The sequence below is a fragment of the Hevea brasiliensis genome, chromosome 15 (assembly GCF_030052815.1).
Source record: "Hevea brasiliensis isolate MT/VB/25A 57/8 chromosome 15, ASM3005281v1, whole genome shotgun sequence".
NCBI lineage: Eukaryota > Viridiplantae > Streptophyta > Magnoliopsida > Malpighiales > Euphorbiaceae > Hevea > Hevea brasiliensis.
This window is the reverse complement of record NC_079507.1, coordinates 21,133,333-21,277,511: the sequence shown is the minus strand read 5'-3', so window position 1 is coordinate 21,277,511 and position 144,179 is coordinate 21,133,333. Positions and strand designations below refer to the sequence as shown.

The 144,179-nt window shown below is 33.6% G+C and overlaps 2 protein-coding genes, 1 long non-coding RNA gene and 1 pseudogene across 5 annotated transcripts; 3 read left to right on the top strand and 1 right to left on the bottom strand.

The window, feature by feature from the left end:
- The first annotated feature begins 10,337 nt into the window (after positions 1-10,337).
- On the top strand, positions 10,338-15,238 carry LOC110666302 (ATP-dependent Clp protease proteolytic subunit 4, chloroplastic). The gene is made up of 3 exons (XM_021826746.2): positions 10,338-10,823; positions 14,219-14,722; positions 14,928-15,238. The coding sequence occupies exons 1-2, from the start codon at positions 10,435-10,437 to the stop codon at positions 14,700-14,702; spliced, it is 873 nt and encodes a 290-aa protein (XP_021682438.2). The 5' UTR covers positions 10,338-10,434; the 3' UTR covers positions 14,703-14,722; positions 14,928-15,238.
- A 71,390-nt stretch (positions 15,239-86,628) lies between these two features.
- On the bottom strand, positions 86,629-100,526 carry LOC110670739 (uncharacterized). 3 transcript variants are annotated; one of them, XM_021832901.2, is made up of 4 exons: positions 99,718-100,523; positions 88,371-88,426; positions 88,080-88,269; positions 86,629-87,152 (listed from the first exon to the last, which is right to left on the bottom strand). In XM_021832901.2, the coding sequence occupies exons 1-4, from the start codon at positions 100,393-100,395 to the stop codon at positions 86,799-86,801; spliced, it is 1,278 nt and encodes a 425-aa protein (XP_021688593.2). In that variant the 5' UTR covers positions 100,396-100,523; the 3' UTR covers positions 86,629-86,798. The 3 variants fall into 3 exon arrangements, with proteins under 3 accessions (XP_021688593.2, XP_021688592.2, XP_021688594.2); XM_021832900.2 differs by having other exon boundaries at positions 88,080-88,272; positions 99,718-100,521; XM_021832902.2 differs by lacking the exon at positions 86,629-87,152 and adding an exon at positions 87,704-87,990 and having other exon boundaries at positions 88,080-88,272; positions 99,718-100,526.
- A 4,085-nt stretch (positions 100,527-104,611) lies between these two features.
- Positions 104,612-105,560, top strand: LOC110670741 (protein PAM68, chloroplastic-like; annotated as a pseudogene).
- An 863-nt stretch (positions 105,561-106,423) lies between these two features.
- Positions 106,424-112,936, top strand: LOC131173963 (uncharacterized). Its single transcript, XR_009144298.1, has 2 exons — positions 106,424-106,596; positions 112,647-112,936. It is a non-coding gene; the product is annotated as an uncharacterized LOC131173963 (long non-coding RNA).
- The last annotated feature ends 31,243 nt before the right edge of the window (positions 112,937-144,179 follow it).

Here is a 144,179-nt window from a genome sequence, read left to right as displayed (position 1 = left end):
TGACTTCTTTGAGTATGACTAGTAACAACTTCTTTGAGTAAGACTAGTAAAATGTCCTTGACTTCATCATGATTATAATCAGTAGCTCGTCTAGCTGACTCCTCCAAGTTCGACTTGTAGTGTATCTAAATGACTTCTTTGAGTATAGCTAATAGAGTGTCCTTGACTTCACCACGAGCTTAGCCTTGAAAAGGATCTATTCACATGACCAGTTACCATCTAACCTCATCTCCCATCTCATGGCATGAATCTGGAATACTATGATTGCTTTCTTCTATACAACTTTACTTTGTCACTCTTTGCTCAGTCATGTAGATCCATAACCCAACATAACCATAAAAAATTGATTCGACTTGTAACATCTCTAAATCTCGTTCTTGAACAAAGTAGGTAGGGTGGCTTAGAGCTATTTTCTTAATATAGATAAAAGGAAGAGACACAACTTTTTGTGTTGATCTCTATAGACAATGCTAATTGATGAAGCCTGAAACTGTGACTTCACCAAGATGGATCCCATTTCTATCATTTCAGCTTAAGGGACCTATTAGAGGGTTAGAGATATAGTAAAGAGAGAGAAGAGAGATAAAGGAGAGAGTAGAAGGAGAAGAGAAAGGAAAGAAGAAGGAGGTTTTACTTCCTTACCTATTTATAGGGAAAAGTGATAGGAGCATAGGAGGTACATTCCTAAATAAAAAGGGGTATATTTTATTCATAAAGGACCGCATATTTTTCTTTGTTTTTGTTATTTTGACTGTGTTTTCTTTTGTTACAATGAGTGAGTAGTTTCCTTATTCAATAAAGAGGATTTTTAAAATCATGGAATAATTATCATAAGACTATTTTGAACTATCAATTAAATCAATATTTTTTTTCACTTGAAAATCTATGTTTCTCTTGTAATTCATGAAAAATGGCATTTGAATTTTTTATGAGGCCTACTACTTAATTATTGATATATGTCTAATGTTAGATTAGTTTATTAAATCCGTAATTGCTTGATTAACTTTACATTAATAGCAAAGGTGATATTGTGTGAATTCATCAAATAAAATTCTATTAATATTTTTATTAATTTAATTTATCTCAAGAATTTTTGAGATTGTTAAAAATACCTTTAATCCTTTATATTATTTATAACACATTTTTTATTATTTAAATTAATTTTAAAATTTATATAACTTTACATTAATAGCAAAGGTGATATTGTGTGAATTCATCAAATAAAATTCTATTAATATTTTATTAATTTAATTTATCTCAAGAATTTTTTAGATTGTTAAAAATACCTTTAATCCTTTATATTATTCATAATATATTTTTTATTATTTAAATTAATTTTAGAATTTATATAAATTTAAAATTTTTAGTCCTATTTATTTTGTATTGTGACAAAATGAAGGACTAAATTTTATTGGCTATTAAAATTAATATATTTTAAAAAAAAAGAATATCCTAAAATTAAAAAAAGAAAATAAAAGTTTAGTTTATAATATTTTTTTATTATAATTTGAAACAAATATACTATAAATATATTCTGAAATGTTAAATTTAGAAAAAAAAAAGGGATTGACAAGAATTGAAAATTAAGAAAGTTTTAAGTACAGATACTAATATGCATAAATAGATAAAGATTGAATTATTATTTTTAATTGGTTTAATGAAATTAATTAATAGGTTAGAGGACTTATATACTAACATTTAAGTTTACAGTTTTTTTAGAACATCTAAATTTAGAGTTTGTTCATGTTTATTAGATTTTATGCTTTTATTTATTTAGTTTTGTATTAATAGCTAGAGTTTTATTCACTAAAAAAATTAAAATTCTCATTTAATAATTTTAGTTAGAGTTACATTAAAGATCAAATATGAAAAGTTAATAAGAACTAATTAGCATTTAATAGATTCTTATATAAACAGAATTGCAAATCTAATAACACACCTTTGCATTGTTGTTAAAATATATTTTGTTTTTCTATCACTTCCCATATAAATACCTGTATAAATAATCAATAAAAGCGTATATAAATAGTCAATAAATATTATTTGCTTATATAAATTAAGAAAAAGTTCAATACAATTCTCACTTTTTTTTTGTGTTTAATTCTTTTTTTTTTTAAGTCTTATATATTGTACTTGAAATCTCATTGCACATTGTAACTTAATCTTATTATGAGTTTCTCAGCTTTTTTATTAAAAGGAATGTATCAAAATTATTTCTTTATACTGAAAATAGAATTTTTCTACTCACACAAATTCCATATCAATGGATTGCAACTTCATCTTGAAAAGGAAGATACAACTCAAAAGCATTAAAAAATTGTATCAATTATCTTGAATGAGGCAAAACAATTGCATAAAACATATTCATGTATATTGATTGTCTAACAAATTTTGTTAGTATTTTTATTTTTTAAAGAAAATGTATAAGAGATAAAATAGTTAAAAGTTTTATTTATAAATATATGTCCTCTTTTCATTATTTTCATGGTTAAGAATATTTTCGAATTAACTGATAGATTAATTAAAATTATATCTCTCTATTTAAAAAATAAAAATAAAATTATATTTTCTCTTCAAATAAATTAAATTAAAAATATACTTTCATATTTAATTTATGTATTCAAGAATTACATATTAAGTGTTGCCATATAAATTAATTTAACAGTTATCATTCACCACAAGTTCTGTAGCTATTGATTTCTCTCAACGGTTAAACAGCAAGACAAAGAAAAAGACATTTAACAAATTATTTAAAAAATACTTAATTTGATCGGTAAGATTAATTTTTTTTTTACTTAAATTTAAATTGATAAAAAATAAAATAGATATTTTTATTTATTTAAAATTTTAATTTAATTGATTAAATTGATTATCTATTTAAATTCAAATTGTATCCTATTAAGAATATTAACTAAGTTAAAAAAGAAAAAAGAATAAGAACAGTATTTTTAGTAACAGATATATGAATTAATCATTAATAATATAACTTAAGAAAAAAAAAAGTAATTCATCACTAATAATTTTAGTAAGGAGAGTTTTCACCACAAATTAAATATGTAAATAGATTAATTTCTAATTATTATAGTTAAAACAAAAATAAAATTTTAATATTATTCTAATATAAATTCTACATATACCAAAAATTTTATTATGGTTCCTAATTCAAAAATTTGATAATTCCATAATCTTAAGTCTATAAGCATTATTAATTCATTAAAAATTCTTTTATAATAAAATTAATAAAAAATTCATAAATATTGAATTTCAATTCCACTATTTTTTAATTGTTCTAAATATTTAAAAATTTATAATATTAAATTTTAATCAATTAAAAAATAATTTTATGTGTTTCATAAATAAATAAATTAAAATTGCTTATTTGATAAGAGTGAATTTGAATTTTACTCTTACTCTAATTTTTGTATTAAGATTACCAAATCATAATGTCATAAATAATTTTTACAATAATGTCTTAATTATATAAAAAAAATTTCTCAATTAATATTTTTATGCTGTACTAAAATATATAAATAGTGAAATTAAATAAACCCTAAAATACATAAATAATAGAATCAAAGAATTTGATTTAAAAAAAAAATACAATCCTATTTTGTTTAGGATTAACAAACTTAAAATATAAAAAAATTAAAAAATACAAATAAATTTTAATTAGAAGCAATATACAGTTATTGTTATTTGGCATTAGGACAAGATTTTATTGACTATTTAAAATTAATATATTATGCTAATTTTATATTAAATATATAAAAATTAATAAAAAATTATATATATATAAAAAAATAAATGATGAATTTATATAACGAATAAAATAACGTTGCTGAAAAAACTCGAATAAAATAACGTTGCTAAAAAAACTAAGTTGTCCAAAATATATTAAGAAATACATTAAATTATTGATATATAATTTTTAACATTCAATTTTCTTTTTAGATTTAACATATTTTTGTAATCATTTTATTCTGTACTGTTTAAGCAATGCCTTTTTGTATTCCATTCAAAATCTAGCAAATGACGATCTTGGACAATAACAACTTATTTTCTTCTCTCATCTTAATTTTCAATCAATTTTAATTAATAGAAACCACGTCGTTATATATATTGAAACCTAATTTGGATGGATGATTCTCTTAAGAGTATATTTGAGAATTGTAGAATTTGCCATAGTAACTCACATTTTCATATATTTATATTAGTAACAATATATTTCTATTGAATTAGGAATATGAATTTCTATTGACTTAGAAATACATTAGTGGTCATGTATTAAGTTTCGTTTTATTAATATATTAGGTGAATAGGTTTTATGAATTAATATTAACAAAGGAATAGTTAATAGAATTTAATTAAAATAAAATAATGCTAGTATTAATCAAGTAAATTTTATAATTGATATTATTTGTTTATTTAAGAAAATTTATATTATTTATAAGAGTTTGGGACGATTTAATTTTAGTTTTTAATTTATTAAGGGATAATAAGCTGAAGTCAGAGTTTGTAATTATATGGGTTAGTAATAAAGTAGTAGTATTTTTTTATATATATATACCTTCTTTGGTTTAAAATATTCTACTTTTTAGTAAGGATTATAAGAAGTATACTTGTTGGAAATTTATTTTTTAGAAAGTATAATATAAATATGTTTAATATACAAATTAAGTTATCAGGAAGTAATTTACTTCTAAATTAAAAAAAAGATATTAACACTTATAAGATAATTTAAAGTACAATAATTAAAGAATAAATTGATAAATCATTACACTTAACTATGAAAATACAATTTATCAAGTCCTTGATTGATAAGTTACTTTTTTTACATGAGAGAAGTTGAATGCTTTACTTCGTGAAACTTGGTCTAATAATGTAAACTAAATAATACTCTTTTGTGCACTTTGCAAAAAATTCTAATTTCTTTGAGGATGTTTGGTATAGTTTATAAAAATCTTTAAGCTTATAAGTATTTAAAATTATAAACAATTAGGTATCTTATTAAAGTACTTATAAGTAATTAATAAGTAGTTAACGTATTTGATAAAAAATAGTTTATAAACACATTTATTATTAAATTGACAAAAAAAGATATTAAATGAGATTTGTGACAAAATTTTAAAAATTAAATAAGGATAATATGCTAATATAGTAAAACATTTGATCAAACTATCTTATAATTATAAGGTTTATAAGCACTAAAATGAAAAAATTGAGTCTCAACTTTTTTTTTCTTAGTTTATAAGCTCCACTTTTAAGATAAAAAATAATTATAAATAAATAAGTTAATCTATTTTTAGAGTTTATAAGTTGGTTTGACTAACTTATAAAGTAAGATAGACACCCTTTTAGTCTATATATCTCCAACCAATAAGAGCATAGATCTTTGTTTTTTTGGCAAAATATGTGACACTCCTCACTCGACTACAGTATAGTCGAGCAAGGCATATCACACTCGGTACTGGAGCGTTTTAACTTAACTTATTACATTTCTTATTATTCACTGTTATTGTATTAATTTGGGTCAATTTATTTACAGGAGAAACTGACGGAGTTTCTCTTAATTTATTAATATTTTGACAAGTTTCCACCTGATTAAAAAACAATTTTATAAATATTTGCATTCTCATATTCTCATTCAAATCATCAATTTAATCTCACTCATATAAATACATATGAAATTTCAAATTATCTCCATACATACACAATTCAAATATGAAATTTAAAACTTTATTAATTTACACCATGTGCAAATTTAATATATAAATATATATTTCACAATAATTACATAAGTGTCTGATTTACATTACAAAATGGAAGTCTAATTAAAAATTACAAATTACAAAATACAAAATTACTAATGAAGCCTAATGGTCCTATCCAAAACACTGCACGGATGAGGAACACTGGACACAATGCAGATCTGACTCTCACCCAGTCTCAGGTCTGCTGAGCTCTGTATCTCCAATATCTACGCATGGCAAAAAGCGATACGCTAAGCAATACAGTTTAGTGGTGCCAATAAAATATAATAATAATAAACTAAAATAAATAAATACAAGAAATTATTCTATTAATTTATCTAAAATGAAGTTTTTGATAATTGCTTATAATATCCTTAATTTTATGACTTTTATGTTCATTTCAGGGTTACAAATTCTTAAGACTTATTTTCATTGCCCAAGTAACCTACATCAATTGATTGGACTGGATAGGTAAACTGGCACTGGGTACCAAGTACCTCGGGCCGTCACACCATCGATCACAAAGTGTCTCTAGGTTTGCAATAGAACGACCAACAAGCCATACTAATCATCAGGCATAAAGCCAATTAAATCATGAGTATCAAAATGACCATAAGCCATAAAAGCCATAAAATCACGAAATGGCATAAAGCCATATGCAGTACTGTAATCGGAACCCTATTGGCATGCTAATTTATCCAAACCAATCATACTAGGCATACTAGGACATATCACAAAGTTAATTATTTAATTCTTTGCATTTTAGAATTGATAGTTACTATTTACCTTACTATTCATGCACAAATATTGACTTTTTCATACATAATAGATATGTTAGTTCTAATTACACAAAAATCCCACATTTTGGATTTTACACTTGTTGGCATTAATTGCCAATCTCAATTTAAAGTTCATTGGAAGTTATTTCAAATTTTTAGATTTCATAGCTAATGTTTACTGTTCCATTAAACCAATATACAGTGAGAATTTAGCTAAACTTTTTCATAAAAGTTATTCCTTAATGTGTCTTCTTTAATTTCATTTTTGAATCACTCTATTTTGAATTTTGTAGCTCAAGTTATGGCATTTTTACTATAACTGGCCGGATTGGCTTATTGCCTAGAATTTTTGGACAAAATTTGTTCTGGCAATTTTGGTGTCCTAATTTTGGCTAGCAATTTGAATTGGTTATGGTCAGAATTTTGGTTTCTGTTATTCATGAAAGTTGTTTTATATTGTCTAAGCTTTCTATGAGTTTAAAAATCAGGTCATTTGAACCTTTCTACACAGAGTTATGACCATATGAACAAACATTATTCATATGGTCAATTTCCAGGTCCAAAATTTTGATTATCCAGATTTAAGCAAATTTTAAGTCATCTTAAGTTAGTTTTCTGGGTAGGGTCTCTTCAAAAAAAATGTGGCTTAAGCTCTTAAATTTCACCTCCAATTGGTTACACCAATTGGAGTTATACAACTCAAGTTATAGTTACCCAAACACATTAGACTCAGTCCAGAATTTCCAGTAATAAGGCAACTCATGCATTTCTCAATTCAATTCATCAATCTATTTCAAATCACCACAAATTCTCATCAAATGGTTAATAGGTGACCTTAAATACTTCAATTATTCAATTATGCATTATATTACAAAACTCCTAATTGTCCCCAAACCCTAATTTACTATCTCACCCAATTCATGCAATTCTATTTAACATCCATTCCCATTCATGTATAAGCACTCATCATCATCCATAAACATACCTAAACTCATCAAACACATCAAACCAAACACACACCAAGGGTTAGCCGAAATTTGGGTCTTGGTTTTTATGCATAAATCTTAATCTTTCTCATGTAATTCACTCATAATCAAACTCATAAAGAAATTACAAGATTTTTAAGATAGTTTGTGCACATACCTCAATTGGAGTTTTCAAGAGCTCCAAATCTTCAATTTTTATCCTTCCTTTTTCCACCAAACTCTTCCCCTTGATGAAATATTAAGGTTTAGTGTTGGAATTTTGAATTTTTATGATGAAAATCTAAGGTAGGTTAAGCTTTAAAAGAAGAAAAAAAAAATGGAAGAGAGGGAAAGAACAATGGTTCAACCAGCTGAAGAAGATGAAGGAAATGAACTGATTTTTTTTTTTTTATCTCTTTTTATGTCTTTTATAAGTGCTTGTTGAATGGTGATTGGTTAAAAAAAATTTTAATGACATCATTCTTAATGCTTGTGTAATAATTCAATTAAACTTCATTTTCTTTTTCTTTCTTTTCTAATCATTTTTAATTAAATTTTCATCAATATTTATTCACATTTTATGCCATAAATCTCGCTTACTTGAATGGAAAAGTTGGTCAAAAATCATCTCTGAAGGTGAAATAACCAAAATGCCCTTTGTTTAGCTTAACGATCTAAAATTGTCTGTACCGATTTATAAAATTTTCTTAGCATTTTCTTGGCATTCTTTTGTTATTGAAGATTCAATAACTCTTCACTAGAGTCCTAAGAATTATTTCACAGGATTACCCATGGGTCTAGGATTGCTGTCTTTACAGTTGCTTCTTGTTAGGTCACCCATCGCCGCAGTTACGACTCATTTAACTTCATTGTGTTTCATTTCTAAAATTTTTCCTTAATTTTTATTACTACTATTTGAGTTATTTATGACTCCTCACTCTAATTTAAATATAGTTCAAGACATTTTAACTGTCTAGACCGATATTAGTTATCGAAACAGTAGAATATACGGACTAGTTAATGTGAGGGCATTACAAAATATCTCTTTAGACCTTTAAAATTATGTCAAATAGTCATATAAGTTTTTAAAGTGTTTCGAGATTTAGTTAAGCCATTCTAGTTTTGGAAAATATCAAATAAATCTTTTAAATTTTTAAAAATAAATCAAATAAGTGCTTAGGGATGAAAGTCCTTTAACTATTAAAAATAGATAAAAAGATTGAATTATAATTTGTCTTTAATATAAATCTAATAAAAAATGTGCACGAAAATATTCTAGTGAGCAGGGTCCTCATTAATAATTTTTACAATATTTCAGTAGATATCTGTTACATTTTAGGATATATTAATAAATTATTTTTTATTGAATGACTCAAAAAATTTCTTTACATAAATTATGATAAAGATAATGAACTCATAAAAAGCTTATTGAATCATTTAATAAAAAATAACTTATTAATTTACCTTAAAATATGTTAAATATGTACTAAGTGTTGCAAATCATATGTAAGATTACATGTACTAGAAGATTTTTGTAAGTGGCTTTGTCTGGATTAATAGTAAAGAGTTTATTTATCCTTAAAAAGTAAAAGAGTTTATTTAATTTAAAGAATTTATTTAAATCTAAAATATAAGGACTGATGCCTTTATTTTAACGACCATAATATACAATTTTTTTTTTTCACTTGTAAACTAAAACAAAATTGTGCTTAAAATTTTATTCTTAAAAAAAAAATTGTACTTAAAATTTTTAGTTCTAAGAAGGGGTGGGCATGGTCCAGTTTTGAACCTGAACCGAATTGAAACTGGTTCGGTCAAAACCGGATAAAAACCGATCAAAATTGGAATCGGTTTCAAACTTGACCAAAACCGTCCTTCTGCGGTTTGGTTCATGTTCATATTTTTTAAGAATCGTGAACCGGCGGTTCCAAACCGGATTAAACCGGCGATTCTGAACCAGATTGAATCGGCGATTTAAATATAAAAAAATTCAATAAATATGTTACCTCACTCATAATTCATTTATATATATCATTAATTCTCTACACAATTATTCTCTGCATTTTCTTCAATTCTTAATATTTTTTCAATTTTTCTCAAATTTTCTAAATAATTATTTTCTACACTCATTTTAATTTTCAATACTCTCTCAATTTTCCTACTTTATTATTTTATATACTTACTGAAATTTTCAATACTGTCTCAATTGCTTTGTTATTACTTTAAATCCTCAATAAAATTTTCAATACCCTCTATTTTATTTTTTTTTTCTCTTTTATACTTTTTAATTATCAATTATTATATAATTTTTATAAAAAAAGAAGTAATAGAACTAGAAATGTTTATTCTTCTAAATTCTAAAGGGATATTTAGGCAAAATTAAGTTTATACACTTTTTATTAATTTTCTTAAAAAAAATTAATTTCATCTCTAATTTTTTAATCAGTTCAAGTCTTTATTTATTAAATTTTTCTTAAAGATAAAATTTTTTTTCTTATTTTTATTTTGATTAAAAGATTTTTCAGAAAAATTAAAATATTTTTACAAATATAACTTAAATTTTGAATTAATAAAATTTTTCTCTAATTTTTTTATCTAAACTACCCTTAAATCATCTCTAAATAATTTTTAAACCGTCCACTAAACTGTCTTAAATCACTCTTTTTCAAACCATCCTCCAAACCATTGTAAATCAGAGCTCAAATTGAAATTGACCATTCAAGAATTATCTTTCAAATAATCTTCTAATAATTTAATTCAAGTTCATAATTTTATTGAATTTAAATCGATTATTTAGAAACCATAACGGTCGACTCTGAATCGTGGCCACCACTACATATAAATGGGTTTGAAACCCAATAGCTCTACTCCAACTGAAAGTCGAGTACGGATGTTTCTCCTCTTCCTCTCTAACTGATAGATTGTTGTAAGGAGTCAGCTATGGACGTGCTTTCGCTTTCTTCTCCAGCAACCCCTCACTTATGTTCCTCTCTCAGACCCTCTCTTCGTTCCTCTAAACCCTCTCCTCTCCCTTTTACTCTCAATCCAATCTCTTCTCCCATAAAAAATTTCCCATCTCTCAAAACCTCCCTTCAATCTTCTAAAACCCTAGCTCCCCAATTGTCGGCTCCCCAGACGCCGGCCACCGCCATGAAGGGAGCGGAGGCCGATGCCATGGGGCTTTTGCTGAGGGAGAGGATTGTGTTCTTGGGGAGCAATATTGATGACTTTGTGGCTGATGCTACTATTAGTCAATTGTTGCTTTTGGATGCTCAAGACCCAGCTAAAGATATCCGCCTCTTTATTAATTGTCCTGGAGGTTCTCTCAGGTAAATGCCTCTGCTTTTATTATTGTTATTATTATTTTTTTTAATTAAAGATGTTTGCTTTAGAAGCCTTAGCCAAACCAAATTAGTGGGATTTGTTCTGTTCGTTATTTTACAAGTTTCTCGCAGTTTTAATGTAGGACATTGTGTGTGTTTGTTGTGAATAATTGTTAGAATTAGCGTTATTTAAGCCCTAAACTGCCACAATTGCTTAACAGAATACATATTACCTCAGATTTGTCCTATGCAATGCTGTTAGTATCTCTTGGTGAACTTGCATGAATTGGGTTGTTGGAACTAGGTGCAAAGCACATACACCTTGGGGAAGCAAAGCTTGCCTTTTTGAGCCAAAATTTGCAGTAACTTACATTAAAGGATTTTATAAAACAACAGGAAGATAATTAAAATCTCACTAATGGGAATTTGTTCAAATTTTATAAAAGAAACATGAAAGGGCAGATATATTAACCTCTAGCTTTGATTTGGTGGGATAGTGATTTTGTAAGGGAATTAAGATAGTTATTGCTGCAGGCTGCTGCTGATAGTGCAGCAACAGATACACTTTTGTAATTTTTCATATATGCAGAGATGGGTTGAGTTATATATATTTCACTAAATTAAACTCAGTCTATGTTATGAGTATAATAATCAGTACCAATTAGTCTACAGTTCAAATAAAGGAAGGCCTTTGCTCTCTTATTTATGACTATCCGATTGGGATTAGGATTTCTAGTAATCTAAATCAATGTAATGCTCCAATTATGGACACAGTTTTTGAATGGATAAAATTCCATCAATTATTCTATTAGCTTTTTTTCTTTTTTTTGATAAAATCTAATTCTAGGAAGTGTGAGATTTTGTGATACTAGTGAGTTCTAAACTCTATTGGTGTGAGGGATTAAATTTTATTTGGTATACAGATTTTTTTTTTAACAAAAAAAATCCAGTGTAAATAAAATCTGCCTGGTTCTTTGATTTGTGCCTTTGTTAGTCGTATCAAACTCTAATGTCAAATCAATCAAGCTTTCTTCCTTGACATCTTACATTGGTTGTCATGACAAGTTATTAACCAATTGATTTAAATGGCATAACATGGGATATTGCTTAAAAATCATAGGTCCAAATCCTACATAAGCTATTTAAATCTTTGAAAACATCTATATAATGATGTGGAAAACAATTAAAGAAACCAATAATCATATCACATAAAATTGGAACATAATGTATACTATTATTGTGTGCCTGTATGTGTATATGCATTCAATTATGTTATATTGATGCCATTGCCTTATAAATTTCATAGATTTGCTTACACAGGGAACACCTTAGGTCCTTTGAACAACACTAGTGCTTTGTCAAGCTTACAAAAACAAGATAAAGAATTTGGCTTGTTATGTCTTGTGGCTCATGGCTCAGTTAAGGGTGATGGAGATGAAGGATATGCTTGTAAAATGAATTTTCTAAATGGTCTAAAGAGGCATAAGCTGAGCTAGAGAAGAAAGCCCTAATGACCTTGATTCAGCAAAGTCATGGTTTTCAATATTGACCTCTTTGTTGAAGGCATCCCTGTTAAAAGCATTATGTTAGGATATTTTTTTGGCAGCTGAGAAAGTAGAGAGAAAGGAAAGGAATGGAGGAAGAAATGAGAGAAGAAAGAAAAGAATTCTAGAAGAATCAAGAGAGAGAGAGAGAGAGAGAGAGAGAGATAGAGAGAGAGAGAGAGAGAGAGAACACAAACAATTTTGTTATTCTTCTCGCATCAAGCAATTACCCCTCAATCTCAGCTATTTATTCTCTTCTAGTAGATAAGAAACAAGATGTTTTGAACAATCATATATCTAGACCCTTAACAAAAATGACAGTCTAATACAAAACGGTTCTCTGTTTCTTGCACGCTACAGATCAGAATATCTCTTGCCAAAGAATTAAGAAATGATAACTTGAACTGGAGTTCTCTAGTTATTGATTTGGATTATCCTTTTGGGATAGATTTTTTTTTTTCGTTGATTGCAAAATAATGACTCGACATTTTTCAATAATGACTTGGCCAGCATATGGATTGTGATCTGTTGTTTTAGCCTTAACAAGTGGGAATAGTAATATTTTGGTTCTTAGGATAGTGAAGTGAGATCATAGAGGGTAACATGGTTAGGTAAGGATCTGCTAGTAAATAACAGGATCAGCTTATTTGCAAAAAGAAAATGGTTTTTTTTTTTTTTTTTGAATTTAGGTCTCATTTGGTTTTTATATTTATACTTATCATACCCTGTTAGAAGGTATGTGCTTACACATCAGAGCAAAAAAAGTCCCTACTCATATGGTCTTCTTCTTCATAATAAACTAGTGGCACAAGATAAAAGTCCAAAGGAGGTACCACTAAAACATAACATATTATATTAATCCTACTAAATAGTCAAGAATTATACAATTATTAACTTTCACATCATTTTCTTTCACCACTTGTGAGCAGGATGAGTCTACAATCTGGTTGTTGATGTACATTCTCATAAAATTTTGCAATTTTTTTTTTTCTCAACTCTCTCTTTATGAGAATTATCTGCATAGGCTTTTGCAATGGTGTCAAACATTTTCCTAAATGGTACAACAAATGCATCATATAACGTCGTCTTTTATTCCATGATTTTTGACTTTGAGTTGGCCTGGATGCTGGTGTACTATCTTTAAGTTCTTCAGCTTTTAAGAACCTATTGCTCATCAGATTCAATCTCACTTGCTGCATCAACACCTGATCTTGTCTGCATATAATGGTCACCAAGTACTTCCATTTTGTGCTTTGCATGGCACTGACAGCAAAGTAATAGTTATCTGAAGTTTTTAGGCAAGTATTGTTGTTGTCTTCAGTGACAGTAACTTTGCGTTTCTCTTTTAGGCATATATAACTGCATTATATGCAGGAGGCTTTACTGTTTCAACTTCATGCTTCTTCATGTAATGGATCTAAATAGATATAACATCTGTGGGGATGATATCTGATTCATATTTAAACATCTAGCCTCCATAAAGGGAACAAAAAAATGAATGTGTAATTTGTTGGGATGGTTGTAGTATTGTTCTTCAACTTTAGGAAAGTGGAAGGGTCGTGTTTCAAGGTTATTGTAGACTGTACATTTATCCAATGCCCTGTAAAAAACAATGATAATATATATCAATAAAATGTCTCTATCGATATCAGATGTAAATATATAATTATATTCCTGTACCCCTGTCCAAAAACAATAGCCTAGAGTATACAATGTTCATTTATTATAAGGTCTTGCATTAAGGTTTACTTTCTTTCCAATGAAACCTAGGGTCAATCTATGGCACAGACAATTTATTGTGTTGCAATACTTTGGTTTGATTCTTCTGCTGATTTCCTTGTAACATTATTGTGCCAGTGCTACAATGGCTATCTATGACGTTGTGCAACTTGTGAGAGCTGATGTTTCCACAGTTGCCCTTGGCATCTCAGCATCAACAGCTTCTATAATCCTTGGTGGTGGCACAAAAGGCAAACGCTTTGCCATGCCGAACACAAGGATCATGATTCATCAACCTCTGGGAGGAGCTAGTGGGCAAGCAATAGATGTGGAGATTCAAGCACGAGAAATTATGCATAACAAGAGTAATGTCATTAGAATTATTTCAGGTTTCACTGGTCGCACAACTGAACAAGTCCAGAAGGACATTGATAGAGATCGATATATGTCTCCAATAGAAGCTGTTGAGTATGGAATAATTGATGGAGTTATTGACAGAGAGAGCATCATTCCTTTGGCTCCTGTGCCAGAAAGGGTAAAACCTACACTAAATTATGAGGAAATGCGTAAAGATCCAATGAAATTCTTGACGCCGGATGTCCCTGACGATGAGATATACTAGCTTGTGCCATTTGTTACAAGGTACCTTGTTGTTCCTTGAAAAGTTAGTTTTTAAACTTTGCATATGCAATAACTTGGGTTCATTTACTTTTTCCCAAACCAGGATTCTTTGGAACAGAGTTAAGAAAAATATAAAATTAATTTTCAAACTTATTTTGCATTTTACAAGCAATTATATGTCTCTTTCTTCTTAGATATTGAAATGTACGTTTTGCTGTTTCTGCAGACAGACTCTCAGCGTATTTGTTTATTTTTCACAAAAAGAACTGTAAGTTTAGTTAGAACCCCCAACCAAAAGGCATTTGTGTGCTATGTTTGCAGATAAAATTGCTTTTAAGAATGCAACTGGGCAGGCCAGCCGAATTGCAAGGTTGCAGAGCTGAAAGGGGCTCCTTTTTTTTTTTTTTTCATAATTTAAGCTGTAACCTTCAATGTATACTTTATAAGTTATTGCAAACTTGACCATTAAATTGATCTTGAAATAAAACATGGGATTATTAGTATAAAATACCACTTGGATTTTTTTAGCTTAAAGAATTGTGCAATTATTTCTTCTTCTGATAGTTGATTGAGAATTATATGTATAAAGGTCCTTTCTTATAGAATTTGTAGTTTCCATTTGTATTGACGCCCTTTGGAACCTTGTAATTCTAATATTTGCAGTTAAAAGGGGAAAAAATTGCTCTTAAACTGCCAGCACCAGCTTATTATGTTATAAGGGTAAATGATTTTAGAACACCTAAAACGATAATTTTATTGAAATTTTGTTATAATTTGACAAATTAGTTGTAATTCTATTCAGTTGGCCAATTATGTGCAAGGCTGATATGCTTGCAAACCACAACCTCGCTCACATCTATGTTGATCCATATAATAAGTTGATGTCTCATGGTTACCTTTGGAATAATGGCAATCCTCTCTACCTTGGGAATAGCCTAACGGCATTTCAGCTTCAAGGGACCGAGCTCAGCTTTTGAGGCTCCGCAGCCGGTTTCAGACCTTATCGCCAAACCGTGTGTTTGATTGCACTGCACGCCAATCCTTGGGATAATTTTAGGCTGGGCGTCAACAAATGTCCACTGTCAGAAGAAGTCATGTTCTTTGCAACTGACCTAATGTGCTTCAGGAATTGTTGATGAGCCCTTGACGGATCTTTGTAACATTGTTTTTGCTAATCGATCAAATCACTTAGAAGATCAAAGCTTAATGAAATGAATCGGTTGGAAACTTGACTTCTTATATTTTGTGCTTATAATTGTTGTCTTCATTGCTTGCATTATTTAAGCACAAAATCTTGAAAACATACAATTTTAAATCGGCCATAGAGGCTCAAAAGTTATTAAATAATTTTCAAAGGCCTTAATGCCTATACATAACACATTGAATGTGCTCTAGCTAGAACATCTTTTGCCCACACATGTTCATCTTCCAGCAGATGTTTTTGGGAGGTCTTTGGGTTGATTGCTATTAGCACATGCCCCCTAGTATTACTAATGTCGATTGCTTAGCTCTTCTTCCATGTTATTGCCACTTCAACAATATTAAGTGTGGTTTGGTTGGCAAATGTATTTTCTTTTAGCTATTTGGATGAGAGTCACTGTGATTGCAAGAGGCCAATATGCCTTCACGTTTTCATTTTGCGCGTTAAAGAGTTTGTGGTTGGCCTAGATGATTTCAATGGTTATGTGTAAACGCCAAAGGATCAATAGTTGATGCATGGTGGAGGGAATGCAAGGAAGCCTTCTTCATGGTATAATGCTTGATCTTGATTTGCAAGGTCACAATACAAACGTTTTCTCAAAAGTCTCTTCACCTGCAAAGTGTCACGGTCTTAATGACTTCAACACTAATACCGTGCAGCACTTAGTCTTGGGGTGGGACTAAGTTAGCCTCTCCTAAGTTGGTCCAGCAAATTGGAGACTAACAAAGGTGACAAAACTAAAATGAAGAAGGAAATTGGCTAAGGAAAATGTGGGAGAAATTTTTAAGGCAAAGGGAGTATTGTATTAATACTTGAAAGAAAGCTTTGTACAAAGCTAAGTACAAGTAAGTGTGCTAAGCTCTAATGTGTGCACAAATGAATGCCTAAGTGCCTATTTATAGTTTCCCCCACCTCCTCAATGTGTGGTGGAGAAGCTGCCTAAAATATGTGATTGGAAATGTGTCTCCAATGGACAGTTAGGATTGACTCTCTTTCACCTCCTTAACTTGGACGGCTGGGATTGTTTCTCTCCTAAAAATCTTGAGTTAGCGGTACTAGATATTTTGGTGGAGAATTCTAGACTTGCTTGGGCAGCACTCAAGTCCCTCATTCCAGGAAACTTCCTTAGTTGCACAATGTGGAGAAGCCTAGAGTCTTTTGCCATCTTCCTTGCCCAAGCTGTCCCCCAATGCTCAGAACCTTTTGGAGCTCTCTAGTCCCTATCACAACTCTCCACCAGGCGCTAGCACTCTCTCGCCCATTCTAGAGTGCTCACCCCCTAAGCTGCTAGCCCATCAGGCCTAGTGGGTGCTAGGCAGCTCCAGCGCTTTCCGAAAAGTTTCACATGTCTCTAGCTCACCCCAACAGCTTCCAAACTCTCCCTTGCCTTCTAGGCACGTGCTCAGCTTGTCTTGCCCACCCTACTGGCTTTCTCGTCCAATATTGCTTGCCTAGCATCCTTGCTCGCCAATAGTTGCTCATCCAAATTGCCTGGCTCACTTAGCAATGGCTAGCAATGCATGCCTAACTTGTCTAGTAGAGGAACTGGCTCTATCTAACCTTGCTAATTGCAAGACTTGCCCTAACCAGCGCAGGAAATTTTGGAATTTGCAGGAGCTCTTTATAAGGGTGTGACACCCTCCTCTACCCAATCTGGCGATGCCCTCATCTCATCTCACCAATAAGCTTGTACCTTGTCTTCATATTGCCACAAGGTGAGCTCATGCTTCCAGTTTGCCTCATTAATTGGCGAACTAAGTAATCCTTATAGCTTGGATGGCTTCCTCTTTTTGGCACTACTCGATGTGCAATGATTTCTTCAACTTCATTTTCATGGGTAGTTGTCATGGCTATAGGAGCTCTGTTGGACTTGTTGTGACTCGAATCCTCCTTGTCCGCATGGAATGGCTTAAGAAAACTCACATGATAAATTGGATGGCACTCCAGATGTGGTGGCAACTTGACAAGCTTGCTAACTCTTTTCTTTATTGAGAATGGTACCTCGTATTGCCTCAACAATCCCTTGTGCACCTTGCCATAGCTCCTTATTGTTTGGGGAAGCAGCTTCTCTAAGACGAGATTGCCTTCCTCAAACTCAATATGACTTCTCATCATATCTACCCATTTCTTCATTCTCTTGGCGACTTTGGCTAGAGATGATTTGGCTAGCTTGGCTTTCTCCTCCCAATTCTTTGCAAATCAAAGGGCACCGGGACTTTTTCCCACATACTTAATAGCTATAGTGTGAGTCGTCAATAGTTATTGCCCAATAGCAAGTTCAAATGGGCTATCTTTTACCAATTCACTCTTCTGTAAATTATACGGGAATTGGGCAATGTATAACAATTGCACCCAATCTTGCTGGTTGGTACTAACACAGTGCCTTAAGTACATCTCCAAGAATGCATTCACCCTTTCAATTTGCTCATCCATCTATGGATGAAAGCTTGTAGAAAAATTGAGCTCCGTCCTTATTAACTTAAATAGCTCAGTCCAAAATCTGCCAGTAAACCGAGCATCCCTATCATTGAGGATGGACCATGGGAGACCCCAATATTTCACCACGTACTAAAAGAATAGGCAGGCTACATCCTTAGCATCAAACCTTGCCGAGGCTAGTATAAACACACCATACTTGCTAAACCTGTCCACTACCACCATGATGTTACCACATCCATCTACTTTCGGTAACCAATGAAGAAGTCTATAGAAATACTCTCCCATGGTCACTCAGGATGGGCAATAGATCCAATAATCTTGCTCGTTGTTGCTGTTCATATTTGTTTTGTTGACACATAAGAAATGTCCACACTATCTATCTAGCTCAATTTCCTCCCCCATCTTTAGCCAATAGTAGCCCTACTCCACTAAGGCTTATGTGCGGTGGACTCCCAGATGGCCAGCCCATAATGAATCATGGCACTCTCAGATGATTTCCTTGCATAAGCTCCCGTACCTTGGCACATGCAAGCACCCATCCTTGGTGCCGATTAGCCCTTCATCAATCCAAAATCGCTGTGTCTTACCTTGCTTGGCCAACTCTAGCAAAGACTTGGCTTACACTTCATGCTACATGCCCTGTTTAATGCGTTATACTAATGGAAATTGGGGATGAGTTGTAGCAGCCAATTTTGCTTTTTTAAACTCAATGCATCCACAATTGAGTTGGCCTACCTTGGCTTACCATCACAAAGTCGAACTTAGCTATGCCAATGGGCCTGCTTAGGTGAGAGCTTACGCTAAGTAAGAAAGTAGCTTATGGCCACACTATCTATCTTAACCACAAACTTGGAACCAAGTAAATAATGCCTCCAAGTTTAAAAGCAATGCACAATTGCCATTATCTCTTTCTCCTTGATGGTGTACCTCTTCTTTGTATCATTTAACTTGTGACTTTCATATGCCACCGGATGCCCTTCTTGCATAAGTAACCATCCAATGGCAAAGTCAGAAGCATCAGTGAGCACCTCCAATGACTTGGAGTGGTCTGATAGCACAAGACTAGTTCCTCCATGATTGCTTTCTTCAAGGCATCAAATGCCCTTTAACACTTAGTGCCCTAATCCCATGGCTTGTTCTTTTTCAATAGGTCTGTCAATAGGGTTGCCAAGGAGGAATACCCCTTGATGAACCTTCAGTAATAATTAGCAAGACTAAGGAATGACCGCAATTTTGTAACTTTCCTTAGTGCTTCCACTCTTATATTGCTCGAACTTTGGCCCCATCCATCTGGATTTTCACATCACCAATTATGTGCCCCAGGAATGGTATCTCTTGCTGTGCAAAGGTGCACTTTTCCTTCTTCACATATAGCTCATTTTCACGAAGCACTTGAAAAACCTACTGAAGATGCTCAATATGCTCTTACAAAGATTTGCTATATACCACAATATAATCCAAATATACTACTATAAACTTATCAAGAAATGGATGAAACACCTTATTCATCAAGGTGCAGAATGTGGCAAGTGCATTGGTGAGACCAAAGGGCATGACAAGGAATTCAAAGGAGCCATACCTTGTCACACATGCTCTTGGGCTCATCCCTTTCCACAATTCTCACTTGGCAGTACCTCGACCTCAAGTCAAGCTTGGAAAACCACCTTGCTTCTCCAAGCTGATGAAACAAGTCAGCAATTAAGGGGATTGGATACTTGTTCTCCATTATCACCTTGTCGAGTGCCCTATAGTCGATGCACATTCAAAGTGACCCATACTTCTTCTTTTGGAACAACACAGATGCACCGTAAGGGGCTTTGGAAGTTTGGATGTACTCTTCCTATTCTAGTGGTGCCATTTGGTAAGGCACTCCAGTAGGTGGTATGGCTCCGGGCTCCAAATTGATATTATGGTCCTCCTCTCTCTTTGGTGGTAACCTCTTTGGAAGTTCCTTTGGCATGACATCCTTGAACTCATCAAGGACAGCTTCAATTTCCTTGGGCATGGCAGGTAAGGATGGCATATCTTCTTTTTGTCTCAATGCCACAAGATAAGAGGGTTTGGCATTCTTTACGCCTTTAGAAAACTGCATGGCTGAAAGTGTGCTTGCTTGGAGAGACTTCCCCCTTGCCAAGGGGACTAAACAAGCATTCCCTTCTTCCAATATGCACATAGTGTTTGCAAATGAAATGAGGACTGCCTTAACTCGATCCATGAAATCCATGCTAAGCACACATACATAATCATCCATAGGCACTGTAGGCATTATATTTTGTTCGGACCCAAAAATAAAAATTTTAATGAAATAAAAATAAAAGTAAAGTAAAAAAAAAGAGAAAAAGAAAAATCGATTTATTTTGAATTTTTGGTTTCGCTTTTAATTGACATTTTCGATTTTGATCTTTACTTTTTTATTTTCATTTTTAATTTTAGTTTTCAGATAGTAATTCTAATATTTATTTAATTAAAAAGGTGCAAAATAAGAGTGAATGATATTAATTTATTTGGATTCAATTTCGATCTCATTATTTTTTTTTTTTTAAAATTCAGTTTTCATTTTAATTTATCCTGATTAATTTTTTTAGGGTCTTAATATACTCCCCTTTATTTTATTTTATTTTATTTTTTAAAGAAGAAATAAAAGATAAAAACTAATTAATGGGGAGTTAATTTTGATTTAATTTCCTAAGCTCTCTTAGTTATCTGTAAAAGAAACTCCTCCTCTCCCTTTGACTCTTTCGGAAAAGAACCCAGCCTCTCTCCTAAAATAAAAACGATCCTCTCCTTCAGATGGGGAGAGCTCTCCATCGACACCCATTGTTCTCTATATGAGAGACCTTCGCTTCTAAAAACTCATCACAAACCTAACAACTAGCAACTCCACGATCAATCCCATTTCAATCCCTCTACACCATCATCTTTCTTCCTCATCATACATTCATAGCCAACTCCTCACCCTATTTCTCATCATGTTATTATTATTATTATTATTATTATTATTATTATTATTATTATTATTATTATTATTATTATTATTATTTCAATAGATCCTTGAACTAGTAGACCCATAAACAACAAAGCCATCTTCACTTCAACACTTTCTGAATTTAACCCTCATCATATTCATTTTCGCATTATTTGCTCCTCCTCCAGGCAGTTTCTTTCATGCCAGTGGTGCCCCACATCGTTAGCACCCTCAAAGCCTAATAATTAAATTAATTGCAAGTTGCCCCACAAGTTGAAAGGAAATCTAACTTTAAGGGTGTCTTGCTAAACCTCTTGGTCAACTTGTAAGTGATATATGTATTCAATTCATAAGTTCCAACTCATAAATAATTAAACTCACCACATGTATAACACCCTTGGTCATTTGAACACCAATGATGGGATTAACAATGGAGAGTTGAAAGTTTTCAAGATCTATTGAAATCCCTAGGAATTGAATGACACTTTTCTCGGTATTAAAGTTTTAATCAAGGAAATGGATGAAATTAATAAAATAATAAGTAAATATTATTCGCATTACATGTTCATCTGGGCTTCTGTTTATTCTAATGTGTAATTAAGTAAATTAATCTTTTTTTTTTTAAATGTCTTCTTTAGAAACACAATATAAAATTCATATATATATATATATTCTCTCTTTGAAAATAAATGGCTTACACTTCAGACAATATGGTTTTAAGAAAAATTAATTAAAAGTTCTCTTTCAAACATATAAAAACAATTCAAATTCACTTTTCCTCACATACATCGTTTTCATTTCAAGCAAAATTAATTTCAGGCAGTTTTATTTTTCTACCAGTCCTCTAATTTCAAACAAATTTTATTTCATGCCAATTTAATTTCAATCAAAATTTTAATTTTAGATTGTATTTAATTTTAAACCCTGCATTTTTATATTTTCTTGAAAAATCTCTTTTAAAAAATTTCAACCGTTTGTCAAATTTAGAAGCCTCTTTTAAAATAAAAAGTTTTCAAAAATAAAAATAAAAATTATAAGTGGAGTGAAAATTCACTTTTAGGGTGTTTTACTTATGTATTTGACTTACTCTATGACTGAGATATTCAAGTATTCCTACATTTTTCTTTCTAATCAAAACATGGAACAGATATTATAAATCAAACTCTATTTCAAATTATTAACATAATCTATTTGAGCACATCATTATATCCGTCTACCCTTTTTAAGGACGATGTGGGGTACCTAACACCTTTCTCACATGTGTACTGACCTCGAACCCTAAATCTCTAAAATATAAGTGGATTATTTTCTTTCTATTTTAAATCCAAAAAAAATTCAAAAATAAAAGGTTTTCTCTATTTTTCCTATAAAAATTAGAGTGGCGACTCTACACTTTTTTTCTTCGGTGAGAATTACTTGGCGATCTCAAAACACATTGTGACAGGCACAATTGAAAAGTCAATAGTATCGTGCCACTCATTGAGGATTACTTGCACATTCCTTGCTACTTTGAATATTGGATTGGGTTTGGAGTTCACTACCTTGAGCCAACCTGATTCTTGCTCACACTTGATGCGCAATCTGTCTACTTCCTCCTTTTTTAGGAAATTGTCTGAAGTACTGGTGTCCACCAAGGCCTTGACCTTATTTCCTCTAAGCATGGCATTCACGAACATGCACCCCTTTTTGCCCCCATTTGTTGCCTCCTTCGATTTGGCTTTCACAGTAGCAGCCAGACGTAAGGACCCTATACTAGCTTCCTCACATTGTTTGGAAGCTCCTTCCTTCTCTTCAATCATAGTTGAGACCATGTTCCTTTTGGGACACTCTTAAGCTCTATAGGGACCATCACATAAGAAGCACTTCAATGGAGGCCTCTCGCTACCTTTGTCGAATTTTTTGCCTTTGGAACTCCCTTCCTTTGGCTTGAACTTCTTCTGCCCTCTTTCCTTGCCATGGCTTGCCTCTATACCATTCTTGCCCTTTTGCTATTTTTGCTTACTCTTCTCAGGCTTTTTAAACTCCATTAAGGATTCAGCAATAGAGATAGCTGTGGCAAGGTCCTGGGCACCACGCCTTTGAATCTCCAAGTGTGCCTAGTTTTATAGCCCATCCATGAATGCAAAGAGGGCTTCACCATCTGGATAATTGGGGATCTCCAAGAGAACCTTTGAAAATTCTTTAACATAGTCATGAATGCTACCCTTTTAGGTAGTCTTCACAACTTGGCTCTAGCCTTATAAGCAGCATTATCCGAATATAATTATTTCTTCAATTCTTTCTTAAAATCATCCTGAGTGGCAAAAACACACGTACTTTATTGATGTCTGCATGTCTCCTAATCCACCAATCCATTGCGGTGTCCACAAGATACAATGGGGCATGATCGATCTTCCTTATGCCCTCCTTGCTACCAACAGCTCGAAAGTATTGCTCCAAACTCCAGAAAAAATTATCAATTTCCTTGGCATTGTGAGATTCCTTGAAGGAACTTAACTTTGGCACTTCAACCTTCGAAGGCATGACCGAAAGCAATGTGGAAGGGCTAGTAACTCCACCTTGCGATATTACCTTCTTCTTGATGACCATCTCATCATCCACATCCCTTAACATTGCTAGCACACGATCCAGCTCCTCCCTTAAGAAATAGTTCTCTTCCCGAAGGGTGGCAATGTCTTTTGCAAGGGTGTGCCTAGTATACTAGCCCTCACTTGCGAGCTCGTCGATGGTAGCATTCAAGGTGCCTTAGACTTGCTCTTGGAACTTTTCAAATCTCCCATTGAGTTCCTTAATTCGGTTGTCCATCTCCTTAAGCTTCTCTTCACCATCGGTAATATGTAGCTCTACCTTCGCTAGCTACATATCCAAGTCTCCCATCTCCTCCCTAGTGCGAGTGGGATCTCTTAACTTAGCACGCCCTTTCCTTTTATCACTCTCTTTCTCCTCTCCTCCAAGAGCACTAATTGATCCAAAAACAAACACTAATTGATCCAACAACATCATAAGTAAGCTCACTCAGATCAGACATGATGACAGCCTAACCTCCTCACAAGCACTAACTTAGCTCTTATACCAACTTTTACAGTCTTAACGACTTCAACATTAATACCATGCCGCACTTAGTCTTGGGTGGGACTAACTCAACCTCTGCTAAGTTAGCCCAACATATTGGAGACTAACAAGGGTGACAAAACTAAAATGAGGAAGGAAATTGGCTAAAGAAAATGTGGGAGAAGTGTTTAAGGCAAAAGGAATATTGTATTAACACTTGAAAGAATGCTTTGTATAAGGCTAAGTACAAGTAAGTGTGCTAAGCTCTAATGTGTGTACAAATGAATGCCTAAGTGCCTATTAATAGTTTCCCCCACCTTCTTAATGTGTGGTGGAGAAGCTGCATAAAATATGTGATTGGAAATGCGTCTCCAATGAACGGCAAGGATTGACTCTCTTCCACTTCCTTAACTTGGATGACTGGGATTATTTCTCTCCTAAAAATCTTCACTTAGTGGTGCTAGACATTTTGGTGGAGAATTCTTATAACGATCGGGCTCCAACCACTAGAGGAATTGTCCACTTTGGCCATAAGCCTCATGGTTTTATCCCATAGGTGGAATAGAGACCTCCTAGGATGGGTGACCTCCTGGGAAGTTCTCCATTCCACCTTTGGGACAAAACCGTAAGGCCTATGGCCAAAGCGGACAATTCCTATAGTGGTTGGAGCCCGATCGTCACAATTCTAGACTTACTTGGGCAGCACTCAAGTCCCTCCTTCTAGAAAGCTTCGTTGGTTGCACAATGTGGAGAAGCCTAGAGTTTTCTGCTATCTTCTTTGCCCACGCTGTCCCCCAATGCTTAGAACCTTCTGGAGCTCTCCAGTACCTATTGCAAGTCTCCACCAGGTGCTACCATTCTAGAGTGCTGGCCTCTAAGCTACTCGCCCATCAGGCCTAGCGGGTGCTAAGCAGCTCTAGTAGCTTTTTGACTCTCCCTTGCCTTCCAAGTGCATGCTCGTCTTGTCTTGCTCACCCTGTTGCCTTTCTCACCCAAAGCCTTGCTCACCCAAGTTGCTTGGCTCGCTTAATAATGCCAACAACGTATGCCCAACTTGTTTAGCCAAGGAATTGGCCTGATCTAACCTCACTAGCTACAAGACCTGCCCTAACCAGCATAGAAAATTTTGGAATTTGTGGGAACTCTTCGAAGGGGTGTGACAAAAGTCAGTTATAGTTATGTCCATTGACTAGAGTCAGCACATGCTCCTCAGTCCATTTCAGACATTAACTCGATTTTACTTCATGATATTTTTTAAGGATTATTTTAGATCAAGTGTAAAATATATCGTAAATATATTATTTAAATATCAAGTTAATAATATTAATTAAAATAGTGGTAAAATGAAAATAGCGAAAAATCATAATACTAAGGCTCCATTTGTTTCGTTGAATAATAAGTTATATATAAAAAAATGTTTTGGTCTATTGAAAAAAAAATAAAACTTTTAGGATATTAATGATTGTAGACAAAATTTTAAATTGTGTGTATAATAGCCAAATTTTAGTTAATTGTCATAATGATAGCCAAATGATTAAATTGAAATTGAGAAAATTAATGATAAATTATAATATAGTACATGAAGTTTTATTTGATTAATAAAATAGTCTATTAATTTAAATTTTATATATGGTTCTGTAACTTTAATGGTTATGTTATTATAATGTGATTATTTTGTGTAATCTGGAACTAGAAAAATTTTATAATATGATTATTTTGTGATTACTTTAAATATAAAGTTTAAATAAATGGACTATTTTGTTAATTAAATAAAATTTTAAGGACTATATTATAATTTATCGTCAACTTTCTTAAATTCAATTTATTCATTTTACTACAATTGTGATATCTAAGATTCGACTATAATACACACATTTTAAAGTTTTGGCTATAATCGTGAATACCCTAAAAGTTTTGGATATTTTTGTCCAATAAGTCAAATGCTTTTATGAAATTAAATTAATAATATATATTTTTGTTATGTATATATAAATATTTTAACATTTTAATAAGATTATTAAAATTCAGAAAATAACTTTTTATTTTTAAAATAGATAATTATTTTCTTTAAAAATGTTTTATTTCTCTTTAATAAGAAAAATTTTTTTATTGACCCATTTTCTAAATACATAAAATGCAATAAAATGTAAAAAAAAATAAAATTCTAAAAGTGAATACCCTAAAAGTTTTGGATATTTTTTGTCCAATAAGCCAAATGTTTTTATGAAATTAAATTAATAATATGTGTTTCTGTTACGTATATATAAATATTTTAATATTTTAATAAAATTGTTAAAATCTAAAAAATAACGTTCTATTTTTAAAATAGATAATTATTTTTTTAAAAATGTTTTAATTTTCTGCTTAATAAGAAAATTTTTTTTATTGACCCATTTTCTAAATACATCAAATGCAATAAAATATAAGAAAGAAATTTCTAAAATATTTTTTACAAAATAAACGAAATTTTTAATTTTTCTTTTAATGTAAACAAAAATCTTATAATATATTTTCTAAAAACGGGGTTAGAATAATAATAAAATTGCCTCCTCCAAGTTGAGTATCTTATCATCTAAAAGTTATAATAAAAAATAAAAAAGAATTGCCGGCTTCTCAATAATAATTAATTTAATGTTCCATGGAATTATGCTTCTCAAAAAACTTCTTTTTTGTTGCAGTTTCAACTTTCTAACCGCCAAAGTCATGATTTTGGCTGCAAAAAAGTCACTGGTCGAACCCCATTTCATTAATTTATTTATCGCAAATGAACTCCTTATTAGTTGTTTCCTTTGAGAATTGAAATATCATCTTCTACAAATGCTCTTTTTTTTAATATTAAAAAAATAATAAAAATTAAGTAATCCCAATAAATTAATTAATTATGAGAGTTTAAATTTTAAAATTATATTACGAAAGGAAGTATTTTCGTCTTCTAAGAATCGTTTATTCATATCACTTGATTAATTTGTATTTAATATATAAGAGAGATTAATTTAATATGTAACTCTCATTTTTAGTATTGATGTTACTTATGATTCTCGTGTTATCAAACTATTCTCGTATTATCTGAAACAAAAAGAGATTTGAGGTCGGTGACTTAAGCAAGACCACTCTGACCCTCAAGCCAGTAAGTGCTTAAAGAGGAAACCAGTACTGAAAATATGAAAGGAATAGATTGTGTACCTTAGCTATTGTTATGATCGCTATTTATCAAGCAGGGGATAACACCTTTCCGCAACACTCAAGATCTTGCCAACTCATATCTAGTTTCTCCATGTATTGTGGAAATGCAACACCTTATTAGGCAATATTCTCAGTGAAGATATAGCTCATCCTAACAACCTGCGTCCAATTTCTAAGATAGTCCTTTTATTATCCGAACTCCTTATGACTTATTCGAACATCTTATACCTTATGCCTTGTCTGAACACCTTATGCCTTTTCGAACATCTTGTGCCTTTCTGAACATCTCATCCCTTATCCAAACATTGTGTTCTTTGTTCGAACACCTTATTTGATTACCCTAAATGAAGAATCCAAATTCAACCCGATGCCATAGAATCCGAACACTCTTGAAGACTTACTTGGACATCCGAACTCTCCTAAAGACTTACTTGGACTTTTGGGATGTACTATATCATTTTTCCTGCCCCTCCCCCCCCCCCCCCCCCAACATTTTATTTTGAATATTTAGGTTTGATTTGTTGTAAAGCTATCCCACACATCGGGCCACATGCATCATAAGTATAATAGCATTAATAACCTCTGACAATTATGCCTCAGTAACTCTGAAAGGTCGTCTATTCTTTTTGGCATTCGATGCACTTTTGGTAGTTGATTCAAATTTCAAGAGCCCATAACATCGTTTATATAAATGCCTTCTAGACAATATATAAGTCATTTTGCTTCTTCCTACTTTCATCATATTGTGAATCTGCGCTTCTTTCTTCCTGTTCTAACCTTTGGTGACCTTTCGACGAGTGAAAATAGGTAACCACCGCTACTTCTGCTTTATTCCATTTTTATTTTCTTTTTCAATAGACATGAGTGGGAAAGAGATAATAAAGACTTGAAAACCCTCCTCTATTGACTATTTTAGTAATTTTGACAATTCTTTAGGGGTAATGGTAGCCAAAAACCCACTTTCAACAATCGAAGAAGAGGTGGGTGGTCCTAGTAACAAAGGTAGCAATGCCACTGGTATTAGCTATGAATGTGGTGCTACACCTATAAAAACAGTTTCCTTAAAGAAGAAAAAATCTAAGAAAACCATCACAGAATTACTTGGCATAGATGAGATTGCTTCTGAAATCGAGCCGATCAAATTGCCCACACTAATGACCAAATATCATATCCTTGAACAACTGTATAAAGCGGACTCCTATGAGGATCAACTATGAGCCAACTACCACTTTGAAGGGGGAGATCAGGTAAACATCTATGAAGAACAGCTGAACGCTGGATTGAGGTTCCCGCTGGACCTAGTCTACATCAAAGTACTCAGTACAACTAACTCTTTATCACCCAACTCCATTCGAACTCCTGGCATTTATTGGTGGGTTTTCGAGCAATGTGCCAAGCTAAGCAATTGGTTACATCCAAGAAAGTGTTCACTAGTTTATATCATCTAGGTTCATGATAAAATGAAAAGGCCAAGAAAAATAATGAGTTCTGGTTTTTCTAAGCTCAACCGAACTGTCAACTATTTGTAAACCTCCCTTCCTCCCTAAAGAACAAGAAAGGTCAATATTTCATTCTTTGGAACAAAGAGAGAATTGGGTTGGGAAGGAATTCCTCACAATTGGAATTATACAGCTGATAAAATGAAAGGAACTTTGAGTCTGAACTTGCCTAAAGATATCTTAGTGGCTGAACTAAAAGATTCAAGGTTGCCAATGTTGTGAAGGCCGAACTGAATTGGTAGTTCAGTACCAACATTGCAAAAATGGATGCACCCCCAGAAATGGCTGACTTTGGTCCCACTGATGGTATTAAAATATTCTTGTATCTCATGAACTTTGACACTTGCTAACTATTTTTCTATGCAGGAATGGTAGGTAACCAGAAATAAGAAACTGCTCGGCTCATCCAAGAACTGAAGAAGAAGCAAGCGTCTAAAGTGGGCTGAATTACCCTAGCCAAAAAAGACAAAAACCAAAGAGCCACCTCCCCCTACAGCTTTGATCATTGCTCTTATTGTCACCTCCCGTACCCACTCACTCAATGAAAGAAAATGTGGCTCCCTTAACCTTTTCTGGTCCTGTAGTTGGCTGGACCATACTGACCTCCATAGACCCGTAAATCTTAGCATCGTTCATAAGAGAAATAGGACAGAGAAGAACAATAAGGACTCGAGTGGTTAGTATCGCTATCTACCTGTCCGAAGATTGAAAATGATTGGACCTAGAGAGTCTAGACGATATGCTATTATACTCCACCAGTTTGAAGCTAGAAGCCATTGCCATTGATCATGTGGTTCGGGAAAAGTGTGCCACATCAAAGGCACTTTTAACAAATTGAACAAGGAGAACCAAGCATTGAAAGCTCACTTCAATAGTCAAGCCACCTAACTCAGGGCGCTCTCTATTACTGCCAAGTCTTCTAAGGCAACCATCAACCAAGTTCAAAAAGAACCGAAAATGCAAAAAATACCGAACTAGAGAAGCGCCTTCAGACCTTAGAGGCTAAAGCAAATGAAAGTGTGGCGATGGATTATGTGGACGTGCATGGAGATCTACTAAGAAGCTAATCAAGAGATACCCCAATGTAGACTTCTCCTAAATGGATGACCTGGCTCCTGAGGAGAGTGAGGGAGAAGGAGGGGGGGGGGGGGGGGAGAGGGTTATGGGATCCCAAAATTCCTTTGTATCTGATCATACTGGGACTAATCACGCCACATCTTAAATTGTAAATTGTTCTTATTAATGAAGTTCCTTTTCATAAATTTCACTTTGCCTCAACTCCATTTCTTGAAAATTTTTTATAACTTAACTAAATCAATTTTTGAACTTAACAAGATTAAAAATTAACATCTAAACCTAATAAGTATAAATAAAAATTTTTAATCTTTAAGTAATGTCTTCAGTATAATGAATTATCACCTGAACTTCATAAGTGAATTTTGTCAATAATTGACTTTGATATTGCTTTAGCACCTCTTTAAGGTTTTAGATGGGTAAGAAGTCACCTTGGGGCCTTTTTTAAGGTTGTAAATGGGTGAGATGTCACCTTGGTGCCATTTTAGGGCTTTAGGTGAGTAAGAGGTCACCTTGGTCCACTTTAGGGCTTTAAAAGGGCAAGATGTGGCCTTAATACCTCGTTGGGACTGAGGGTGGGCGAGAGGTCGCCTTAATAATTACTTATAAAAATGAAAGAAGTGTAGAAGTCTTTGTTGATAAAATTTTCATAAGTTATAAATATTCCATGCCCATGAAAGGTTGCCACCACTAGGGTACGCGAGCTTATAGGAACCGGGGCAAATAACTTTAGATACAACATAAGGACATTCCCAGTTGTTACCGAGCGTACCGGCCCTAGCTACTCCTCTGAGACATCCACTCTTTCCATTACCAAGTCTCCTACCATAAGAGATCAATGTTTAACATTCTGATTATACATCTGAGCATCTTCTGTCTGTATTCGGCCATGCAAATGTAAGCACGCTCTTTTGGGGCTTTTGTTGATCCAGGTTGAACTAGAGATCTTCTTCATTTGCTACAAACTCGAGATTCTCAGTCCAAGCACTAAGCACAATGATCTCCATCGAAATAATAGCTTCTAAATAATAGGCTAAAGAGAATGGTATTTCACCCATTACTATTCTTGGAGTGGTTTTGTACACCTATAAAATAGGTGGTCATTCATTAGGCCATCTTCCTTAGGGTTTCTCTAGTCTCTTCTTTAAACCTTTCAAAATGGTATGATTAGTAACTTTTTTCATCCCATTAGTTTGAGGATGATAAGTGGAAGCAAACCAAAGATCGATATTCCACTCTAAACAAAAAGCCTTGAACTTATTACTCCTGAACTGTATGCCATTGTTAGTAATGACCACCTTGGGAATGCCAAACCTATAAAAACTGCTTTGTTTGACAAAAGTGATCGCCTTATCAGTAATGATAAGCTATGTATCTTCTACTTTAGCCTATTTTGTGAAATGATTAATAGCCATTATAACATATTGCTGAGACCTAGAAGCTTTATGAAATGGACCAAGGATGCAGATTCCCCATTGATAAAATGGCCATGGACTTCCAGTAGCACTCAACTTTTCAACTGGAACTCTTGGGATGAAGCTATGTTTCTAACACTTCCTACATTTTTACACCTACTCCTTTGCATCATCCATTGCTAAAGGCCAAAAGTAGCCCCATTGAAAAGCTTTCTTGGTGATGCTTCGAGCACCTTCATAACTTCCATAGACCTTTATGGCTATCAATCTAGATCACCATTCCTTCCTTAGGAGTTATGCATTAGAGCTAAGGTCTTAAAAAGGACATCCGATAAAGCCATCCATCTAAAATGCTGTAACGAGAAGACTTCTGCACTGACTTTTTTTTTTCTTCAAGAGGATCATTAGATAGCATGCCATCTTCAAAATAGTAAAAAAATTAGATACATCCATGTACTTTTGATGCCAATTGGCAAAGATTCCTCTTAATCGATAGTTGGGAAAGTGATCTCCTAGAAGGGTAGTGGTTGGGTCAAGTGTTGCTCACCTACTATAGCCATCTTGGCCAATGCATCTACTTTATCATTTTTTAATCTGGGAATTTGAAGGATTATCACCTTTCCAGAGATCGAATTTCCTCTAATAGCCTTTAAATTCGTGCCTCATATTTACCCAGATTAGGGTCCTTGACTTGAAAATTTCCTTAACATTGATTAACAACTGATTATGAGTCACAGAGAATGGTAATGTTTAGTATTCTTACCTCTCTCATCATGCGAAGCGCCATCAAGAATGCCTCATATTTTGCCACATTGTTAGTGGCTCAAAAAGTTAGCTGAGCCACATATCTGAGTTTGATGCTATAAGGACCTTCCATTACAATTTTGATTCTAGCCCTTATCACTCCCATAGATCTACCTAAACTTTCTAGTTCTCCTTCAGTTCATTATTTATTTCCAACAATGGCATTAACTCTACAACAAAATTTTCTAGTGCCAAGCTTTTAAGCCCATTCTAAGGGTGTAACTAATGTCATAAGCACCCAATTTAACTGACTATGTTGCTAAGCAACCATGTTGCTAGTTGACCTGATGTCTCTGGTTGATGTAAGATCTTTCGTAATGGATAACTGGTTTGGACTTTAATCGTATGAGCCTCAAAATAAGGTTGAATTGTTGAACTTTTGTGGCACTGTAAACTTTGTTTCTATTGGTTAAAATTTTCAATTTTGGCATGCCAATTTTTATGGAGAAACTCTACCTAAATTTCTATTTGAATTTGTTGCTTGAGTGAACTACTATTGCTTGATAATGTTGAGCTACAATTTCTGTTACCTTTGACTTTTAACCTCCATTTGGGAGGAGATAAAGTAAGGTTTTATAAGGTAAAGTTGTTTAAAGTAAGGTTTTTCATGATTTTTAGAGATTCATAATTTTTTACCCTTTGTTTGGGAAGGAGTTTTTTAAAGTAATTGAAAGTTTTTCAAGGTTTAAAAACCTCGAACTTTTGTTTGGGAGGATAGAAGGTTTTTTTTTAAAGTATAGTTTTTGATGGTTTTTAAAAACCTCCAAAAACCTATATTTTCCAACCTACCAAATTGGTGGGTTAAGGAGGTTTTTCCTTTAAAACTTTCAAATACTTTAAAATACCTTCATTTCCTCTCAAACACTAAAAAATTATGAATCTCTAAAAACCTTCAAATGCCATACTTTAAAGAACCTTTTATCCTCCCAAATAAAAGTTCAAAGTTTTTAAACCTTGAAAAACCTTCAATTACTTTAAAAAACTCCTTCCCAAACGTGAAATGGAGACCGCTACTTTTCTTTATTTCTTGTGTGTCTTATTAAAGATTTTGGCCTTTGAGAATGGAACATTTACTTAAATGAGACCTTTGAGAAACTCAACTTATTGCATTATAAGTTTTCACCAAAGTAAAGCAGTTTGAACCTTGAATTTCATTGATTGAGATTAGCTCAGCTTAGTTGTGCATTACCAAAGGTTTTCCTTTGATCTTTATAAAGAATCAACATACTATCTCCATGGATAGACCACTACATCATTCTCTACCCCTAGTATTGCCTATTATATCCTCATTGTGCTTTTCTATTGAAAGTCAACCAACCTATGTACATAAATGTATTCATATTAAGAATATATTTTTAGATAGTGTAGAGCATAATCAAAGGGATTGTATTCCTTTTCGATTGCACAATTATAGGAAGAAGAAGTGTACATATTTGTATAAAGTCAACATGAAAATAATGAGAAATTCTCTTCTCTTCATTGAATTAGTGTAAGGAAGATTTTAGACTTTATTTTTTCCTTGTCCATTGGTTCTTTAAACTTCACAGTTTTAAGAAGCCACTGTGAAGTTAGATCAATATTTTAGAGTGACACTTTCGACTCACCGCTTGCTTTAGGAGAAAAAGCAATGGCCAGCCAACCTTCCTATGAAGTCTAGAAACTGGCGTCCTTGCGAATGGCCCTCATGCGTCGCTTCTCTATTTCTAGCCCTGTCTCATATGCCTATGATCAAAGGCATGACCATCAAAGTTCGATCATATGATCACCTCCCATGGTGTCGACTTGACAAGCCTATTATAGTTAAGTGAATTGTTGACTTGTAGTGGAGATTTGAGGGTGTTTTAAGAGATTTGAAGTTTTTGGTGTTTTGTTTCAAAGGCACTTTGTTATTTTCAATGTATGAGAGCATTCTCCTACTTTTTGAGTTATTTCTTGATTTTGAATGCTTATTTTGAGATGTGATTAGCTAAAGATAAGGGTGAACCAAGTCTATGATTTACAATGTGATTGTAGTGATGACTAAAATCATTGAACATAAGCTTAATGGCTCAAATTACCTACCTATAATGGAGCAAGACGATTCAAGTTTACTTGTAAAGGATCGATAAAGATGAGCAACTCATGAGTGATCCACCAATTAGTGATACAAAGCAAGCTTAACTAAGGGAAGATGCCCATTTGTTTTTACAACTTCAGATCTGTATTCATAGTGACGTAATTAGCCCAATTAATTATTGTCAATTTATTAAGGAATTGATTGACGTAATTAGCCCAAATAATTATTGTGAGTTTGTTAAGGAATTGATGGTTTATTTAAATTTTTTATATTTTGGCAAAGGAAATATTTATCGCTTATATGATGTTTGTAAAGCCTTTTATTGATTTGAGAAATAGGATAGACCTTTTACATCATATTTTATGGATTTTAAATGGGTTTATAAAGAACTTAATGCTTTATTACAATTTAGTATTAATGTAAAGGTGTAGCAAGTTTAGCGTGAAAAAATGGTTGTTCTCTCTCTCTCACTCACTCACTTCTCTTTACCTCTTTATTCTTTCTCCCTCAAGACTTCATCTCCATTCTTCTCCATACCATAACTTCTTCACCACCAAATCATTGTTTCTTCCTTCAAGCACTTTTCCTACATAGGTTTTACTTCATAACACCACAAGAGGAAGAGAATTTAAAAGGAAACAAGAGCATGATAAAGAAAAAGGATGAGAAAGAGAGGAGTGTATAATTTTGGCCAAGGCACATTAAGCAAGGGAGAGACTTGATTCCTTAAGGTATAAATCCCTAGGTCCTATCTTAGATTCCTATTGATGTTTTAATTGATTTATGGGGAAATAATAAGAAGTGAAAGAAAAATTATCTTTGGTGCATTAGAATTTATCTAAGGGAAGAAAAGAATTAAGGTTTTGGCTTCTTAAAAATTTTATGGGTAAGTTGGGAGTTTAACGTGAGTATACAAGCCTTTTTATTTTCAAATTGAAGCTATAAGTATTAGAAATATATAATTTGCCTTATATTCAAAATATATGTTAAGAAAAATCAACCATATATTCCTAATTAATTATGTATTCCTTGTCTAGTTGATTGTATAGCTCAATTTTAAGGTTTTGTATTCCTAATTAGTTAGGAATTACTTGTATATATTTCTATAAATTCCTTCAGAAAACAAAACAAACATTTTCCTCTACATGGTATTAGATTTCTCGATTTATTAGAGACTCGATATTGTTCACAGGTATTATTAATTGGTACTATACATCGATACTATTCATAGCCTTAGAAATTTTTTCAAAGGAAGCCCCTTGAGTTGCTTTGCGTATGGTAACTTCTTAGAGATGCTTCAAACCTGGTATTTGTTATGCATTTTGGTGTTTTATCTCATTTTTTTTTACCATTGTCTATTAGAGGATCTTATGATGAAGCAAATTATTGGCAAAGGTCATGATTCTAGATATCTCTATATACTTCACAAACAAGTGCCAAGGTCCCTTGTTTGTTTTAATGCCTTAACTCCATTGAAGTTTATTGTCAATTAGGGAATTCTTATTTACTTTGAAGAAATTGTGCCATCAATTTCAGTCATTATTCTTTTTAAAGCATGAGTCGTGCAAATTTTCTAAGCATCATCATTTACCTCCAATTCCTGGAGTCAATAAACAGGCTTCATCCCCTTTTGAGTTAGTACAATATGATTTTTAGGGTCCATGTCCTGTTGTTTATAAATTTGGATTCAAGTATTTTGTTACCTTTATTGATGATTACTCTCATATTGCTTGATTATTTTTAAAGAATAATCATTCTAAATTGTTTTCTATTTTTTGGTTTTTTATGCTAAAATTAAAGTGCACTTTGATGTTTATGTGCATACATTGCAAAGTGATAATGCCAAAGAATATCTTTCTAGAAACTTCCAAAATTTTATGTCATATAATGGTATTCTCTATTAGTCTTCTTGTGTTGATACTCCATCCCAAAATAGGATTGCCGAAAGAAAGAACCAAAATCTCCTTAAGGAAGTTAAAACACTTCTTTTCCAAATGATGGTGCCTAAATGCTTTTGGGCTGACACAGTTTGTACAACTTGTTTTTTAATCAATAATATATGCATTCTTCTATACTTAATAGTGAAATTCCTTATACCATTTTATTTCCCTCTAAATCTTTATTTCACATTAAACCATGTATATTTGGTAGTACCTTTTTTGTGTGAGATGTTTATCCATAGGTTGCTAAATTGGATCCCAAATTTCTTACATGTGTCTTCCTAGAATATTATTGGCTTCAAAAAAGGGTATCAATGTTATTCTCTAACTCTTAATTGTTATCTTATGTCTAAGATGCTAAATTTTTTTTTAGTATACTCCATTCTTTTCTCCATCATCTATTTATGAAAATCAATGGAGGGAAGATGATCTTTTAGTTTACACTATCCAACAGTTGTGTAGTCCTTAGAATAATCCTGCTCCACCTACCACAACACTTATATGTCCCCCCATTGTTCATGTATATTCCAGGAGATTGGAGACTCTTAACTCAGATCCTACATTAGCTTTTTCATTGGAAGATCTAACTCCTTTCATTGATTTGACCTAGATCTCCCTATTACTCTTCGTAAATGTAAGCGTCTATGAACCTATCTTATCTACTATTTTATGATCATTTGTCTATCTCTTCTCATTGTTTTGTTAATTCATTAGACTTTATTTCCATTCCAAAAATTGTTGTTGAGGTCTTGTCTCATCCTTGCTGGCATGCTATAATGGAAGAGAAAATAGTGCCTTTAGATACTAATAGTACTTGAAAACTAGTGCCACAATCGTTTGATAAGAAAGTTATTGGTTTTAAATGGGTTTTCACAGTGAAAGTGAATCCTAATGGGTTTGTTGTTCATCTAAAAGCAAGCCTTATTGCCAAAGGTTATGCTTAGATTTATGGGGTTGATTATTCTAACACCTTTACTCTTATTTATTAGTAGTATGCCCCAGAGTATATCATTTAGTATGTATCTTATACATATTTTATTAATAAAAGGCAATTTCACTTTTCTATTTACATAATGTATTTATGTATAATAGAAAAGGTCCATTGATATTTTGTTAGAAATTCTATTCTTAAGTTGTTAAGAATATGAGAGACAGTATTTCTAGCACAAAATATCATAAATTGGTTCACAATCGAGGATACTTCACAATAAGGACATGACTTATCCAGAAAGATTGTAATCATGTTTGTTGCCAAGGTATTTATATGAGATATAAATAAGATGGAATGGTGAGTCTCATGCCATATAACAAACATGATAGGCACTTACACGTGATAAGTAGGCCAAACTAGTGACGCATATGACAAGTACATGGAGTTTACTATTGTCAATGCATTGTCATATATCATATCAGTGCATATAATCTTTAAACCTGAGATAACATAGTTATCTTGTATATAGGTGGTTTGAGTTTGATACTGCTTTCATACTTGTACTGTGTATGGGTGTATGGGCATGTGTTGGCTCCTACTAGTTATATGTGGAGGTAGGTGTTGATCAAGATGGAATCTGTTACCCTACGTAAATAGGGATAAAATCCTACGTTCATTTAATTATTTTTGATGTTTCAAGTTCCTGGCTAGGACACACAGATTTAGTCAGAAAAGTGTTTCTGAAAAGAAAATCTAATTAATCAAGAATTGAAATTAAAAGAGAACATAATATTCATAGCAAATGGGGTTTGACATAAACCGTGACTCCAGCTCGAATTGGGATTTTGTAATAGAGAGATTCTAGTGCATGGTAACATATGATTATAGGTTCATTTAAAGGTATTCCTTGTTACTGATTGGGTGGCCATGGAATGCTATGCTAGGTGTCAACCATGGTCTATGAGATGCCTAAAATGATTTAGAGAAATCATTTATGGTAAGAAAGAGTTCTAATGATATTAAGAGTTAATATCACATCTCATTACCAATTAGTGATAAGCCTAGTGAGTCACACACATACACAAGTTAATCACCAAGTTAAATGTGATTTAATTGATTAATTAAAGAGTTTAATTAATTAATTAAATAGGTTTGGTTTGCAATAAGATTGCAAAGTCCCTAGCATGACTTGAAACCAAATCTAGGTTATTGGATGCATATTACAAGTTAAATTTATATTTAAAGTGTTTAAATATGAATTTATTTGTGAGAAAATTAATTAATGGAGATTAATTAATTAATTTATATTTGATATAAATTGATTAGATGAGGAGAAATATTGATTTTGGGTTGAGAACTCAAAATTACAACATAAGGGTAAATTGGTCATTTCACAGGGTGACATGTGGCACCATGAGATGGTGACATGTGGCACCATATAAGCTTGCCATTTGTCTTCCTATCATGTAAGATGATCAAAGTCAAGATTAAGTCTAGCTTTGATGTAACACCCCTCACCTGACTATAGTGTAGCCGAGCAAGACATACTACATTCAGTGCCGGAGCACCCTATCTTATCTTACTTTATTCTTTTAATAATTTTGAATTCGTTTAATTTAATATCAATTATTTTTCGACGAAGAAACTAATGGACTTACCCTTGTTTCTATTATCATTTGGCGTATTTCACTATTCATGTCACACCCTACCCCTCTGTAAGGCATAACATGATCCCGTAGTATACCTAATGAATTACCAACTCCGTCTACTGATAACCCATTAAATACACTACAAGGGATTTTAAAAACTTTTCTTACTTCTTTTATAGTGGTGAGCACTATTTACAGGTATTAAAAACTTTGGTGAACTGAAGTGAAACAACTAACTCATTTGGTTTATTTGGAATTCCTGTAAAAATTTTGGCAAAGTGCCATCTATATTTTGGACAAAACAGTTCTTCAGAAAACCTGTAAAAAGCACTTCAAAAATTTTCCAAATCTCAACTCCAATACATTTCTCAACACAACAATTTATCAACTCAATTCCATAGAAATCTTTTCAAAGTCTGATATAAGGAAATATAATACAATTTTTACAAGTCAAATAACTCATAATTAATTTACAACTTCAAGGTACAATTTGAATTTACAACTGCTCAAAACCAAAACAAAATGTACATACAGTGTCATACATTACAGTACAAAATGCAAAATATTGGTATACTCATTATACCAGGTAATCCCTCGCTGGATGTATATGCAGCCTAGTCTGCTGCCCTGTCTGTCTGTCTACCTGCGACAGCAATGAAAAGCTATCGCTGAGACAATGTCTCAGTGGTGCACAACATTAACCAAATACAAGTTTAAATCGCAATTCATAATTCAAATAAATGATGGATACGTAAAACCATAATTAAATTCAAGACAATAAATGTCATAAAGAATTTAACACAATATCACATTAAATCTCAGTAATCGAAACATAGTTAAATTCAAAAGACAGTAAATGTCAATAAGAATTTAAACTCCATTTCACAAATTATCAAATCGCATAATAACACAATTTAGTCAAATAATTTAATAATACAGTGTTGCCAATTCATTCACAACTTAAGCCATGACACAAATTTCCGATCAATGCCGCGTTGTACACCGCGACAAAGCAATCACAACCCCACTAATCGAAATCAATGAGGAAGGGAGCTAGCTACATAATGAGTACTCATCCGATCACCTCAACTGGTAAACCAGAGAGGGAAAAATAAACGATCACGACTCCATAAATGGAGAAGGAAATAAACGATCACAACTCCATAAATGGAGAAGGAATGATATGATAATGTCATGCTAAGTGTGAACACAAAATCAATTCCAAACATTTTATTCAAATGATTCGTGATAATCCAATAAATTTCCCAAGTCATAATTTCATTCACAAAATGGCAACACAATTCATAATTAACTTCAATTTTCACAAATCACACTAAACCAATTTTTCCACAATTTCAAACCATTTACAATGCTTTTTAAGCAATGAGTATCCATCAATATCATTCAAACAATTTCTCACAGTTTCAAATCATTTACAATGCTTTTCAAGCAATAAATATCCATTCAAACACATTTCCACAATTTAAAACAATAATGTACAAATAGTCAATATTTATTTCAATTGAAAAATTCAAAAGAAATAGTTATTGTGCACAAACCTCTGATGACTGTCTCCCTGGTCTGGACTCAGTGTTTCTTTCCCTTTTCCTGAGTCTTTAGTAACTGAGAAACACAATTTGAAGTGTTTCAGTGCTAAATTAATTTGCCTCTAACGATAATGTTCGATAAACAATTCACTGAATACCTTTATTTGCTTAATCACCTAATATACCGACCCTCGACGTTTTCTAGGTAAATTAGGTCTTAGTGTCATTAATATGTCATATTCGATAGGGTTTTAGGTTTGGTACGTTTTGCCAAACTCGTTTCTATGTATACTGCGTTTCCTTGCATTTTATTGCAAATTGCTGGATTCCGGGATACTAGTTTGACCTAGCCGGACGGCCTAGTTCCCTCGGTTTTCGGGTTTCGGTCAAAACTACGAACTTGTAGATCTATGTCTTATGGACCGCGGTGCAAAATTTTAGGTCAATCCGAGTTAAGTAGACCAAGTTATGGTCATTACACTATTGCTGGTCAAATGGCATCAAATTAGGTCATTTTTTTGGTCAATTTGGTCAACTTTTGTTCGGCTAGTTTTTGGACCCGAACTTGTACAAGCTTTTTGACTTGCTTATGGTCATTTCTGGGCTTTGGTGTCTTCATAAGACTTGTAGGTATGGGTCTTAACTATTCATGGTTAAAATTTCAGGTCAATTGGACCTGTTTTGAGTGAGTTATGGCCTAAACACTCACTGCTGCCCAATTGGTCATTTTTCAGGTCCTAATTACACCTAATCCGAATTGGTCATTTTCTTAGGTCACCTTGCAAGCAGAATTTTGGTATATTTTCTCAATGAAAGTTGGCACATTTTGTGCCTAGTTCCACCTCCAATTGGTCTCATACCAATTGAGGTTACACATTTAAACTTATTGGCTAAAATGTACACTGCCCTTGGTTACTTTGCTTAACACACATCAATTACACACATTTACCTTGCAATATGTTTATTTCCCTACCAAATCTGTTTTGGTACATTACCAAAAACACATTCCCCTTTACATTAACATCATTTTGGGCAGATTACAATTATCCTCAATACACCAATTAACACTCAATTTACAAGTTCTAAGTACAATCACATACACACCTAACCATTACAAATTTTTGCATATACTTTACACAACAAGTTCATATACATATCCATCAATCCTTCTATGTCAATATTCTGCCAACACTTCCATGAATACATACATTTATTCAAGTGTCCCCAAGCTGCCGAAAATCTTCTTCAACACCAAATTGTCCTACAATTCATCAATTCCCATCCAAGTGCCAAAAATCACCATATAAATATGAAGTAATTCACTAGGTTTATTAAATCATCATAACTAACATAATTCTCATCAAATATATGTACAATTACTTCATCAATACATGATTACATGGCTGCCCAAAAATGGATATCTCAATACTCTTCAAACTTAAAAATTTCCTTCACAAAACCAACACCCATAACATGTATACAAAGTTTATCAAAGAAATCTTAAAAAATGCTAACTTACCTTATGGTTGGAGCTTGTTAAACCTTGCTTAAACTTCTTAAATTTGGTATCAAACTCTTCCTTGTGATGTGTAGACAAACTTTAATGAAGAACCCTAGGTGATTGGAGTTGAAATGGAGGAGTGCATGGAGCTTGATTGAAAAATGGCCATGGAGGATTTTGGGGAGTTTTTCATTCACGGCAAATGGAGGTTTCAATGTTGAAGATGATATTTTAGTGGAGCAATCTGCCCACTTATGCTTATTTTTAATTCATTTTATGATTCTTAGTGGTCCACTTACTTACTTTAAATCATATAATATGTTGAATTTCCACTTATTCCACATTAAACCCTTCATTTTTGCTATTTACTTTAGGTACCACTAAACTAATTTTTCATTTTATTTTCTAAGTGTAATATTATTTAATTTTAATGGACATTTAGGTCAAAAGACAATTCGGGATGTCAAATGACCATAATGCCCCTGTTCGTGTTGCATTCCCGATTTTTCGGTAATACCGGGTTTTGTCTGTTTTTCGATTTCTCACTTTTCTTTCTACAAATTATTTAATTTTTCTTTGATCTTCCTAATGATATTTATTCTTCAATAAGGTTCTATTTAAGTCCTAAAAATGTTTTCCAGGGTTCCCCGCAGTCCAGGGCTAGTCAACGGTCCACGCCGTGGCTTCCCGATGCGGTCACCCATCGCTAGGGTTCCCGGCTCACTTAACTTGGTTACATTTCTTTGCTATTATTTTTCCTTTGTTTTTCTTGTATTTTCTTTTCTTGTATTTCATTATTTTATGTCTCCTCACTCATATCGAAGTACGGTTCTAGGCATCCTAGCTGTCCGGACAACACTGGTCACCGGAGCAGTAGAACGCACTACCGAACTTAGGGGTGTTACAATTCACTTGTTGAAATTTTCAATAATATTTTTAAAATAAAAATTTCATTATTTCATGCATCATCTATATATTTCAATTCCACATTCAAATCTATATAATTTCATTCATATCCATTTCTATACATTCCCATTCATGCTCAACTCACATATAAAAATTTTCAATCTTCATTAATTTACATGATATACAATCTAATCATATATGAACTAACCGATTTATTAATTTACATCACATACCTATTAATTACATTTCCGTAATCTACATTACAATACTATAACTAAGCATTTTATACAAAATACAAAATATAATCTATATAGGCCCTATCTACATGCATTGCTGAGGAGGTGACAACCTTGAATACTTCAGACACTTCTGCAGATCAGAACTCCAAAATCTCTGTTTAATATTCGCTGGGCTTTACCTTTAGTACCTGCGCGAGGAAACAAATCCATGCGCTAAGCATTGCTTCTTAGTGGTACAATAATATAACAAGAAAATAATATACAAAAAAAAAATGGATCAAATTTTGGATACTCTAGAATTTAATCTAATTTTATATAATACTTCTAGTATTAACTATCGTTTCTTCTAATTTATTCATTTTCAAAAGCGCTCAATTCTTTAATAATAATTAAATATTCTTACTCATTTATTTAATTGCTAATATTTTCAGTTGCTAATATTCTTAACTTATTTCAATAAATTTCACTGCCCAAGTAACCTATGACAGGCTGACTAAACTGGATAACGGGTCATTGGCACTGGACATCGTGGTGCCTCGGGCTGTCATACCATGGGATGCGGAATGTCAACCACATATGCAGTTAGTATGGCTAAAAAGCCATGATAACACATAATCGGGCATAAAAAGCCATGAGTACAAGTGTAAAGCCATGAGTGCGGGCATAAAGCTATGAATATAGGCATAAAGCCTTTCGCAGTACCACTAAAATAATACCCTATTGGCATGCCAATCTATCCAATCTGACACACGTGTCTAGGCAATACATAGGCACATAGTACCATTAAATGTTCATAAGTTTCATTATTTCATTATATGTTCTAATTATAATTTCTAGCATTTTAATCTTTTTCATGATAGAAACATAAATCTCTAAGTATAATATTTACATAATTTATGCATTCATCATAATTTATATAGTCATTATATTATCCATATTGGTCACAATTCAAAACAATGGTTCACATGTACTATTTTATTCAAAATATTTTTCCTTTCTCATTTATATATTCGAAAATCTACTTATGTAATTACAAATTTTATATTTCAAGTTGAATTACTAATATTTTATGAATTCTATTTGTGATGGGCATATAAGCACTAACTACCTATTCACATCAATTAGGTGACTTACTTTTCATGTTTCAAGCAATCCATGAACATTTCATGGATTTTAAATTTATGGCCTTAATTTCCCTCTAACAATTTTGATTAAGATGCATAGTCCACATTTGTCATACAATTCTAAGCATTTAAGCTTAGAATTGGTTCTAGGTCTTCATCTTAATTTGCTAATCATTTTGATTACTATTCACCTTACTAGTCAACCAAAATGTTGACTTTTTCATACTTAATGGATATGTTAATTCTAATTACACCAAGATCCCACATTTTGAGTTTTACATTTATTAGTATTAATTGCCAATTGCAATTTAAAGTCCCCTAGATGCATTTCTAAATTTTCAGTTTTGATTACCTAAGTTTACTGTTCCATTGGACAATTCTATATTAGAAACTGGGCTAACTTTTCTTCATCAAAGTTGTTCCTTATTGTGTCTTCTTTAATTCCCTTTTTGAATTACTCCATTTAGCGCTTTGTAGCTGAAGTTATAGCCTAAATACTATAACTGGTCGGATAGGGCAGTACCCATAATTTCTGGGCAGAATACATTCTGGCAGTTTTGGTGTCCTGAGTTTGGTGGGCAATTTCATTAAATTCTGGTCAAACTTTGGAGTTGTGTCCTTCATGAAAGTTGTCATAAATTGTCTAAGCTTTCCATTGATTTAAATTTCAGGTCAATTGGACTGTTCATTTGGTCGTTTTGTCTAGGCAGAATGTGTGTTACCTGGATTTGGTCAATTTTTAGGGCATTTTAAGTTTGTTTCTAGATAGGGTTACTTCATCAAAGTCATGCTATTATGTGTCTAATTTCATGTCCAATTGGCCTTGCACTAATTGAACCTACACAACTCAAGTTATAGCTGCCCAAACATGCTGGACTCACATCCAGACCTGCAGTGCACACTGGACAACATACCTAACCTCAAATCCAAAGCCACAACTCAATTCAATTCCTCATTATACTCAGCCAAATGGTCACTAATTGACCATTTGAACTTCCATTCACCAACACATGAGAAAAATCCAAAATTTGTCTCAAACCCTAACTCCAAAAATTCCAATTCATACAACATACATCAATTAACATACTAATTCATTATCAATTTACACATACACTTCAAACACTATCTCTAATTCACTTTAATCCATCAAAATAATCAGAACTATGCTCCACCCCCCCCCCCCCATAAGGATACTGAAATTCAACATATCCTCCAACATAAGTACTTTGTTAAATTTTACAATAATTTCTCATTCAATTTATCTTACTAACAAAAATTAAAGAGGGAAGAAGGTGAATATATGCACTAACCTCTTTGGAGCCAAGCTTGGTCTTATAAAACCTTAAGAATTTCTTTACTTCTTGGCTACCACAAGCTTCTTCAAGGTGTAGGAAAAATTTTTAGTGAAGGGATCCTAGGGTTATGGGGTAAGATTTGCTAGGGAATCAAGCTCATTTGGAGCTTTAATGGTGGTCATCCTCTCCCTCTATGGGTTTTGGCTGGTCACTCAAGGAAGAAGGTAGATTTTGTATTCATTTTTTTCCTATTTTATCTCTTTTTAATTGGCTTGTTGAGTTGTGATTGGTGGAGACCTAACAAATGACATCATGTGATGTCATAATTTGAGTTTTATTTCATTTTCTTTTCTTTTCTTTTCTACTCATTTTCAATTCAAGTTTTAGCAATATTTATTCACATTTTATGTCATAATAATTATTTACTTAACTGGACAAGTCGGCCAAAAATCATCTCTGCAGACGAAATGACCAAAATGCCCTTCGTTTTGCTTAATAGACTAAAATTGTCTGTATCGATCTAAAAATTTTTCTAAGAATTTTTTTGGCATTCTAATGCCATCAAAACCTCAATGATTCTTCTCTGAAGTCTCAAAAATTATTTCATAAATTTTCCCCTGGCTTTAGGGCTTCTAGCTGCGAGGACTGTAACTTCCCACCGGGTTACCCATCGCTAGGGCATCAGCTCATTTAACTTGGCTGTATTTTATTTCTAAAATTTTTCCTAAATTTTTCTTATTATTATTTGAGTTATTTATGACTCCTCACTCTAGTCTAATTATAGTTTCAATCATTCTGGCTGTCCGAACTGACATTGGTCACCGGAATAATTGAATGTACGGACTAGCTAAAATGAGGGTGCTACAATTCTTCCCCTCTAACAAAAATTTCATCCTCGAAATTTACCTGACGTACGTAGTTGAAGATCTACATTAGTATCATCTCGACTCATATGAATGCAATGCATATTATGCGCACTATCCCTTTCCATCTATTTATGCCTAGGAACGCTTAAACCGTGCTCTGATGCCAACAAATGTAACACCCCTCACCCGACTATAGTATAGCCGAGCAAGACGTGCTACATTTGGTGCGGGAGCACCCTGTCTTATCTTACTTTATTCTTTTAATAATTTTGAATTCATTTAATTTAATATCAATTATTTTTCGACGGAGAAACTAATGGACTTACCCTTGTTTCTATTATCATTTGGCGTATTTCACTATTCACTTGTTGAAATTTTCAATAATATTTTTAAAATAAAAATTTCATCATTTCATGTATCATCTATATATTTCAATTCCATATTTAAATCTATACAATTTTATTCATATCCATTTCCATACATTCCCATTCATGCTCAACTCATATATGAAAATTTTCAATCTTCATTAATTTACATGATATACAATTTAATCATATATGAACTAACCGGTTTATTAATTTACATCACATACCTATTAAGTACATTTTCATAATCTACATTACAATACTATAACTAAGCATTTTATACAAAATACAAAATATAATCTATATAGGCCCTATCTACATGCATTGCTGAGGAGGTGACAACCTTGAATACTTCAGACACTTCTGCAGATCAGAACTCCAAAATCTCTGTTTAATATTCGCTGGGCTTTACCTTTAGTACCTGCGCGAGGAAACAAATCCATGCGCTAAGCATTGCTGCCTAGTGGTGCAATAATATAACAAGAAAATAATATACAATAAACAAAAGAAATGGATCAAATTTTGGATACTTTGGAATTTAATCTAATTTCATATAATACTTTTAGTATTAACTATCCTTTGTTCTAATTTATTTATCTTCAAAAGTGCTTAATTCTTTAATAATAATTAAATATTCTTACTCATTTATTTAATTGCTAATATTTTCAGTTGCTAATATTCTTAATTTATTTCAATAAATTTCACTGCCCAAGTAACCTATGACAGGCTGACTAAACTGGATAATGGGTTGTTGGCACTGGACATCGCGGTGCCTCAGGCCGTCATACCATGAGACGCGGAACGTCAACCATGTATACAGTCAGTATGGCTAAAAAGCTATGATAACACATAATCGGACATAAAAAGCCATGAGTACGAGCGTAAAGCCATGAGTGCGGGCATAAAGCCATGAATACAGGCATAAAGCCTTTCGCAGTACTGCTAAAACAATACCCTATTGGCATGTCAATCTATACAATCTGACACACGTGTCTAGGCAATACATAGGCACATAGTACCATTAAATGTTCATAAGTTTCATTATTTCATTATAGGTTCTAATTATAATTTCTAGCATTTTAATCTTTTTCATGATAGAAACATAAATCTCTAAGTCTAATATTTACATAATTTACGCATTTATCATAATTTATATAGTCATTATATTATCCATATTGATCACAATTCAAAACAATGGTTCACATGTACCATTATATTCAAGCATATGTACCCAAGTAAGTCACATATGCATAGTCCACATTTGTCATACAATTCTAAGCATTTAAGCTTAGAATTGGTTTTAGGTCTTCATCTTAATTTGCTAATCATTTTAATTACTATTCACCTTACTAGTCAATCAAAATATTGACTTTTTCATACTTAATGGATATGTTAATTCTAATTACACCAAGATCTCATATTTTGAGTTTTACATTTGTTAGTATTAATTGCCAATTGCAATTTAAAGTCCCCTAGATGCATTTCTAAATTTTCAGTTTCATTACCTAAGTTTACTGTTCCATTGGACAATTCTACAGTGTAAACTGGGCTAACTTTTCTTCATCAAAGTTGTTCCTTATTGTGTCTTTTTTAATTCCCTTTTTGAATCACTCCATTTGGAGCTTTGTAGCTCAAGTTATGGCCTAAGTACCATAACTGGCCGGATAGGGCAGTACCCAGAATTTCTGGGCAGAATCCATTCTGGCAGTTTTGGTGTCCTGAGTTTGGTGGGCAATTTCATTAAATTCTGGTCAAACTTTGGAGTTGTGTCCTTCATGAAAGTTATCCTAAATTGTCTAAGCTTTCCATTGATATAAATTTCAGGTCAATTAGACATTTCTACAGTGAGTTATGACCAAATGAATGAACACTGTTCATTTGGTCATTTTGCCCAGGCAGAATGTGTGTTACCTGGATTTGGTCAATTTTTAGGGCATTCTAAGTTTGTTTTCTAGATAGGGTTATTGCATCAAATTGTGCCATTATGTGTCTAATTTCATGTCCAATTGGCCTTGCACCAATTGAACCTACACAACTCAAGTTATAGCTACCCAAACATGCTGGACTCACATCCAGACCTGCAGTGCACACTGGACAACATACCTAACCTCAAATCCAAAGCTACAACTCACTTCAATTCCTCATTATACTCAGCCAAATGGTCACTAATTGACCATTTGAACTTCCATTCATCAACACATGAGAAAAATCCAAATTTTGTCCCAAACCCTAACCCCAAAAATTCTAATTCATACAACATACATCAATTAACATACTAATTCATTATCAATTTACACATACACTTCAAACACTCTCTCTAATTCACTTTAATCCATCAAAATAATCAGAACTATGCCCCCCCCCCCATAAGGCTGCTAAAATTCAACATATCCTCCAACATAAGTACTTTGTTAAATTTTACAATAATTTCTCATTCAATTTATCTTACTAACAAAAATTAAAGAGGGAGGAAGGTGAATATATGCACTAACCTTTTTGGAGCCAAGCTTGGTCTTATAAAACCTCAAGAATTTCTTTACTTCTTGGCTGCCACGAGCTTCTTCAAGGTGTAGGAAAAATTTTTAGTGAGGGCATCCTAGGGTTATGGGGTAAGATTGGCTAGGGAATCAAGTTCATTTGGAGCTTTAATGGTGGTCTTCCTCTCTCTCTATGGGTTTCGACTGGTCACTCAAGGAAGAAGGCAGATTTTGTTTTCATTTTTTTCCTATTTTATCTCTTTTTAATTGGCTTGTTGAGTTGTGATTGGTGGAGACCTAACTAATGACATCATGTGATGTCATAATTTGAGTTTTATTTCATTTTCTTTTCTTTTCTTTTCTACTCATTTTTAATTCAAGTTTTAGCAATATTTATTCACATTTTATGTCATAATAATTATTTACTTAACTGGACAAGTTGGCCAAAAATCATCTCTGAAGATGAAATGACCAAAATGTCCTTCATTTTGCTTAATAGACTAAAATTGTCTATATCAATCTAAAAATTTTTCTAAGCATTTTTATGGCATTCTAATGCCATCAAAACCTCAATGACTCTTCTTTGGAGTCTCAAAAATTATTTCATAAATTTTCCCCTGGGTTTTGGGCTTCTAGCTGTGAGGACCGCAACTTCCCTTTGGGTTACCCATCGCTAGGGCACCGGCTCATTTTAACTTTGCTATATTTTATTTCTAAAATTTTTCCTAAATTTTTCTTATTATTATTTGAGTTATTTATGACTCCTAACTCTAGTCTAATTATTGTTCTAGACATTCTGGCTGTCCGGACAGATATTGGTCATCGGAATAATCGAATGTACGGACTAGCTAAAGTGAGGGTGTTACAATTCTTCCTCTCAAAAATTTCATCCTCGAAATTTACCTGACGTACGTAGTCGAAGATCTGCATTAGTGTCATCTCAACTCATATGAATGCAATGCATGTTATGCACACTATCCCTTTCCATTTTGACTAAGATGCATAGTCCACATTTATCATACAATTCTAAGCATTTAAGCTTAGAATTGGTTCTAGGTCTTCATCTTAATTTGCTAATCATTTTGATTACTATTCACCTTACTAGTCAACCAAAATGTTAACTTTTTCATACTTAATGAATATGTTAATTCTAATTACACCAAGATCCCACATTTAGAGTTTTACATTTATTAGTATTAATTGCCAATGCAATTTAAAGTCCCCTAGATGCATTTCTAAATTTTCAGTTTTGATTACCTAAGTTTATTATTCCATTGGACAATTCTACAGTTGAAACTGGGCTAACTTTTCTTCATCAAAGTTGTTTCTTATTGTGTCTTTTTTAATTCCCTTTTTGAATTAGTCCATTTGGAGTTTTGTAGCTCAAGTTATGGCCTAAATACCATAACTGGCCGGATAAGGCAGTACCCAGAATTTTTGGGCAGAATCCATTTTGGCAGTTTTGGTGTCTTGAGTTTAGTGGGCAATTTCGTTAAATTCTGGTCAAACTTTGGAGTTGTGTCCTTCATGAAAGTTGTCCTAAATTGTCTAAGCTTTCCATTGATTTAAATTTCAGGTCAATTGGACATTTCTACAGTGAGTTATGACCAAATGAATAAACACTGTTTATTTGGTCATTTTGCCTAGGCAGAATGTGTGTTACTCAGATTTGGTCAATTTTTAAGGCATCCTAAGTTTGTTTTCTAGATAGGGTTACTCCATCAAAGTTATGCCATTATGTGTCTAATTTCATATACAATTGGCTTTGCACCAATTGAACCTACACAACTCAAGTTATAGCTGCCCAAACATACTGGACTCACATCCAGACCTGCAGTGCACACTGGACAACATACCTAACCTCAAATCCAAAGCTACAACTCACTTCAATTCCTCATTATACTCAGCCAAATGGTCACTAATTGACCATTTGAACTTCCATTCACTAGAGAAAAATCCAAATTTTTTCCCAAACCCTAACCCTAAAAATTCCAATTCATACAACATACATCAATTAACATACTAATTCATTATCAATTTACACATACACTTCAAACACTATCTCTAATTCACTTTAATCCATCAAAATAATCAGAACTAGTCCTCCCCCCTCCCCCATAAGGCTGCTAAAATTCAACATATCCTCCAACATAAGTACTTTGTTAAATTTTACAATAATTTCTCATTCAATTTACCTTACTAACAAAAATTAGAGAGGAAGGAAGGTGAATATATGCACTAACCTCTTTGGAGCCAAGCTTGGTCTTATAAAACCTCAAGAATTTCTTTACTTCTTGGCTGCCACAAGCTTCTTCAAGGTGTAGGGAAAATTTTTAGTGAAGGGATCCTAGGGTTATGGGGTAAGATTGGCTAGGGAATCAAGCTCATTTGGAGCTTTAATGGTGGTCTTCCTCTCTCTCTATGGGTTTCAGCTGGTCACTCAAGGAAGAAGGAAGATTTTGTTTTCATTTTTTTCCTATTTTATCTCTTTTTAATTGGCTTGTTGAGTTGTGATTGGTGGAGACCTAACTAATGACATCATGTGATGTCATAATTTGAGTTTTATCTCATTTTCTTTGCTTTTCTTTTCTTTTCTACTCATTTTCAATTCAAGGTTTAGCAATATTTATTCACATTTTATGTCATAATAATTATTTACTTAACTGGACAAGTCGACCAAAAATCATCTCTGAAGACGAAATGACCAAAATGCCCTTCGTTTTACTTAACAGACTAAAATTGTCTGTAACGATCTAAAAATTTTTCTAAGCATTTTCATGACATTCTAATGCCATAAAAACCTTAATGAGTCTTCTCTGAAGTCTCAAAAATTAATTTGTAAATTTTCCCCAAAATTTAGGGCTTCTAGCTGCGAGGACCGCAACTTCCCACTGGGTTACCCATCGCTAGGGCACCGACTCATTTAACGTGGTTGTATTTTACTTCTAAAATTTTTCCTATTTTTTTTTATTATTATTTGAGTTGTTTATGACTCCTCACTCTAGTCTAATTATAGTTCCAGATATTCTGGCTATTTGGACAGACATTGGTTACCAGAACAGTCGAATGTACGGACTAGCTAAAGTGAGGGTGTTACATTTGACACTTGGCTTAATGTGATTAAGTCAATTAAAATTTAGATGCAATAGGGTGATGACATGTGATAAGGGTTTTAAGTGATGACCTAATTGTATAAAGTGATGTTATAAGAAAATAAAATCAACCAACACTCTTATTCTCTCTTATGTGTGGCGGCACCTCTTCCTCCCTCTCCTCTCTTCATCTTTTCTCATCAATTCAAAGAGAAAATCAAATGTTTTCTTTGAATTAAAATTGCTAGAAATTTTTTTAGTGTTTTATACACATCCACAACCTCTCTAAAGGCAAAAACCTAAATTATAATTGGTTGGCAAAGCTTAAGAAGCTGATTTAGGGGCTACCCATTGGTGATCTTGGTGTGGACAAGTTAGAGGGACAACAATTGGGGTCCTAGGTGCTTCCTAAAGGTGGCAATTACATCACTTGTGCATCAAAAGGTTAGTGCATATTTTCTTCTTTCAAACTAGGGTTCAATTGAATTAATTTGTTAATTCAAAAATCTTAAATGGCAAACATAGATCCTAATACATATTAAAAGTGTTCTAATATGCAATTGAGCATTGAAATTAATTAGGCACATAAAAGATGTGGTATGATGCATGTAACCCTAGAAGAAAAATTTTTGTAATTCAATGCTCTAATGAACAATTTTCATGCTTCCGCTCCTTCAATTGATATCAAAGCCACTATATTTGCCATTTAGATTGTTTAATATCTGATTTAATTGTGTGATTTGATCAAAAGTTGATTGATTCATTGCTGGTTGGACTAATAAAGGTGGCGGTATGATGAAGTGCACCAATGGTGCGCATGGTTTGGTCCCTTCAACCATGCGCATGGTTTTGGGCTTGATGCGGCTTGGTTTTGAGGCCCATAATTAGGCCCATACTTAATTAAATTTTTTAATTAAGAATTTTAATCATACAATTAAATTTTGATTCAATTGTTTGAATGATAATCAAATATGAATTTTTAAATTTGTTTGAATGAGATTCAAATCTGAATTTTTAAATTTGTTTGAATGAGATTTAAATCTGAATTTTTAAATTTGATTGAATGAGATTCAAATATGATTTTTTAAATTTTTTTGAATGAGATTCAAATCTGAATTTTTAAATTTGTTTGAATGAGATTTAAATGTGAATTTTTAAATTTGATTGAATGAGATTCAAATCTGAATTTTTAAATTTTTTTGAATGAGATTCAAATCTGAATTTTTTTGTTAAATTTGAGATATCCAATTTAATTTTAGTATGTATGTTTTATTTAATTGTTAAATGGTAATATGCATGATGGATGAACATGGACAATAAAAGACCAATGTGATTGGATTTATTTCTTTTATTTTTCTTTGGGTTGTAAATTAATTAATTTATTTTGGTGGCATGTATTATAAGTGTTGTAATAATTTTGGGTTGTAATTTCATTTATTTGAGGACTTTAAAGTCCATGTTCTTGTAAATTTGCCTTGGTATGCCAAGTATTATAATGTAATTGGATTGCAAGAAGATCAAGGAGGTCAAGAGCATTGGTGGGACCAGTGGGAGGAATTCAAGATCAAGTGTTGATTATGTATTCCTTCAGCAACTCTTATAATATAAATGAATTTACACCTAGGAATGCCTTGATTCAATTTTTGGTGGCTCAGAATTGAATCCCTTAGAAAGTCCATGATCATACCATATTATATGTTTATCCATGTATGCATGAGATATATGGGAATGTATGCAAGTATATGATATATGTATGCTAATTGGATAATATGCAAAGTGAGACCATAATAGTAATTAAGCCGACCACTAAATCTTCCAAACAAATGATTAAGTTGGGAATGGTATAATTAAGGTAATTATATCATGGGCCCTCCATTGAGGTAATTATTTTAAGAAATTTTAAATACTTGCATATGATGCAATTAATTTAAGAGATTTTCTTAAGAATAATTATTAAGCATGAGATGTTGTAAATATGTAAATGGTTTGGTGGCCAATAATGGATGTGCCTGAGGACATTAAAATTATTTGCATGTTTACTGGCTCAATGGGATCAACTTAACTAATGCAAGATAAATCAATAATGGATGTGCCTGAGATTTTGAGCATTAGGGGCTAGGTAAAGGATTGAACCTCACATGAGATGTGATGGGCAAGGAGTTGCTCACTTACAGTTTATTGTAATTCCAATAATGGATGTGCCTGAGGATGATCAATAAGACTATAAGAATTCAATCACCCATTAGAAATCCATCCAACTAGGATTTCTGTTTTCTACTTTGGAAGTGTAGGATTCGCTAAGTTAGTGGGAGGACCAATTTGATTAAAAGACCATAATCATTTTGGTTAAATACATGATACATTTACTAATTAATCTGGTTATTTTCTGTAGTTAATTTTTTGATAATAATGAGCACACGACAATCACCATCATCCAATATCCTTACAAGCATACTTGATCGCAATAGGTTGACAGGACCTAATCTCTCTGATTGACTAAGAAATTTAAAACTTGTCCTGAATTTAGAATGTATTGGATATGTTCTAGTCTCAAAGGTTCCTGGTCCCTTACCTCCAGAGGCCACTCAAGAGGAACATAATACTTTGGATAAGTGGAAGGAGCATGATATGAGAGCCAAGTGTTACATGCTTGCTTCCATGAGTAATGAGTTACAGAAGCAGCATGAGAACATGCAGAGTGCAAGTGAGATCCTCCTTCACTTACAAGAGTTGTATGGTGAGCATAGCAAGAATGCTAGGTATGAGATATCTAGACAGCTATTCCGCATGAGGATGTCTGAAGGATGAATGTTGGGTATCATGTCCACAAGATGATTCAGCTTATTGAGTAGCTGGAACATCTTGACTTTCACATGGATTTCCAACTGCAGACGGATTTGATCCTTCAGTCCCTTCTTGAGTCATTTAGAAATTTTGTGACAAATTTCCATATGAAAAACCAGGAATACATCTTGGCTAATTTACTTAACATGCTTGTTATTGTCCAAAAGAATATGCCGGGCAATAAAGAAAAAGAGGTCGCTTTGATTGTATCTTCTTCTGTTGGAAAGTCCAACAAGAAAAAGGGCAATAAGAAAAAGAAACCTTAAGTTCAAGGACCTTCCAAGAAGATAGCCAAACAGAAAGGGAAGACCAAAGCTGATGGAGGCAAAGGAAAGTGTTTCCACTACCAGAATGATGGGCACTGGAATAGGAACTGCCCAGAGTATAGCAAATAGTAGCAGCTTGCAGTAACGAGATATTAGACTTCGGGTTGGCAATGGCTCAACTGTTGAAGCTTTAGCCATTGGATCTAAATCTTTATATATGTGTGGACATGTTTTGTATTTAAATAAGGTTTTGCATGTACCTGATGTTTTTAAGAACATCATTTCTATATCTAGTTTGACTAGAAATGGTTATGAATTTCAATTCACATATGATGTTTGCAATATTTATTTTGAAAATAAATATGTTAGCTTGGGTTATATACATGATGGTCTTTATTATTTGGATAATAATGATAAACACAAATTGAATGCAAGCGATCTAAATGAATGCAATGCCATGATGAAAATAAACTCAAGTTCAAAATATCTTTAGCACTTAAAATTAGGTCATGTTGTAGAAGATAGGATTACAAAACTGGAGAAAATGGGGATTTTATCCTCATTGAGTTCTGAACCTACTCTAACTTGTGAATCCTGCCTTCAGGGCAAAATGACTAGATCACCCTTTGTTAGACAAGGACTAAGAGCTGAAAATATTTTGGAGCTAACACATAGTGATGTATGTGGTCCATTTAAGAATATGGCTAGAGGCGGTTTTTATTACTTTATTACCTTTACTGATGATAAATCAAGGTTTGGGTATTTGTATTTGATGAAATACAAACATGAATCCTTTAAAAAGTTCAAAGAATTTAAATATGAAGTAGAAAATCAAACAGGAAAAAGTATTAAAGCTCTTCGATCAGATCGTGGAGGTGAATACTTGAGTACTAAATTTGATGAATACTTGAGAGAGCATGGCATTGTTTCCCAGCTGACTCCTCCAGGAATGCCACAGCTGAATGGTGTATCTGAAAGGAGAAATCATACCCTATTAGATATGGTATGTAGTATGATGAGCTATACTGATATGCCAATCTCCTTTTGGGGATTCGCATTAGAATCAGTTTTGCATATTCTGAATAGGATTCCATCAAAATCAATTTCTTTCACACCTTATGAGATATGGCATGGAAGAAAACCAAGTCTTAAGCATTTTAAGATTTGGGGTTGTCTAGCTTATATCAAAAGCTGAACACTGATAAATTGGAAACCAGATCAGAAAAGGGTCAATTTGTTAGATATCCAAAAGAGAGTTTTGGATATTATTTTTATTTGCCTACATCACAAAAGGTTGTGGTAAGTAAAGATGCCACATTTCTTAAACAACAGTTTATTCAAGAATGAGACAAAGGAAGGCAAATAGAGTTAGAATTGGAGAATTTTGACCAACCAACAGATCAGATGGATATAGATCCATCTGGTCAACCTACTTCTATTGATGAAACATTTACAATTATTCCTCGCAAATCAACCAGGATATCTCACTCACCAGTGAGATATGGTTTTCTTCATGAAGATAAACAAGAGTTGTTTACTCATGAAGAAGTAAATCATGGAGATGATCCACTTACCTATGAAGAAGCTATATCAGATATAGACTCTTCAAAATGGATTGAAGTTATGAAATCCAAAATTGATTCCATGTATAAGAATCAAGTTTGGGATCTTATTGACCCACCTGAAGGTATTGTACCTATAGGGAATAAATGGATTTTTAAGAAGAAAATTGGTTCTGAAGGAAAGGTAGAGACCTATAAAGCAAGGCTGGTAGCGAAAGGGTTTTGCCAAAGGCAAGGAATCGACTATGAGGAGACTTTCTCGCCTGTTGCCATGGTTAAATCAATTAGGATTCTATTAACAATAGCTACATACTATGGTTATGAGATTTGGCAAATGGATGTCAAAACAGCTTTTCTCAATGGATACATTGAAAAAAACATTTTCATGGAACAACCTAGGGGTTTTGAATCCCTAGATGGTTCCAAGGTATGCAAGCTAAAGCGATCCATTTATGGGTTGAAACAAGCTTCGAGTAGTTGGAACATCTGTTTTGATGAAGTCATTAAGTCATTTGGTTTTATCAAAAATGAGGATGAGCCATGTGTATATAAGAAGGTTAGTGATAGTGCTGTCACTTTCCTTGTCTTATGAGTGGATGATATTCTGTTGATAGGTAATGACATAGGTATGTTGACAGCTATAAAGGTATGGTTGTCAAATACATTCTCCATGAAAGACTTAGGGGAGGCAACCTATATTCTTGGAATTTGCATCTATAAAGATAGAGCGAAAATAATAATTGGTTTATGTAACATCCCCAATTTTTAAATAATTATATATATATATATATATATATATATATATATATATATATATATATATATATATATATATTATTCTAACCCTGGTATTGTAGACTTCGCGTATATACTTTCATTTCGTGGAAATTCGATTGTCGCCCGGATCTGTAATTTCGAGCCGAGCAGATAAGCTGCTGGAACCATTTCAGAACCGGGTCAAGATTATAGGCTATTCCACCGTTTTCAGACATTCTGAATGCGTTCCAGTTGTCAGATTTGACATTGGTAAACTTGAACTCTACATTACTCAATTTTTGCCTTGTACTGGGTTAGAATAAAATTTATAAAATATTCGTGGATGATAAGAAAATTACGATTCCTATTGCAATAGCCTTATAATATTGTTAAGGATCGCGAGGCAGGTTTATAGAATTTTTAAAGTTAGTTTAGATAGTTTTTGAAAAATATTAGTTTTGAAGTCTTATAATTGAGTTGTCCGATGTTGTGATTATTGCTTGGTTTGGAAGGCCCAGGAGGGGCCATATAATGATGATGAGATATGGGTTGAGTTTAGAAGTGTTATTTGAACCATTTTGTAGGTTGGGTAGGTCATATGTATAGGGGAGACTCTGCCGGATTTTCAGCACAACTTAAAGTGTCTTTGGTCTTTTCTAAACTTGTATTGAGTCAAACATATTAAATAATTGCAATGAAATTGTCAGGTGAACCGGGACAGCCTTCCTCCTCCGCTCAGCCACCGCAGTGACCTCGGTTCAAGTTTGTGAGTAAAATATTAATTTTAATTATAATTTCAATATTATTATATGTTCAAGCATGCCCATGCATCACTTATAAATATGTATCTATGTAGTTAAATACTAGGCACATTTTATATTGCATTCATAATTGTTGAAGTGCCATGGATGTTGTTTGTGGTAATTTGGAGCAGTGTGTGTGCATGGCATGCGTGTGGTATGGTATTGGATATGGACAGGACGGGTAGAGACGGCTTGAGAGACACTCGCTGGGACCCGATCCTTCGGGGTAGACACAGTTTGAGAGACACTCGCTGGGACCCAGTCCTTCGGGGTAGACACGGCTTGAGAGACACTTGCTGGGACCCGGTCCTTCAGGGTAGACACGGCTTGAGAGACACTCGCTGGGACCCTGCATTTGGTTTATTAAGCGAAAGTCCAGCTTGAGAGACACTCGCTGGCAAAGGTTGGATTAAGAGGGCTGTATAGGGGATCAGCTCCCATATATGTATTGCTTGACAGTGTTGGGTGTGTGAGTGCACCAAATTGCCTTTTTACTGTTATGATATGAAAATTATAATGATGTTGCATTTCACTCCACATGGTGCATTAGCTTTAGATAGTTATAAAGATTACGATTAAAATTGGTATTTTTCTCTCTGAGTTAAACACTCACTCCTATTCATCTATTTTTCCAGGCTACAGGAGGATTATTTGTTGTGGCTAACCTGCTCTTCTTCTTCGTAGGTCCATTAATAGTAGTTAATGTATTTCGTACAATTGAGTTAAATTTTAGACTCCGCATATGTTAGAAGCACTAATTTTTATTTTGAGCCTATATTACAAAAGTTATGGTGGACCTGTAAAATTATTAACTGTATGCATGATGAGATTGGATGACGGAGTTGAGCTCTTATTTGAGTTATAACATTTTAATTATGTGGAGGATGAGCTGAGCTCCCCAATTTATTATATATTATGTTTACAGGTCAGGCGAGTCAAAAACTCCCCGTTGAATGGCCCATTTTATGGTCAGACTCTGTCCGGTTGAATTTTTAAAATTGAGCCCAAATGGGCCTTAGAGTTGAGTTGAAGAATAGTTAGGCTTACTACGGGCCTCGGGGGCTTTAGGCTGGCCCAGGTCCTAGTGCCGGTCCGGCCTATAGGTTGGATCGTGATAGTTTATCCTAAAGTCTATACTTGGAAAAGGTGTTAAAGAGGTTTAACATGCTTGATTACAGCAGAAGATTGTTACCAGTGAGACATGGTATCCACCTTTCTAAAAGAGATGTCTCCAAAGACACCTGAAGAAATAGATAAAATGGCCAGAATTCCATTTGCTTCAGCTATTGGAAGTTTGATGTATGCAATGTTGTGTACTAGGCCAGATATCGCATATGCTGTTAGTTTGACTAGCAGGTTTCAATCCAATTCAGGTTTGGAACACTGGATAGCTGTCAAGAATATCCTTAAGTACTTGAGAAGAACTAAGGATTTATTCTTGATTTATGGAGGAGATGACTTGCAATTGGATGGTTATACTGATTCTGATTTCCAATTAGATATCAATGATAAAAAGTCTACCTTTGGTTTTGTGTTCATTTGTAATGGAAGTGCAGTTAGTTGCAAGAGTTTCAAACAGAGTACAACTACTGATTCCACTACAGAGGCTGAGTATATTGCTGCATCAGATGCTGCAAAAGAGGCTGTTTAGATAAGGAACCCCAGTCTCACCTGAAATCCAAACACATAAAAAGGCACTACCACATTATCAGAGAAATAGTTGGGCAAGGCGATGTAGCCATGTAGAAAATAGCATCAGCTGAAAATCCAACTGATCCATTCACTAAGCCTTTATCACAAGCTCAGTTAGATCGACATCTTGAGAAGATGGGTCTAAGATATTGTAATGAATGGCTCTAGTGCTAGTGGAAGATTATTAGTAGTATGCCCTAGAGCATATCATTTAGTATGTATCTTGTACATATTTTATTAATAAAAGGCAATTTCACTTTTTCATTTACACAATGTATTTATATGTAATAGAAAAGGTTCATTGATATTTTGTTAGAAATTCTATTCTTAAGTTATTAAGAATATGAGTGATAGTATTTCTAGCACAAAGTATCATAAATTGGTTCACAATTGATGATACTTTACAATAAGGACATGACTTATGAAACACCCCTCACGCGACTACAGTGTAGCCGAGCAAGGCGTGCTACATTCGGTATCGGAGCACCCTAGCTTATCTTACTTTATTTCTTTAAAAATTTTGTTCTCATTATATTTAATATCGATTATTTTTCGACGGAGAAACTAACGGAGTTTTTCCTATTTTATTATCGTTTGACGTGTACTATTCACCTGCTTGAAATTTTCAATAATATTTTACAATAAAAATCTCATCAATTATTCTCATAACCATCTCATAATTCACATCTCATTCATATATCTCAATTTGATATTCATTTCCATGCATTTCCATTAATGCACAATTTATATATATAAATTCTCAAGTTTCATTAATTTACATGATTTACAGACTGATTACATAAATTCATAATTTATATGATCTACAAATTAATTACAGTTCTATAATCTATATTTCAACATACAATTCATAGTTTACATTACAAATAATAACTAATTATAATATACGAAATACATAATATGATCTATATGGACCCTATCTACATGCATTGCTGAGGAGGTGACAACTTTGAACACTCTACAGATCAGAACTCTAAAATCTCTATTTAGTATTCACTAGGCTTTAACTTCAGTACCTGCGCGAGGAAACAAATCCATCGCGCTAAGCATTGCTGCTTAGTGGTGCAATAATATAACAAGAAATAATGTATTCAAATAAAAATAATTGGAGCATATTTTTTATACTCAAGAATTTTACTGGTTTCATATGAAATTTGCCATATAATATATCTTTCGTCATTTATGTTGCTCTCTAGAATCACTTCTTTCATAAGTTTACAATAATTATTTATATAATGTACAAATAAATCTAATTATTTATTTTATGTTTATATTATTATGGAGGATACATTTCTAATAATTACTTACGTTATACTTATTTTGCTAGTCTTTCATTTACTCTCTTAGTATTTTCTATGTATTATGGATTATTTCATAATAATAAAATTCTTAATACTAGTTTAATACCTTTCGGATTTTTCTCACTTATTTATTTTATAGCATTTTTAACTGCTAATATTCATAACTTATTTTAATAAATTAGACTGCCCAAATAACCTACGACAGGCTAACTAAACTGGATAATGGGTCATTGGCACTGGACACCGCAGTCCCTCGGGCCGTCATACCATGGGACTCAGAATGTCAACCACGTATGTAGTCAGTATGGCTAAAAAGCCATGATAACACATAATCGGGCATAAAGCCATGAATACGGGCATAAAGCCTTTCGCAGTACTGCTAAAACAATACCCTATTGGCATGTCAATCTATCCGATTGAATACACGTGTCTAGGCAATACAAGGGCACATAATATCATTAAAAATTAATATATTGTGTTTTATGACTTCATTATTTCATGATAAATTTCAATTATAATTTATACATTCATTTGATCATTTATATGATCACAATTCACATCAATTATCCTTTTATACCATTGTACTCAAAGTACTTTTCCTTTCTACAATAATGAGAACTAATGTCTCATTCATACATTAATATGGTTCATTTATTCATTTGTTATGTTATTCATATTGATCATAATTCAAAATAATGGTTCACATGTACCATTGTATTCAAAACATTTTTTCCTTTCTCATTTATACATTTTATGAATTCTATTTGTGATGGGCTTATAAGCCCTAACTACCTATTCACATCAATTAGGTGACTTACTTTTCATGTTTCAAGCAATCCATGAACATTTCATGGATTTCAAATTTATGGCCTTAATTTCCCTTTAACAATATAATTCTTACACTTTGTGTCTTTGTACTACTATTCACATTACTATTCACTCAAATTGTTGACTTTTTAATACATAATAAATTTATTGAACCTAAGTTCTCCAAGATACCACATTTTACATTTTATTTTTATTGGTATTGATTTCCAATACCATTTCAAAGCTTATCTTATGTTATTCAAAATTTTTAGATTTCATACCCTAGGTTTACTATTCCATTGGTCATTTGTACAGTAGGAATTTGATAAAATTATCTTCATAAAAGTTATTCCTTATTGTGTCTAGTTACATTTCTTTTTTTTGAATAACTCCATTGGAGTTTTGTAGCTCAAGTTATGCTCATTTTAACATAACTGGCCGGATTGACCTGTACCCAGAATTTTTGGGCAATTTGGTTCTACCAGATTTGGTGACCTAAGTTTGGTTGGCAATTTGACTAGGTTATGGTCAGAATTTGGATTTGTGTTCTCATGAAAATTGTAGGGCTATGTCTCAGCTTTCTGTTGGTAAAATTTCAGATCAATTGAACTTTTCTACATTGAGTTATGACTATTTAAACAAACACTATTCATTTGGTCATTTTCCAGGGACAGCATGTTGATCACCGGGATTAGGGTAATTTTTAGGTCAACTTGGTTTGGTTTTCTGGGCAGGGTTTCTTCACCAAAGTTGTGCCATTATGTGTCTAGTTTCATGTTCAATTAGCCTTGCACCAATTGAGCCTATACAACTCCATTTATAGCTACCCAAACCTGCTGGACTCACAACCAATCCTGCAGGTCACCAAGGCAGCACACCCAACCTCAATTCTCATGGCACAATTCACTTCAATTCCTCATTATACTCAGCCAAATGGTCACTAATTGACCATTAAAACTCTACGTAACATTAAAATACAATAACCCTCAATTCATCACAAACCCTAACCCTAACAATCCATCACTTCATCTAACATACACAAATCAACATCTAACTCTAATATGGTTATCAAACATCATTCCCAAGCAACTTAATTCAATCAAATCAACCATTCTCAACCTTCCCCCATGGCTGCAAAAAATTAGAATGTTCCTAACATGCATATTTTCTTCAAATTTTCTCCATTTTATAACTTAACTCAAAATTTAAATAAAAAATATAAGGAGAAAAGTAAGAGATTTAGCACTAACCTTGAATGGAGTCACTTCTAAGATTTCAAAACTTCACTTTTTTCCTTTCTTTTTGCTGTCCAAAGCTTTCTCTAGGTGTGAGGATGAGTTTTTGTGAAGGGAAGCTAGGGTTTTGAGGTGATTTTGGGGTAGAACACAAGCTTGAAGTGTGCTCCAATTGAGGTTTCTCTCTTCTCTCTTTCTCTTTTTCTCTTGTTACGGCTGCCCATGGTGAAGATGCAGATTGGTTTTGTCAATTTGTCTCATTTATCTCCTTTTTAATTGGTTTTTAATAGCTTGTTGCAAGGTGATTGGGTGAGACCTAACTAATGACATCATGTGATGTCATATTTCCCATTTAATTCATTTTCTTTTTCTTTTCTTTTCTACTCATTTTCAATTCAATTTTTAGCAATATTTATTTATATTTTAAGTCATAATAATTATTTACTTAACTGGACAAGTAGGAAAAAAATCATCTCTGAAGACGAAATGACCAAAATGCCCTCCGTTTGGCTTAACAGACTAAAATTGTCTATACCAATCGAAAAAATTTTATAAACCTTTTCTTGGCATTCTAATGCTATAGAAACCTCAATGACTCTTCTCTGGAGTTTCAAAATTTATGTCATGAATTTTCTCCCCGGTTTAGGGCTTCTAGTTGCGAAGACCGTAACTTCCTACTAGGTTACCCATCGTTAGGGCACTGGCTCATTTAACTTGGTTGTATTTTATTTCTAAAATTTTTTCTATATTTTTTTTATTAATATTTGAGTTATTTATGATTCCTCACTCTAATCTAAATATTTTTCCAAATGTTCTAGCTGTCCGGACCGACACCGATCACCGGAACAGTAGAATGTACGAAATTGCTATAGTAAGGGTGTTACAACTTATCCAGAAAGATTGTAATCATATTTTGCCAAGGTATTTATGTGAGATATAAATAAGATGGAATGGTGAATCTCATGCCATATAACAAATATGATAGCACTTATACATGATAAGTAGGCCGAACCAGTGACGCATATGACAAGCACATGGAGTTTACTCTTGTCAATGCATTGTCATATATCATATCAGTGCATATAATCTTTAAAATTGAGATAACACAGTTATCTTGTATATAGGTGGTTTGAGTTTGATACTGCTTTCATACTTGTACTGTGTATAGGTACATGGGCATGTGTTGGCTCCTACTAGTTATATATGGAGGTAGGTGTTGATCAAGACGAAATCTGTTATCCTAGGAAAATAGAGATAAAATCCTACGTTTATTTAATTGTTCTTGATGTTTCAAGTTCCTGGCCAGGACAAACAGATTTAGTCAGAAAAGAGTTTCTGAAAAGAAAATCTAATTAATCAAGAACTGGAATTAAAAGAAAACATAATATTCATAGCAAATGGGTTTGACATAAACCATGACTTCAGCTCGAATTGGGATTTTGTAATAGAGAGATTCTAGTGCATGGTAACATATGATTGTAAGTTCATTTAAAGGTATTCCTTGTTACTGATCGGGTGGCCATGACATGCTATGCTAGGTGTTAGCCATGGTCTATGAGATGCCTAAAATGATTTAGAGAAATCATTTATGGTAAGAAAGAGTTCTGATGATATTAAGAGTTAATATCATATCTCATTGCCAATTAGTGATGAGCTTAGTGAGTCACACACATACACAAGTTAATCACCAAGTTAAAAGTGATTTAATTGATTAATTAAAAAGTTTAATTGATTAATTAAATAGGTTTGGTTTGCAATAAGATTGCAAAGTCCCTAGCATGGCTTGAAACCAAATCTAGGTTATTGGATGTATAGTACAAGTTAAATTTATATTTAAAGTGTTTAAATATGAATTTAATTATGAGAAAATTAATTAATGGAGATTAATTAATTAATTTATATTTGATATAAATTGATTAGAAGAGAAGAAATAATAATTTTAGGTTGAGAACTCAAAATTACAACATAAGGGTAATTTGGTCATTTCACAGGGTGACATGTGGCACCATAAGATGGTGACACATGGCACCATATAAGCTTGCCATTTGTCTTCCTATCATGTAAGATGATCAAAGTCAAGATTAAGTCTAGCTTTGACACTTGGCTTAATGTGATTAAGTCAATTAAAATTTAGATGCAATGTGGTGATGACATGTGGCAAGGGTTTTAAGTGATGACCTAATTATATAAAGTGATGTTATAAGAAAATAAAATTAGCCAACACTCTTATTCTCTCTTATGTGTGGTGGCACCTCTTCCTCTCTCTCCTCTCTTCATCTTTTCTCATCAATTCAAAGAGAAATCAATTGTTTTCTTTGAATTAAAATTGCTAGAAATTGTTTCTAGTGTCTTATATACATCTACAACCTCTCTAAAGGCAAAAACCTAAATTATAATTGGTTGGCAAGGGTTGAGAAGCTGATTTAGGGGCTGTCCATTGATGATCTTAGTGTGGACAAGCTAGAGGGACAACAATTGGGGTCCTAGGTGCTTCTTAAAGGTGGCAATTACATCATTTGTGCATCAAAAGGTTAGTGCACATTTTCTTCTTTCAAACTAGGGTTCAACTGAATTAATTTGTTAATTCAAAAATCTTAAATGGCAAACATAGATCCTGTAACATCCTCACTTTAGCTAGTCCGTACAGTCTACTGTTCCGATGACCAGTGTCGGTCCGGACAGCTAGAACTTCTGGAAAAATATTTAAACTAAAGTGAGAAATCGTAATTAGCTCAAATATTAATAAGAAAAATTTAGGAAAAATTTTAGAAATAAAATACAACCAAGTTAAATGAGCCGGTGCCCTAGCGATGGGTAACCTAGTGAGAAGTTGTGGTTCTCGCAACTAGGAGCCGTAGACCAGGGGAAAAATTCATAAAATAATTTTTAGGACTTCAGAGAAGAGTCATTGAGGTTTCTATGGCATTAGAATGCCAAGAAAAGGCTTAGAAAAATTTTTCAATCGGTACAGACAATTTTAGCCCGTTAAGCCAAACGGAGGGCATTTTGGTCATTTCACCTTCAGAGATGATTTTTGACCGACTTGTCCAGTTAAGTAAATAATTATTATGATCTAAAATGTGAATAAATATTGTTAAAAATTGAATTGAAAATGAGTAGAAAATAAAAGAAAAGAAAAATGAAAGAAATTGGGAATTATGACATCACATGATGTCATTAACATGCCCCCACCCAATCACAACTTGAAAAACTAATTAAAAGGGATAAAAACTAATTAAAAAGAGACAAAATGAAAGACCAATCTGCACTCCCATCTTCACCCTTTGGGCAGCCAAAACGTAGAGAGAGAGAGGAGAGGGTTTCCACCATAGTTCAAGCTTCCAAGCTTGGAAACCTTGCTTATCTTGCACCAAAAACCCTAGATCCCTTCAATAAAAATTACCCCCACACCCTGTAGGAGTGTTTGACAGCCAAGAAAAGCCAAGAAAGTGAAGGAATTTCTTGGGAAAATTCTGCTCAAAAAGGGTTAGTGCACTAAACAATTTCTTTTCTTTCTTTAATCTTGTAAGCATGCTAAATCAAGTAGAAATTGTGTGAAATTAAAAGAAAAACTTGAGTAAATGAAATCTTTAAATTTGGCAGCCATGAGAAAGTTTAAGGATTGTTGGTTTTTGATGAAATTAAGTGTCTTAATTATGTTATTGATGAATATAGATGATGGATAAAGTGATTTGGTATGAGTTTGGTGTGTGTATGCCATGAATTGGAAATTGGAGTTAGGGTTTGAGCATGAAATTGAGACTTTGATCATGCAATGGTGAAAGTAAGTTTTAATGGTCAATTAGTGACTATTTGGTTCTGCTTAAATAAAAAATGAAGTGAATTGTGTAGTGGGATTTGAGTGTGGTGTGGCTGCCCTTGGTGACCTGCAGGACTAGGCATGAGTCCAGCAGGTTTGGGCAGCAATAACTTGAATTGTAGAGGTTCAATTGGTGCAAGGCCAATTGGACATGAAACTAGACACATAATGGCACAAATTTGGTGAAGAAAGCCTGCCCAGAAAACCAAACCAAGTTGACCTAAAAATTGCCCTAATCCGGGTGACCTGCAGTCTGCCTGGGCAAAATGACCAAATGAATAGTGTTTAGTCATTTGGTCATAACTCAATGTAGAAAGATCCAATTGACCTGAAATTTTACCAGCAGAAATATGAGATATAGACCTAAAACTTTTATGAAGAACACAAATCTAAATTCTGGCCATAACCTAGTCAAATTGCCAACCAAACTTAGGTCACCAAATCTGGCAGAACCAAATTGCCCAGAAAATCTGGGTACAGGTCACTCCGGCCAGTTATGGTAAAATGACCATAACTTGAGCTACAAAACTCCAAATGGAGTGATTCAAAAAGGGAATTAAAGAAGACACAATAAGGAACAACTTTTATGAAGAAAGGTTAGCCCAGTTTCCACTCTAAAATTGTCCAATGGAACAGTAAACTTAGGTAATAAAAACTGAAAATTTAGAAATGCATCTAGGAGACTTTAAATTGCAATTGGCAATTAATAATAGCAAATGTAAAACTCAAAATGTGAGATCTTGGTGTAATTAGAATTAATATATCCATTAAGTATGAAAAAGTCAACATTTTGGTTCACTAGTAAGGTGAATAGTAATAAAAATGATTAGTAAATTAAGATGAAGACCTAGAACCTATTCTAAGCTTAAATGCTTAGAATTGTATGACAAATGTGGACTATGCATCCTAGTCAAAATTGTTAAAAAGAAATTAAGGCCATAAATTTGAAATCCATGAAATGTTCATGGATTACTTGAAACATGAAAAATAAGTCACCTAATTAATGTGAATAGATAGTTAGGGCTTATATGCCCATCACAAATGGAATTCATAAAATATTAGTAACTCAACTTGAAATATAAAATTTGTAATTAAATAAGTAGATTCTTAAATGTATAAATGAGAAAGGAAAAATGTTTTGAATACAATGGTACATGCGAACCATTGTTTAGAATTGTGATCAATATGAATAACATAATGAATGAATAAATGAACCATATTAATGTATGAATGAGACATTAGTTCTCATTATTGTAGAAAGGAGAAGTATTTTGAGTACAATGGTATAAAAGGATAATTAATGTGAATTGTGATCATATAAATGATCAAATGAATGTATGAATTATAATTGAAATTTATCATGAAATAATGAAGTCATAAAACACAATATATTAATATTTAATGATATTAAGTGCCCTTGTATTGCCTAGACACGTGTGTCAGATTGGATAGATTGGCATGCCAATAGGGTGTTGTTTTAGCAGTACTGCGAAAGGCTTTATGCCTGTATTCATGACTTTGTGTCCATATTCATGGCTTTATGCCCGCATTCATGGCATTATGCCAACATTCATGGCTTTTATGCCCGATTGTGTTATCATGGCTTTTTAGCCATATTGACTGCATATGTGGTTGACGTTCTGCGTCCCATGGTATGACGACCCGAGGCACCGCGATGTCCAGTGCCAACGACCCATTATCCAGTTTAGTCAGCCTGTCACAAGTTACTTGGGCAGTGAAATTTATTGAAATAAGTTAAGAATATTAGCAATTAAAAATATTAGAAATTAAATAAAATAAATGAGTAAGATGACCTAAAATAAATTAGAATAAGTATTTATTAGAAAGAATCGAAATGAACTGGACCGATATTAAAATTTACTTATTATGACATAATCTGAGACAACCTAGCAAGTATTGAGAAAATGCTAAAAGATTAGCAAAGAAAATTATAACATAAATAAATATTGCAAATGTGACTTATATAATAATATAAGCATAAATTTATTATTTTTAGATCATTTTTCTTTGTACATTATTACTGTACATTGGCGAAATAAACACTTCCAAAGAAGACTAAATTAGGATAAAACGTATTAAATTTTAGAAACTGCATGTGAAGTATAAATAAATCTTAATTATCTGAATTTTGTTTTATCTTTATTTGTATATTATTTCCTTGTTATATTATTGCACCACTAAGCAGCAATACTTAGCGCGATGGAATTGTTTCCTCACGCAGGTACTGAAGGTAAAGCCCAGATAAAAATATTAAATAGAGATTTTGGAGTTCTGATCTGCAGAAGTGTCTGAAGTATTCAAGGTTGTCACCTCCTCAGTAATGCATGTAGATAGGGCCCATATAGATTATATTTTATATTTTGTATAAAATGCTTAGATATTATATTGTAATGTATATTATGAACAGGTAATTAATAGGAATGCGATGTAAATTAATTAATTAATTAGCTTTTTCATATGTAATTAATTTATATATCATGTAAATTATGAAATTTTGTAATTATTTTGTAAATTATGTAAATTAAGGAAATTTGAAAATTTTGCTTATGTAATTTGAGAATGTTTACATATGAATTGAGTATGAATGGAAATGCATGGATGAGATTTGAAATATGAGAAAATTATGGGAATGATTGATGAGATAATTATGATTAGCATGGATGAGATTTTTATTTTAAAATATTGTTGAATTTCAAACAGGTAAATATTGAAATACGCCAAATGATAATAAAATAGGGGAAACTCCATTGGTTTCTCCATCAAAAAAATAATTGATATTAAATTAATTGAATTCAAAATCATTATTAAAAAAATAAAGTAAGATAAGTTAGGGTGCTCCGGCACTGATTGTAGTACGCCTTGCTCGGCTACACTATAGTCGGATGAGGGGTGTTACAGATCCTAATACATATTAAAAGTGTTTTAATATGCAATTGAGCATTGAAATTAATTAGGCACATAAAAGATGTGGTATGATGCATGTAACCCTAGAAGAAAAATTTTTGTAATTCAATGCTTTAATGAACAATTTTCATGCTTCTACTCCTTCACTTTACTCTTATTGCCAAGCTTGTTTCTATTCTTTTTTTGCTTCTTTGGAAGCCACATAAAATTGGCCCTTACATCAATTGGATATCAGAAATGCTTTCTTCCATGGTGATTAGAGATATATATGGAGCAACCACCTGGTTTTATTGCTCAAAGGAGTATGGAAAAGTGTGACAACTTTGCAAATTTTTGTATGGTTTGAAACAGAGTCCCTTTGCATGGTTTGGGAAGTTTAGTAAGGTAGTTCAAGCATTTTAGATGCAAAAGAGCAAGTGTAATCACTCAATATTTTATAGACAGTCTAAGGTTGGCATAATCCTATTTGTTGTATACGTTAATGATATTGTTATTATAGGAAGTGACACAATAGGCATTTCATCTCTAAAATCCTTTCTGCAAACCTAGTTCAGACAAAAGATTGATATTGTTAAAGTATTTCTTGGTATTAAGGTGGCAAGGTGTAAGAAAGGTTTTTCTATCCTAAAGAAAATATTTTCTTAACTTGTTCATAGAAATAGGAAAATTGGATGCTAAGACATGTAGTGCACCCATGGCTCTAAATTTGCAACTCACAAAAGCATATTGTGAATTGTCTAAGGATCTTCAAAAGTTTAGAAGGTAAATTGAACTACCTTATAGTGACTTGTCCGACATTGCATACTCAATTAGTGTTGTAAGCCAGTTGAAGGGTGCTCTAGGATGGGGTTTATTGTATTCAAATCATGGACATTCTAATATTGAATGCTTTCATATGCAAATTAAGTAGGATCCAAGGTTGATAGAAGATCTATTATTGGGTATTGTGTGTTAGTGCTGTAAGTCAGTTCATTGCATACTTAGTAATTAATCATTAGGCAACTTTAAAACAAATCTTAAGCTACTTGAAGGGAGCTCCAAGATGGGGTTTGTTGTATTCAAATCATGGACATTCTAATATTTAATGCTTTCATATGCAAATTGGGTAGGATCCAAGGTTCATAGAAGATTTATTATTGGGTATTGTGTGTTTATTTCAAGGAAATTTAGTATTTTGGAGGAGTAAGAAGCATAATGTAGTCTATCAATCTAGTATAGAATCTGAGTACATAGCCGTGGCATAATCTGTGTGAAATAGTATGGGCGTATTGATTATTGAATGAAGTTGTAACACCCTCCCGGTAGCAACTCCGTACATTCTACTGTTCTGATGACCAGTGTCGATCCGGACAGCTAGAACGTCCGAAAAAATATTTAAACTAAAGTGAGGAACCATAATTAACTCAAATATTAATAAGAAAAATTTAGTAAAAATTTTAGAAATAAAATACAACCAAGTTAAATGAGCCGGTGCCCTAGCGATAGGTAACCTAGTAAGAAGTTGCGGTTCTCGCAACTGGGAGCCCTAGACCCGGGGGAAAAATTATAAAATAATTATTGGCACTCCAGAGAAGGGTTATTGAGGTTCTTATGGCATTAGAATGCCAAGGAAATGCTTAGAAAAATTTTTCAATCGGTACAGACAATTTTGGCCCATTAAGCCAAACGGAGGGCATTTTGGTCATTTCGTCTTCAGAGATGAATTTTGGCCGACTTGTCTAGTTAAGTAAATAATTATTATGACATAAAATGTGAATAAATATTACTAAAAATTGAATTGAAAATGAGTAGAAAAGAAAAGAAAAAAAATAAATTAAATAGGAATTTATGACATCACATGATGTCATTAGTGTGCCTTCACCCAATTACATGGTGACACATGGCATAAACTAACTTAAAAGAGGTCAAATGGGCTGGAAAATGAAGAAAATCAGACTTTTCTTTCTTTCTTCTTCCTCTTGCCGTGAACCATTCCACCATAACCACCATTAACAAACTTCTAAACCTCCATTTCCCTAGCTTTCTTCCACCAAAAGCCCTAGTTGTCTTCACAAAAAATTCACCCCACACCTTGAGGAAGCTTTGGGCAGCAAAATTTTGAAGAAAAATTAAAGTTTTGGTTGGCTTGGATTTGAGCTAAAAGAGGTTAGTGACCTAAACCTTGAATTTCACTTTAATTTCATGTTTAAGAACTATAAATATGTGTAAATGACAAAGAAATTTGATGAAACACCATTGGTATGCTAACCCTAAATTTTGGCAGCCATGGTTAGGGTAATATGGTGATGATTTTTGGGGAGTTAACATGCTAGTGTGGCTGCCCTTAATGTGTATTTTATAAGTGAATTGATAAATGCAATGATAATACATGGTTTTGAAATGTTGAGTTTGGGTTTGGGTTGAAGAATGAGACTTTGATCTTGTGATGATGGGAGTAGGTTTTAATGGTCAATTAGTGACCATTTGGTTTGGTTTGAATAAAAAATGAAGTGAATTGGGTTGTGGGATTTGAGGTTGGAGTGGCTGCCTTGTGTGACCTGCAGGTTTGGATGTGAGTCCAGCCTGTTTGGACAGCCATAACTTGAATTGTAGAGGTTCATTTGGTGTTTGGCCAATTGTACATGAAACTAGACACATAATGGCACAACTTTTGTGAAGAAACCATGCGCAGAAAACCAAATCAACTTGACCAAAAGTTTGCCCTAATCCGGGTGACCTGCAATCTGCCTGGGCAAAATGATCAAATGAACAGTGTTTGGTCATTTAGCCATAACTCAATGTAGAAAGGTCCAATTGACTTGAAATTTTACCAGCAACAAGCGACATATAGACCAACAACTTTCATGAAGAAACCTGACCCAAATTATGACCATAACCTAGTCAAATTGCCAACCAAACTTGAGTTACCAAATCTGGCAGAAACAGATTTGCCCAGAATTTTGGAATCTGTCCAATTCGGCCAGTTATGGTTTTTAGGCCATAACTTGAGCTACAAAACTCTAAATAGAGTGATTCAAAAAAGGAAATTCAACTAGACAAAATGAGAAACAACTTTCATGTTGAGCATTTTTCCAAATTCCCACTGTAAAAATGACTAATGGAATAGTAAACCCAAAGCTTGAAAACTAAAAATTTTGTCCAATTCACATTAAACTTAGAGATGGTATTAGCAACCAATACCAACAAGTTTAAAATGCAAAATGTGGTATGTTGATGATATTTAAACTAATTTATCTATTGTCAATGTAAAAGTCAACATTTTGGTTGACCAATGAAATGAATAGTAATCATAAAAATTCAATTTCAAAGAATTACATAAATGAAAGTGTTAAATGCCCTAGTAGGCCTAATGTGATTGGTTTGGATAGGTTGGCATGCCAATAGGGTTCTGTTAGCAGTACTGCATATGGCTTCATGCCATTCTGTATTTCATGGCTTCCCATGCCATTCTATGACATAATAGCCTTTGGCTATGATATTAAGTTGTTATACTCGGGTTTAATCCCCGATAATTATCACAGCTTATTAGTTACATTACATTGCACAAGGAGACACAATGTGACTGATGGTGTGACGGTCCGAGGTACTTAGTACTCAGTACCAGTTTACCCGTTTATCTAGTCCAGTCAACTAGTATAGGTTACTCGGGCAGTATTAATAAATCTTACCAAACTTCAATTGAATAATATTGCAATAAACATTTGAGACTTAGTTCACCCAAAAATGTAAACATACATTCTGTACACATGTTTTTATTTTATTTTATTTTATTTTATTTTATTTTATATTGTCACCACTAAGCAGAATTGCTTAGCGCGTCGCTTTTGCCACGTGCAGGTACTAGAGACATAGTTGGGGAGTCCAGCAGGCCTCATATAGGGTGAGCCTTCATATCTGCACTCAGAGTTCAGAGTCACCTCACATTGCAGTGCATTTGCTAGGACATTAGGCCATTTTGATATTTTGATATTTTGTATTTTGTAACCTTCTGTAATGTATATTATAAATTCATGTAATTATGCTTTTGATGTAAGTATCTATGGAATATGTTCAGTAATAAATTGTGCATTTTTTTCATTGAGTTGATTGTGTTTTGAATTGAATTGAATTTTTGAGATACTGAAGTGAATTGAGAAATTGTTGAGAATATATTGGAGGTTGATTGAGAATAATGTGATGATATTATTGGAAGTGTTTTTAACAGGTTCAGAAGAACTGTTTTTCCAATTTATAGCCGACACTCTGTCGAATTTTCTATAAAATTTATGGAAAAATTTAGATTTATAAAAAATTATAAATAAATAAATTAAAAAGGATTAATTGAAATTGAAACATGAATTGGTGTTCCAACACACTGAGTGGCATAACTTGCTCGGCTACACTGTAGACGGGTAAGAGGTGTCACATTTAGTGGTATCAAAGCATCGGTTTAGGCATTTCTGGGTCTAGATAGAGTACATACCATTGCATTGCATTTGTAAGTGTTGAGGTGACACTGATGCAGATATGTTTGTTTTCTTATTTTGAATAGGATATGGATCTTGCTTCGCAAAGAGCAGTTGATGAAGAGGTGGAGAGTCATGCTCCTCCAAGGGCTGAGTCTGGGGGCAGGGGAGAATCTGCTCCACCAGCAGCTGAGACACCTGGTCAACGTCAGTTTGCTCTATTCCAGCAAATGACTGAATTCTATCGGCAAATGATGGGAGTAATTCCACCACCACAACCATAGCCACAACCTTCACCAGCCCCACAGAAGTCCCATTTAGAGAAATTGTGAAAACATGGGGCTGTAGACTTCTTTGGAAAGAGGGAGGATGATCCCATGGCTGCAGAAAATTGGTTGGACAGAACCATCAGAGTACTAAAACAGCTAAACTGCACCCTCGAGCAGAACCTGGTGGGTGTTGTCTCCCTACTTCAGGATGATGCATATCAGTGGTGGGACACAGTAACCAGTGAGGTGCAACCTGAATGGATCACTTGAGAATTCTTCCTCACAGAGTTCAGGAAGAAATATATTAGTAAAGTGTGTTTAGAAGAGCGAAGAAGGGAATTCATCAGTTTGAGATAGAGACAGTTGTCAGTGGCTGAGTATGAGCGTGAGTTTGTTAGACTGAGCCGGTATGGGAGGGAGATAGTCCCTACCGAGGCAGAGAGGTGCAGACGGTTTGAGGAAGGGCTCAATGACAACATCAAAGTCATGATCACAGCACTGGAGATCACGGATTTTTCTAAATTGGTGGATGCTGCATCAAAAGTGGAAAGGGTCAGAATCAATGAACAAAATAGAAGGGAAAGAGAGTAGAAGAGGGGTCCGGGTCAGTCCAGTGCATTTTCTGCTCCCAGTAAGAAGAGTAAGGGTCCTCCTGCTCAGAGTTCAGGACCACCACAGGGTCAGGGTCAGTCTCAGGGGCCCAGACCGCAGTTCACACCTAGGAGAGGCCAGCCCACACCATCAATGGGCAGCTCTCCAGGGACGGTGTTTAGGGGACCAGCCCCTGCATCTTTTGCCTGTCAGTACTGTCAGAAGTGGCATAAAGGAGAGTGTTGGTGAGTGACCGGTGCATGCTTACGGTGTGGATCGACAGAATACCAGATCAAGAATTGTCCGAAAAGGACTACTATTGTTGCTCCAACACAAACTGACAGACCTACTCCTGCACCACAAAGAGGCAGGAAGCCTGGTAAACCTGAGGCAGCTGGTCCATCACTGAGGCCTACATCCGAGTGAACTGAGAGGCCAGACACTAGAATACCAGCCAGGGCTTATGCCATCAAAGCTCAAGAGGAGCAAGATGCCTCGGATGTCATCAGGGGTACGTTTTCCCTCTACAACACTTCTGTACATGCATTGGTGGATCCAGGATCCACTCATTCCTACATTTGCATCAAACTACCCATAGAGAGGGGAGTTCCAGTAGAGGAGAGTGATCAAGACATTCTAGTCACAAATCCACTAGGCCACAGTGTGATAGTAAATAAGGTGTATAAAGGTTGCCCGTTGAGGATTCAGGGGTATGAATTCTCGGCAGACCTAATTGAATTACCCTTCCACGAGTTTGACGTGATTTTGGGAATGGACTGCTTGTCACGTCATCAAGCAATAGTTGATTGTAAACTGAAGAGAATTTCTCTGAAAACTTCTGAGGGTAATAAGATCACTGTTGTGGGTGAAAGGACAGATTTCCTGTCCAATGTTATCTCAGCTACAGTTGCAAGAAGAATGATGAGAAAAGGCTGTGAAGCTTACCTAGCACACGTGGTTGATACTAGGCAAGCTAAGCCAAACCTGAATGATATACCCACAGTAAGAGACTTCCCAGATGTATTTTCTGAAGAGGTGCTTGGTTTACCCCCAGAAAGGGAAGTCGAGTTTGCTATTGAGGTAATGCCGGGTACAGCACCCATTTCCATTGCTCCTTATAGGATGGCACCCACTAAATTGAGGGAGTTGAAAACTCAGTTGCAAGAGTTGCTTGATAAGGGGTTCATACGCCCCAGTGTGTCACCATGGGGAGCTTCGGTGCTGTTTATGAAGAAAAAGGATAGAACTTTGAGATTGTGTATTGATTACCGGCAGTTGAATAAAGTAACTGTGAAGAATAAATATCCATTGCCCAGAATTGACGATCTGTTTGATCAGTTGAAGGGAGCCGGTGTATTTTCAAAAATTGACCTCAGATCAGGGTATCATCAGTTGAGGATAAAGGATGCAGATGTGTCAAAAGCGCATTCGAGAACCAGTATGGGCACTATGAATTTCTAGTGATGCCGTTTGGGTTAACAAATGCACCAGCAGCATTTATGGACCTTATGAACCGTATCTTCCATTCATACTTAGATCGGTTTGTAGTGGTATTTATTGATGATATTCTGGTGTATTCCAAGACCAGGGAAGAACATGATGAACATTTGAGGATTGTTCTGCAAACCCTACGAGAAAAGAAGCTGTATGCTAAGTTGTCCAAGTGTGACTTTTGGATGAGTGAAATCTCTTTCCTTGGACACATAGTATCAGTAGAGGGGATTAGAGTGGATCCCAAAAAGATAGAAGCAGTGATGGAATGGAAGCCTCCCAGAAATACAACTGAGGTCAGAAGTTTCTTGGGGCTAGCTAGGTATTACAGAAGATTTGTGAAGGGATTTTCCTTAATAGCTGCTCCAATGACCAAGTTGTTACACAAGAATGTCAGATTTAACTAGAATGACAAATGTCAGGCTAGTTTTGAGAGATTAAAGGCTATGTTGACAGAGGCACCAGTGTTAACATAGCCAGTGTCGGGAAAGGACTTTGTGGTCTACAGTGATGCCTCACATAATGGGCTAGGGTGTGTATTGATGCAAGAGGGGAAAGTGGTCACCTATTCTTCCAGGCAGTTAAGGCCACATGAACAGAACTACCCTACTCATGACCTAGAGTTAGCAGCGATTATCTTCGCACTAAAGATATGGAGGCATTATTTATATAGTGAAAAATGCTACATCTATACAGACCACAAGAGTCTAAAATATTTGCCAACCCAGAAGGAGCTCAATCTTAGACAGAGGCCATGGATTGAGTTCCTAAAGGACTATGATTGTGTTATAGATTATCATCCTGGGAAGGCAAATGTAGTTGTTGATGCTTTGAGCAGAAAGTCCATCACAGCTTTAAGATCACTCAATGCACATGCATCCTTAGCTCAAGATGGAGCTATTTTGGTGAGTTGCAAGTGAGGCCAACCCTACTCTACAAATACAAGATGGGCAAAAGGCAGATGAAAAACTAATGGCAATTATGGCTAAAATTCCTGAGGGGAAGGAAACTGAATATGAGGTGAAAGTAGATGGGTGTCTATACTACAGAGGAAGAGTGTGTGTACCAGATGATGGGAAACTGAAGACTAATATTCTGAAAGAAGCACACACTAGTGTTTATGCTATGCACCCGGGGAGCACAAAAATGTATAATGATTTGAAGCCTCATTATTGGTGGCCTGGTATGAAGAGGATATAGTGACTATGTGACTAAATGCTTGACATGTCGCAAGTTAAAGCAGAACATCAAGTTCCATCGGGTTTATTCTGACCTATAAACATACTGAATGGAAATGGGACCGGTCACTATGGATTTTGTTAGTGGTCTACCCCTCACCCAAAGGAAGCATGATGCAAGATGGGTGATAGTGGATAGATTGTGAAGTCGGCACATTTCTGCCGATTGGGGGACTACTCCTTTGGAGAAGCTAGCGAGTGTATATCGGTGAGATAATTAGGCTGCATGGAATCCCACTTTCTATCATATCGGCCGAGACCCAAGGTTTACATCAAGATTACGGAAGAAGTTGCATGAATCATTGGGTACACAACTCCACTTCAAGATGACTTTTCATCCTCGAACGGATGGGCAATCGTAAAGAGTAATCCGTAAACAAGCAAAACCAATTGAACTAATGCAAATATTGAACTGAAATGATAATAATAACATGAAACATATGTCGGTCCTTGAGGATATCTTTGAGGAGTTGTGTCATTGAGTTTGAGGAAGTTGGGATAGATACCTCCCATCGCGAGTCGCATACAACAATAGCTACCAAGCTAGCATTCAAATGGCTCCGTATGAAGCCTTTGTATGGGAGGAAATGTAGAACCCAGTGTGTTGGACTGAATTGGGCGAAGATAATTTGGTAGGACCAGACACAGTGAAACAGTGAGGAAAAAGTGAAAATAATCAAAGCTAACTCAAGATTGCCTCCAGATAGATGTAAGTCTTATGCCGACCTGAAGAGAAAAGAGATAGAGTATGCAGTTGGTGATAAAGTATTTCTCAAAGTCTCACCATGGAAGAAAATATTGAGGTTCGGAAGAAAAGGTAAGTTGAGCCCTAGGTTTATTGGCCCATATGAAGTCATTGAATGTGTGGGACCAGTAGCCTACAGGCTAGCTTTACCACCAGAGCTGGACAAGATCCACAATGTGTTCCACGTGTCCATGCTCAGAAAATACCGCTCAGACCCTTCACATCTCATCTCCATGGAAGAAATTGAAGTACAACCGAATTTGACATATGAAGAGGAACCTATACGGATCCTAGCTCGAGAAGTGAAGGAACTGAGAAATAAACAAATTCCACTGGTGAAAGTGCTTTGGAGGCACCACAACACCGAGGAGGCAACTTGGGAAAGTGAAGATACGATGAGGCAATAGTTCCCTCAACTGTTTGCATCAGGTAAATTTCGAGGACGAAATTTAAATTAGAGGGGAAGAGTTGTAACACTCTCCCGGTAGCAACTCCATACATTTTACTGTTTCGGTGACCAGTGTCGGTCCGGACAGCTAGAACATCCGGAAAAATATTTAAACTAAAGTGAGGAACCATAATTAACTCAAATGTTAATAAGAAAAATTTGGTAAAAATTTTAGAAATAAAATACAACCAAGTTAAATGAGCCGGTGCCCTAGCGATGGGTAACCTAGTGAGAAGTTGCGGTTCTCGCAACTAGGAGCCCTAGACTCGGGGGAAAAATTATAAAATAATTATTGGCACTCCAGAGAAGGGTTATTGAGGTTCTTATCTCATTAGAATGCCAAGAAAATGCTTAGAAAATTTTTTCAATCGGTACAGACAATTTTAGCCCGTTAAGCCAAATGGAGGGCATTTTGGTCATTTCGTCTTCAGAGATGATTTTTGGCCGACTTGTCTAGTTAAGTAAATAATTATTATGACATAAAATGTGAATAAATATTACTAAAAATTGAATTGAAAATGAGTAGAAAAGAAAAGAAAAAAAAATAAATTAAATGGGAATTTATGACATCACATGATGTCATTAGTGCGCCTTCACCCAATTACATGGTGACACATGGCATAAACTAACTTAAAAGAGGTCAAATGGGCTGGAAAATGAAGAAAATCAGACTTTTCTTTCTTTCTTCTTCCTCTTGCCGTGAACCATTCCACCATAACCACCATTAACAAACTTCTAAACCTCCATTTCCCTAGCTTTCTTCCACCAAAAGCCCTAGTTGTCTTCACAAAAAATTCACCCCACACCTTGAGGAAGCTTTGGGCAGCAAAATTTTGAAGAAAAATTAACGTTTTGGTTGGCTTGGATTTGAGCTAAAAGAGGTTAGTGACCTAAACCTTGAATTTCACTTTAATTTCATGTTTAAGAACTATAAATATGTGTAAATGACAAAGAAATTTGATGAAACACCATTGGTATGCTAACCCTAAATTTTGGCAGCCATGGTTAGGGTAATATGGTGATGATTTTTGGGGAGTTAACATGCTAGTGTGGCTGCCCTTAATGTGTATTTTATAAGTGAATTGATAAATGCAATGATAATACATGGTTTTGAAATGTTGAGTTAGGGTTTGGGTTGAAGAATGAGACTTTGATCTTGTGATGATGGGAGTAGGTTTTAATTTTTAATTAGTGACCATTTGGTTTGGTTTGAATAAAAAATGAAGTGAATTGGGTTGTGGGATTTGAGGTTGGAGTGGCTGCCTTGTGTGACCTGCAGGTTTGGATGTGAGTCCAGCCTGTTTGGACAGCCATAACTTGAATTGTAGAGGTTCATTTGGTGTTTGGCCAATTGTACATGAAACTAGACACATAATGGCACAACTTTTGTGAAGAAACCATGCCCAGAAAACCAAATCAACTTGACCAAAAGTTTGCCCTAATCCGGGTGACCTGCAATCTGCCTGGGCAAAATGACCAAATGAACAGTGTTTGGTCATTTAGCCATAACTCAATGTAGAAAGGTCCAATTGACCTGAAATTTTACCAGCAATAAGGTGACATATAGACCAACAACTTTCATGAAGAAATCTGACCCAAATTATGACCATAACCTAGTCAAATTGCCAACCAAACTTGAGTTACCAAATCTGGCAGAAACAGATTTGCCCAGAATTTTGGAATCTGTCCAATCCGGCCAGTTATGGTTTTTAGGCCATAACTTGAGCTACAAAACTCCAAATGGAGTGATTCAAAAAAGGAAATTTAACTAGACAAAATGAGGAACAACTTTTATGTTGAGCATTTTTCCAAATTCCCACTGCAAAAATGACTAATGGAACAGTAAACCCAGAGCTTGAAAACTGAAAATTTTGTCCAATTCACATTAAACTTAGAGATGGTATTGGCAACCAATACCAACAAGTTTAAAATGCAAAATGTGGTATGTTGATGATATTTGAACTAATTTATCTATTGTCAATGTAAAAGTCAACATTTTGGTTGACCAATGAAATGAATAGTAATCATAAAAATTCAATTTCAAAGAATTACATAAATGAAAGTGTTAAATGCCCTAGTAGGCCTAATGTGATTGGTTTGGATAGGTTGGCATGCCAATAGGGTTCTGTTAGCAGTACTGCATATGGCTTCATGCCATTCTGTATTTCATGGCTTTCCATGCCATTCTATGACATAATATCCTTTGGCTATGATATTGAGTTATTATGCTCGGGTTTAATCCCCGATAATTATCACAGCTTATTAGCTGTTCTGTTGCACACCGGGAGACACAATGTGACCGATGGTGTGACGGTCCGAGATACTTAGTACTCAGTACCAGTTTACCCGTTTATCCAGTCCAGTCAACTAGTATAGGTTACTCGGGCAGTATTAATAAATCTTACCAAACTTCAATTGAATAATATTGCAATAAACATTTGAGACTTAGTTCACCCAAAAATGTAAACATACATTCTGTACACATGTTTTTATTTTATTTTATTTTATTTTATTTTATTTTATATTGTCACCACTAAGCAGAATTGCTTAGCGCGTCGCTTTTGCCACGTGCAGGTACTAGAGACATAGTTGGGGAGTCCAGCAGGCCTCATATAGGGTGAGCCTTCATATCTGCACTCAGAGTTCAGAGTCACCTCACATTGCAGTGCATTTGCTAGGACATTAGGCCATTTTGATATTTTGATATTTTGTATTTTGTAACCTTCTGTAATGTATATTATAAATTCATGTAATTATTCTTTTGATGTAAGTATCTATGGAATATGTTCAGTAATAAATTGAGCATTTTTTTCATTGAGTTGATTGTGTTTTGAATTGAATTGAATTTTTGAGATACTGAAGTGAATTGAGAAATTGTTGAGAATATATTGGAGGTTGATTGAGAATAATGTGATGATATTTTTGGAAGTGTTTTTAACAGGTTCAGAAGAACTGTTTTTCCAATTTATAGCCGGCACTCTGCCGGATATTCTATAAAATTTACGGAAAAATTTAGATTTATAAAAAATTATAAATAAATAAATTAAAAAGGATTAATTGAAATTGAAACATGAATTGATGTTCCGACACACTGAGTGGCATAACTTGCTCGGCTACACTATAGACGGGTAAGAGGTGTCACAGAAGTTGTTCTTCATTGCTAGCTAAGTTATAGTGTGATAATCAGGTTGCTCCTTATATTGCTTCTAACCCATTATTTCACAAACAAATTGAGATTGATGAAGATCATGAACATATCGTAGATTGCACCACTCCTAACTTCAATGGGTATTTTATAATTTCTTTTTTATATATATCTTCTATCCTTGTGGCGAAGCATTGCATGCAATTGCTCTGCTCTTAACTTTAGTGGTAATCAAATGTGGGTAGTTGAGCTAGTGCTTTATATGTTTCCTCTTTTGTGAATGTCGATATTTTCTTCAAAACATTCAAGTTCCAAGCTGAATGTGACCTTTACAACAAATTGATTGTTAAATTTGGTAACTGCATTATTGAGATCAACTGCCACTTCATTCGTGACAAGATTAAGGAAAAGCTTATCTCCACATGACATGTTAAAACTGAAGATCAATTCGGAGATATCTTTACAAAAGCTCTAAATGAATCTCGGGTTGACCATATCTGTAATAAGTTAGACATGATTAACATCTCTACTTCAACTTGAGAGTGGTGTTAAGGAAAGTCAACCATATATTCTTAATTGATTATATATTTCATGTATAGTTGATTGTAAAGCTCAATTTTCGGGATTTATATTCTAAATTAGTTAGGAACTACTTGCATATATTTGTATCAATTCCTTCATGAAATAGAACACGCATAAATTTTCCTCTACAATATGAAATTATGTTTCTTTTCTAATGTGCTTAATATAGAAATAATATGCAATAATGATGAGATAAAAGATTTGGATAACTTGAGATGTGAAAAGTCGGAATGTAGTGTAATAAATTTCATTGATTGTTCTAATTGCTTGTTTGAGATGAGTTGTTCTTTTTACAATGGAAAAAGGTTGTGGTATTATGTATAAGTAGATTTTCTTAAGGTAGTAGTTGTAGGAATATGTGAATAGATAGTCTTAAATAGGGGGGGAAAATATGTATCTTATATGTTGTTTATGAAAGCTCTCTATAGTTTCAGTTATACGAGGTTTTAGTTAGTGTTTGACAAAGATATTTACTAATGAATTGGGTTGATCTTATTTTTAGTTAATGGTAAATAAAATAAGATAATGTAAGTTTGACATCCGTGTGTTGAATATAGACCAATGGCCATCCTATTTGAAATTTGACAGTTAGAAAATTTGTTTCATTAAATACTTCCAAAGAAAATTGTTTACATAAAAATGGAATAATAATTAAGGTAATACTATAGTAGTTGGATGCGATGAATAATGTCATACTAATAATTAATGTAACATCAAAATAGTAAAGCGTTGTGTATCAGAAGAGCGTTGAAACCTCGACTAATACATGGAAATTATTTGAACATGGTGCATAGAAGTATATTGAACAGCATTACAATTGAACGAAACAAGAAGTATAGGACTGGATAGGTCTTATAAACCATTTAAATGAAACTGAAGGTGGGCTAAACCTAGTATGAATATAAAATAGTAATATCAAATTTGGCTTCAAAAAAACCTAGTGGGTGTGTGTATACAAGTTCTGTAATGATAAGAAATTTGAAATACCTGAATAGTGAGAAAGACATGCAGGTTGCACTGAAGATAGAATTTTTAGAAATATAAAAAAGGATATCCTAGAATAAACGAGAAGGAAAGCATGAGTAGGAAAGCTAACTGGTATGAAAGTAGGAACAGCACAAAAGTAAGAATCAATGCACAGAAGAATCTAATATTTAAATTAAAAGTTACAGTTATATTTTAATCTCTAATTCTTATTGAAAATGTCCAGTGGTAACCTAATTTTTAAAAATATTATATCTCACACCTAAATTTTTAAAAAGTAAAATTAAGTGAACACTGCAATCTTAATTAACATCAAAATTGAAGAAGAAAATAAAATAGTTGAAGATGTGATTAAATTTTTTGATAAAGTTTAAATATTAATTTATGTATTCAATCTTATTAAAATTCTTTTATAAAAAATTAAAGATTGATTTTATGCATTCAGTTTAAATTAAATTAAAAAAGAAAAAAAAATGAAAAGCACTATTTCACCCTATCTAATTATTTCAGTTGTAAGATAAATTAGTTCTATTGGTATCACGGTTATCAAATTCGGATTGAATCGGCGATTAAATTGGTTTAATAGGAAATTAAAACTTGATTGGTTTAATCGGATTTAAAGTGGTCCGCGGGATCACTTCTAATCATTGGCTGAATTAGCGAGTTTCAATCACTATCAACCGGAGACAGTTACAATATATATATATATATATATATATATATATATATATATAACGTGAATTATTTTTCTATTAGGTTACTTTTTGTATTGCAAAGAATAGTGTTTTCTTTATTTATTATTTTATAAAATTTTAATAAATTAAAATTTATTTTTGATTGAAATGAATTAATATGAAGATTTTATTTTAAATATATTTGTTGTAAAATATTATTATTTAAAATTTTAATTAGAGATATTAAATTATTTTTAAAAAATTGTTTACATATTAAAATTTAATTAAATTTGTTTTAATTATTATTTATCAAATATATCAAATTACCAATTATAATAATATTTGTTTTATTTTAAATTATTATTTTTTTAAATATATTTAATATTATTAGTTAAACTCCAATTTGACTCTTTATTAATTACTTAACCTTATGTTTTTCACTAATTCACTAATCACTAATCGGATTGAATTTGAATATTTTGTGAATTACCATAATGGAATGATTACATTTCATTATTTTGTTTCAATTAGTATAATGATCTATGCAATTAGGTAATTATCATTCGAGATCACTAAGATTTATAAATTATTTTATAAAAGTCAATTTTTTTTAATTCATTTAATTTCAATTTAAATATAATTAGAACACCGTTAACAGATATTGTAGATTTCTAGATTAATGTGGGCTATTTTTAACTCACAATCACTCAACTTTTATTTCTTAAAATTCAAAACTCTCTCAATTTAAATTTAAGTAAACCTCAATTTCAACTTAAAATAATTATATTTTCTAAAGACTGTCACCAATTATTTCAATTTTATTCTTTCAAATTAAAAAAAAATAATGCAATAAAATCACTCAAATTTAATAGTAAAAATTTAAATTTAAAAATTTTAAAATAAATCTTCAAATGTATTAAAAAATTAAAATAATCAAATAAATAAATAAATAAATATATATATATATATATATATATATATATATATATATATATTTTTTAAAATTTTTTGACGTGTTATATGGTGTCATTGGTTTGTGTGTCTGATACAAATGAACTTTATATTCGCTCAAATTGAAATTGAAAAAGTTTTAAATTAAAAAAAAATAATGATAAAGATAAAGTTGAGGTAGTGAAAAAATAATTAAGTTAAGTAGCTTAGGTGAACATGAAAACCTGCAGTATCTAATAACAATATTCAAATTGAAGTAAGAACAGCAATGGAGTGGGTCAGAGGGTAGGGAACACTCTTTCCATCTCTACCCAACAAGAGTTTGAGGCCAGGGTGGGGAGGAGGAAGATTTTCCTCGAGGAGTTTTATTTTTTTATTTTAATTTATTAATATATAATATAAATTTATTTATTAAAAATAAAATATAATTTAAAATATAAGTTTTAGATATTATTTTAATAATATATATATTTTTTTTAAATTATAATATTTAAATATATAAATAAATAAAAATAGATTATAGGAATTTAAGATGGAAAGGTCTTTCCATGTCCGTTCAACACAACTCGAAGTCAGAATGAGATTAAAAAAAATTGATCTAAATCAAATTGAATTCGAAAACTTTTGCCATCTTTAAATTGAAGTTGAATAAATTTTACGATAAAAATTATAATTGAATAATTTTTATGAAATAAATAAAATTGAGTGATCTCAGATTGTAATGAAAATATCAAAGATGTGCATTACCATAGCGGAATGATTACGTTTCCATAGCATACATTCAACTGCTGCTTTAGGGCTGACATGACAAATCAACCTATTTACCAAAAGAAACTCTAATATATTTCGGTTAGATGAGGACTTCATAAAATTAACTCAGAAGTTTCTATTGAACATAAGGATATCTAGAAACATAAAATTCCCTTGCACGGGAGGCTCCATCCCTGGCCAGAATCCCTTCAAGATCTCCGATAATTCTAGCCAACCATATTTCTAAGTTTCTCTGTACTTCTTTTAAGTTGTTTCTCATGGAGTCAAAAGAACATCTCATGCTGAGTTTGGCCTCCCTGTCCAGTTCATCCACACAGTAACTCTTCCCGATCTCAGTTTCTAATGCCATCAACTTTTGTCCAGTTTCAGATGCACGCTGTTGAAGTCGAAATGCTTCAAACAAAAACTCAGTTTGCCTTTGTGCCTGGAATTCTTGACCGATTGTGGGTTCAGATGGATCACTAGCTTGCTGCAAAGTCATAAAAAAGGCTTAGGAAATATTCATACCCCCAATAAGATATATCAGCTTTTGGAAAAAGCAGCGGAGCAGCATTATTATACTTTTAAAATTTTCTAGGCCTAAGACTTGGGAGGTGCGGGAATGAGCATGCATATTAGAGAGATATATCAACGCACATGAGTCCATATTTTACCCCAAAAAAAATTAAAATTTCAACATCAAAATTGGTACATTAAGAGTTTTGACCTCGTTCAACACTGAATCTCAGAAAAGGATAATAGGAAATTCATTTCATCTGTTTCTTTATGGATACACCTCACCAAATCATAATTTCTTCAACCTAGGCTGACATAATAATCAGAAATGTTAGAGTGGGTGGGAATTGATATGAGCATTGAATTTGTCATTGAATGGTGGATCAATTTTAAAAGCAGCGCACCATATCCACAAAAACAACTGTTTGGTAACATTCAGAAGAGATTTAGTGGCTGTTCTCTCATACAAAACTGTTAAATCGTGATCCATCCATCCATCCAAACTATTTTTTGTCTCTCAAATAAGCGTCTAAAAGGAAAATGCTGAATAAAAAATGTTGACAAATACAGCTTGACTGGTTAATAATAGTTAATAAAAATGTTTGACAAAATTTAGCCTCAGCATTAACAAATTCAAAATCCTAACCACAAGACTTTTGGTGAGACATCGATCATTAAGTTTCCTAGAACAACATATTGATCAGAAGCCCCACTAGGTCAAATGTCACAAACCCAAAGAATTAAGAAGCCTAGCAGTTTGTTTGCATATTTCAGGAACAAAATCATCTTGCTTGATTTAAGCAATAGAGCTCCTTCAGAAAATACAGGCAACTTAGTCATGAAAAATCGTGAGAAAGCAAAGCATAAACAATAAGATCAAAGAAAATTATATATGCATTACCATTCTTCTGCATAGATCATCAATCTTCCCTGAAAGAGCTTGGTATCTCTTTGCCTGCTTCCTCATCAATGATGGAACCTTTGACAGATCAGTTTTGCCAATTTTTTCCAAATTCTGGAGTTCCTGTTCAAGCATTTTCAATTTAGAGGAAATTCCAGTCGATTCACAGTCTACCTTCCATGGAGATTCCCTTCTAAACAGGAAGTGCACATCACCACTTCATCAGTTGCAGCATTGCAAACGCACTTCAGGAATATTAGCATCTAGAATGTTAAAATGTAAAAAATTTACCTTGCTACAAAATGCTTCATATGATGGAGTGATTCAACAGATTCATGGTGCATATCCTGCATGAATAAATTTTCAACATTAAAATCTGTAAGAATACTCAACTCAACTCAACTAAGCCTTTATCCCAAAAATTTGGGGTCGGCTATATGGATTCGCTTTTTCCACTCTGAACAATTTTGGGTTGAGTTATCTTCTATGCATAGTCATATGTGTTAGTAGTATGCAATAGAGCATATCGTTTAGTATGTAACTTGTACATATTTTATTAATAAAAGGCATTTTCACTTTTCCATTTACATAATATATTTATGTGTAATAAAAAAGGTCAATTGATATTTTGTTAGAAATTCTATTCTTAAGTTGTTAAGAATATGAGTGACAGTATTTCTAGCACAAAGTATCATAAATTGGTTAACAATTGAGCATACTTCACACAGGACATGACTTATCCAGAAAAATTGTATTCATGTTTGTTCCCAATGTATTTATATGAGATATAAATAAGATGGAATGGTAAGTCTCATACCATATAACAAACATAATAGGTACTTATGCATGATAAGTAGGTCGAACCAGTGATATTTATAACAAACACATGGAGTTTACTCTTGTCAATGCATTGTCATAAATCATATCAGTGCATATAATCTTTAGACCTGAGATAACACAGTTATCCTGTATATAAGTAGTTTGAATTTGATACTGCTTTCATACTTGTACTGTGTATGGGTATATGGGCATGTGTTGGCTCCTACTAGTTATATATGGAGGTAGGTGTTGATCAAGATGGAATCTGTTACCCTAAGTAAATAGGGATAAAATCCTATGTTCATTTAATTATTCTTAATGTTTCAAGTTCCTGGCTAGGACAGATAGATTTAATCAGAAAAGAGTTTCTGATGAGAAAATCTTTTTAATCAAAAACTGGAATTAAAAGAGAACATAATATTCATAACAAATGGGGTTTGACGTAAACTATGATTTCAGCTTGAATTGGAATTTTGTAACAGAGAGATTCTAGTGCATGATAACATATGATTATAGGTTCATTTAAGGTAAACCTTATTACTAATTGAGTGGCTATGGCATGCTATGCTAGGTGTTAACCCTAGTCTATGAGGGGCCTAAAATGATTTAGATAAATCATTTATGGTAAGAAAGAGTTCTGATGATATTAAGAGTTAATATCATATCTCATTGCCAATTAGTGATGAGCCTAGTAAGTCACACACATATACAAGTAATCACCAAATTAAATGTGATTTAATTAATTAATTAAAGAATTTAATTGATTAATTAAATAGGTTTGGTTTGCAATTAGATTGTAAAGTCCCTAGCATGGCTTAAAACTGGATCTAGGTTATTGGATGTATAATATAAGTTAAATTTATATTTAAAATGTTTAAATATGAATTTAATTATGATAAATTAATTGATAGTGATTAGTTAATTAATTTATATTTGATATAAATTGCTTAGAAGAACAAAAATAATTATTTTGGGTTGAAAACTCAAAATTAAGACACAAGAGTAATTTGGTCATTTCACAGGGTGACATGTGGCACCATGATGAGATGGTGACACATGGCACTACACATAAGCTTGCCATTTGTCTTCTAATTATGTAAGATTATCAAAGTCAAGATTATATCTAGCTTTGACACTTGGCATAATGTGATTGGGTCAAATTAAAATATGATGCAATCAGAAAATGACATGTGGCAAGGGTTTTAAGTGGTGACTTAGCTATAAAAGGAAAAGGATGAAAGAACAAAAAGTATTCTGATTTTTATCACAAAGCAGTCTCCACGTCTTTGTCCTCTTCCTCTCTTCTTCTTCATCTCTCATCAATTCAAAGGGAATTGCCAATATTCTCTGGAATTAAAATTACTAGAAATTATTTCTAGTGTCCTATATACATCTGCAACCTCTTTAAAAGGCAAAATCTCAATTTCTAATTGATTGGAAAGGCTTGAGAAGCTGTTCAAGGGGCAAGCTAGAGGGACAACATCTGGGTGTCCTATATGCTTCACAAGGTACCAAACACAACTACAGTGCATCAAAAGGTTAGTGCACATGTTCTTGATTTAATCTAGGGTTCTAATGAATTAATCTGTTAATTCTAAAATCTTAAATGGCAAACATAGATCCAAATACATATTAAAAGAGTTTTAATATGCAATTGAACATTGAAATCAATAGGTAAAAATTGAATCTTGCATGATGCATGAGTACCTAGAAGAAAATTTTTGAATTTAATATTCCAATCTAATAATTTTCATGCTTCCGCTCCTTCAATTGGTATCAGAGCCACTATATTTGCCATTTAGATTGTTTATTATATGATTTAATTGTGTGATTTGATCATAAGATGATTGATTCATTGCTAGTTGCAAAGAAATATGTGGCGGTACACATGGTGGAGCCACCATAAGTGGCGGCATCAATGGCACCTCATGGTGCACAAGGTTTGCTTGAATGTGGGCTTAGTTTCAAGGCCCATAATTAGGCCCATAACTAATTAAAGTGTTTAATTAGGAGTTTTAATCATACAATTAAATTTTGATTCAAATCTGAATTTTTAAATTTGTTTGAATGTGATTCAAATCTGAATTTTTAAATTTGTTTGAATGTGATTCAAATCTGAATTTTTAAATTTGTTTGAATCATATTCAAATCTGGATTTTTAAGTTGAATATGAGATATTCAATTTAATTTAAGAATGTTTTATTTAATTGTTAAATAGTGATATGCATGATGGATGATCATGGACAATAAAAGACCAATGTGATTAGATTTATTTCTTTTATGTTTATTTGGGTTGTAAATTAATTAATTTATTTTGGTGGTATGTATTATAAAGGTTGTAATATTTTTTTTGTTATAATTTCATTTATTTGGTTCTTGTAAATTTGCCTTCGTATGCCAAGGATTACTATGTAATTGGATTGCAAGAAGATCAAGGAGGTCAAGAGCATTGGTGGTACCAGTGGGAGGAATTTAAAATCAAGTGTTGATTATGTACTCCTTCAGCAACTCTTGTAATATGAATGAATGAAATACACTTAGGAATGCCCTGATTCAATTCTTGGTGGCTCAGAATTGAATCCCTTAGAAAGTCCATGATCATACCATATTTATTGTTTGTCCATGCATGCATGAGATGTATGGGAATGTATGCAAGTATATGATATATGCATGCTGAATGGATAATGTGCAAAGTGAGACCACAATAGTAATTAGGCCGATTACAAAATCTTCCAAACAAATGATTAAGTTGGAAATGGTATAATTAAAGTAATTATAATATGGGCCCTTCATTGAGGCAATTATTTTAAAAAATTTTAAATACTTGCATATAATGGAATTAATTTAAGAGATTTTCTTAAGAATAATTGTTAAGCATGAGATGTTGTAAATATGTAAATGGTTTGGTGGCCAATAATGGATGTGCCTGAGGACATTAAAATTATTTGCATATTTACTGGCTCAATGGGATCAACTTAACTAATGCAAGATAAATCAATAATGGATGTGCCTAAGATCAATAATGGATGTGCTTAAGATTTTGAGCATTAGGGGCTAGGTAAATGATTGAACCTCATATGAGATGTGACGGGCAAAGAGTTGCTCACTTACAGTTTATTATAATTCCAATAATGGATGTGCCTGAGGATAATCAATAAGACTATAAGAATTCAATCACCCATTAGAAATCCATCTAACTATGATTTCTGTTTTCTACTTTGGACGTGTAGGATTCGCTAAGTTAGTGAGATGACCAATTTGATTAAAAGACCATAATCATTTTGGTTAAATACATGATACATTTACTAATTAATCTGGTTATTTTCTGCAGTTATTTTTCTGATAATAATGAGCACACCACAACCACCACCACCATCCAATATCCTTGCAAGCATACTTGATCGCAATAAGTTGACAGGACCTAATCTCTCTAATTGGCTAAGAAATTTGGAACTTGTCCTGAACCTTGAACATATAGCATATGATCTAGACTTAAATGTTCGTGGTCCCTTACCTCCAGAGGCCACTCAAAAGGAACATGAAACTTTGGACAAGTGGAAGCAGCATGATATAAGAGCCAAGTGTTATATGCTTGCTTCTATGAGTAATGAGTTACGGAAGCAGCATGCGAACATGCAGAGTGTGAGTGAAATCCTCCTTCACCTATAAGAGTTGTATAGTAAACATAGCAGGAATGCCAGGTATGAGATATCTAGGCAGCTATTTCGCATAAGGATGTCTGAGAAACAGAATGTTGGGGATCATGTCCACAAGATGATTCGACTTATTGAGCAGCTGAAACATCTTGACTTTAATATGGATTTCCAACTGCAAACGAATTTGATCCTTCAGTCCCTACCTAAGTCATTTGGGAATTTTGTGACAAATTTCCATATGACTAAATAGGAATGCACCTTGGCTGGTTTACTCAACATGCTGGTTATTGCCCAAAAGAATATGCTGGGCAATAAAGGAAAAGAGGTAGCTTTGATTGCATCTTCTTCTGCTAGAAAGTCCAATAAGAAGAAGAGAAATAAGAAAAAGAAATCTCAAATTCCTATTCCTTCCAAGAAGATACCTAAACAGAAAGGGAAGACTAAAGCTGATGGAGGCAAAGGAAAGTGTTTCCACTGCCACCAGGATGGGCACTGGAAAAGAAACTGCCCAAGGTATCTTACTTCACTGAAGGACAAGAATGATACACCTTCGGAAGGTTTGTCCATATCTTGTTATTTAGATGTTGATGATGCTCATAGTTCATCTACATCTTGGGTTTTACATACTGGTACTAGTTCTCACATTACTTATGATATGCAGGAACTAGCAAACAGTAGCAGCTTGCGTTCTCCAGATGTTAGAATCTGGATTGGCGATGGCTCAACTGTTGAAGCTTTAGCCTTAGGATCTAAATCTTTTTACATGTCTGGATATGTTTTGTGTTTGAATAATATCTTATATATACCTGATGCTTTTAAGAACATCATTTCGATATCTAGTTTGACTAGAGATAGTTATGAATTTCAGTTCACAGATGATATTTGCAATATTTATTTTGGAAATAAATATGTTGGCTTGGGTTATATGCATAATGGTCTTTATTATTTGGATAATAATGACAAACACAAATTGAATGCAAGTAATCTAAATGAATGCCCCATGGTGAAAATCAACTCAAGTACAAAATATATTTGACACTTAAGATTAGGTCATGTTGCATAAGATAGAATTGCAAAACTGGAGAAAATGGGGATTCTACTCTCATTGGGTTTTGAACCTACTCCAACTTGTGAATCCTGCCTTCAAGGTACAATAACCAGATCACCCTTTATTAGACAAGGGCTAAGAGCTGAAAATATTTTGGAGCTAATACATAATGATGTATGTGGCCCATTTAGAGAAATTGCCTTTACTTATGATAAATCAAGGTTTGGGTATTTGTATTTGATGAAATACAAACATGAATCTTTTGAAAAGTTCAAAGAATTTAAATCTGAAGTAGAAAATCAAACAGAAAAAAGTATTAAAGCTTTTCGATCAGATCGTGGAGGTGAATACTTGAGCACTGAATTTGATGAATACTTGAAAGAACATGACATTGTTTCCCAGCTGACTCCTCCAGGAATACCACAGCTGAATGGTGTATCTGAAAGGAGAAATCGTATCCTATTAGATATGGTACGTAGTATGATAAGCTATACTGATATGCCAATCTCCTTTTGGAGATTTGCATTAGAATCAGCTTTGCATATTCTGAATAGGATTCCATCAAAATCAATATCTTCCACACCTTATGAGATATGGCATGGAAGAAAACCAAGTCTTAAGTATGTTAAGATTCGGGGTTATCCAGCTTATATCAAAAAGCTGAACACTGATAAATTGGAAATCAGATCAGAAAATGGTCGATTTGTTAGATATCCAAAAGAGAGTTTTGGATATTATTTTTATTTGCCTATATCACAAAAGGTTGTGGTAAGTAGAGATGCCACATTTCTTGAACAACAGTTTGTTCAAGAAGGAGGCAAAGGAAGGCAAATAGAGTTAAAATTGGAGAATTCTGACCAACCAAGAGATCAGATGGATATAAATCTATCTAGTGAACCTACACCTATTGATGAAACATCTACAGCTGTTCCTCGTAGATCAACTAGGGTATCTCACCCACCAGTGAGATGTAGTTTCCTTCATAAAAAAGAACGAGAGTTGTCTACTCATGAAGAAGTAGATCATGGAGATGATCCACTTACCTATGAAGAAACTATAACAAATATAGACTCTTCAAAATAGATTGATGCTATGAAATCCAAAATTGATTCCATGTATAAGAATCAAGTTTGGGATCTTGTTGACCCACCTAAAGGTATTGTACTTATAGGGAATAAATGGGTTTTCAAGAAGAAAATTGATTCTGATGGAAAGGTAGAGACCTATAAAGCAAGGCTAGTAGCGAAAGGGTTTCGCCAAAGGTAAGGAATCGACTATGAGGAGACTTTCTCTCCTGTTGCCATGCTTAAATCAATTAGAATTCTATTAGCAACAACTGCATACTATGATTATGAGATTTGCCAGATGGATGTCAAAATAGTTTTTCTCAATGGATACATTGAAGAAAACATTTTTATGGAACAGCCTAGAGGTTTTGAATCCCAAGATGGTTCCAAAGTATGCAAGCTAAAGCGATCCATTTATGGGTTGAAACAAGCTTCGAGGAGTTGGAACATACGTTTTGATGAAGCCATTAAGTCATTTGATTTTATCAAAAATGAGGATAAGTCATGTGTATATAAGAAGGTTAGTGATAGTGCTATCACATTTCTTGTCTTATATGTGGATGACATTTTGTTGATGGGTAATAACACAGGTATGTTGACAGCTGTAAAGGTATGGTTGTCAAATACATTCTCCATGAAAGACTTAGGGGAGGCAACCTATATTCTTGGGATTCGAATCTATAGAGATAAAGCAAAACGAATAATTGATTTATCCCAAAGTCTATACGTGGAAAAGGTATTAAAGAGGTTTAACATGCTTGATTCCAAGAGAGGATTGTTACCAGTGAGACATGGTATCCACCTTTCTAAAGAGATGTCTCCAAAGGCACCTGAAGAAAGAGATAAAATGGCCAGAATTCCATATGCTTCGGCTATTAGAAGTTTGATGTATGCAATGTTGTGTACTAGGCCGGATATCGCATATGTTGTTAGTTTGACTAGCAGGTATCAATCCAATGCAGGTTTGGAACACTGGATAGCTGTCAAGAATATCCTTAAGTACTTGAGAAGAACTAAGGATTTATTCGTGATATATAGAGGTGGTGACTTACAATTGGATGGTTATACTGATTTTGATTTCCAATCAGATATTGATAATAGAAAGTCTACCTCTGGGTATGTGTTCATTTGCAATGGAGGTGCAGTCAGTTGGAAGAGTTCCAAACAGAGTACGACTGCAGATTTCACTACAGAGGCTGAGTATATTGTTGTATCAGATGCTGCAAAGGAAGCTGTTTGGATAAAGAAGTTTGTGATAGGACTTGCAGTAGTTCCTTTCATTGAGTCAGCAGTTCCACTTCACTATAACAATAATGGAGCAGTCATACAGGCTAAGGAATCCCGGTCTCATTAGAAATCCAAACAAATAGAAAGGCACTACCACATTATCAGAGAGATAGTTGGGCGAGGAGATGTAGCTATGCAGAAAATAGCATCAGCTGAAAATCCAGCTGATCCATTCACTAAGCTTATGTCACAAACTCAACTAGATCGACATCTTGAGAAGATGGGTCTAAGATATTGTAATGAATGGCTCTAGTGCTAGTGGGAGATTGTTAGTAGTATGCCCTAAAGCATATCATTTAGTATGTATCTTGTACATGTTTTATTAATAAAAGGCATTTTCACTTTTCCATTTACATAATATAATTATGTGTAATAGAAAAGGTCCATTGATATTTTGTTAGAAATTCTATTCTTAAGTTGTTAAGAATATGAGTGACAGTATTTCTAGTTCAAAGTATCATAAATTGGTTCACAATCGAGGATACTGCATATAGGACATGACTTATCCAGAAAGATTGTATCATGTTTGTTCCCAATGTATTTATATGAGATATAAATAAGATGGAATGGTGAGTCTCATGCCATATAATAAACATGATAGGCACTTATGCATGATAAGTAGGCCGAACCAGTGATATTTATGACAAGCACATGGAGTTTACTCTTGTCAATGCATTATCATAAATCATATCAGTGCATATAATCTTTAGACCTGAGATAGTACAGTCATCTTATATATAGGTGGTTTGAGTTTGATACTGCTTTCATACTTGTACTGTGTATGGGTATATAAGCATGTGTTGGCTCCTACTAGTTATATATGGAGCTAGGTGTTGATCAAGATGGAATCTGTTACCCTAAGTAAATAGGGATAAAATCCTATGTTTATTTAATTGTTCTTGATATTTCAAGTTCCTGGTCATGACAGATAGATTTAATCAAAAAAGAGTTTTCTGATGAGAAAATCTTTTTAATCAAGAACTGGAATTAAAAGAGAACATAATATTCATAGCAAATGAGGTTTGACATAAACCATGATTCCAGCTCGAATTGGGATTTTGTAACAGAGAGATTCTAGTGCATGGTAACATATGATTATAAGTTCGTTTAAGGTAAACCTTATTACTAATTGGGTGGCTATAGCATGCTATGCTAGGTGTTAACCATAGTCTATGAGGAGCCTAAAATGATTTAGATAAATCATTTATGGTAAGAAAGAGTTCTGATAATATTAAGAGTTAATATCATATCTCATTGTCAATTAGTGATGAGCCTAGTGAGTCACACACATACACAAGTAATCACCAAGTTAAATGTGATTTAATTAATTAATTAAAGAGTTGAATTGATTAATTGAATAGGTTTGGTTTGTAATTAGATTGCAAAGTCCCTAGCATGGCTTGAAACCAAATCTAGGTTATTGGATGTATAGTATAAGTTAAATTTATATTTAAAGTGTCTAAATATGAATTTAACTATGAGAAATTAATTAATAGAGATTAATTAATTAATTTATATTTGATATAAATTGATTAGAAGAAGAGAAATAATTATTTTGGGTTAAGAACTCAAAATTAAGATACAAGGGTAATTTGGTCATTTTACAGGGTGACATGTGGCACCATAATGAGATGGTGACACATGGCACTACACATAAGCTTGCCATTTGTCTTCCAATTATGTAAGATGATCAAAGTCAAGATTATATCTAGCTTTGACATTTGGCATAATGTGATTGGATCAAATTAAAAAATGATGCAATCAGAAAATTACATGTGGCAAGGGATTTAAGTGGTGACCTAGCTATAAAAGGAAAAGGATGAAAAAACAAAAAGTATTCTGATTTTTATCACAAAGCGGTTGCCACCTCTTTGTCCTCTTCCTCTCTTCTTTTTCATCTCTCATCAATTCAAAGAGAATTGCCAACATTCTCTTGAATTAAAATTGCTAGAAATCGTTTCTTGTGTCCTATATACATCTGCAACCTCTCTAAAAGGCAAAACCTCAATTTCTAATTGATTGTGAAGGCTTGAGAAGCTGTTCAAGGGGCTGCCATTGGTGATCTTTGTATGGACAAACTAGAGGAACAACGTCTGGGATCCTAGGTGCTTCACAAAGGTACCAAACACAACTACAGTGCATCAAAATGTTAGTGTATATGTTCTTGATTTAATCTAGGGTTCTAATGAATTACTCTGTTAATTCTAAAATCTTAAATGGCAAACATAGATCCAAATACATATTAAAAGAGTTTTAATATGCAATTAAACATTGTAATCAATAGGTAAAAATTGAATCTTGCATTATGCATGAGACCCTAGACGAAAATTTTTGAATTCAATATTCTAATTTAATAATTTTCATGCTTCCGCTCCTTCAAAATGCTACACCACATGAAGTAGTAGAGACAACGTAAAAGTTAAGGAAGAAGTTAATAAACAAATCATGTAGACTGAGTGTTAACTAAAAAGCTAAAATCATTTGTTGTTCCAGTTCCAGGAGCAATCTAGAATTTCAACCTACCATAAAAGATCTATTATGGATGCAAACTCAACCAAAGCTATAAAAATTTTCAACAGAATGAAATCTGTTATAGCCATTTGGAAAAGTAGGCACGTTAATAACAAATGCAAATGCCACATTTCACACATCCCTAAAGAAAATATAATAAGGGCAAATCACATAGATATATCCCTTGCAGTATCCTTAAAGAACAGAGACTTCCTTCAATTCTAAATAACTAGATAGACCTTCTGTAAAATTGACGTTAAATATTTCACAGCTGTAGTTAATTATGTAGCCAAGTTATACATCATATAAAACTTGTTCATGTGGGGAAAATGGAACAGGCCTGTATTTTACCAGGATCAGAAAGTCCATCAGAAGAATTACACACTTCTTGGCAATGCTGATAACTTTATGATCCAAGAATCCTTGGAAAATTATTGTAGATGGTTTTGTTTTTACAGTAATGCTATAAGCTTTAGATAAGACCAGCAGCAAAAGTACTAGCTAATTTTGAATGACATATGGGTCTGTTAATCTTCTAGTTTAGAACTTGTAAATAAGGACAAACTAAGTTGTTAATCACAAAATAAGTAAAGAGAATCAGACAAATAGGGATCTTTATGAAAACTTTAATACAAAGTTATTATTATTATTATTATTATTATTATTATTATTATTATTATTATTATTATTATTATTATTAATTTAGCACTAGCTTATGAGGCTAACTAACAATATTTTACTTTGGTATCATGGTAAGGTGATAATATGAGTCAACTTTGGTACACCATATTAATTTCAACCATCCTATCTAATCAAAAGTATACCGCTCCGCCAAAATAGGGAATTCACAAATGACTTATTTGTGTTTGCCCAAAGATTTGATCCCTAATAAACAATATAGGGAGCTAACCTTGGGGTTAAGCTAAGAAACAATTAAAATTTTAGATGATAAAGCTTCCTTGTATTGATATCTGGGGATGGGGAAAAAGTCTATCACAAGGGAAGATTCAAAACTTATAGCACTAACAGCAACCTAACATTTCATCTTTAGCCAAATATAGAATTTAAATGAACTAACATCCAAACAGAGATAAATAATAATAATAATAATAATAATAATAATAATAATAATAAAATAAAAAGAAAAAAGAGGACCAATCAGGAATCATGCAAAGACTAACACCAATTTTTTCAATAGCATTTTTTTATCAAAATACAGAAAAAAAAATGCGTAAAATAAAAGAGCGAACCTGCCAGAGGCTAGCTCCATCAGTCCAAAACTTACAAGCTGAAGCCAAGAAATCCGAACTTAAACCTCCATTAATGGGCTGCTGCTGCAGCTGATGACGGTGCTGACCATAAACAAAATTAACATTCTCTGCCTCCCTACCATAACATTCCCTGTTCCCGCAGCCACCACCAGATGGGTCCTCTTCGTATTCCTCCACTGCATAATCAACAACAGCATTTCTAGACATAAACCCAATCATCTCTTCTCTCTCCCCAACCTCTCTCTCCAAATCTTGAATTCTGGCTTTCCACTCATCCCTCTCTTCCTGTAAATCTTGAATTCTGGCCCTTAATGATGCCATCTCCTCACTAGCAGCGTCGATCTGGTGCAGTAGCCGCTTCTCCTCTTCCTCCCACGCGTTCCTGTGGCTGGCAAAGATCTCAACAACTCTTGCATTGGCCTTGGAGTCCTCTTTAATCCTGGATTTCATCAGCTTAAGCTGCTCATCAGTCTGGAAGAGGCGCAGTGAGAGCTCTCTGCTTTGGGATTGAAGCTTTTGCACAATATTGAAGGAGTTGCATGGCAAGGATGCCAAGAAGAGAGAGAAGCTAATGCCAATGTAGGAAGAGATTGCTTGGTGGAGATCGTCTTGCCGTTCTTGGTTTGATTTTCCTTCTTCTTCTTCTTCTCCGGCCATATTTACTCTCAGAACAGAGGATGAAGTATTTGTTAAGTTGGTTAGTGGGTAAGACTGACCAAGCCGAGCCAATGAGATATGATGACCTCAAAAAGATCCATTTATAAAAGCTATTTTGTCACATTACTGAGGCCAGTTTGGCTTTGCGGCAGAAAACCCAAAAAGAAGCTGGTTGAGGTGAAAAAACTAGTGTGAGCATTGGGTTCAAATAGAAGCAAATCAAATTAAATTATAAAAATTAAATTAAATTAAAATAAATTAAATTAAATTAAATTAATCATTTTATTTTGATTTGATTTGGTTTAAATCGATCAGTTTTTATTTTTTTTTATTTTTAATTTAGACTTAATTTTCAAGTTATTTGATCTGATTTTAACTTTGATTTGAATCTGATAATCATTAATTCATGAAATTAAACAATTTATATATATATAATTACATATAATTCATAAATTTCTTATAAAAATAAATCAATTCAAAAATCAATTCAAAAATCAATAAAACTATTCAGTTTGATTCGATTTAGTCGATTTTTTCTCTTCAAAATCAAACCAAACAGAAATAACTGAAATTTTTATAATATAAAACTGAACCGAACTGAAATATCTTAAAAACTGAATCGAATTATCGAAGTAAGACAATTCAATTTGATTTATTCAGTTTGAACCGAATAATACTCACCCCTATCTAAACTGTTTGGTTGGTCAAGTGCCCAAACTGAGTTTGATTTATTCGAAACTCGAGTTTCTTTTAATGCTTATTGGAAAATCAATATTTTAAGCAACTGTTTTTATATTTTATGTGTATGAAAATTAAAAAAATAAATAAATAAGCTTTACTTGTAGTTAAATGAGTTTAAAATTAAATTTTGGGTAAGATGAAACTGAATTTTATAATTAAGGTTAAATAAGTAATTTATTTAATAAAATGTTATTTTTTAATAATAAAATATTTTTTAATTTTTTAATATTAAAAAAATTATTATTTTTAATTAAAATAAAATTTAAGAAAGAGAAACTGAAGAACATGATCAATAATAACTATATAATATATTATTCTTTTAATTTTTTATTATTAAAAAAATAAAGAAAATAATTTTTTTTTTCTAAAAAGTGGATCTATTTAGCCTTAATTAGAAAGTTATGTTCTTACTTAGTAAAAAAAAACTTAATTTTAGACTAATGTAATCCTCAACTAAAAGTATGAAAACTTATTTAATCTTTTTTCCTTGTGAAACTACCCTTAATAATTTCAAGTATTTATATTTATACCAATATAAAATGCTAGGTTTTTGGTATTCTCTCTGCTATTGAAATTTTGAAGAAAACTAGCTAGCAACTGCGACTGAAATCCAAAGAACCCTATTGACGGATTTGAATGAGCCATGCCACATTCAGCAATTCGATGACAATCTCAACATGGTGCAAGACTGCAACACTTTGCTGGTTAGTTATCCTTCCAATTTTTTCATGCTCGTAGCTCCCAAGAGAACTTCTTCCTTTTCTCACTCATTCCCATCTTCTTTGCAATGTTGTCTCTCAAATCTCTTTTTAGCAACTAACTTTATTCTTAACGCTCCATTCTTAGCTTCTATTTATGTGTTTATAGAGGCTAACGGCTTATTAAGTAATATTTTCTAACTTACAAAAGTATTTGAGCTTATAGATAATGATATGGCCAAATCCACATAGACAATTGGGAGAAAGTGATATCATTGTAGCATGTGGGGATGAGAGAAGTGAATATTCGCAACGAAGTTGCTTATAGTTTAATGTTATTGATATCACAACCTCCAAAATAGTACTCACGGGTGAGCACCGAGTAATCGACAAATAGGTGGATATTCTAGCGGGATTCAAGCTACGCGTAGTAGCTCGGACACTCGCACTAACAGCATGGATAATTCATTCACAAATAAGGATCACCAGATGCATGCCAAGATACTTGGCGAGGATGACAGTCCTAACATTCTTAGAACTATCAATTAAAGTGGACTTTCAAGTCCATTATGAAACAAACTCCTAATTCTAACAAGAATTTATATCAAAGCCTATATAAAATATCATCAGCTATGTATTTTAATCTCTTAATCACATTCTCATTCTTCAAAAGTCAAGTTCCCAATAGTAACTTAAACATCAGAGTGGTAGTCTTTTATGTTGTTTTGCAGATCCAAACCCCAAGATTTATCATTCCATACCCATAAAAGAGGAGAACAACATCAGTCATGCAGAAATTAATTGTACTAAATACTTACATTTTTTAATTAAGTAAAAAAAGAATTATTTTGACAAATATTTTATAAATTTATTTGATTGATTGTTATTAATGTTTATTAATATTTTATCAATTCAAAAATTTTCAAAATTAAAGTCACTTTATTATATAAAGTGTAACTGTAGAGAATAAATTGTGTGTATTTCTTTAGGTAAAAAATGGATATAACTACATACAAGTTAGATATGACTAAATAGGAATACATAATCCCTAAATCTATACTAACTATAAGGGGAAAATAAATAATTAGCTAATTAGGAATGCATACATAAGTTGATTTTCCTTAATACTCTCCCTTAAATTGGAGTATAAATGTTAATAATTCCCAACTTGTTATAAATATAATCAATTTGAATTCTTCAGAACTTTTGTGAATATGTCTCCTAATTGCTCTCTAGTTTTGACATGTCCTATCAAAATAATTTTTTTTTTGGGTAAATCTTTTCATGAACAAAATGACAGTCAATTTCAATATGTTTAGTTTGCTCATGAAACACAAGATTAAAAGCAATATGGAGAGCATTTTAATTATCATACCACAACTTAATAGATAATGAGGTCTTAAGACTAACTTCACTCAATACATGATACATCCATACCATTTTATACAAAGATTGTGCCATAGTTCTATATTCATATTCTGTACTAGATTGGGATATTACATTCTGCTTCTTAATTATTGCTCTATAAAAATCAAGTTTCCTCTAAAATTTATTATATTAATCAGCATTTTGCTTTTAATCTATTTTTCAAAATAATGGGATAAAAGTGTTAAAAATAGCAAAATTTAATAAAATAAAATATTAATTTACACTGATTTCTTAAACCCATGTTTGGAATATAAAATTTTGTAAAAATTTAATTCAATTGATTTCTTTTTAGTTAATTCTTAAGTTTAGAATAAGAGAATTCAATTGTTATTCAATTGTTTTTAACTTAAAAATTTTCATTTTCAAAGAAATAGAAATTAAGCATAATTGTGTGAGAATTCAATTAAATTCTTTTCTTATAAATAATTCATTCTAAACAAAGCCTAAAAAAATTTAAACTTTGTTTTGAGAGAAGTGGCTAGAAAAGAAAAATAAATGAAATATCATTTCTTTGGTTTGTTTTGTTTGGACAGCAATTTAAGAAAGGAATATAGGAAAAACAATGGAAATTAAGGTTCCATTTGTTTCATAAAAATAAATTTTCTATGAAAAAATTTTCTTATTAAATTTATTTTTTAAGAAAATATTTTTTATTATTTAATTGTAATATTGAAATAATAATATATACTTATATTATGCATATATATTATTTTATATTTAATAAGATTATTAAAATTTAAAAAATTATTTTCTCTTTTGGAAAAAGGAAGCCATATTATTTAAAAAAACTTAATTTTTCATTTAATTAGAAAAATAATTTTCATTAAATTATTTTTTTGATTGTTTTAAATACTAAAAAATATGAAAAATATTTTTTAAAAGATATTTTCTATAAAATAAATAAAGTATACTCTAAATCTCTAAAAAAAATTCACTAATTTGAAGTGAAAAGAAAGAAATAAGAAAGGAAAAATTATGCAAGACGAAAAGCAAAAATAACAGACTGTAGTAGTAAATGAGGACAAAATAATAGTATAATAATAAAAATAGACTTTATATATTATTATTTCTTTTCTGTTCATTTTCTCACAGATAATAATCAAATAATACAATAAAACATAAATTAACTTTCTTTTTCTCAATTTATTTTTTTTTTAATTTTTAGCACAATTAAATTTAGTGAAGGCATTCCCAGTAAATTAGAGCCTACTGAGTTGAGGACCCACATTGCAAGTGTTAAAAGACCATAATGCCATCACTTTATATGATGTGAAATTACTATAATGCCCTCATGTATTTCACCATTTCCTCCTAAAAATTTCCCTCGACTCCCACACCCTTGTCCCTTTTTTATGTGTATCTGCAGGGAGATAGAGCGAGCTTCAGAGAATGTGTTAATGGCTTCAATACAAGCACAACTGACCGGGCCATCATCCTCCACATTATCACTTTCTTCCAAGGTAAAAATTTCAACATTTCACTTGCAATTTCTTTTCAACCTCTGAATTTCTTTTTCTTTCTGTGATATATTTATGTTTATCCATTTTTTATTTCCCTTTATAATTTAGTTTTCGTTGATGAATTATAATTTGAGTCCTTTCTGTGGGCTGTAAAGATATAATTAAATAAGAACAAGTTTCTTTTTTGCTCACACAATACGATAAAGTTTCAAACTTTATGCTGATATGATAAAATTCCTTAATCAATTTATTGCTTATTTATAGTTATATTGTGTGTCTGCTCTGCAGATCTTTGAACAAGCCTCAGTCTTTACATCTTCACTTGATGCAATCAAACAAGCCTTCCAATTCCCAATTTCCAAACACATTTTCTACCCAAATCAATGTCATTTTTCATACTCTAGGCCACTGTATGCTACCTTAAAAGCCCAAAAGGCTTTGGTACTCCTCCAAAGAAAACCAAAAAGACCAAGAAATGAAAGATAGTCTGTGATGATGATGATGATGATGAACCAAATACGTGCATCATTCTATAGGTAGTGACCAACGGGATAATTAGCAGGATGGGATTTTCTATTGGAATTCCTTTATTTATTGGGTTATTATTCTTTCCGTTCTTTTACTACTTGAAGGTTGGATTGAAGATTGAAGTGCCCACATGTGTGCCTTTCATAGGGTCCTTCTTTTTCTTAATACTGCCTTGTTGGCTGTGAGTTATGGTATTATGTCTTCCAATTGGGATCCAATGAGGGAAGGCTCACTATTGAGTTGGAATAAGGCTCAGAAGAACTGGCTTGTCTTTTGGCAGTCTCTTTGGGGTGGATTTGGTAAGAAGTAGGACTTAGTTTTCTCTTTTATGTCTTTGCCTAATTTGTGTCATCTTCTTCTTCTTCTATCTTTGACCTGGTGATATCGATGTATTCAGACAGTAAAAATAATACTTAATTTCATGCCATGCAAGGAATATAATAGATTTTGATGCTAATGGGAGAGCCGGATTTTAATTTTCATGGTAGAAAGTAATAGGTATGAATTAGATGTGTGGAAAATAAGGAGAGAAAAAATAACTTGGGGAAAATAAGGAGGGATTGACACTTTATTTTGTTTGAAAAAGAGTGGAAAATAAAGAGAAGAAAGAAATCCTTTTGTTATTTTCTCTCCAATTTGGAGGGAAAATAAAATGAAGTGTAAGAAAAAGTAGCTTTTCATAATAAAATTATAAAATTACCCTTTATATTTAAGTTTCTTTTTAAAATATGTGGGATTAAATTATAAATATATCACGACTTTCTTTCCTCTCCTTATTTTCAATCCTTTCCAAACAATGAAAAATAATTTGATTTTTATTTTTATCTCTTTTATTTTCCTTTCATCCAAACAAAAGAAAGGAAAATAATAAAAAGAAAATATTATTTATTTTCCTCACTTTATTTTTTTTCCTCCCTAAAAAGTTATTCAAACACAGTGTTAGGATTTGTGAACTACAAGGATAGTTATTTTTTAAAAAATTTTTTAAAATATATTCATTTTTTTAGTAAATTTCTTTTGATTGTTAAATAATTTGTTCCATGTTGCTATCAGTGTTATTAAAGGCGTGAGAGGCGCTCAGGCGAGGCACCAGGTGATGCGAGGTGCCCCTCTACCGCCTCAACTGTGTCGCCCCTCTTGGCACCAGTAGAGTCGACGTCTCAGGTTGGCGAGGCGAGGCGCAGCATGAGGGAAGCAAGAGGCGTTGCCTCTTTCAAGTGATGCAGAACCCTTTTTTTTATTTTTTAAGACAAAAATATAAAACCCTAAAGACTTACCTGTTGCCGACAAAAAAAAAAATGGAGCTGCATCAACTTTAGGAGCTGCATCGAGTCTGTCCAGTCCAGGTATGTCTCCTCTCTCTCTCTCTCTCTCATCTTCTTCTTCCTCCTCTATTTCTGTTATTTTCTTCCTTCTCTGTTATCTTCTTCCTTCTCTCCTACTCTTTTCTTTGGAATGCAACAACACTGCAGTAGTTTTTTTTTTCTTTCCTTTTCCTTCTTCTTCTCATCCTCCCTGGTTGGCTTCTTCCTCCTCTATTTGCCCTGTTATGCTGTCGGTACTCAGTTATAGACTTACAACAGTTTTGCATTTTTTTTTCCTTTCCTTCTCTTGGTTTGGTACTTTGGCTGGGTTTTATTAATTAGTTAATTATTTGCTATTAATTTAATTGTTTTACCTTTTATTTTTATTAATTAATTAGTTAAATTTTATGGATATTATTGAATTAATTATTTTACTTGTTAATTAGTTGATTTTTTAACATGGGTATTGTTAAATTAATTATTTTACTTATTGATTGGTTGATTATTTAATATGGATATTGTTAATTTAATGGTAATTAATTTATCTTTTACTTATTATTATTGTTAGTTTGATTATTTTTACTTTTTATCTTGTTAATTAGACATCAATTCTCATTAGTTGTTTATTTTATATAGTAATTATTATTTTATTGTTAATTTCATAATTTTATTTTTTGTTCTTACTAATTAATTAATATGAGTATTGTTAATTTATTTGTAATTAATTTACTTTTTAATTGTTATTCTTGTTAATTTAATTAGTTTTGCTTTTTATCTGGTTAATTAGTTATTTATTTTGTATGGGAATTATTAAATTATTGTTTTTTATCAAATATTTAAAAGTATGAATTTTTATGTTATAAGTACACACACACACACACATATATATAAGGTTGTGGCGTTTTGCTTCAAAAAAGCCCTCGCCACGCCTCTTGCCTCTCGCCTGAGGCCATAGGGCACTCTATCGCCTTAGTGTCGCATTTCGCTTTGATAACACTTGATGAAAATCAAGCTACATCTATGCCAAAGGATTTCATCCAAGGTCCAATTACTAGAGCTAGAGCTAAATCACTTCAAAATTTAATTTGTGAAATCTTAAGGAGCAAGGATTATAAGCTAGAATGGCATGAAAAAAATTATAAAGGATTAAATTTGGTGAAAATTAAGCTTGGAAGTGACCAGATGTCATGTGGAGCATTAGGTTACATGGAATAACCTGTGGACATGCATGCACCAAATCCAACCCATGTACATGCATCTATTCCACGCACATAAAGAGTGAAATATGCTGCTAGCACCTTTTTGAAGGAATATTCCTTGCTATTATAACCACATCTCTTTTGGACTTAAATGCCCTTATTGCTACTGTATTAAATTTGCTTTTTGTTGGGAGTTTGATAGATTAATTTTTGTTTGGACTTAAAGCTCCTTGCAGCTGTTACTATAGTAGGGATATTTTTGTCTTTAGCTTTGGGGCCAACAGACTATAAATACAAGTGTAATGAGAGAGGTGGAGGACACACTTTGAATATTAATGAAAGATTGTTTCTGCTTCATTAGTGAGTAAATTGGCTGTTGCCTTTATTCTTGTGAAACTCATTAACTTGCTGAGATTTCTATCTTATAAGGTTTAATATGTATAATATTCTTGGTTTATTCATTCTCCATATGAATTAGGTCAAGAATCCCATTTCTGATATTTTCTTTTAATTATACAGCAATCTGATTGTGCTGGTTCAAAGAATCAAATTCATACATCTTGATTTGGTACTTTCCATATTGTTCCTTTAATTCTTGAATGTGGGTTTTCAAGTTACCAATTACTTGAGGGTTCACATCAGTTTTTGGTATCAGAGCAAAGGGACGTCCAAACAAGGTAGATTCTCTGTTTGCTTCTTATTCTTTGTGCTTACTTTGTGTTTGTTACCTTTTTCATATTTGCTGTTGGGCTCTAGTTTCATATTTGCTTCTTCTTCTTCATCTTGCACCTGGTTCTTTCTTGCTAAACCTTGTTTTGCTTCTTATTGTGTTTCTGTTATTCACATTTTTGTTCATTGTATGCTTGACCGAAATTGGCTCTTGGGGTTTAGTATGTTCTGTTTGTTTAAAAATTTGTTTTGTTGAGTTTGTCTTAGGGTTTTGGGTTAATCAAGCCAAAGCCATTATTCTAGCTATCTATTTTGCTTTCTTCATTTTGATATCAAGCATGAGAGCTTATTTGTGTCATTGAGTTTGACTTACCTATTTGGCCTGAAACTGTACCAACATTATTCGGGTGTGTTTAAGACATTGAGTGTAAATTTTAGGGGTTGTTTGATATTGTTTTCCTGCTGAACCAAAATTTTGCGGAAAACTCGATCAAATTAAGTTCACATAGCAAATAGACCCAGAAATTCTTGAAAATTTATAGAGTGTTTATACCCCATTTCAGTAGTTCCCAAATTAAATTTTAGCTTAAAATTCAACCGTTTGTGTGGCGAACCAAAATTTTGCGGCAGACACGATCAAATTAAGTTCACATAGCAAATCAGCCCAGAAATTCCTGAAAATTTACAGGTTGTTTTTGCCACATTTGAGCTATTCTTAAATTAAATCTCAGCTAAAAATTTAATCGTTTGTGTGGGGAACCAAAATTTTGCGACAGACATAATTAAATTTAGTTTACATAGTAAATCTGCCAAGAAAAGCCTGAAATTCTAACAGCAATTAGTCAGTTTTGGGTTGCATTTGCCTACTCAATTTCAGATTAAAATACACTCGTTTGCATAGTGATCCTAAATTGATGCAATTCTTGGTGTATTTGTGAACTGCTGGTAGTTGTGATAAGTTAGTGGTAAACTTGGATATTTAAGCTTGATATCACTTCTTTAGGTTGTCTCTTTTCTAGCTTACTACTTTTTTATTTTGGTGTCTTCTTTCTTGATTCCTTATGGCATTACATTTCCATTCTTGAGCTTTTCTTTTCTTAACTTCTTGAGTCACATTATTGCTTTCTTGATTACTCGTTTTGATCCGTCACGTGCATGTAACACCCCTATTTGCATAGCCTAGTATATTTCACTGTTCTGGTGACCGGTGTCGGTCTGGATAATTAAGAGGATTAGAACCATATCTAAGACAACTAAATAAGCCTTGAACATAAATAATTAGTAATTGTCAACTAGTTAAGTATAAATAAGAAAAACAGAACATAATAAGTTAAATGAGCCGAGAGTCACAGCGATGGATGACCTTCTCGAGAAGTACTGCGATGTCAATTTAAACTCGAATTTCGATTCATAAAATGTGACGCCGCAGTCCTTACGACTATTGCAAACACAGTGAAAAAAGAAAATCATGAAAAATAATTTTTAAGCAGGTCAAATAATTAGATCAGAGATCCGAAAGAAATATCAAATAACTTGCAAACCGGATCAGACCGGCGAGGGGCAAATTAGTCAATTCACCTCTAGAGGTGATTCCTGACCTAATTGTCCAATAAAATCGGAGAAATGAAAATTTCAGAATAGCAAATTAAATTAAAGAACTATGAAAAAAATTAAAGAAGAATAGAAAAAGAAAAGAAAAGTGGATTATTACATTATCATCTTACCTCATGCATAATGCAATAAAAATAATTTTAATTAACCAAAATTTGACTAAGTCAAAAGCAAGATTAATACTAAAAATTAAAAGAAAAAAATGGGTCTTCTTCCTCCATCAAGTGCTGTCCACTTCTCTTCTCTCTCATCTCTTTCTTGTTTCCTCCATTGAAGCTTAATTTAAAGCTTCACAAACCCTAAAATTCTCCATTAAATCCCCAAAAATTCTTGGTAAACCCTACTTTGGCAACTTGAAAAGTAGATTGAAGAAGAAAAGGAAGGAAGAAAGTTGACCAATTGAAGGATTTGAGCTTTAAAGAGAGGTTAGTGATCTAAACTTGAATATTTTAGTTAAATGTTTATGTTCTTAGTTCAATTAACTTAAAAATATACTTAAAATTAAAAGAAAACTATCCTTGGGGACCAAATAGAAATTCAGCTAGCAGTAGGTTAGGTCTTGAAATGAGTGAATTTGATGCATTTGAATGGTTGTTTAGGTTGAATTATGTATGTAGACTATGGATAGGTGTTTAGAATGCATTAGATTTGAATTTTATGAAAGTTAGGGTTTTGGACCTAGGGTTTGAGAGATGAAATTTTGAGAATTGGCCAAATGGTGTGTTTGACCTTGTTTGAGTTGAAAAATGGTCATGTATGACCAATTGTGGTGTGTAGGAAGTGTTAGAATTAGGTTTAAATTCAGATTGCATATGGTCATTCTGCAGGCAGCATGATCAAGGTCCTTTCAGGGACCAAAACTGAAAATTTACTAACCCAATTGGTGTGAGGCCAATTGAGAATGAAACTAGACACAAAATGACACATTTTTCATTGAGGAATCATGCCCAGAAAGTGACCATAACTTAGTGAACAAATTGGCCAAATCTGGATTAGGCAAACTGACCTGTACAAAAATGACCAAATGAATAGTATTTGTTCATTTAGCCATAACTTGGGTTAGGTAGGTCCAAATGACCTGAAATTTTACCAGTAGAAAGTTGAGACATAGCCCTACAACTTTTATAAAGAACATAAGTCTAAATTATGCCCTTAACTAAGTCATTTAGCCACCTAAATTTAGTGACCTAAAACTGCCAGAACCAAGTTGGTGCCTAAAAAATTTGGGTTAGGCTAATCTGGCCAGCCATGTTCAAATGGCTATAACTTGAGCTACAATTGGAGTGATTCAAAAAGGGAAATAAAGTTAAGATAATAAGAAACAATTTCTATGAAGAAAACTTAGCCAAATTCTAACAGCAATATGACCAATGGAATAGTGCAAAACAGGACACTAAAACTGAAAATTTGTAATTTTACCTAAAAGACTTAAAATTTGAGAAAATAACCAAAACCAACAAATTAGGTAACCAAAATGTGGTATGTGAGTGAAATTGGAATTTCCATACATATTAAGCATTAGAAAGTCAACATATTGACTTGAATAGTATCATGAATAGTAACCCCGAAATACAAATTTTAAAGAACGTCAAGTTTAGCATATTAAAGCTAGGTATAAGTAGATTTGAATTTATTTTTAGAGTTATGATAAATTGCGATATTAAAACACTGTGAAACCGTGTGTTTAAGTGGAAAAAAATACCGGAAAAGAACCCGAGACATCGAGTCAAGGCCAAGAGGCGACTCGTATAAGGTTTGTGTGTGCTATTTTGTTACTTTTAACTTCTAAATTGATTTAAACAAGTTTATTTATGATTTATAATTTTATTGTGCTGAGGATTTTAATTTGTTGAATGAAATTGTATAAATTAAATGTAAATTTTCTTATGCATTTAAGGATTTATTGCATGGTTTTGAGGACTGTAAATTTTAAGTTTGATGTGTTGCCAACCTTGAGCATGAATTTATGATGATTCAATGTGTTAATGGTTTGTAAACACTTTGTAAATAGAAATTGTTTTGAATATGATTTGAAACCACAGTTGACATGGCAATATATGTTGTGAATTCTCATTAGCTTGTCTAGTGAGATATCTCCTCCACTAGATGGGGTGAGTTCCTTCCTCTCTGGCTTGCCAGTTGGGGAAGAGTTTGAATGAGTACTCATATATACTAGCTAGTCTTTGTTCCTCCCTTTTAGCCTCGGTTATTGGGAGAGTTTGAAATGTCGTGGTGTACAACACGGCATCTATTTGAATTTTGGGTCATGGGTTCAACTGTGTTAATTGTTGGTAATGCCCTTTAAATTAAGCATAGTTTGATAAATTGTGGTTGAAATAAATAATTTATCGGTAATTCAAAATATTTTTGTATTGTTTCAAGATTTAAAAGAAATGTAGATAAACAATTACTATTTGATCAAAATATTATTCAAATGAATAATTTGCATGAATAAAAATATTGATTTCTGAATGTTATGAATTTTGAAGAATTTAGAAATTTTAAATTTTTATTTATTATGAATTGTCAAGCATAACTTGTATTAAGTTTTAAATTATTAGTTTGTGCACCACTGAGTTCACCACTCAGTGATAGCTTTGTATGCTATCGCAGGTGAAAGGAATAATAAAGCAGCTGAGCAAGATTTCTGAAAAGACATAGTGAGACTATCTTCGGGTATATCATAGGTATACCCTTGTACATTAGATTTTGATGTAATTCTGTAATTATATGTATGAAATTTCCTTTGAACAGTTGTATCAACTCTTTTGTAATATATTTTTTGATTGTAATCAAATACAAATTATTGTAAGGTTATCTTGAGATTTCATGTATTTATAAAGTTTTGCACTACTAAATTTTTAATACTCCCATGAATGTAAATATTAATTTTGTTATCTTAATGAGATATTTCAATGTTTGATTTAATTTAAACTGTGTATTGAGTTGCTTGTGTTGATTTGTGTAATGAGATTGAATAATGGAGTTGTGATTGAAAAATGTATTGGGAGTGTCTTTATTTTCAGGTTTTGAAGAACTATTTTCTTAAAATACAAATGGCACTATACTGAAATTTTCGTAAAAATTGCAAAAATTTTAAATATCTAAAAATTTGATTTATGTTTGGACTTTAAATAATGGTTTTTAATATCTGGAAAAAAAAAATTTACCCACCAATTTAAAAATGAACGAAAATTATTTTAAAATCCCTTGTAGTATATTTAATGGGTTACCGGTAGGCGAAGTACGGTAATTCATTAAGTGTACTATGGGAGCATGTTACATCTTACGAGGAGTAGGGTGTGACAGTGCAAGAATTTTATTGCGTGTTAAATTTTTGTGATTACAGTCTTGGTTTGAGTTACTTGAGTTTGATAAGAACTTATGGACATAGCCAAGAGAGGTAAAAGGCACAGAGTGGTGAGTTCATAAGAGGGAAAAAGCCTTATTGAGTTAAACACGAGTGGAGTGTCCCCTGTTGAGTATAAACACATAAGGGAGTGAGTGAGGTGTTTTCTTTACACTAACCATTTTCTTGTAGGTCTGAAAACATGTCTAGAAGGGGTGATGGTAGTGAGGGGGAAGGTGAAAATCCATTCTATATGCAGGCTGTTAGACAACAATTTGAAAAAATGTATGTTGTGTGCAATGGAATCATAGATAGGTTGGAAAGATTGGAGCAAAGAGATAGGCAAAATGAAAGAAGGCCAAATAGGAGGGATCTTGTACCTCCAGTAGTTGAATCTGATGAAGATGAGGTTGATAACTATGATTTTGAGGTTGAAAGACCTAGGAGGGGTAGGTATGAGAGAAGAGCTGAAGATAGGAGGAATGGGGATAGGAGGATAAGAAGAGAGGAAAGAGAGAGGAATAGGGTAGATGACAATATCAAAAGTATTAAAGTGAACATCCCTTCTTTCCAAGGGAAAAATGATCTGGATGTGTATCTAGAATGGGAAAGGATGGTAGAAGTTGTCTTTGATTGTCATCACTATTCAGAGGAGAAGAAAGTAAAGTTAGCAGCAGTAGAATTTGCTGATTATGCTTTGGTATGGTGGGATCAAGTGTTGATTAGTATAAGGAGAAATTATGAGCAATCAATTGCAACCTGAGGTGAGATGAAAACTATAATGAGGAAGAGATTTGTTCCTAGTCATTACTATAGAGAGCTACATCAAAGGTTACAAAGATTGACTCAAGGTTCTAAAAGTGTTGAAGATTATCATAAAGAAATGGAAATTGCTATGATTAGAGCAAATGTGGAGGAGGTTAGAGAAGCCACCATGGCTAGATTCTTGAATGGGCTAAACAAGGAGATTGCTCATATTGTTGAGTTACATCACTATGTTGAGTTGGAGGATATGGTCCACAAAGCTATGAAGGTAGAAAGGCAACTTAAAAGCAAGTCAAAATTTGGAGGAAATGCAGGTACTTCATCTTGGAAGTCTAACTGGAAGAAGGAGGATAGGGAAAAGGCTATTAGCAAATATAAGAAAAATGAGGAAAAGGAAAAGAAGGTGGAGAAGAAATTTGTAGAAAGTAAAGGAAAGGAGGTTGTAACTACTACCCGAAATAGAGATGTGAAGTGTTTTAGGTGTTTGGGTAGTGGACACATAGCTTCTCAATGCCCTAACAAGAGAGTCATGGTCATGAGAGAAAATAGTGAGATAGAAACAGAGGAGGAAATTGTGAGTGATTCCACATCTTCAGGGGAGGAGGATGCAGAGGTAGAATATGCTGCTGAAAGAAGTGCTCTAGTGATTATGAGAGCATTAAATGCTCAAGTAAAGGAGGATGTTGGTGATGAATTGCAAAGAGAAACAATTTTTCATACAAGGTGTCTTATCCAAGACAAAGCTTGTAGTGTCATCATTGATGGGGGAAGTTATGCCAATGTTGCTAGTACTATTTTGGTGTAGAGATTAGGGTTGAGGACTTTGAAATACCCTAGACCCTATAAATTGCAGTGGTTGAATGAATGCGGTGAGGTGAAAGTAACAAAACAAGTGCTGATTTCCTTTGCAATAGGAAAGTATCAAGATGAGGTTATGTGTGACGTGGTTCCAATGCAAGCTGGCCATTTATTACTTGGCTGACCATGGCAATTTGATAGAAAGGTGATTCACGATGGGTATAAAAATAGGTATTCTTTTGAAATAAATGGAAGGAAAATCATTTTGGCACTTATGACACCAAAACAGATTTATGAAGACCAAATAAGGCTTAAGCAAGCAATGAGTGAGGTAAAATTAAGAGTGGCCAAAAAGAGAGCAGAGAAGAAAAAAAGGAGTGAAAAGAAATTGAGTGAAAATGTTGTGAGTGAGCAAGACAAGGGTGGTTGTGAGGAAAGAAAAGAGAGTAAAGAAAACATTCCAAGAGTGCTTGAAAAAGGTGAATCTTCGGTGCAAAAGGAGAGCTGTACGGAAAGAGGGGAGAGAAAATTAAGCTTATATGCTAAAGGAAGAGATGTGAGGAATGCCATGTTTGCCAACAAGCAAATATTATTAATTGTGTTTAAGGACTCTTGTTTATCCACATCTGACCTTGACCGAAATTTGCCTAGTGTTGTTGTCTCCCTTTTACAGGAATATGAGGATGTGCTACCCAAGGAGATACCGGCTGGACGACCACCTATTCGAGGGATTGAGAACCATATTGATTTTGTACCTGGAGCAGTTATTCCCAACCATCCAGCCAATAGAACTAACACTGTCACACCCTACCCCTCTGTAAGGCATAAAATGATCCCGTAGTATACCTAATGAATTACCAACTCCGTCTACTGATAACCTATTAAATACACTACAAGGGATTTTAAAAACTTTTCTTACTTCTTTTACAGTGGTGAGCACTATTTACAGGTGTTAAAAACCTTTTTGAACTGAAGCGATAGAACTAACACATTTGAATTATTTGGAATTTCTGTAAAAATTTTGGTAGAGTGCCATCTGTATTTTGGATAAAACAGTTCTTCAGAAAACCTGTAAAAAGCACTTCAATATATTTCCAAATCTCAACTCCAACATATTTCTCAACACAACATATTTCTCAATTCAAATCCACAGTGATTTTTCAAAGACTGAGATACAAGAAATATAATACAATTTTTACAAGTCAAAATAACTCATAATTTACTTTACAACTTCAATGTACAATTTTAATTTATAACTGCTCAAAACCAAAAACAATATATACATACAGTGTATATACATTATAGTACAAAATGCAAAATGTGGTATACTCATTATACCTGATAATCTCTCGCTGGATGTACTAGCAGCCTAGTCTGCTGCCACATGTCTACCTGCGATAGCAATGAAAAGCTATCGCTGAGAAAATGTCTCAGTGGTGCACAACATTAACCAAATACAACTTTAAATCACAGTTCATAAATCATATAAATGATAGATACGTAAAACCATAGTTAAATTCAAGACAATGAATGTCATAAGGAATTTAACACAATATCACAATAAATCTCAGTAATCAAAACGCAGTTAAATTCAAAAGACAGTGAATGTCAATAAGAATTTAAACTCAATTTCACAAATTATCAAAGCTTATAATAATACAATTTAGTCAAATAATTTACGAACACAGTGTTGCCAATTCATACACAACTTAAGCCATGACACAAAATTTTAGATCAATGCCGTGTTGTACACCACGACAAAAGCAATCACAACCCCACTAATCGAAATCAATGAGGAAGAGAGCTAGCTGTATAATAAGTACTCATCCGATCACCTCAACTGGTAAACCAGAGAGGGAGAAAAATAAACGATCACGACTCCATAAATGGAGAAGGAAAATAAACGATTACAACCCCATAAATGGAGAAGGAATGATATGATACTGTCATGCTAAGTGTGAACACAAAATCAATTCCAAACATTTTATTCAAATGATTCGTGAGAATCCAATAAATTTTTAAAGTCATAAATTCATTCACAAAATAGCAACACAATTCATAATTAACTTTAAATTTTCACAAATCACACAAAATCAATTTTTCCACAGTTTCAAACCATTTACAATGCTTTTCAAGCAATAAGTATCCATTCAAACACATTTCCATAATTGAAAACAATAATATATAAATAGTCATAATTTATTTCAATTGAAAAATTCAAAATAAATAACTGTTGTGCACAAACCTCTGATAACTGTCTCCTGGTCTGGACTCAGTGTTTCCTTCCCTTTCCCTGAGTCTTTGCTAACTAAGAAACACAATTTGAAGTGTTTCAGTACTCATTTAAACTGTCTCTAACGATAATGCTTGATAATTAATTCACTGAATTCTAATATTTGCTTAGTCAACCTAAGATGTCGACCCTCGATGCATTCTAGGTAAATTAGGTTTTAATGTTATTAATATGTCACATTCGATAGTATTTTAGAGTTGGTACATGTTACCAAGTTCATTTCCGTGTATACTGCATTTTCTTGCAATTTATTAGATTCCGGGATACTAGTTTGACCTAGCCGGACGACCTAGTTCCCTCGGTTTTCGAGTTTTGATCAAAACTACAAACTTGTAGATCTATGTCTTATGGAACGCGGGGCAAAATTTCAGGTCATTCTGAGTTATGTAGACCAAGTTATGGTCATTTTACTATTGCTGGTCAAATTGCATCAAAATTGGTCACTTTAGGTCACTTTAGGTTATTTTAGGTTCGGCCAGTTTTTGGACCCGAATTTGTGCAAGCTGTTTGACTTGCTTATGGTCATTTTTGGGCTTTGGTGTCTTCATAAGACTTGTAGATATGGGTCTTAACTATTCATGGTTAAAATTTCAGGTCAATTAGACCTGTTTTGAGTGAGTTATGGCCTAAACACTAACTGCTGCCCAAATGGTCAATTTTCAGGCCTTATTTGCACTTAATCTGGATTTGGTCATTTTTCAAGCTACCTTGCAAGCAGAATTTTGGCAAGCTTCCTTCATGAAAGTTGGCACATTTTGTGCCTAGCTTCACCTCTAATTGGTCTCATACCAATTGGAGCCACACACTTAAAGTTATAGGCCTAAAACACAAACTGCCTTATTGCATTTCTTTCATACACATCAAGGATCACTCCTAACACTTACCAAACTCAATATTCAAGTCAATTCTGGTTGTACCATGACCTAAACATAATTCACAACACATTATAGGTCATTTTGGCAGTTTACAATTATATTCAATGTGCACCATAAAGTGCAGAATTTATTAACTCATTTACAACAATTTAAGCATCTAACCATAACACTTTTACATGTCCAACTTCACACCATCATACATACACTCAAACTGCCATAACCTCTATCACAATTCAACACCATTATTTCATAAACCAATCATGAATTCCAGCATTCCTCAAGAGTTAACAAACTGCCACAATGGTACATTTACATTCCATTAATTTCCAAGCTTTAAATTTCATTTCACATTTACATATACTAAGTATACATCACCCAAACAATTTCCTACACAATATACATTTAATCAATCATTTAATTCACCATTTACAAGCACAAATAAACTGCCTTCAAGATGTTTCCATGGCTGCCAAAAGTACACATTCCCATTCAACATCAAACCTCAAAAATTTCTTCATAAATCAAATACCCATAACATCCTTACAAACTTTAATTAAACAAAAATAAAAAACACAAACTTACCACTTTGGAAATTCTTCAAAACTCCACAAAAACTTTCCTTTCTTGCTGCCTATCTACTGCCCATGGTGTGAGGATCAAAATTAATGAAAACAAGTAAACAAAAATCTAGCTTGAAAATGGGTATAATGAGCCATGCATTTGGGAGGCCATGGGAGGGGTTTGAGCTTTCATGCGGCAATGGGACTTCTCAATTGAAGAAGATGAATTGCAGATTGGTTAGTGGATATACACCTGCCCATTTAGTGTTTAATTTAATCCATAGTGGTCCACTCACCTTAATTAAACTATATTATATGTTTTAATTGATAATTACTCCATTTACCCTCCATTTTTTCTATTTACATTAGGTAACCCTAAATTAATTTTTCATTATATTTTCCAAGTGTAATAATATTTATTTTTAATGGAAATTTAGGTCAAAAGAAAACTCGGGATGTCAAATGACCACAATACCCCTATTCGGGTTGCATTCCCGATTTTTCGGTAACACCGGGTTTTGTCCGTTTTTCGATTTCTCACTTTTCTTTGTACTAATTAATTAATTTTTCTTTGATATTTCTAATGATATTTATACTTCAATTGGTGTCTCTTTAAGTTCTAAAAATATTTTTCAAGGTTTCCCGCAGTCCAGGGCTAGTCAACGGTCCACACTGTGACTTCCCGATGCGGTCACCCATCGCTAGGGTTCTCGGCTCGCTTAACTTGGTTACATTTCTTTGCTATTATTTTTCCTTTGTTTTTATTGTATTTTCTTTTCTTGTATTTCATTATTTTATGTCTCCTCAATCATAACGAAGTGTAGTTCTAGGCATCCTAGCTGTCCGGACAACACTGGTCACCGAAACAGTAGAACGCACTACCGAACTTAGGGGTGTTACAATTCTCCCCCCCTTAAAATAAATTTCGTCCGCGAAATTTTACCCAATAGCCATCTTACAATAGTCATACGTTTATTTTCTCCTTTCTATACGATTGTATAATCTTCTTTTCCTCAAATTTGTATAAGACTTTTAACAATCTAATACAACGCTTAATTTGTTTGTATAACACCAATCTCCTCTTACTATTGTGCTGTCTAATATTTCGGTTCACATTCCCTCTTGAATGACCCTTGAGGTCATGTTAGAATCATTCATCTAGTCATTGGTCCTCTGACCATTCTAGTCCATAGTCCTCCTCACATTCGTAATATTTCTTTGTTATATATGAATCAACTGTTCAAATCTCTGCTTCCATAACTCTTTTTATCTGTCAATATTCTATAACTTACTTCCTTTTGTACTGAACTATAACCTTTCGATATTCTAACTTTTGAGTTTTAACCATCTCCTCTGCCTCAAATTCAATTCCTTCTGGGTGCCTAAGTACTTCAAGCTCTTGTGATCTGTGTAAATGTAGCATTTCGCCCCATACAAATAGTGTCTCCAGATCTTCAGAGCAAAAACAATAGCCGCTAGCTCTAGATCATGTGTTGGGTAGTTCCGCTCATGCGGTTTCAGCTGGCGTGATGCATAAGCAATGACATTCCGATCTTACATCAGTACACAGCCTAACCCATTGTGAGAAGCATCACTATAAACTGTGTATTCTTTACCCGGAGTAGGTAAAGTGAGGACTGGAGCTTCAGTCAAACACCTCTTCAACTCATCAAAACTTTGCTGGCATTTATCTGTCTATTGAAATTTCACATCTTTTCGAAGCAGCTTGGTTAGTGGAGAAGATAACATAGAAAACCCTTTCACAAACTGACGGTAATATCCAGCTAAACCCAGAAAACTGCGAATTTCTGTGATGTTCCTGGGCAGCTTCCAATTAAGGATAGCTTCTACCTTGCTGGAGTCTACCTTGATCCCTTCAGCTGACACAACATGTTCCAAAAAGGAGATTTCTTTCAGCCAAAATTCACACTTCGACAATTTGGCGTATAGCTGTTTCTCCCTTAAAGTCTGCAGTACAATCCACAGATGTCTATCATGCTCATCTGCATTCCTTGAATATATCAAAATGTCATCAATAAACACCACCACAAATTGATCGAGATATGGTCGGAAGATAGTGTTCATCAGATCCATAAAAGCAGCTGGAGCATTTGTTAACCCGAATGGCATTACTAGAAACTCATAGTGGCCATACCGAGTTCTGAAAGCATTTTTGGAATACTCTGTTCTTGTACCTTCAACTGATAATAACCAGATTGCAAATCAATTTTGGAGAATACAGCTGCACCCTTCAACTGATCAAACAGATCATCAATGCGAGGCAATGGATATCTATTCTTTATTGTCACCTTATTCAACTGCCGGTAATCTATACATAAGCGGAGAGTACCATCCTTCTTCTTAACAAATAACATTGGTGCTCCCCAAGGTGACACACTAGGGCGGATGAAGCCCTTTTCAAGTAATTCTTGCAACTGTATCTTCAACTCCTTCAACTCTGCTGGTGCCATTCTATATGGTGTTATGGAGATTGGATCCACACCAGGCATAACATTAATTTCAAACTGCACTTCTCTTTCCGGAGGTAATCCTGGCAATTCATCAGGAAACAGATATGGAAAGTCATGTACTGTAGGGATGTCCTTCAATGCTGGACTCCCCACTTGGGTGTCACCACATGTGCCAAGTATGCTTCACACCCCTTTCTTATCATTTTTCTGGCTAGTGCAGCCGAAATGATGTTTGATGGCAATAACTGCCTCTCCCCATATATTACCACATCACTATACTGAGGGAGGCCAAAAGTGACTGTCTTCAGCCTACAGTCAATCATGGCATGATGTCTAGCTAACCAATCCATGCCCAAGATGATATCATAATCTCTGAAGGGCATTTCAATGAAATCAGACAGAAAAGTATGTCCTTAGATCACCAAAGGACAATCCCTATATATTTTATTAACCCTGACCTCCTGTCCTAGCGGACTTGTTACTAGCACCTCAAAGTCCATTTTGTACATGGAACAGCAATGCAATCAATGATGCTAGCTCTCACATAAGAATGGGTAGAACCCGGATCAAATAACACAAACACATCGTGATTAAAAGTTGAGAAGGTACCAACCACAACATCAGATGTCTCGGCCTCTTCCCTCTGTCTCATTGCATAGATTCCAGTCAAGCACCGTCTTGCTCAATGTTTCATCGCGTGCTCGCCGTCATTGGGCTACCTCTACCCCTGCCTCTACCTCTGCTGGGTGGTTGTGAACTTCTGGTGACAGGGCTCTGAACTGACCCTTCTGCAATAGTAGGAGGTGGTCCAACTCTGCGACTACTGGTGCAGTCCTTGGCAAAGTGTCCTGTGCCTCCACAGTTATAACAGGCTCCAATAGCCTTATAGCATATCCCACCATGATATCTTCCACAAGTTTCACATTGGCGGGAATGGTAGGAACCTCCGGTACTCTGCTGACTAAATAGAGGAGGTTTCTGACCTGAATGTCTTCCCCTACCAGACTTCTTGCCACCTCTGCTGTGTTCCCCATGATTCTTCCTCTTTCTAGTAGGACCACTGGAACTCTGTTCTACTGATTTTCCCTCTTTCTCTGTCTTCTCTGATTTCTTTTTCTCAGGGGCGGCTTCAGATTCAATTCTTTCAAACTCTAGGGCTTGAGAAACAAGTTTAGAGAAGTTAGTGTGTTTGAATCCGACCACTTGTAATCTGATATTGGGTTTCAAGTCGGTTTCAAACCTTTTGCATCTCTCCTTGCTGCTAGAAAGTACATTTACTGCATAATGGCTTAGGCGGGAAAATTCTCTTTCATACTCAGCCACTGATCTGCTTCCCTGTTTCAGACTTAGGAACTCTTGTAGTTTCTGGTCTACATAAGCATCGGGGACATACTTTTGTCTGAATTCCCTGAGAAAGTCATTCCATGTTAGCACTACAGGTTCTACCAGACTGTGGGGAATGGTTTTCCACCAGTCATAAGCATCCCCTCAGAGTAAAGATCGAGTATTCAAATTTGAGCTCCTCCGCAATGCAGTTTCTTGAATACACTATCCATACTCTCTAACCATTGTTCTGCCTCTAGAGGATCTATCATCCCCTTGAACTCTCAGAGCCCCATATTTCATCAATTTGTCATATTGTCTAGCGTAAGACCGTGGTTGTACCACCGTGTGTCAGATTAGGGCTTGAGTAGGCACATTACCAGCCATTTGTTGAAACATTGTAGCCATATCTTTGGCGAGCGAAGCGAGGAATCTGCGATGCTGCGAGGCTGGTGCTACTGAACCACTGACATTGTGTAGGGTTGGGGCATCCCCTTGCACCTCAGCCTCAATAGATTGATCGACTGAACGATCACCCTCTTCCATAGTCAATGCGAGGATCTTAGATCTTCTGAACAAATAACACAAGGAGATTTCCTCCCATTAGTGCATATTTATAATGTAATGTACTGTATGTATCAAACAATGATATTGAGCAGTTGTACTATGAAGAAAGAATATTCAAATAACAGGTAAAAACGGAATTTAAAAACTAGCTCTGATACCACTAAAACATGTCACACCCTACCCCTCTGTAAGGCATAACATGATCCCGTAGTATACCTAATGAATTACCAACTCCGTCTACTGATAACCCATTAAATACACTACAAGGGATTTTAAAAACTTTTCTTACTTCTTTTACAGTGGTGAGCACTATTTACAGGTGTTAAAAACCTTTTTAAACTGAAGCGATAGAACTAACACATTTGAATTATTTGGAATTTCTGTAAAAATTTTGGCAGAGTGCCATCTGTATTTTGGATAAAACAGTTCTACAGAAAACCTGCAAAAAGCACTTCAATATATTTCCAAATCTCAACTCCAATATATTTCTCAACACAACATATTTCTCAATTTAAATCCACAGTGATTTTTCAAAGACTGAGATACAAGAAATATAATATAATTTTTACAAGTCAAAATAACTCATAATTTACTTTACAACTTCAATGTACAATTTTAATTTACAACTGCTCAAAACCAAAAACAATATATACATACAGTGTATATACATTATAGTACAAAATGCAAAATGTGGTATACTCATTATACCCGATAATCTCTTGCTGGATGTACTAGCAGCCTAGTCTGCTGCCCTGTCCGTCTGTCTACCTGCGACAGCAATGAAAAGCTATCGCTGAGACAATGTCTCAGTGGTGCACAACATTAACCAAATACAACTTTAAATCACAGTTCATAAATCATATAAATGATAGATACGTAAAACCATAGTTAAATTCAAGACAATGAATGTCATAAGGAATTTAACACAATATCACAATAAATCTCAGTAATCAAAACGTAGTGAAATTTAAAAGATAGTGAATGTCAATAAGAATTTAAACTCCATTTCACAAATTATCAAAGCTCATAATAACACAATTTAGTCAAATAATTTACGAACACAGTGTTGCCAATTCATACACAACTTAAGCCATGACACAAAATTTCCAATCAATGCCGCGTTGTACACCATGACAAAGCAATCACAACCCCACTAATCGAAATCAATGAGGAAGGGAGCTAGCTATATAATAAGTACTCATCCGATCACCTCAACTGGTAAACCAGAGAGGGAGAAAAATAAATGATCACGACTCCATAAATGGAGAAGGAAAATAAACGATCACAACCCCATAAATGGAGAAGGAATGATATGATACTGTCATGCTAAGTGTGAACACAAAATCAATTCCAAACATTTTATTCAAATGATTCGTGAGAATCCAATAAATTTTTAAAGTCATAAATTCATTCACAAAATAGCAACACAATTCATAATTAACTTTAAATTTTCACAAATCACACAAAATCAATTTTTCCACAGTTTCAAACCATTTACAATGCTTTTCAAGCAATAAGTATCCATTCAAACACATTTCCATAATTGAAAACAATAATATATAAATAGTCATAATTTATTTCAATTGAAAAATTCAAAATAAATAACTGCTGTGCATAAACCTCTGATAACTGTCTCCTGGTCTGGACTCAGTGTTTCCTTCCCTTTCCCTGAGTCTTTGCTAACTGAGAAACACAATTTGAAGTGTTTCAGTACTCATTTAAACTGTCTCTAACGATAATGCTTGATAATTAATTCACTGAATTCTAATATTTGCTTAGTCAACCTAAGATGTCGACCCTCGATGCATTCTAGGTAAATTAGGTTTTAATGTTATTAATATGTCACATTCGATAGTATTTTAGAGTTGGTACATGTTACCAAGTTCATTTCCGTGTATACTGCATTTTCTTGCAATTTGCTGGATTCCGGGATACTAGTTTTACCTAGCCGGACGACCTAGTTCCCTCGATTTTCGAGTTTTGATCCAAACTACAAACTTTTAGATCTATGTCTTATGGAACGCGGGGCAAAATTTCAGGTCATTCTGAGTTATGTAGACCAAGTTATGGTCATTTTACTATTGCTGGTCAAATTGCATCAAAATTGGTCACTTTAGGTCACTTTAGGTCATTTTAGGTTCGGCCAGTTTTTGGACCCGAATTTGTGCAAGCTGTTTGACTTGCTTATGGTCATTTCTGGGCTTTGGTGTCTTCATAAGACTTGTAGATATGGGTCTTAACTATTCATGGTTAAAATTTTAAGTCAATTGGACCTGTTTTGAGTGAGTTATGGCCTAAACACTAACTGCTGCCCAAATGGTCAATTTTCAGGCCTTATTTGCAATTAATCCGGATTTGGTCATTTTTCAAGCTACCTTGCAAGCAGAATTTTGGCAAGCTTCCTTCATGAAAGTTGGCACATTTTGTGCCTAGCTTCACCTCCAATTGGTCTCATACCAATTGGAGCCACACACTTAAAGTTATAGGCCTAAAACACAAACTGCCTTATTGCTTTTCTTTCATACACATCAAGGATCACTCCTAACACTTACCAAACTCAATATTCAAGTCAATTCTGGTTGTACCATGACCTAAACATAATTTACAACACATTATAGGTCATTTTGGCAGTTTACAATTACATTCAATGTGCACCATAAAGTGCAGAATTTATTAACTCATTTACAACAATTTAAGCATCTAACCATAACACTTTTACATGTCCAACTTCACACCATCATACATACACTCAAACTGCCATAACCTCTATCACAATTCAACACCATTATTTCATAAACCAAGCATGAATTCCAGCATTCCTCAAGAGTTAACAAACTGCCACAATGGTACATTTACATTCCATTAATTTCCAAGCTTTAAATTTCATTTCACATTTACATATACTAAGTATACATCACCCAAACAATTTTCTACACAATTTATATTTAATCAATCATTTAATTCACCATTTACAAGCACAAATAAACTACCTTTAAGGTGTTTCCATGGCTGCCAAAAGTACACATTCCCATTCAACATCAAACCTCAAAAATTTCTTCATAAATCAAACACCCATAACATCCTTACAAACTTTAATTAAACAAAAATCAAAAACACAAACTTACTACTTTGGAAATTCTTCAAAACTCCACAAAAACTTTCCTTTCTTGCTGCCTATCTATTGCCCATGGTGTGAGGATCAAAATTAATGAAGACAAGTAAACAAAAATCTAGCTTGAAAATGGGTATAATGAGCCATGCATTTGGGAGGCCATGGGAGGGGTTTGAGCTTTCATGCGGCAATGGGACTTCTCAATTGAAGAAGATGAATTGCAGATTGGTTAGTGGATATATACCTGCCCATTTAGTGTTTAATTTAATCCATAGTGGTCCACTCACCTTAATTAAACTATATTATATGTTTTAATTGATAATTACTCCATTTACCCTCCATTTTTGCTATTTACATTAGGTACCCCTAAATTAATTTTTCATTACATTTTTCAAGTGTAATATTATTTATTTTTAATGGACATCTAGGTGAAAAGACAACTCGGGATGTCAAATGACCACAATGCCCCTATTCGGGTTGCATTCCCGATTTTTCGGTAACACCGGATTTTGTCCAATTTTCGATTTCTCACTTTTCTTTGTACTAATTAATTAATTTTTCTTTGATATTTCTAATGATATTTATACTTCAATTGATGTCTCTTTAAGTCCTAAAAATATTTTTGTGGTTCCATGATCGTAGCTAGTCAACGGTCCACGCCGTGACTTCCCGGTGCGGTCACCCATCGCTAGGGTTCTCGGCTCGTTTAACTTGGTTACATTTCTTTGCTATTATTTTTCCTTTGTTTTTCTTGTTTTTTATTTTCTTGTATTTCATTATTTTATGTCTCCTCAATCATAACGAAGTGTAGTTCTAGGCATCCTAGCTGTCCGGATAACACTGGTCACCGAAATAGTAGAATGCACTACCGAACTTAGGGGTGTTACAAACCCTGAAAAAACCAAAGAATTGCAAAGGCAAGTTGAGGAATTGCTAGCTAAGGGTTGTGTGAGAAAAAGTATGAGCCCTTGTGCTGTACCCGTCCTTTTGGTACCAAAGAAAGATGGCACATGGCGCATGTGTGTGGCTTGTAGAGGGGTCAACAAAATCACTGTAAAATATTGCCACCCTATACCTAGATTTGATGATATGTTGGATGAACTTTTTGGTGCTTGTGTTTTTACCAAAATTGACTTGAAAAGCGGATATCATCAAATTCGCATGAAAGTAGGTGATGAATGGAAGACTGCATTTAAAACAAAGCATGGACTATATCAGTGGTTAGTGATGCCTTTTGGGCTAACTAATGCTCCTAGCACTTTTATGAAATTGATGAATCATGTGTTGCGTGCTTTTATTAGAAAATTTGTTGTTGTTTATTTTGATGATATATTGGTTTACAGTAGAGACATGAATGAAATATATATCATTTAAGAGCTGTATTCGATGTGTTAAGAAAGGAAAATTTATATGCTAACTTGAAGAAATGTTCATTTTGCATGGAAAAGGTTGTCTTTTTAGGATTTGTCATTAGTGCTAATGGTGTTGAAGTTGATGATGAAAAAATTAGAGCTATTAAAGACTAGCCCATTCCAAAGTTTGCATCTGAAGTACGTAGTTTCCATAGACTAGCTAGTTTCTATAGAAGATTTATTAAGAATTTCAGTACCATTGTAGCACCATTGAATGATCTTGTCAAAAAAAATGTTAATTTTGTTTGGGAATAGAAACAAGATGATGCTTTTCACAACATTAAAGACATGTTATATTCTGCTCCTATGTTAGCTTTACCCAATTTTTCTAAGACTTTTGAGATTGAGGGTTACGCATCAGGAATAGGTATTGGAGCTATTTTAATGCAGGATAAGAGACCAATAACATACTTTAGTGAGAAGCTTAATAGAGCAGCTTTGAACTATTCTACATTTGACAAAGAGTTGTATGCATTAGTATGTGCTTTGGAAACGTCGCAACATTACCTTTGGCCAAAGCAATTTGTCATCCACACAGATCATGAGTCATTGAAGCATATCAAGGGGCAAAATAAGTTAAGTAGGCATCATGCAAAATGGGTTGAGTTCCTTGAGACCTTCCCATATGTGATTCAATACGAACATGGGAAAGAAAATGTGGTTGTTGATGCCTTATCTCGAAGGTGTAACCTTCTTGCCCTTTTTGATGCAAAGTTATTGGGATTCGAATATGTGAAAGAATTATATACTGAAGATGATGACTTTGCTAGAGTATATGCAGCTTGTTAAAAGAATGATTTTGAAAAGTTTTATAGGCATGATGGATATTTGTTTAGAGAAAATAGATTGTGTGTGCCTAAGAGTTCCATGCTTGAATTACTTGTGAATGAGTCTCATGCTGGTGGATTAAAGGGTCATTTTGGTGTTGCCAAAACTTTAGATGTGTTAAAGGAACATTTGTATTGGCCGAATATGAAAAGAGATGTTGAAAGAGTATGTGTTAGGTGCATTGTGTGTGCTAAGGCTAAATCTAAGGTTTTGCCACAAGGTTTGTATACACCTTTACCTACCCCTAGTGATCCTTGGGTTCATTTGTCTATGAATTTTGTGTTAGGATTACCTAGGTCTAAATAAGGCCATAATTCAATTTTTGTTGTTGTTGACAGGTTTTCAAAAATGGCACATTTTGTTCCATGCCATAAAACTGATGATGCTAAAAATATTGCAAATTTATTCTTTAGAGATATTATTAGATTGCATGGCATACCTAAGAGTTTAGTTAGTGATAGGGATGTTAAATTCCTTAGTCATTTTTGGAAGGTTTTGTGGGGAAAATTGGGCTCTAAGTTGTTATTTTCCACCACTAGTCACCCACAAACCGATGATCAAACTGAAGTAGTAAATAGGACACTAACTACTCTTTTGCGTGCTATGGTTAAGCAAAATTTTAAGTCATGGGAAGATTGCATTCCACTTGTTGAATTTGCATACAATAGAAATGTGCATTCTTCTACTGGCTATTCTCCATTTGAAATTGTGTATGGTCTCAATCCTTTAACTCCTTTGGATCTTTTACCTTTGCCTGTGAACAAGCTTGCTAGTTTAGATGGAAAAAGAAAAGCAGAATTAGTGAAGAAAATCCATGAACAAGCCAGGCTTCAAATTGAAAAGAAAAATGAAAAATATGCTAGTCAAGCTAACAAAGGAAGGAAGAAAGTTACATTTCAACCTGGAGATTGGGTATGGGTTCACTTGCGCAAAGAGAGGTTTCCCTCTCGAAGGAAATCAAAATTATAACTAAGATGTGATGGACCTTTCTAAGTGATGACCAAAATTAATGATAATGCCTACAAAATAAACCTGCCCGGTGAGTATAATGTCAGTACCACCTTTAATGTTGCTAATTTATCTCCTTGTGTTAATGCGGGAACATATTCGAGGATGAATCCTTTTGAAGCGAAGGGGAATGATGAGAATCAAGCTACATCCACGCCAAAGGATTTCTTCTAAGGTCCAATTACTAGAGCTATAGCTAAATCACTTCAGAATTTAATTTGTGAAACCTTAATGAGCAAGGATTATAAACTGGAATGGCATAAAGAAAATTTTAAAGGATTAAATTTGGTGAAAATTAAGCTTGGAAGTGACCAGGTGTCATGTGGAGCATTAGGTTATATGGAATAACCTGTGGACATGCATGCACCATATCCAACCCATGTACATGCATCTGTTCCACGCACATAAAGAGTGAAATATGCTACTGGCGCCTTTTTGAAGGAATATTCCTTGATGTTATAACCACCTCTCTTTTAGACTTAAATGCCCTTATTGCTGCTGTATTAAATTTTCTTTCTGTTGGGAGTTTTTAGTCTTTTGATAGATTAATTTTTGTTTGGACTTAAAGCTCCTTGCAGCTGTTACTAAAGTAGGGATATTTTTGTCTTTAGCTTTAGGGCCAAGAGACTATAAATACAAGTGTAATGAGAGAGGTGGAGGACACACTTTGAATATTAATGAAAGATTGTTTCTGCTCCATTAGTGAGTAAATTTGCTGTTGCCTTTGTTCTTGTGAAGCTCATTAACTTGCTGAGATTTCTATCTTACAAGGTTTAATTGTGCATAATATTCTTGGTTTATTCATTCTCCATATGAATTAGGTCAAGAATCCCATTTTTGATATTTTTTTTTGAATTACAAAGCAATCTGATTGTGCTGTTTCAAAAAATCAAATTCATACATCTTGATTTGGTGCTTTCCATATTGTTCCTTTAATTCTTGAATGTGGGTTTTCAAGTTACCAATTACTTAAGGGTTCACATCAACACTGGTTGCTATGTTTTTTTGGTTAGATATTAGGTTTTTCATTTATGTTTGGTAATGCTATAATTTTCTAAATTCAATTCATGGCATTTTTAGAATTTGCTTTTGTGGAAAATAAATTTAGGATGAGCTTGTAAATAGATTGGCATGTTGGACTGAAATGGTCCTAGTTGCCATTTCTTTTGAGTGAACACTATTATTAAAAAAAAAAAATTAAAATTTGAACTGCATTGAACTAACTGTGTGGAAACATTAATGTTTTATGCTGATTTGAAGTTTTTTTTTTAATTATTTTTTTTAACGAAAGACCATTCATTTAATAGGAAACCGTCACAACTTTCTCCTCTTCTAATAGAGAGCATAAGTTAATTGGAGGGTTAATGATCCAACCTATTAAAGGAGAGCACAATCTACTACTATTAGCTACCCAGATAGCACAAGAGTTAGTAGATCTAGGACAATGAGAAATTACAAACCTGAGAAAAGTATACATGAAACCTCTGATGTCATGAATAATAGGCTCAACTTCCCAAGGACAAGGGTAGAGAGGCGACATAATAAGCTAAGTGAGCTGCAAACAATCAGATTCAAAATCTACTACTAATTTGGGGTTAAGGTACATTAGGCTTGTTTTTGTCATTAGGTTTAGCTAGCATTTAAAATTCCCGTGACTCCTAGGCTCCAAATAGGTCTCCCTTACCAATTTCACGTGATTCAGCTTTAGTTTTACCTATTGAGGAGTACTACTATTTTTTTTTGTACTTTCATTAGCTTCACAAACTATATTGCAAAGCCTTAAGGTTTCAAAGAAATCATATTATCGTAGATGGCATGGCAATCAACTTTCCAAACACATAAGTAGTAAACTTATAGTCGCTTAAAAGCCGATATATTCATTTTCTTATTTTAGTTCATGTTCTTGCCATTATCCATTTTCTTATTTTCATTCATATTGTTTCAATTTTTAGTGAATTGATTTTTTTTTTTTTTTTTGAAGAAACAAGAATTCATATTTTCTCACAATTTCAATTTCTTAACTTTTTTTTCTATTATCAATAATTTGGGAAAAGTTTAATATTTGTTTGGCCACTTAGAATTAGTTTATACTAGGTGATCTGTTGCGCTACATTATAGAACTTAAATATGTCTATCCAAAATCTTTAGTATTCAATTACAATATTCATTATCGTAAGCTTTAGAGATATGAGGAATAAAGGAAAAACTTCAAAGATCATTGATTCAAAAAACTCGCAACATTCAATGCTCTGCTAGTTTGTGAGAGAGGAGAAAAATAAAAGAAATTAATCTGTTAATTTGTAGGAGATAAAAGAAATTGCGGGCATTTTTTATACTGTGATTAGAGTGCTTTTGGCTGTTTATCCCTAGATTATATGATAAATACGACATTAACGACAATATCTAAAATAAATACTAGAATCACAATTGATTGTTATTCCCCAATTGGCCTAGCCTCTTATTGTTTGCTAGTTTTACAATCCCGCAAGTGCACGGATCACTAACAAGTAATAAAGTAGTGAGTAGAATATCGTCCCATAAGGAATTTAATTAGCAATTACTAAACTACACAGTAATTATGACTGTCTAGGCTACCGAATATAATGGGAGAGTGAATCTAATTTATTTTGAGTGCTAAAAACTAAGAGAACATTGAACTTAAAATAAAACAATCTGTTAAAATAATTTCAGAATTAAAATTTCACACTTTAACCTTATTATGGATTCAATTTTGTTTATTCATTGGATTGAAGATCGTTACTTTGATGGAAATTAATCCTAAGGTATCCTAAGTCCTCTTTCAAGGTATCTAAGGTGTATTTCAATTAGGATTAAACCCTACTTTCGTTGGTGATTAGTCCTAATAAAAACATTTTTTGATCTATGATTAATTATGGAATTCCACAAAGGATTTCAGCTTATCTCTATATCAGATTTTTTAAGTTTAATACTCTGATTTTTCAATACTAACCTTCACCTTTCAGTTCTTCAATTAGTATCTTATATCATGTCTAAGTGGGTATCAGCACATAGCATGCATTAAGAACACAGAACATTAAATCAAATAACAAAACTCAAATCTAATAGATAAAACTCAATATTTATACATAATAATGATTGCAATCGTTACTCTCCTAATTCTAGAATAAAGAAACTACTCACTCATGGTGAGTTTAACAAACATAACAAAAGTCAAACAAAAGAACATAAAAAGCAGCCTAAAGAAATAGAACAAAAGAACCGAAGAGAATTCTCTGCAGCTTTGAACTTATGGAACTTACTCCACTTTGATGTTAATGCACTGTATCTTTAAGACAGCTTGGAGAGAATGATGAAGATGTATGTATATGAGGATGTGTGTATGAAGATGGGGATCCCTTTTCTCCATTTTCTGCTGCTTCTATTTATATTCAATGTCCTAGGATTAATTTTTAGAGTCCCAAAGGCATCAGAAGTCTGTTCTGAGTGTAAAAACTGGAGCTGGAATCAAATCAGGAAACTAGTTGTTGGCTGATACATGGACTGTGTGTCACTACACGGCCCAGGGCCGTGTAACTTACTGAAACTTGAAAGTTGCATCTTGTATTTGGGCAGAAAGTTACACGGGCCTTGGCTAGTTACACGGGTCCAATTACGTGGCCCGTGTTCTTTTGTTCTTCTGGAAATTCTTCAAGTTTTGCCAGGCAGAATCTTACACGGGTCTCCGCAGGTTACAAGGGTCGTGTTACACAGCCCGTGTACTGTGTTTCCTCTTTGACTTCATTGGTTTTCTCCTGGCAGTAAGTTACACGGGTCTATGGTATGTTTACACCACCCGTGTAAAATGTTTAGCAATAATGCTCTTCTTCATGAGTTTTTCCAAGCTTTCTTCTTTACTCTAGCTATGCTTTAGAACTCCCTCAAAACACTTGAAAATATGTAGAAAACATTGAATTTAGTGCAGAGTAATAAAATTTATAAAAGTTAATAAATTTGATGGTTATGCATGAAATTACCTATCTAAATGCTACGAAATGCTGTACAAATGTGCTTAAAAATATCTATATAATACAAGTGTATCAACTATCCCCAAACTCAAACTTTTGCTTGTCCTCAAGCAAATCAAAACCTTTTTAGAACACATTTTAGGGGAAAACTCAGAAACATAATCATAAATTCAATATGCATACAATTAAACTCCTTCAATTCTTCATACCAACTACCCTCTTTTAAGACATAAGGGTTTCAATAGCTGCCTGTTTAGAGCTTCACCCCCTTCATGGTGTTTCAACTAATTATTCATCTACGCTAGGCTATTAGTAAGTCACAAATAAGTTATTTTATCAGGATAGATTTAAGAAACACTTACTCCCCCCAAATTTACCTCTATTGAAATTATTGGTGAGTTTGATTTAATTCCAACTCCATAGGCACATCTCAATTCCCTACCTCTACTAATGTAGCACATACTTTCAAAAGATCAAAAGGTTTTTAGAAAGGTTTGTAATGGGGTTAAGGGATAATGATTTGGTTACCAATGAAGGGTTTTAAGGAATGCAAATATGAGGATAGCTTTCATGCACAAAGTTCTAAGTATACCAAGTTTATTCTGCTAATTTTGTGTGGGGAAGAAGGGTTCTTTATAGTGCCAAGCATACTTTCATGATATTTATTTTGGAACTTTTTTCTTTCTTTCTTTCTCTATAAGTCCCTTTTTATCCTCTCTCCCAAACTCATTACTTTTGTTGGGTTGGAAAGGCAAAATTATTTATTATTATTATTATTATTATTATTATTATTATTATTATTATTATTATTATTATAATTATATAGGAACACATTATGAATCTTATCCAACTCCGGAGGTAAGACGAGTCTATATGCAAATGGACTCACTCTTTCTAAAATCTAATATAGTCCTATGAAGTGAGGACTCAATTTTTCCTTTCTCCCAAACCTCATGATCTTTTTTCATGGTGAAAATTTGAAAAACACCTTATCACCTACATTATACTCAACGTCTCGTCTCTTCAAATCCACATAGGACCTTTGCCGGTCAGATGCAGCCTTTAGTCTATCCCGAATGATTTTAATTTTCTCCTCAGTCTGCTGCACAATCTCTGGGCCAATCAACTTTCTTTCCCCCACTCCATCCCAACACACGCGCACAGACAAACAGACACACACACACACACACACACACACACACACACACACACACACACACATATTATTTCAATTGCATACTTGCACTCTTTTTGGTTTCTACACCTTCTTCCCATCTTTCTCTTTTTGTACTTGAAATACCTATCCTTTTATGCATTAGGCTTTCCCCAAAAAGGGTAATGGTTAGTGTTTAGGCTAGGGGCTAGGTAAATAATTATGGGTCAATAAAGAAAATCATATAGGTAAAAATATGAGCTCAAGTTGAGTACAAGGGATATATTGTAACTAGGGGTGGCTAAGGTTTAATGAGGCTATATCAAAGAATGCCTTAATCATCTCTTTTTAAGCATATGCTAGGATTTCGCCTCGATAGGTCTATAAGACATATTCTAGAACTGGTGAGGCATTTTTAGGTTTGTTTGTATTTTAAAAATCTTCTCCTAATTTTGCAAGTTCAATGTGATAGATTAATAGCTATGAAGGGGTTTAACTAGTCTAGCTCCACTAAGGTGATTAAGTTTTTTACAAATAATATATTAAAGCCTTTTTGCCTATCTAGATACATTCATGCCTCAATTCCATGGAGTCCAATTATTAGCTTATTAACATTTTTTATTATAATTCTAAGTTAAAAACCATTTGAAATTTTTAAAATTTGCAAAAAAAAAATTTTTTTGGATTTTTGATACACAAGTATAATATAGATATAGTAAAGCGATGTAATGAAATGTAAAGTGAATGCAATGCATGAAATGCATCTGTATCCCTAAACTCTAATTTGACATTGTTCTCAATGGCAACACAATATGCAAAATTAAGAGATAGCACAAAAATTTACAAAAAGGCATATCATGTATTAAGAGTTTAAAGTTTTAACAAAATAGCAAGGAGTAGAGACCTATAAACACAGTTTAGGACTAAGGTATATAAGTTTTACATGAAAGAACCTATCCTAAAGTCTTAACTCTATAAAGTCTCTGATAGTGATGATGGTCCTTCTGCATCGAGCCTCTCATTTATCATATCGAGTTTGTTGTGGGCTTCTTAGAGGCTGTCTTCGAGCGCCTGCATCTTGTTGTTGAAGGTGGTTTTCATGCGTTGAAGGTATATGAGGACAAGGTCTGTAGGTGGTAGTGTGTATGGAGGTACTTTAGTAGGGGACTCGTGATGGAGTGACTCTTGTGCTTCCTCCTGGGCCTGTGAGGGTTAACCTGGCTCTTCCTTTGCTTCTTCCTACCTAGGGATGACGTTCCCTTCTACATTAATGAGGAAGCATGTGTTTCCAACCTTCTTACATATCCTCATGGATATGCAGATAGCTTGATCGATCCTGGTGATGCCGGTGATGGAACATAACTTGTGATGTCTAGGAATGAGTCCAAAATGGAGTGTTATGGCTGTGATGAGGCTGCCAAGCACTATGTGCCCCATAGGCTAGTGAGATAGGTGGCATAGATGGTTGCACAGGAAGAAGCTGGTGCTGCAACGTTAGCCAGTGACCATGCACCATAAGAGGAAAAGCTCATTGATGTTTACAATGCCCAAGCTATCACCACTTCTGTGATGGTATGAGTGGCTAGCCTGTGCATATATCTCACAGCGGGGCTAGTGATACCTGAAGATTTGGACTTACTGGAGTTGTAGACGTCGGTGTTCGATGCAATGGAGTACCAGAAGTCAATACTATTATAGATCATCCTGTTTTGTAGAATCTCCTAGTGCCTGGTGCTGTCAAAATTGAATATTGCGTTAAATTCATTAATATTCATTACCCGATCTACACCAAGCAGTCTAAACTCAATCCTGCCCCTGCCCTCTCTGTCTGTAGGCCATAAGGTTTCCTTAAAGCTCCCGAGGAACTTAAGTGTGGTGTCTCTATAGGCTGGGAACTGGAGTTGGGTGAATTGAGTCCATCTAATGCTTTCAAGCAGCCCATTTATCTCCTCTTGCAGTTCAAGTCATTCCAGCAAACCGAAGACCATGTATTTTGTTGAGATAATTCTCCTGTTTTGAAGTCATGCACATAAATCTCTGTGGGTGGAATTGCAGAATGGCCAAGCAATGGAGAATTCTAGTTGTGCTAGCTGTGGGGGTTGTGGTTGAGGTTGGGGTGCGGCTTACGGCTATGGCCGAGGTGCTTAAGGTGGGGCTTACTGTGGTTGCCTTGTTCTTGGGCATTGTGGTGATGGCTAGGGTGGTGAGGATGAAGAATCTCTTCCTTGTCTTGAGGAAGATCCAATTCTTCTTGTTGGACATTTAGCAAGTGCCATGGATGTTTGGAGAGGGAGAAAAGCCAGGGTTTGTGAATAGAGTGGCAATTTGAGAGGTATTTGAAGAGGAAGAGTTGTGGAGAGGAAGAGCTCTTCAATGGATGGGAGTTTAATGGTGGGAGGAGCATTTAAAGAGGTGTATTTTCACCCCCCTGGGTATCAAGTCTGCAACTTGATACACTGGTCATGTATCACTACACGGTTCACGTTCCAAGGACCCATGTAACTTTCTGTCCAAAAGTTGCTTTGTAAGACAGGTTATACGATGCATGTAAAGCTATTTGGGGACCCATGTAACTTTTTGTCTCCCTTAAACTTATAATTTTTCTCTCCCTATATGATGCACAGGGCATGTAACATTACACGGGTTCAAACTTGTGTAAGTTTCTGGAGCTTATGCAAGTGTGTTTTTGGGATTCCAGGTTTTTACATGGGGCGTTTAAAATTATATACATGGGCCGTGTAACTTTCTTGCTCTTCTCTTTTTTATATATATATATTTTATTCATGCTAAAATGTCCCTATCTATATGAATGAAATGAATGCAAAGATTAGCAACAGAATTACTTTCCCAATTTTGTGAAATCTTCTCTTGCGCGGTTTTGACTTGACGTTTCCAATCCTCCCTTGCTTCAGTTTCTTGCTTTTGCAGAATTATGATTTGGGGTACCCAAGATAGAATGTAAAAAATTAAAAACAGAAAGTAAAATAATGCAAATTAAAAGAAAGGTTACAAAAGTTTTGGGTTACCTCCCAAGGAGCACTTGTTTATTGTCATTAGCTGGACTGTTTTTTAGCTTTATGGTTGAACTATAGGGGTGCTGTAGGATTGGGTGAATCCATTCTTAATTGTATCCCTCGAGAAGTATGGCTTCAATCTCTGCCAATTAACCTTGAAGGTACATGAGGTTTTGCCCCATATTTCTACTGCTCCTTGCAAAAAACTTGAGTTACCTTGAAGGGTCTAGACCATCTTGACCTCAACTTTCCTAGGAAGAGTTTTAACCTTGAATTGAACAATAGGACAAGGTCCCCTTCCTTGATTTATTTCCTTGTTATGCGTTTATCATGCCATCTTTTAGTATTGTCCTTGAAGATCTTAGCATTCTCATACCCACATTTAAAGTACTCTAAATTAAAAATAAAATTATTGAGGAGTTTCGACTTTGTTTCAATCTTTGAGTTCAATGTTAAGCGGATGCAATTTTTAGACCTAAGTGTTTCATTTATTTAACTCAAAATTTCTGTGTTTTTTTAAAGGCAATCTCAGAAAAGGTATTTCATTAAACTGTGATCTTGGGTATAAATAACCCTTACAAGATAAGATTTGTTATGATACAGCTATTGTAACAACACTTAACGTTTATCTCTACAAAAATACACCTCTATCTAATACACCCTCTCAAGTTGAACTATCGAGATGGGAAGATAGTCAACTTGGTTCGTAATTGCTGAAAACGCAGTTTAGTCAACGGCTTTGTTAAAACATCAGCGATTTGATCCTTTGTAGAGATGTATCGAACCTGAATATCATTAGACTGAACTTTATCACGAACAAAATGTACATCTATCTGCACATGTTTCATTCTGCTGTGATAAACTGGATTTACCGTAAGGTTTGTAGCACCCAAGTTATCACTCCAAGGAACAGGGATTTTAGTTTGTACCCCCAATTCTTGTAGCAAGTTTCGAATCCAAAGTACCTCAGAAGTTGTGTTTACAATGGCACGGTATTCTGCTTCGGTTGATGAACGCGAAACACTTCGCTGTTTCTTGGACGCCCAGGAGACTAGATTTCGGCCAAGATAAATAGCAAATCCGGTCGTAGACTTACGATCCTCTATGCTGCCCGCCCAATCAGAATCACTATATGCAGAGATTTCATAAACAGATGATGGTCGAAGAAGTAGGCCATATTCAGCTGTTCCCTGTAAATAACGAAGTACACGCTTCACCGCTTGCCAATGTTCCTCAGTTGGTCGATGCATATACTGTGCTAATCTATTTACTGTAAATGAAATCTCAGGCCGAGTGAAGAGAAGATACAATAAGCTGCCAATGGTACTTCGGTATAGCGTGGGATCTCCAAAACCAGAAGAAGAACATTGTAATCTGGAACTTGGTGCTTGCGGTGTAGTAACAGATTTGGAGTTTTCCATTTTGCATTTCTTCAATAAATCCAGAATATATTTTTGTTGAGTCAAGAGTAACGAACCATTCTGCCAATGCGCCTGTATTCCCAGGAAATAGTGTAGACGTCCCAAGTCTTTGAGCAAAAATTTCGACCTCAAGTGCTGCTGCAACTCCTTTTCCAACATTTCACTAGTTCCCGTCATGAGCAAATCATCAACATATGTCAAGCAATAAAGCACATCACTGCCTCGCCGAAAAATAAATAGAGAGGTATCAAGCTTGGACTGCACGAAGCCAAAGTGAAGAAGAGCTTCTTTAAGACAGCTATTCCATTGACGCGGCGCTTGTTTTAAACCATACAGTGACCGTCGAAGTCTGCAAACATGGTTTGGCTTTGTATCATCAATAAAGCCTGGAGGCTGTTGCATGTAGACCGGTTCGTCTAATTGACCATGTAAAAAGGCATTAGAAACATCATATTGTTTAACAAACCATTTTTGAGAGACTGCAAGACTCAAGATCAATCTAGCTGTCACTGGTTTAACAACTGGTGAGAAAGTTTCACCAAAATCTACACCAGGTCGTTGGTGAAACCCCTTTGCAACAAGCCGTGCCTTGTAGCATTCCAAAGAACCATCTGAATTTTCCTTGACTTTAAACACCCATTTGCAGCCGATTACATTAGCATGTGGTGGTTTTTCAACAAGCTCCCAAGTCCCAAGCTGAATTAATGAGTTAATCTCATTATCAAGTGCCTCACGCCATTCTTTAAAGCGCTTTGCTTCTGTAACTGTGGCAGGTTGTAGAGGTGGTGTAATTGCTGACAATGTCCTGGGCTTTGAATGACCTGTCTTTGACCTTGTAAGCATAGGATGAGTATTCCCCAGTGGTGCAGGTAGAGGAAGAACTATAACCGACTGATCTGGTTGTACCATTAGAGACAGTTGCGTGTCTGACAAATTCGAAATAGGAGCAGGTAGGGGCTCTGAGTCTGAACCCGATGCAACAGAAATAATCTCAGTATTAGAAACAACATTCGGTTCACGTTGAGAAGACACTTTTGGAAGTAAATGTACTGGTGGTGGCCCAAGAATACCGCGGCTTGAGTGCACAGATTCAGGAACATTATTATCCTGCACTTTAAGAGATTTAAAAGGAAAATTATGCTCATCAAATACCACATGTCTGGATATATACAACCGTTTTGCCAAAAATTCATAGCACTTGTACCCCTTGTGCACCAAACTGTAGCCAAGAAAAATACATGGTGAAGACCTATTTTCCAGCTTATGTTTATTGTACGGACGCAAATAAGGATAGCAAAGACATCCAAAAGGACGAAGACTGGACAAATCAGGCAAAGCTCCAAACAATTTTTCATAAGGCGATTTATGTATTAAAGGAGTTACTATCCTATTAATCACATAAGCTGCAGTTTCAAAAGCAAAATCCCAGTAATCCAATGGTAAAGTAGCAAAATTCAACATAGCCAAACCAATTTCCACAATGTGCCTATGCTTCCGCTCAGCACAACCATTTTGCTGTGGCGTATAAGGACAAGACAAACGCAATGAAATCCCATTATCAGCCAAGTATGTAGCAAGGGACTGAAATTCGCCTCCCCAATCACATTGAAACATTTTTATTTTGCGATCAAAGAAAGTCTCAACAAATTTTTGAAACTTAATAAATGTAGACAGTACATCAGATTTTCGTTTGAGACAATATAACCATGAATATTTGCTGAAATGATCATAAAAAAGAATATAATAACGATTACCATTAATAGAAGGAACAGGGGAAGGACCCCATACATCAGAACAAATAAGTTCAAGTGGAGCAGACGCATTAAAAGTAGACAATGAAAATGGTAAATGATGTGATTTACTAACACAGCAAGATGAACATAGTTCTTTTTTATTGGAAGAAAAAATAATTTTATTATGCTTCAAGGTTGATAAAACAGCTCCATCATGAGCATGACCCAGGCGAGAATGCCAAGACCGGAAAGAAATATGATGCATAGCAGCAGTCGGAAGACTAGATGCTGAAAGTTTATAAAGACCTTGTTCAACTGGACTTTTGTGAAGAACCTTCCTCGTGGGGATATCCTTGATAAGAAAACAGTCAGGAAAGAACTCAAGTGAGACTTGATTATCATTTGTAAAATTTAGAACGGACAGCAAACTAAATGGAGATTGAGCAGAAAACAAAATATTGTTCAAACGAAAATCATGATTATTGTTCAATATTGTACTGCCTACATGTGAGATGGGAATTGTATTACCATTGCTTACTGTAACTTCATCTGGTCCTGTATATTCAGAATCAATCGTCAAGTTTCCAAGAGATCCTGTAAGATGGTGTGTAGCACCAGTATCAACAATCCAAGGCTGTGGCTGTGCACGATATCCCTGTGAACCTGAAGCAGCATTCCAAGCGTGAGCCGAACCAACAGGAACCGAAACTGTATGATAAGCTTGTGGTGGTGGCAAAACCATTCGGCGTTGACTTGGACATTGTCTGGCAATATGACCCGAACCATTACAATTATAACAAGTAGCGAATCAAAATCGACTCGAGATTGCTGTGGTTGAACAGTAGGCGTCTGATAATTCTGAAACCGACCACCACTCTTACCGCCTCGATTACCTCGACCACCACGCCTTCCACGACCATTCGAATTAGAAAACCCCATCGCAGGTTGCTGATTACGCGTTGTAAGCAACGCAGTCATTGGAGAACTAGAATTTTCATATTTTTTCTGCTGCAATTCTTCAGACAATAATAAACCATACAATTCGTCATAAGAGGGCATCTGCAGTTTCGCTTCAATGGAACGCACAAAAGGACGATAGTCCAGTCCCAACCCATCAAGAATCGCTCCAACAAGATCATCACTTGAAATCGGATTATTAAGTGCAAGAAGTTGATTACTAAGGGATTTTGCTCGCTGCATATAGACTTCAATCGAGTCTGTATTACGTTCCAAATGATGAATTGCGTGTTTTAAATGACGCACCTGGGCAGTATTCCCGCCGCAAAACTCTACTCTAATCGCGTCCAAATCTCCAATGCAGATGTAGTACTAACTGAACTTGATAACAAAGCTTCAGAAAGAGAAGCGTGAATCCAACCCATGACGATCTGATCCTCACGAAACCAGATAGTATAAGCTGGATTGGGATTAGAATCAGGCAGGGTAGGATTCGGTGGAACATAATTTTTGTCGATATGTTTATCAAGATTATAGCCACGCAATAATGGTAGCATCTGTGTCTTCCAAATAACATAATTGAGAGGAGTAAGCTTAACATGAATCTGATTGGAAACATTGGGAATAGTAGTCAAAGAATTTGAGATAATCAAAGAAGAAGAAGAAGAAATAACAGCAGGAGAAGGAGACTCATCAAGAGCAGACTCTGTAGACATGATGAAAAACGAAAAAAAAAAAAAAAGAAAGAAAGAATTAACAAGAAAGGTGTTTAAACCCTAGGAGTGCTCTGATACCATAAAGGCAATCTCAGAAAAGGTATCTCATTAAACTGTGATCTTGGGTATAAATAACCCTTACAAGATAAGATTTGTTATGATACAGCTATTATAACAATACTTAACGTTTATCTCTACAAAAATACACCTCTATCTAATATTTTTAAATATTTTTTTATTACCCAAAGGAAAATTTAAAAATATGGGCAACTAATTTTTCAATTTTGTTAGGTTAATAAAAACTGATTTTTAAGAATTAAAATATGAATTCATTAATTTTTTGTTTAATTAAGCCGATAAAAAACTTTGAAATTTCTAGAATATTGGTCCATTAATTTTTTTGCTTTTTTGGGCCATGGAGAAAAATATTAATCAATGACGATTATAGCATTTAGATATATGAGGTAAATGACGGATATAACAACTAGACTTAGGTATTTTATGTACCTCGCTCACAATTTATTTTTTTTAATTCTTAAATTAAAAAAAAATTCAGCAACTAATTTTTAATCTAAGTTGAGCTAGTAAAAAAATTTCATTTTATAAGAATATAGGCTCATTAAATTTTTTCTTAAAGTCGGTTAAGTTTCAAATTATAAGAATAATGGCTCAATAAATTTTTTATTTAATTGGAATAATAAAAAAATAACCTTTTTAAATTTTGTTAAGGTTTTTTTTTTTTTGCAAGACATAAGAGACAATTAAGACCATACCCACATTTAAAGTACACTAAATTAAAAATAAAATTGTTGAGGAGTTTCGACTTTGTTTCAATCTTTGAGTTCAATATTAAGCGGATGCAACTTTTAGAACTAGGTGTTTCATTTATTTAACTCATAATTTCTATGTTTTTTAAATAGTTTTTTATTACCCAAAGGAAAATTTAAAAATATGGGCAACTGATTTTTCAATTTTGTTAGGTCAATAAAAATTAATTTTTAAGAATTAAAATATGAATTCATTAATTTTTTATTTAATTGAGCCAATAAGAAACTTTGAAATTACTAGAGTATTGGTCCATTAATTTTTTTGCATTTTTGGGCCATGGAAAAAAATATTAATCAATGACAATTATAACATTTAGATATATGAGGCGAATGACGGATATAACAACTAGACTTAGGTATTCTATGCACATCGCTCACAATTTAATTTTTTTTAAATTCTTAAATTAAAAAAAAAAATTCAGCAACAATTTTTAATCTATGTTGAGCTAATAAAAAAGTTTCATTTTATTAGAATATAGGCTCATTAAATTTTTTTTAAGCGGGTTAAGTTTCAAATTATAAGAATAATGGCTCATTAAATTTTTTATTTAATAGGAATAATAAAAAAACAACATTTTTAGGTTTTGTTAAGGTTTTTTTTTTTTTTTTTTTTGCTAGACATAAGAGACAATTAAGAGTATACCCGCATTTAAAGTACTCTAAATTAAAAATCAAATTGTTGAGGAGTTTCGACTTTATTTCAATCTTTGAGTTCAATATTAAACAGATGCAACTTTTAGACCTAGGTGTTTTATTTATTTAACTCACAATTTGTGTGTTTTTAAAATATTTTTTTATTGCCCAAAGGAAAATTTAAAAATATGGGCAACTAATTTTTCAATTTTGCTAGGTTAATAAAAACTAATTTTTAAGAATTAAAATATGAATTCATTAATTTTTTGTTTAATTGAGCCGATAAAAAACTTTGAAATTTCTAGAATATTGGTCCATTAATTTTTTTTGCTTTTTTGGGCCCTG

What these genes read in the sequence shown, in the direction of transcription:
- LOC110666302 (XM_021826746.2), top strand. Translation starts at nt 10,435, where the DNA reads ATGGACGTGCTTTCGCTTTCTTCTCCAGCAACCCCTCACTTATGTTCC. An exon ending in TGTCCTGGAGGTTCTCTCAG is followed by an intron (nt 10,824 to 14,218) that starts GTAAATGCCTCT and finishes TTATTGTGCCAG; the next exon opens with TGCTACAATGGCTATCTATG.
- LOC110670739 (XM_021832900.2), bottom strand. Translation starts at nt 100,395, where the DNA reads ATGGCCGGAGAAGAAGAAGAAGAAGGAAAATCAAACCAAGAACGGCAA. An exon ending in ATGGAGCTAGCCTCTGGCAG is followed by an intron (nt 88,427 to 99,717) that starts GTTCGCTCTTTT and finishes TTATTCATGCAG; the next exon opens with GATATGCACCATGAATCTGT. An exon ending in ATGAAGCATTTTGTAGCAAG is followed by an intron (nt 88,273 to 88,370) that starts GTAAATTTTTTA and finishes CTTCCTGTTTAG; the next exon opens with AAGGGAATCTCCATGGAAGG.